Source organism: Leguminivora glycinivorella, chromosome 4 (genome assembly GCF_023078275.1).
Source record: "Leguminivora glycinivorella isolate SPB_JAAS2020 chromosome 4, LegGlyc_1.1, whole genome shotgun sequence".
In the NCBI taxonomy this organism is placed as follows: Eukaryota; Metazoa; Arthropoda; class Insecta; order Lepidoptera; family Tortricidae; genus Leguminivora; species Leguminivora glycinivorella.
In genome coordinates, this window is record NC_062974.1 from 23,503,632 (window position 1) to 23,647,810 (window position 144,179).

General features: G+C 37.7%; 9 protein-coding genes and 1 long non-coding RNA gene across 10 annotated transcripts; 6 read left to right on the top strand and 4 right to left on the bottom strand.

Moving 5' to 3' along the window:
• Positions 1-68,328: 68,328 nt before the first annotated feature.
• Positions 68,329-70,979, bottom strand: LOC125225826 (lipase 1-like). The gene is made up of 6 exons (XM_048129684.1): positions 70,786-70,979; positions 70,212-70,422; positions 69,574-69,944; positions 69,355-69,492; positions 68,911-69,278; positions 68,329-68,452 (listed from the first exon to the last, which is right to left on the bottom strand). The coding sequence occupies exons 1-6, from the start codon at positions 70,948-70,950 to the stop codon at positions 68,338-68,340; spliced, it is 1,368 nt and encodes a 455-aa protein (XP_047985641.1). The 5' UTR covers positions 70,951-70,979; the 3' UTR covers positions 68,329-68,337.
• A 239-nt stretch (positions 70,980-71,218) lies between these two features.
• Positions 71,219-74,551, top strand: LOC125225745. The gene is made up of 6 exons (XM_048129585.1): positions 71,219-71,344; positions 71,429-71,642; positions 71,780-72,150; positions 72,251-72,391; positions 72,530-73,686; positions 74,054-74,551. Exons 1-6 carry the CDS (start codon positions 71,231-71,233, stop codon positions 74,283-74,285), a joined length of 2,229 nt encoding a protein of 742 aa, XP_047985542.1. The 5' UTR covers positions 71,219-71,230; the 3' UTR covers positions 74,286-74,551.
• A 1,646-nt stretch (positions 74,552-76,197) lies between these two features.
• LOC125225863 (gastric triacylglycerol lipase-like) lies at positions 76,198-87,120 on the top strand. Its single transcript, XM_048129738.1, has 6 exons — positions 76,198-76,421; positions 76,635-76,833; positions 84,045-84,412; positions 84,705-84,845; positions 85,757-86,127; positions 86,915-87,120. Exons 1-6 carry the CDS (start codon positions 76,200-76,202, stop codon positions 87,033-87,035), a joined length of 1,422 nt encoding a protein of 473 aa, XP_047985695.1. The 5' UTR covers positions 76,198-76,199; the 3' UTR covers positions 87,036-87,120.
• Positions 87,121-89,408: 2,288 nt separating this feature from the next.
• Positions 89,409-90,810, top strand: LOC125225081. Its single transcript, XR_007176954.1, has 2 exons — positions 89,409-89,851; positions 90,779-90,810. It is a non-coding gene; the product is annotated as an uncharacterized LOC125225081 (long non-coding RNA).
• A 667-nt stretch (positions 90,811-91,477) lies between these two features.
• On the top strand, positions 91,478-93,579 carry LOC125225801 (lipase lipl-3-like). Its single transcript, XM_048129653.1, has 4 exons — positions 91,478-91,840; positions 92,001-92,141; positions 92,354-92,721; positions 92,910-93,579. Exons 1-4 carry the CDS (start codon positions 91,763-91,765, stop codon positions 93,130-93,132), a joined length of 810 nt encoding a protein of 269 aa, XP_047985610.1. The 5' UTR covers positions 91,478-91,762; the 3' UTR covers positions 93,133-93,579.
• A 2,616-nt stretch (positions 93,580-96,195) lies between these two features.
• Positions 96,196-99,871, top strand: LOC125225484 (lipase 1-like). The gene is made up of 6 exons (XM_048129227.1): positions 96,196-96,218; positions 96,590-96,806; positions 97,583-97,959; positions 98,041-98,175; positions 98,418-98,788; positions 98,959-99,871. The coding sequence occupies exons 2-6, from the start codon at positions 96,692-96,694 to the stop codon at positions 99,161-99,163; spliced, it is 1,203 nt and encodes a 400-aa protein (XP_047985184.1). The 5' UTR covers positions 96,196-96,218; positions 96,590-96,691; the 3' UTR covers positions 99,164-99,871.
• Positions 99,872-100,074: 203 nt separating this feature from the next.
• On the bottom strand, positions 100,075-105,265 carry LOC125225483 (lipase 3-like). The gene is made up of 5 exons (XM_048129226.1): positions 105,024-105,265; positions 103,233-103,431; positions 101,420-101,793; positions 100,939-101,106; positions 100,075-100,601 (listed from the first exon to the last, which is right to left on the bottom strand). Exons 1-5 carry the CDS (start codon positions 105,108-105,110, stop codon positions 100,206-100,208), a joined length of 1,224 nt encoding a protein of 407 aa, XP_047985183.1. The 5' UTR covers positions 105,111-105,265; the 3' UTR covers positions 100,075-100,205.
• Positions 105,266-115,128: 9,863 nt separating this feature from the next.
• LOC125225689 (lipase 1-like) lies at positions 115,129-120,324 on the bottom strand. Its single transcript, XM_048129513.1, has 6 exons — positions 120,040-120,324; positions 119,224-119,434; positions 117,760-117,966; positions 116,905-117,065; positions 116,566-116,670; positions 115,129-115,877 (listed from the first exon to the last, which is right to left on the bottom strand). The coding sequence occupies exons 1-6, from the start codon at positions 120,097-120,099 to the stop codon at positions 115,542-115,544; spliced, it is 1,080 nt and encodes a 359-aa protein (XP_047985470.1). The 5' UTR covers positions 120,100-120,324; the 3' UTR covers positions 115,129-115,541.
• A 3,587-nt stretch (positions 120,325-123,911) lies between these two features.
• On the bottom strand, positions 123,912-127,495 carry LOC125225470 (lipase 3-like). Its single transcript, XM_048129210.1, has 5 exons — positions 127,376-127,495; positions 126,771-126,966; positions 126,077-126,453; positions 124,960-125,124; positions 123,912-124,586 (listed from the first exon to the last, which is right to left on the bottom strand). Exons 1-5 carry the CDS (start codon positions 127,463-127,465, stop codon positions 124,209-124,211), a joined length of 1,206 nt encoding a protein of 401 aa, XP_047985167.1. The 5' UTR covers positions 127,466-127,495; the 3' UTR covers positions 123,912-124,208.
• Positions 127,496-132,937: 5,442 nt separating this feature from the next.
• On the top strand, positions 132,938-134,080 carry LOC125225255. Its single transcript, XM_048128864.1, has 2 exons — positions 132,938-133,082; positions 133,746-134,080. The coding sequence occupies exons 1-2, from the start codon at positions 132,938-132,940 to the stop codon at positions 134,078-134,080; spliced, it is 480 nt and encodes a 159-aa protein (XP_047984821.1).
• Positions 134,081-144,179: the final 10,099 nt, after the last annotated feature.

Below are 144,179 nucleotides of genomic sequence, written 5' to 3' on the forward strand. Positions count from 1 at the left end.
AAACTTATAACACCCCTTCGTTTTTGCGTCGGAGGGTAAAAACCAATGATCAATGTTACCCCATAAATCAAAGTAACCCCAGGTTATGATACGTACTAATATTTACCTATTGCTATGTAGGGCCGATAGTAAGATTATGATTAACCTAGGAAGGTAAATATTAGTTGAAAGATAGTTCATATTATCAATATAAATATCGATATCTAATCGATTACAAACATGGACTTCGTCTAGGCCAATGACGGCGATGACTAAAGCATAATATTTTGAAATACATATGTAATAAAATAATAACCACAAAATTAAAATTTTGAAAAAACCCCCGACCGCGACATAGTAGACCGATTTTCATGAAACATGGCTAAGAACATTCCCGACTTATTCAGCTTTCAAACAAAAAAAACTAAATCGGAATCGGTTCATTCGTTCGGGATGCTACGACAGACACACACACAACAGACAAACAGACAGACAGACAGACACACACAGACAGACACGTCAAACTTATAACACCCCGTCGTTTTTGCGTCGGGGTTAAAAACAAAGGTTTTAAATTCGAATCGGTCTCCAAATCATAACATGTGCGTTGTCAGAAAAAACAAAGTTAACAACCAGATTTTCTCAGAAAAATATATCATCTCACCCTCTTATATAAACAGTATTGCGAAAACATCGCAAATAAGGAAAGTCTAAAACACAAATTGGCACGTTTGTTACTTTTTTATCTCTTGACCTGCGACCTAATTCGGAGATTAAGGCCCATTTACACGAGAACTCGTATACAAGTGACAGTACAGTCACCTGACGAGATATTACTCTTCGATGACTACAAAAAATGCCCGTTGACATTTTCGCTAAAAGAAATTAAAAAAAAAACTTTTTTTCTAAAATAGGTATTTTTTTCTACTCAGAATCACGAGCCCTTACGATCCTTATTGGTGAAAAAAAGCGTTCCAAATTTAATTTTTCCACTTCGTTACCACTTTTCAAACACATTATACAGCGGTTTACATTATGTGGAAGGTATGCAAAATAATAGAAAATTTTGGGACCATTTTTTGACCCTTGTTTTTTTTTTTTGTCTGAGCTAGAATCGAAAATTGTAAAAAAATATTGAAAAAATATTTTTTCACTACGTTTTTTTGATTCTGAAGTATCATTATAAGGTCGAAAGAAAATTGTACTGAAAAACGTCGTTCGAAAAAAATGTAACTCGTGTCGAAAAAATTCGGTCGTGTTTTAATTTGTCTATTCGTTTCGGACGCGAATGGTACTATTATTATCTAAATATGGCGAAGCGATCTTTCTGAAGAACTGGCCGCAGGAAACGGAGAATCGGGTGTCATGGAGGGTCAGGGGTTAGGCCTTTGCCCAGCAGTAGGACACTCAAATATAGCCTAACAAACAAAAAAATCTCGCGAATAAGCCGAGATGGGTCGCTAGTTATTCTTATAAATAGTAGGTTGTTTTTGATTAAGCTGTATCCACTACCGTAGGTTAATCGTATGTTACTGGTGACATATGTTTTGACGTGCTGATATCTTATTGACCTTTGATAGCGGCGGGTGACAAACATGTCTCAAGAATATTCTAAGAATTCGGTCATTTAGATATGTAACAAATCGTTTTGCAAATTACTTTTCCTTACGACCTTTATAATTTAATCAGGGTTCGAGGATATATATCAATGGATAATTGGATATATATCAAGATATATATCCGATATATATCGGATATATATCCAGCGGGGTTCGACGATATATGTATATCAATGGATATGAATATCCGATATTTATCATTTGTTTATAAAATATTGCAATACAAAAATGGTTTTAAAAAATGTAACATTGTTAAAAATATAGTTTTTTGTGTTTGTTACTGTTTTTCTAATAATATGCCTTCCATACAAAATGGATATTATAATATATATATCAAAGTTGATATATATCCGATATATATCATAAATATCCGATATTTTGATATTTATTATAAATATCGGATATTTTCGAACCCTGAATTTGATGTGAGTGGCCCTTTCCTTACTAAGTACTACTTGTTTTGCGTAAATCACAGGACTCCTTTGACCATCCCCGACGGCGCCCATAATTGTGTATCTTTAGGCTCTATCAGCACAGAATATAATAGTATAATAATAAATTATACTGATGGTAAAATGTAATGCGAGCATATTAATATTCAGAAAAATAATCATTTTTATAGGAGAATGGATTTACCCGAGTTTGATGTTAAGCGACACATATTTTTATGCAAGATGTGTCACTAAAAACAATCTCAAATCTTGACATACAGACTATTACAGACAATACTAGTAGCAGTTGAGTTGCAGGCGTCCATAGGTTACGGTGACCGCTTTCCATCAGGCGGACCGTATGCTTGTTTCAACCGACGTTGTATAAAAAAAGTTCTTTATTTATCAATTTTATGTCTGAAGTCAGTTTAAAACATAGTTTCTAAACCCGTATCGTACTCACCAGCGCCCCCTGCAAATGATTTTAAATTTTCAATTAATGTGACATGTGAATCAAGATCAACTTATCAAGCTTCTACGCACATTACAAGTCAGTTGAAAACGTCAATTGCAGAAAAGGGCTCATACGTGTCATAAGCGAGTTCCTTCCAAATGAGTACATTCCCCACACATTCCTGACAACGCGCAGAACTCCCTAAAAAGTTGCCGCCTGAATAGCTTCCTCCTCGTAATGATTGCGACGCCAAAGATTAACGCCCGTAGACTCCGTATTTGAATGTTAGTAATCTTATTGATTCGGTACACAGTAGGCTCATTTCACCACAGTGACATTGACACTGACAATTCTGTGCTTATGGCCTGCGATACATAGACCTGTAGCTTGCACTACCGGCGTGGCATACCAGCCACGTACAAAAAATACTTGCATGCCAGTTCAATTGCTAGTAGTTCTGACGACCGGTTTGTCCTAGTCGGTAATGACCCTGCCTGCTACGCCGCGGCCCCGGGTTTGAATCCCGGTAAGGACATTTACTTGTGTGATGAGCACAGATATTTTTATTCCTGAGTCATGGATGTTTTCTATGTATATAAGTATTTGTATATTATATATATCGTTGTCTGAGTACCCATAACAGAAGCCTTCTTGAGCTTACCGTGGGACTCAGTCAATCTGTGTAAGAATGTCCTATAATATTTATTTAATTATGTACGCGGCTGGCATGCCAGTTATGCAAGCTACAGGCATGTGTATCTCAGGCCTATTTCTGGGTTAATAAGTAACGTTGTTACTTAGCGTATTATAGTGTCACTGTCGGGTGACAATTCGGCACTACTTTGAAATAAACTTGTATCTTCTTCTGTAAATGAAGAGAAAAATGTATTAAGTATGTAATAGTATGTATATATGGAATGCATGTAGACTTACTACGTTTTGTCTTTAAGGAGCAGTGTGAGATACGAGATTTTTTGGCCACTCCCGCTCCCCGCTGAAAGTGCCGCTCACCCCCTCTCGGTTACCTCACAGTTACCGTCTATCAAAAACACGAACAGTCAACCTGTCATATTTCACTCATACAAGCATAGTACGCGTTAACCTATATGAGCTTAGACTGTGTGCTAGGAACGCGCCTCTTTCATATTATTTGATCGCCAGTGTCCAAGGTGTGGCTGAGTGCTATGAAATAGGCCATATTGGAACAATGCTTAAAGGTTTATCACAGCGATACGGTGTCAGTCTGTTAGTGTCATAAGTCAGGACTGAAAAATGTCGCTTGTGACACTGACCTGTTAAACAGTTTTTATTGGTGTGGAAGATGTTATATGTGCTTAATGCTCATCGGGATGTTAAAAAGGACCATATTTCAGTATATCTGGCGTAGGCGAGAGGCTGGCAACCTGTCACTGCAATGTCACAGTTTCATTTTCTTTCAAACTCTTACTTGCCATGAGTGGCACTGAAGCTTTAGTAGTTTCATGTGCTATGCCTACCCCTGTATGGGATACAGGCGTGATTGTATGTATGTATGTATGTATGTATTTCAGTATTCTGTCACCTGATATTGCTTTCCGTTTTAGTGTTTGATCGACATTGAAATAGATATTTTATAATGTTATTTATTTAACCTTTATTGAACAAAGAAACACAATGTAGCCACAATAGGCGAGCCACTACCAGTCACTCTTTAGGCAAAGCAGAGAGGTTGTAGGCGGCGCAATATATAAAACTCTGTCATCGCTATTCATAGATATTATGAACGTAAGTATGTCCCATCTATACGTAAGTTATCTGTGTGCGCATTCCAAATTCAATAAGAGACGCTCGGCCCATTTTCAATTCCAAATTCGAATTCCTTTATTCAAACCGTTGGAGTAAATTGGTCAAGCAGGATCCAAGTACAAAGTGCCAGTTACATTGACACTCGGAAATGTTGCCTATGTCAAGTAGCTTTACATTTAAAGCGATATTGGGTTCGGCTTAAATCTTATACTTTTGATTTTGATATTGGAAACGAAAGAAAATAATTATTAGAAAATAATTGGTGCATATGTGTTACATTTATTGAAAGCGGATGAATAAATATAACAAGAAGGATCTAAGTATAGTGTCTGTTATTGACATTCGGAAATGTTGCCTATGTCAAGTAGCTTTATATTTGAAGCCATATTGGGTGTCTTTAAATCATATACATACTTTGATATTGTCAACTAAATAAAGTAAAAATTAAGATTCATTTAATAAATTGTGAGTGTGTACTCGTATCTTTACATTCTTTAAAGTACTTAAGAGAAAATTCAGAGGTGGAGTTGAAAAGAGTAAAATTTGACATTCAGATCATTTTACTCGAAAAGTGTATTTTGCGAGTTTATCAGCACTTGAAATAGAAGCTTGAATTTTATATAACTGCGATTTTGCGAGTTAAAAAATTAGCTCTTTTACTTCATAAAAAATTTAAAGCGGCAAAAAGGAGAGGGGCCCACGCGTTCAGAATCGTTTTTGGTGCAAAAGTTATCCATAACCATCCAAAGGGGTAACGCCATAAGTATTATGGGTACCTACTTTTGCACCAGAAGCGATAAAGAGCGGGGTTTAATAGGTAGTTTATTTGTAAATATTTATTTTAAGTTACTTTTAATGAAAGTGTATTTGCCTAATTTTAATATATCCCAAAAAAAATATGGTAAGAAAAATTCCACAAAAAAGGCAAGTATTTCCTCTAAAAATATTCCCCTAAAAATACCGAGCATTTCCTCTAAAGCAACGTTGGAATGAAAATGATTATAGCAGATCGTATTTCGGCAACGGAGCCCCTTGATCCCTTATTAGGGCGCATTAACATTATAAAATGTGACAGTCCCTGTGAAGGCGTTTTTAGGGTTCCGTCCGTACTTTAATATTGTCGCCCGTACCTTGAGATACATAATTACTCAGCGTTATATGTTTTTTATAGGTGTAATAAGTTTTTGCAAAAAATTCTTAAGCAAGTATATAAGAATGTACATGTTTAATATGTTTATATAGATAGATAGATAAAAATTCTTTATTTAAGATACAGAAAAAAGATACAGCGGAGACAAAACAAAGTATATAGAGGCAGAATGTACATGTTTAATATGTTTATATACCTATTTAGTTATGTCCAGGTAATTAAAGAAATTTTAAAATAGAAAGCCGTGGGCCCGTCCGACTCGCGCTTGACCGTTTTTTTAAAACCGGGCCTACAGAGCGAATTTGTGTTTTGGGAAATTGAATCAGTATTAAGGCCCTTTTTAATAATTTGGTGTCGACAAAGTGTTATTTTTTACGAAGTGTCGTATTTTTATGTAATATTCTACGTGATATCAGGGGCGGCTCACTCCGCGATTATATCGCCGCGCTACAAGTACATGCTGGCGGCCGCGAGTTCGCGGCCTAATCAGGGGTGGCGCGCGTTCTCACGGAACGCACGTTTGCACTTTCTATTGTTACTTTACGTTGCGAGTTTTTTTTAAGTTTTATATGCGATGTCCGCGTGTAAATGGCTAATGCTTAGTTAAATAGACATCATGAATAAAATAGGACAATCTTACACAGATCTACTATTGATTAAGTCCCACGGAAAAGTTTAATAAGGCTTACGATGTTGGGACTTACATAAAAAATATAAATACTGTTTATATAGCTAGAAAGTACCCAAGACTGGAATATAATAGTATAACATTTTATCTGAGTATCAATTCGTTTTAATCCATAGGCAACCCTATCGTCCGACGCTTCGCACGTGCGGCTCGTTTCTTTGTTAGAATTTTGTAGACACTTAAAAAGCGGGCCTTCTGTACTTGTACTATTATATATTCTGTGGTGATATGAAATACATAGGTGCAGAGTTGTACCTAAATCTTGAATTTAATATTTTGTGTAACGATTTATTACTATAAGATCCTTTTTACAGTATCCGATCCGATATCGGATGTAGAACCGATATCCTATAGTATAATAAATTTGCCATCTTTCAAATCTGCCTCTGACATCCTTCCTACATCCGATATCGGATCGAATAATGTGAAAAGAGGTCCGACAGTGTGCAGATCGGGCGATTGTGGCTCGTATTGCTATAAGTACATAATTATTTATTAACGTGATTTTTGACAGCCCTAAAAAGTCGAAAGGGATAGTGCCACGCATTAGAAAGGGACAACACGATTTGACCCTGAACTGCTGTCAAACTTCGGTTATGCAGAAAGTGTTCTGTCACATCTCGGACACTGGGCGATCCAATATATGAAAGGCGCGTTCCTAGCACACATTCTAAGCTCGTGTAGGTGAACGCGTACCATGCTTGTATGAGCGAGATATGATATGTCGACTGTTCGTGTTTTTGACAGGCGGTAACTGTGAGGTAACCGAGAGGGGGTGGGCGCCACTTTCAGCGGGGAGCGGGAGTGGCCATAATGTACGATAGTTCTCTTTATTATACTGTGCTTTCTGTGCTGTAAGTTCTGTCTAGATATTTACATATGTACTTAATAAAAACATACAATCATTCATGTAAACATAATTATATTTAATGCTCTGGAACAACCCCTGTTTTGTCTAATAATTGCCCCGCTTGTTATGATAAGGGGGCACGTTCTGATTGTTACAATTGGTTATGAATGTAATCTAGATTTGTTTATAGTTAATTAATCTTTGTCAGAGATACAAGGAATTTATTTAATTATCAAAAATGTCTCTGTCATCAAATCGCTGGTAGCCTAATGGTAAGTACGTGTAACTTTCGTTCCGGTTCCGGAGGTCGCGGGTTCGAACCCGCGGATTAATTGTTATTTAGCTAATTCTCCTATCCTTAATCCTGTTTAGCTAAACTCATAAAATGTTGTTTAGATTCAATCTGCTCCGTCCGGCGCACCGCCATCATTGCGCTCCGCTAAGGCAGCGTCCCCACTTAAGCGTCGCGTGTCTCGCGGCGCGGAACGGACGTCTCCGCCACGCCGCCTAAATGTAATTAAAAAAACGTCTCATGTAGGGGGTACCCTAATAAAACATTTTTTTCCATTTTATATTTTTGCACTTTGTTGGCGTGATTGATATACATATTGGTACCAAATTTCAGCTTTCTAGTCACTGAAATTATCCGCGGACGGACGGACGGACGGACGGACGGACGGACAGACAGACATGGCGAAACTATAAGGGTTCCTAGTTGACTACGGAACCCTAAAAACGTCTCCTCAGTACATTTTGTATAAGAAGGACGTAAGACGCGACCCTAGGCGGCGCGGCGCGCGCCACGCCGTAAGACGCGCCCCCAGGCGGCGCGGCGCGCGCCACGAGGAAACGTTTTTGAATTACATTCAGGCGGCGTGGCGGAGACGTCCGTTGCGCGCCGCAAGACATGCGTCTTATGAGTGTGGATGGTCCCTAACGCTGCGCTCTCAAAATGCGCATGTGTGGCTGAGCTTTTAGGTATATAATAAACAGGAGTTCAACCGTTTTTTCAATATTACATATGTCTCACGAAAGTTTATCTTCTATAGCCACTGGCATCTGTCAATATTACTACAACGAATCCATATCAAATTGATAACCAGATCGTAAGGTTTGATTATCAGAATTATACCTTTAGAGTCACGTGAATCAACAGTAGCTCATTCAATGTTATATGACTTAATTAGTCTTGCATTAATTTCTCGTTTATTATGATATCCTGAAATGTGTGAATACTGATTATTTACGAATTGAGTTAATTATTACTTTTACATTACTTTATTAAATATCAAACGATAGCAACAAATCTTTATTATAGAAGGAAATCGGTTTGCGTGGCGCGTTCAATACTCGACAATGTCACGAAAAATGGCGTTATTGTACGGAGAAAGGTGACAGCACCCTGTATATATAATAGAGGTAATTAGTCACTGGAAAAAATACATTCCGTGATGTAACGCTATAACGCAACGTCTATTTAAACATCAAAAAGTTACGGTACTGGGTTGGTAACCAAATGTAGAAACGCTTACGGGTTTTTTTTTTACAAAATTTTAATTTTGTGGTTAGGTTATTGCGTCAGGGGTTAGTAACTAAAGAAGACGGGTGGAAAAACCGCTCACAAACAAAAAAAAATAAAAAAAATGATAAAACCCCCGACCGCGACATAGTAGACAGATTTTCATGAAACATGGCTAAGAACACTCCCGACTAATTCAGCTTTCAAGCATAAATAACTAAATCTAAATCGGTTCATCCGTTCGGGAGGTACGATGCCACAGACAGATGAGACATACACACACACAGGCAGACAGACAGACAGACACATCAAACTTATAACTTCCCGTCGTTTTTGCGTCAGGGCTCACAAACAAAAAATAAAAAAAAACAAACGAGAGTTTAAAACAAAGAGCCGTCAACAATTGCTGCTGCGTATAATCCAGGAGTCGACGCAAAACAATTAAGAAAGTTTCCGACAAAGGGTGATCCGGGACGTGACAGGTGTACCAAGTGGGGGAGGGGGGTAAGTAAATGGGGGTTTAAATGTTGACCGAATGGTGGTCGCTTTCGGTTGTATGAACCGCCTGGCATCCGTTGGCTTGTTGGGTGGACGACATTCAGGGCACCTCTGGATGAGATTAGCCCAGGACCGGGATAAGTGACGTATACGAAGGGAGGCCTATGCTCAGCAGCGGGCGATTAACGGCTGAAATTATGATGATGATGATGAAATATATGTGGATTTTATGCAGTTTTTTTGTAGGAGGTAGGGCATAGCGAATGATATTCCGTTTCGTGTGGTAGGGCACAGCACAGCGGATATCATCTCGCTCGAATCTAGAGCAGAGCCTAACTAGGGAAGTACCTCCGCCTTACGGAAGACCGCAGCCAAATAGCACTAGACCCTACTCATAGTGTTGTGTTCCTGCCGGTGAGTAAGGCTGCAAGAGCTCAACGAGGGTGCGGTGTGCTGGTGACTGAAGGACTCCTTTTTGCTCTGTACTTAATACAGCAAAAGGGAGTGTACAAGTTCCTAATGGGTTGGAAACGCGCACGTGACACTGTTTGAGTTGCAGGCGTCCATAGGTTACGGTGACCGCTTTCCGTCTTGTTTGCTACCGCCGTATTATTAAAAAAAAAGTTTTATTGAACTTTCCTCATATTGAGGAAGAGATGAACCATGCTTTATAGTCTAAGTTCATGTTTTCTCTCTCACTAATGTCCAAGCAAATGGGTGAATCAACTTTTTCTTGCTTTTTGCAAGAATTGCCCATACTTATTATTAGCTCTACTTTTGTGAGTTTTAACCTGGCCATCGTGAATAAATATCCCTATTTTTATTTTACATTAAGGGAATAATTAAAAAAAAAAATTACAATTAAATATATATGTGACCCAGTGGAAGAGACACTTTTTTCATACAAAAGTGAGGGACAGCTATGTCCACTGTGTCACTGCTCGAAATAAAGTAATAAAACAGCAAATCCTACAAAAACATCATGATGTATTGCATAGCTTGTATATCTGTTTTTAATATAATAAGAATAAACTAATTACACTAAATACAAATTAAATTTTCTGACCACATGTAGTCGAAGTATGCCTAATTTTGCTGGCAAAGAAAAGTTGATTCACCCAAATACAGACGATGTTATATTAGTCAGTACAGTACTCATGGTGTTACGTACGTTATCAAACTTACAACTTACTTTATTATTACTCACGCCACTCGTCTTTTTTGACCTCCTTTAAACGCCGGTTGCATAAAATATAATTAAATAGATACAATTCAGGTTGAAAATATACCACCTAGTGTAGCCTGTATCCTTTTTCTGAAGCACCACGTAAAAATAAATCTTAATCTTTAGAGCTTCCACTGGCTTAAGAAATAGCTTCAAGAAAACTACTTTAAAATTTAAAAACGTGCGGGTAAACCTAAAACATTTCTGCTGAAAAGAAACAGATAAGCCACGGAGAATCCAGGGCAAATGCTACGTAAATAGGAAAACTACATTATGATAACTCATACCTACATTTATTAATATTGTGGAAGGCAGAATGAGTATGATTTTAACCCCCGATGCAAAAACGACCGGGTGTTATAAGTTTTACGTGTCTGTCTGTCTGTCTGTGTTTATGTCTGTCTGTGGCATCGTAGCTCCCGAACGGATGAACCGATTTAGATTTACTTTTTTTTATCTGAAAACTGAGTTAGTCGGGAGTGTTCTTAGCCATGTTTCATGAAAATCGGTCTACTAAGTATGTCGCGGTCGGGGGTTTTTTCAAAATTTTAATTTTGTGGTTAGGTTATTCATACGAGTATTTGGCCAAACAGGATGAATTCACTTGAGCTAAATGCGTCTTGTAAATATCTTTTTTTTTTAATATTTAACTTGAATCGTAAACAATGTTTAAACACGTAGAACATTTTAAAACTATTGCAACACTTCACGTTCGGAAAATGGGCACCAAACTTTTAATGTTGACGATCGGTCTGGCTCAGTCGGTAGTGACCCTGCCTGCCGAGCCGCGGTCCTGCGTTCGAATCCCGGTAAGGGCATTTATTTGTGTGATGAGCACAGATATTTGTTCCTGAGTCATGGATGTTTTCTATGTATATAAGTATGTATTTATCTATTTAAGTATGTATACTGTCGCTTAGCACCCATAATACAAGCTTTGCTTAGTTTGGGGCTAAGTTGATCTGTGTAAGGTGTCCCCAATATTTATTTATTTTTATTAATGTAGGTATTTGGCCATAACTGGCAAACTAGGTTCACACGACATATTTTTCGTGTACACTGTACAGTATACGAGATTTTATCGATTACCGTAGTGGCAGCTTTGTATGACAACATTGACAACTGCAAATCGTTCACGCGGCGTAATGCCGGAAAATCTCGTAGGTCCATAATATGAATTTTGAAAGATGTCATACGAAATTCGATGAAATCTTATAATAATGTAAGTGTTTACGCGATTAAGTCCCGTTTCGTTCTAAAATTATGAAATCTCGTATAAGGGACTATCCACACACAGGCGTTGCAAGTCCTAAGACGCGGAACGGACGCCAGCGCCGCGCCGCACGAGTGTAATTTGAAAAACGTCTCCTCAGTACATTTTGCATAGGAAGGACGTAAGACGCGCCTCAAGCGACGCGACCCCAAACAGGTTGCCGCTAAGGTTAGAAATAATTCTAATAACAAACACTGTTACATATTTACAATATTTATTGTTACTCGTCAATATTAACTAAACGTAAAAACGCTAACAATGTTCCATGTTTTTCCAATAAAGGCCACCATAAGCATAAATTCAACAACCCTGACAAAACGTGTCACCATACAAAAACTGTCCTTGCATAACTAGTCGCTTACGCCGTTATTGACACTTTCCCAATATAAAATATACCGCGTAGCGTCGTAAGCGACAAATGCTGCACGACTTTTATAAGGTTCGGCGCAAACTAGCGGTTAATTAAAGGAATTAGTGCGCGGGGGCTTATCGCAGCCGACACTATCAATAATAGCATTATTGTAAGCTCGGCTCCGCTTTATTGAGCTTATTTTACGAAATAAAAAGCTTTTGCAAATTTTGCGCTTCCCTTTGAAAGGTAGTAATGAAATCAAGGGTTCCAAAGGTTAGGATGTGTAATTAGCTACGTTCTAAGCAATATTCGTCTCCATTGCTATACCTATTTCATTATTATGTACATATTAGCTTTTGCCCGCAGCTTCGCTCGCGTTAGAAAGAGACAAAAAGTAGCCTATGTCACTTTCCATCTCTTAAACTATCTCCACTTGAAAAAACACGTCAATTCGTCGCTCTGTTTTGCCGTGAAACGCGGACAAACAGACACACACACTTCCATTTATAATATTAAGTACGGATATCATGTCGCATTGTAAACACATTTGTTATTAATAAGTAATTATTGTTGATCATTAATATTATCATCCATGTTTATGAATAAGAGTTGATAAAATAATCTTATTAATGCGAGACATTTGTTGTGAATGAAAATGTTGCTGAGCTCAATGTCGCTTATCGTGTTTATTTGCGTTTTATACTGATTATACACGTTTAAATGAAGAATATTGGTAATAAAAAAACTGACTTAAGTTTAATGTTATCATTGGTACGAGTATGATCTTGAGACTAGTGAAATCTAAAAAATACAAAATAATGGCCAACGATTTGTTTAAAGAAACGTCACATTTGACGCTGACATATCCTACAGTCTGACCAGTCTGATCGTAGGTGTCGTCCCGTTTTCTCACACATATTGATTTGAAAGGGATGCAATATTGCCACTACAATATTGCCACTTTTTAACTTCTATTCTTCTTGGTCAGACTGTATGCATAGTCAAAACACTCATAACTTGACGAAACCTATTTTGACGTAGGTATATTAAAGTTCGGACCTAAGAGAGGAGACCGTCAGCTGTCTATTTTTTGTCACCATGTATGTGTAACAAGATTGTAAGTGCGAAAGTGACACATGATATGACGAGTGACGAAAATACCACCATAATACGGCCATTGGGCTTTGATGCCTGCAATTTTATCACTTATCTACGTGGGTTAAGACACATGCCACTCTCACACTGAAAATAGGCTATTTGACCCATTTTAAAGTCTGTTTTATTTATTTATTTATTTATTTATTTAAACTTTATTGCACAGTAAAAAAAAATGTACAAAAGGCGAACTTAATACCAAAAGGCATTCTCTACCAGCTAACCTTTGGGCCAAACAGAGATCAATAAGAGCTAATAGGTGCAAGAAATATAACAAGTCGAGAAATTGAATTGTTTTATATGATTAAGTACTGTCCAATTCAGCAAAACATATTTTTAAAGTATATTTTTACACGAAAACAACTCAGTCATGTTACCTGTGCCTCAAATTCATTATGTCAGTGATTGTTTTGACGTGAAGTAAGTTCGAATTCGATGACGTCACTACATCGCTGACAGCGTTTTCGGTGGCCAAAATAAAATAAAAATTACACACAGTTTTTATCGAAAATACGCCCAAACTTTCACTTCGCACTTTTCATACCCAAAATCTATAAATATTGTTTTTTAATGTCAAATACTACGGAAGCTAATCATTTATTGTTCCAAATTCGATATTCATGAGTCTAGTAGCCAATACTTGCCAGGATATCCATTATCCTGATTATCCATACAGATGAAGACGAGTGATAAAATTGCAAGCATCATAGGCATGCAGACCGTATTTTTTATATCTGCATATTTTATTGAAATAAGGCAACTACCTATTTTTGGCATTCTTCCAATTATAAACTACACAGTCTTGTTTCTAATTTGCAGTTGAGGAGACTAGAAATTGGTGCCAATATTTGATACTGAGGACGCCAATAACTGGGTACTTGACCTTGTTTGGCTAATGTGAATTGGTTGGTACATTGCAATTTCAAAAAGTAAGTCTGATTTCATAGGTATGTTTGTATTTTTGTTTACCAGTTCATGCACTGCCAAAAATAAAATACAGAATAAATCTTAAGGTGCAATGAGCTGCAAAATTGCATGGAGATATTATGAACGAAGTAAGTGGGAAATTCGCCATGCACTTTTGCAGCTTACTGCACAAGCTCTCTGGTTAAACATTTTGGTTGAATGACAATGCTTATTAAAGCATTAAGGTGCATTAGGGTAATTCCAAAAGTCGTCTAATTACGAAAGTCACATAAAAATCACCATTATTTCCATCATATCAAGATTCCCCTTTCGGAATTACCTACCCTATTGCACCTTATTTTTTACATAAAGATTATCATATCATAATTATAGCATATCATTTATTGCATACATGTGTTATGTGTATATTATTTCTAATACTTAGCATTCAAGGGTACTGATGTGTCGACGGAAAGTTTCCAAAATTCTCAAATTTTCACATAGGAAATCTTCGGACACTTTCCATGCTATGTATTTGTATGGACAATTGTATGGATGGAATCTTTCCATTTCATAAATTCATCATTCATTTGTAAAAAAAGGGTCTTTTCATCAAAAGGGTCATATTCAAGGCTTGGAACCGGTTTATTTTTTACCGGTTAAAACCGGTTTATTTCGATTTTACTCCGAACTTTTAAAGAACGCGAACGTTATGAGAACTTTATTTTAACCGAAATAAACCGGTTTATTCGACGAGCGGCGAGACGCACCTAAATACCTAAGTTCACGCAGCGAGTTTTTTGTTTGGTTAGAACAGTATTACCTATCATGCTGCGGAATAAACCGGTTTATTTTTCTAAACCGGTTAATCGAACGAAACCTTTATGAAAGAGTTCTTCTAAAAACCGGTTTAAAAACAGCGGTTTTTCAAGCGAAAACGAAATTTAAAGGTTTGTCCGTACATGATAACGGTTTGAAAATTTAACCGGTATCCAATTATGCCCATATTAATTGCTACTAAGTGTATCCCAGCCACGACATTGGTCTAAGCGCGGCAGCGGTGAGCGGCATCCACGTGGATGAAAAGTCCCATCCGTCACGCTCCAATGTATGCCGCCGTTAGAGTGTCGCGTCTTAGACCAATGTGGATAAGGATAAAAGCCGTAAGTGTATCTGTATACCAGGCTTCACTGCCCTTGTCAGATTGTTATGGCTTCCAGTTACGACACTGATAACATCTTCTCCAATGTATATCCAACCTTATCACCCTTGAAACAAAGTTCACTTTAGCGAGGAACAGTGGAGGTGGCAAAGACAATCGATAGTTTATAGACTGTGGCGGCCATTTTGATTGTCGGTCGAATTTCTTGTGACCTGGTGACCTCTAATATTGATCGGTATTATTGACAGATGTTTACAACGTAGCTGACCTTTGGCGTCATAAAAAATGCAGTGTGACTTACCTTACTCGTGTACAACTGTAGCGTAGTTTAGAGATTTACTCGTTTCTTCAACCTAGCGTTTTCACGGCCTAGCGCCAGGGTCCGCTTTCCTGCTCAGTCTTCTCCACTTCGCCCGGTCTTCGGCATCTTCAGGTGTGCGATTGTTCTCTTGCATGTCCGCTGTCACGACGTCCATCCAGTAGTTCTTAGGCCTAACGGGGCCGCGTGAACTTTAGGGCTTTGGACAGTGAGATTGAGGCATTTGTTTCCGACGTAGTCTACCGGTCTGCGGCGTATATGGCCATACCATCGGAGGCGAATTTCCTGCAGCTTAAGTATCCGCTACGTCACAGATTCTGAGGCTGTAAGAAATTGTAACTAAAGAAGATATAGAAATAAAAACTGACTCTAGTTTCTCCGATTTCTCAGTTCCATCCAATATCTATGTATAATAGTTAAATCTAATATCTAATATCTATAATACACTGTCTAATCGTATGGGAGTAAGTGAGAGCGCGATGTCACTAAAAGAGGGCGGATAGGTACGAAAAGTGCGGAAAAATATTAAAATAAAATAGAAAGATGCATTATTTGTGCAAAATATTTCGTTAGTGTTTTAGATATGTATATATTTGTTATTATAATATTAACTAAAGACAATTAAGTGAATAATTGAACGACACACAACCGTTTAATGACGAACTCGAGACCAATCTTTGCAATTTTTTTCTATCGAGTCGATTTCATTAAATCGTGAATCGAGTACGGCTATGCTGAAATATAATAATAATATAATTTAATTTGACATACTAAGACTAATAGTTTGTCTTAAAAAACTGCGCAAGTAACATCAATTTGACGCAATTGGGTGTTGTCAGCCCCTTAATATTGGACGTGAACGAGCGAAAGATTCTAATATTAATCCCAAGCGTAGCAAATACTTTGAAAAGTAGACTCTTGAGCGATGCGACAGTTTGAAGACAAGAAAAGTAAAAATAATCATCGTTACCTCCTGACGGGGAGTGATTAAAGGTTCAAATATGTAATTAGCCATTCAGAACTAAACTTTTCTTCTGGAAATTATTTTCTTAAAATGCCCTCTAAACTCTAAACCCTATTTTGAGAAATAGCTGCGCTTATAAATAAGCATTAATGCAAACTTGTTTCATTTAACTTTATAATTTGACTTAAAAGTACAGGTAAAATTTAAATTACACTTAACTTTAGGAGAGGCCATCATTAATGCATATTTATGAGTAGGGCGAAAAATCTCAACACACAGTCATTAGTAAGGCATTACTTACTTTGTGGCGTAAGTTATAAGCGAAAACACTACGCTATTCTGCTATCCTACGCTACGAAAAAAGCGCTAAACTAGTTCGTAATATGGCAGAGAAGATGAAAAAGAGGTACTAAAGTTAGAACAACGTCGATGTTGCGGTATATAAGATCGGTTTGAAGCAATGGGTCATACCTATTAAGGGACCGGTGGATGGTGAGACACGGCTACACATCGGTTTATAGCTCGTTAACATGACGAAGATATATCAAAATTGACTTTGTTTCAACTGATGTTATCTTGCCTACCTATTAAAAATTAAAATTGACAAACTCTACTTGGCTGGTGCGACCGGTAAACTTGGCCTCCAACACTAAAGCACGCCCGTTGATTGGTGTGGCCTCGGGGGCGATATCGCGCCAGATTTCGCTGACGAGTTCACGGAAGTCTACCTTGACTGTATCTATTTCGTCGACCTAAGTTGACTTTTGACCCTTTTGACTGCCCCTATCTTCACTCATCCTTGAAAGTAGACAAAACAGTTTTTTTGCCTGTGATTTTCTTCTGCAGATAATAATCCCCTTATTCATAAATATACTCTAAAGTTTCAGACAAAGTTCCTTTGTCTCCTTCTGACGTATTGGTGTGATAGAAAGGGATAATAGTACATTGTGCAACAAGGGGAGGAAGTTGAATATTACTAACGAGAGTAAGTTAAATCGCGACGGCTTGCCGGAGCGATTTAAAGACTCGAGTTAGTAATATTCATACTCCCCGAGTTACACACAATGTTTTTCATCACATTTGAGAGAAAAATACAGAGGGAACAGTCATAAGGCAAAACCTTCAACCGGCGGCGTTGCGACCAGTAGTGTATCTTGATCTACATCAGATTATTCATATTAAATCCATTGTTTTTGATAACAAACACTTTTTGAACGAAAACAAATACGAAAATACTGCATATAAATTAAATGCAACGTTCAAAAAAGCATATTTATAAATCATAATAATTGAACTAAAATTGTACTTATTTTTATGTTGTACTCTCCGTTGCTAGGCAACGGTGGGTGCCTCGCTTACGCCCGCGGTCAAGCGCGATTAGAGAGTAATTGTCAGATTGTAAATTATAACAATTTATCTGAGTTAAATTTTACGAAATAAATGCAAAACAGACTGAAATAATTGTAAAACATAAATAAAATGCATTTTTCATGCCGTATAATATATTTTATAGCTTAATAGTAAAATTTTTGTTGTGCAATAAAAATCCTTGGCAGATTGAAACATCCTTTGCCTGAAGTATTGTACGGATCGTATTAATTTTTAAAACTAAATCCATTATTCCCTTGGGAATAAAATAGTACATTATGCTTCAGTACACGTAGACGTAATGATACCTTTAAACAGCAAATGTGATGAAAACGAACTTTATCGGCTTGATAACTTTAATGTTCGATTATGAATAAGGTCAGAGTCTCAGAGACTACTTTATTAATTTTATTATATTCTTCTCGAGTTTCGCTTATGGCCGATCCCACAGGGCAGCCCTAATGGGCGCGTGCGGCTGACGGGGGCACGCCCCTTATTACTTTGTTGCGAGTGTATTAGGCATTGTGCTCTAGATACCGCCTGTGTACGTGCACTGATTGGCTGGATTTTCCTATTTTTACTGTCCAGTTTTCTTGTAAAAACCTTCTAAGCTCACTTATTGAAGGATCGTGTTAATACGTTTTATGTAACCCCCGACGCAAAAACAACGGGGTGTTATAAGTTTGACGTGTCTGTCTGTCTGTCTGTGAGTGTGTCTGTCTGTGGCATCGTAGCTCCCGAACGGATGAACCGATTTAGATTTAGTTTTTTTTTGTTTTGAAAGCTGATTTAGTCGGGAGTGTTCTTAGCCATGTTTCATGAAAATCGGTCCAATATGTCCCGGTCTTTATAGATAGGTATCGAAGTAGTACTTAATTAATAACTTGGATAAGTTTGGTGATTGGCCGACTGCATATTTTTTACTCGCAGTATGCAGAAAGTCATGTGGGTTCGCCCCGTGTTACGGCTCCCAAATATGCTCATGCTCCATGTTTTTTTTTATACCACGTCGGTGGCAAACAGGTATACGGCTGATGGAAAGCGGTCACCGTAACCTATGGTCAACAGAATTCTTTAAAAATCTACACGTTATGACTGCAGAAAAAGTGCAAAGTCTACTTCTTCTACTACTATCTACTTTAAATAATACATTAAAGACGTGATAATGCGACTCCAACTTTGGAACTATTTTTTCCATATTTCAAAGGAGTATAATTGTAATAAATGTGGAAAGTTGTGTTTTATGTGAAAACTTCATTGTTACGGCAGTTGAAAATATGCTGACGGTGTAAAAATACTGCCTTATCATTGGATAACACACGCATACGCAATTAGGTCGATTTGATGTAACAGAAGCATAATCTTTTTTTCTTATTTTTAGTTTTACTTACTTGTTTAACCAATTCGTTGCGTGTTCCATTTTCGAAAACTATACTTTGTAATGTCGAACAACTTGTCGATTTTAAAATGACACGTCTCGCGTGTCATACGCCACACGCAAAAAATCTTGATGACAAGCCTCTCGTGTCACACGCACAGGACATCTTCCCCGTTTTACTCGTTCTACAATAAAGAGTTTTAAAAAATGAACCTATCAAGTTCAAAACAATTTTCCTAGAAAGTCTTTATAAAGTTCTACTTTTGTGATTTTTTTCATATTTTTTAAACACATGGTTCAAAAGTTAGAGGGGGGGACGCACTTTTATTTACTTTAGGAGCGATTATTTCCGAAAATATTAATATTATCAAAAAACAATCTTAGTAAACCCTTATTCATTTTTAAATACCTATCCAACAATATATCACACGTTGGGGTAGGAATAAAAAAAAATATCAGCCCCCACTTTACATGTAGGGGGGGTACCCTAATAAAACATGTTTTTCCATTTTTTATTCTTGCATTTTGTCGGCGTGATTGATTTACATATTGGTACCAAATTTCAGCTTTCTAGTGCTAACGGTCACTGAGATTATCCGCGGACGGACCGACGGACGGACGGACGGACAGACAGACATGGCGAAACTATAAGGGTTCCTAGTTGACTACGGAACGTCCACGGGGAAGTAATCGTTTAATTGTTAGCCACGGACGTGACATAAAAAAGAGGCGCTAAAATAAATCTAATTTACTAATCTGTGCGTCAAAATAATAGTGGCAACAGGAAATTCAAATGTGCATCTGATATCAAAACAATATTGAAGTTTATGATTCATGATGAAGAATGATGAAGTGATATGTCACTCATCTATCATTCGAGCGTTATTTCGCTTGGACTTGTATTACGAATTGTGAATGACAGCTAACTAATATCAAATATCGTTTAGATGTCCGATGCACAATCGAATAGACCTATTCGTCTGCTGAACCAATTAAAACATGAATATATTGGACTAGTCCGCTAAATCGATTGAAATATATCGAGTTGACCGCAAACGATATTAATTGCTATTCTCCTTGTTTCAGGTAATTATTGAACGAGAACGAACTGAACGAATGGAACGAATGGAATGAATGAAATGGATTCTTTATCACTAAACGGGTTAACCGCTCTTGGTAAGTGATTCGGGTGACAACGATTTATGGATGAAGTGGACGTGTCCACGAGAGTAAGGAACTTTTAGAATGATTTAAAGTTATTTTGAGAATACAGTTTTAAGTGTTTAATATTGAGATTTTAACTGTATTACTATTAGTTTATTTATCTTAATATTTATGAATATAATATACATATGCCCGAAAATACAAAATGTTGCTGAGAATCGTTTTTTGAGAACTAAAAGCTTGTTCATTTGTTCTTTTTTCAACTCACACATTCCATTCATCGTCTTTAGATTTAGATTTCTTTATTTCATGATAAAAATCACACTATAAAATTGTTACATGTCAACGTCATGTTTATCTTCTCATCATGATCGTCAAAAATTACATTATAAATAGTATTAGTGTCTTCCAATAAGGATCGTCATTTACAAAGAAAAATACACAAAGCACAATAAAATTACCGAATGAAATAGGTAAAAGCCGAAGTCAGTATAATCAAATAGAACTATGATAAATATGTCAAAAAAGAAATAATAATACACATAACGGAAAACGCATAAAATGCGAAATGCAATGTTTACGTATGTTTCTTAATTATTAAAATAACCTGATCCGGTAGCTCCAAGAAGTTCCGGATCCGGCCGATAAAATTAATGGAATACAATTATTCCATTAAAGAAACAATATTCTTTATCACTAAATGCTGCGGTCAGGTTAACCGCATGCTCGTGTCATGTAGGTAAGTGAGTCGGGCGACAACGATTCGTGGACGTCTAAGGACATGTCTCTTGAAATAACATGGTGTATATCAATGGAAGGTTATAAACTAGGAGGGTGGGCTGGTTTTTACTTTAATAAAGGTATGTCAACTTTACCTCTACATAGATACGGTATACTTAGATCGGATATGTAACTGAGATGTATTATCAGCTGCAAAAGTGCGTGGAGAAATTATAAATGAATTAATTGATAAATTCGCCATGCAGCTGATAGTACATTGAATTGTTCAAATTTGGGTTTGGGATAGCTAACAGAAAGAGCAGAACCAAACAACAACTGGCTTCCAGCAAATATTTATGACAACTATCAAAACAATCAACTGCAAAGCCTGACGCCGCGTCGACGTTTTTTCCATACAGTTGGCCCGACGCTACGCTCGCGAGACGCTAGATGTAGGAGGGGGGGAGGGCCCTAAGAAACCAAAAACAAAAGTATGAAAAGTAAGTATAAAATATTTAAAAACATTATCGTCTAAGACAAATATAATTACATATTAGTGAATAGAGATGATGAAAGAATTTTACTGTGCCGTTCTAATTAGTTTAACCTCTGTCACTGATAGCACTTACGAAACTTCAATCAATATCCCAGGAATGTTCCCTTATAATCTTAATAGTTGGTGTCCGTAGTGTCATCGTGCTATTAATTACTCGTGACCGCATTAAGAGAGATTAATGGTTACGTAACTATTAAATCCAGGCTCAGTATAGTTCGTGTCATCCATGATGACGTGCAGATTTGTCAATTTTAGCCTTAAATAATATGACATTAGGAGTGAATGCCGGCGCCTACGTGAATGATACGGCCTGTATAGCGCCACTGAATTGCTTGATTTTATTGTTGCACAGATACATTAGGGTTCCTAAGAGAGATATTTTTGCATTTAAGATAAATAAAATTAATTTTCCTGTAATATTTATCTCTTGTTGGTGGTTAGTTTACTTTTACAACAGAGAAAAGCGAGGAAAAACAAATAGAATATTGTTTACTAAAATTAACTAAAGGAAGATAAATAAATGAATGAATTTTGGTTCTTAACAAATCTTTCGCTACGCAACCTGGTAAATCACTGGAGAAATCGCAGATTAGAAAAAAATGGAAGAAATACGTCGAGTTTCGGTGGAGCTTGTTGTCCACGTCCAGTGAAGTCTTCAGTTTGAGAAATAATCCCATAAAATCATACAATTTGGTATACCTAGTGTCATCGATCTATTTTCTGAGAGTATTTTAGTCAGACTTCAGACGTTTTTATTTCTCTTTGATGATTTGTAGTATCGCTCGCAAATATAAAAAAAAAATACTCTGATAAGTTTTGGGAACTGTCCCACTAAAAACAAGATTTGGTGTCCCTAGTGTCATCGAGCTATTAATTACTGCTGACCGCATTAAGTCAGATTAATGGTTACGTCGTGACCCGAACTATAAATACGGCTTACTGTATTGAACTTTCAACTTTACGTGATTTTTGTTGTGTTGGATTTTATTACCCGACTTGGGTAATATTGTAGGACTGACGGGAAAAGTTTTGTACACGGTTGTGTGAAGATATTTACAGAAAGTACTGAGATAGCTTTGAAAAAATATAGAAAACATTTATGTCCCTAACGCCGTGGCTTGCGTGGGCGACGGTCGCGCGATGGTCGCGCGACGGCGATGCGACGCATACGAAATCAAACCTTATCGATATGGAAGTAGACGATGCGATGAGACGCGACGGCGACGGTCGCGCGACCGTCGCCCACGCAAGACACGGCGTAAGAATACAAGAAAGCCTGTAATAATGTCAAAAAGATGCAGCTGTTGAAAAGAAGTGGCCCGCCGAGTTTCTTGCCGGTCCCATAGTGGATATACAACTGAGGGGGGACTGAAATCTTCTCAAGGCTGAGGCGTAGGGTAAGAGCCGGCGTGGCTTTATTTGACGTTCATATGCGCACTGTAATATGCCTACTTGGAAAATAAATATTTAATTTCATTTCAAAATATACTGGAGAAAAAATAATACCTGTAGGTATAATTTGGGAAAAAAGTCGTTTGTGGTGCGAAACCATCTCTATTACATTTCTAGAAGTCGTAGTAATTTTCAGAAGCAGTAGCAGCGCAGAATATATTTTTGGCCGGGAAAAGTAATTTTTTGCATTAGACGTACGTCGATATTTAAGAAAATAAATAATATTTGGCCTCTTCCATCGCAGAGGGCCGCAGCACTGAAAAAAAAATGAGTAGTTCTGCACCCAAAAGATTATACATTTGTAGGAATAATATATTTGTTTTGTCGAGCGCTGAATGTGTTTATTATAAAGACTCATCTCAACACTTACTAAAATTTATTATAATATGTATTCGCAAAACTTACACAGTCCGGATTACGTACAATAAACAAGGATCCAATACAAAATGGCGGCACCTGGCGCAGCCATGTGCTTATCCCGCTCGGTGGAGCGGAAAGCAGATAAAATGCGCGCGGGCGCTATCGAACGCCACAAAGCGCCATAACGCGCCACGAAGCGCCATGAGGTGCCACGCGTGGTACAACAGGACAGGAGTGGTGTTCGGATTTCAAAATCTACTTAAGGTACCGTTCCGATGCCTATGCGTTCTGATGCCTTGGTAGGTGGGATAGGTAAATGCTTGTTTAAAACAGAAAAAAAAACCGGCCAAGAGCGTGTCGGGCCACGCTCAGTGTAGGGTTCCGTAGTTTTCCGTATTTTTCTCAAAAACTACTGAACCTATCAAGTTCAAAACAATTTTCCTAGAAAGTTTTTATAAAGTTCTACTTTTGTGATTTTTTTCATATTTTTTAAACATAGGGTTCAAAAGTTAGAGGGGGGGGACGCACTTTTTTTTTATTTAGGAGCGATTATTTCCGAAAATATAAATATTATCAAAAAACGATCTTAGCAAACCCTTATTCATTTTTAAATACCTATCCAACAATATATCACACGTTAGGGTTGGAATGAAAAAAAATTTCAGCCCCCACTGTACATGTAGGGGGGGTAAAACATTTTCTTCCATTTTTTATTTTTGCACTTTGTCGGCGTGATTCATATACATATTGGTACCAAATTTCAGCTTTCTAGTGCTAACGGTTACTGAGATTATCCGCGGACGGACGGACGGACGGACGGACGGACGGACGGACGGACGGACGGACGGACGGACGGACGGACGGACGGACGGACAGACAGACATGGCGAAACTATAAGGGTTCCTAGTTGACTACGGAACCCTAAAAAGAAGTTCTTAATGCGTTTTCTAATTTTATCCCGACACAAACAAGTAAAACATAACGATTACCCTTCCAATCTGCATTAAAGATAATGTCCGCAAAGTCAGAAGTTTATTATTTGTTTTGTACATACATACATACAATCACGCCTGTAGGCAGAGCACATGAAACCACTAAAGCTTCAGGGCCACCCTTGGCAAATAAGGGGTTAAAAGAAAACGAAACTGTGGCATTGCAGTGAAAGGTTGCCAGCCTCTCGCCTACACCACAATTTAACCCATATCCCATAGTCGCCTTCTACGACACCCACGGGAAGAAAGGGGGTGGTGAAATTCTTAACCCGTCACCACACAGGCAACACAGGCTTGTTTTGTACTAATTTGTTAATAAAATATTAAGTAATTGTTAGTAAAATAATAGTATTTTATGCAACAGGCGTTTAAAGGAGGTCGAAAAAGATTTGAGGCGAAGCCGAAAATTGTTATTGAGACGCCACGAGTATTTTTTGACTCAGTTAAACACCGTTGCATACAATACTTTTTCTACGACCATGCACTTAGTTTTTAATACAGTTTTCTTGAATAACTTTCGTGAAATTCACACTGTTTCATGTATTTTGACTCAAAGGTTTGCACTGTCAGCTCGGCTGCCCAAAGCCTTCCCGCGCACGCCCGCAGTGTCGTTATAAGGCGTTGCCATGGTTACAGAGCCAAACAATGCGTTTTCAGTTTTTTCGATACTGCGCGCATGCGCGGAAAGCCGGCGGACGCTGGCTTTGGGAAATAGACCTTTATGTAGGGGTTTAAAGACCTGTGCACGACCCTGTAAATGACGAATAACAATTCGGGAGTAGAAAAAATATTCAAAAGTGATACCTTTAGTAAAATACCTAAGAATTTCATACGTGAGAGCGAGAAGATGATATTTTTTCTCTCTCACACATATGGATGACAATGACATGCCTAGGCATTTTCACAGGCGCTGCCTGGCGGGATAAAATGTCAGTGTGCCTCCTCATTGTGGGTCTCAATTTTTGAAAATGCCCTAGTACGGTTGGCTGAATATTTTATACAATAGACAATATGGCGACTGAGGCGGCCGTATTTTTAATATTTTAACTGGATGCCATTTAATTTTATAAAACGCCCGGAGCGATACAGCGGGTCATCAGTTTAAAAGTCGTACATGCATGCTTTTAATTGATAGCGAGTGTATTTTCAATTAAAATCTCTGTTCTTAGACTTTTTAATGTTTACTATACTCTGTCAAGCAAGTCTGTCAGTAAATAAGAACAAAGAAAACTATATGCATCCTTTTCTTTAGGGTGCGAGAGAAAAGGATACCTACAGTTTCCTGTGTTCTTATTTACTGACAAACTTGTTTGACAGAGTTTAACTTTTGGTACAGTCAGTACCGGGAGCCTTTAAAGCTGTAAGTACCGATTAAGATGATATACGACAAAGAACGACGTATGATGAAGAAAAGAGCGTACACCCATCTTAAAGGCCGGCAACGCACCTCTAACACCTCTGGTGTTTCGGGTGTCCATGGGCAGCAGTGATCGCTTACCATCAGGCGACCTGTCTGCTCGTTTGCCTACTATCCCATAAAAAAAAATCTCGATAATCGATGGTGATTGCTTATTTTGTTGGGAGACATACGGAGTGGCACTGAAGCTTTAGTAGTTTCATGTGTTCTGCCTAACTCTTTATGGGATACAGGCGTGATTGTATGTATGTATGTACATACGGATATTTACATATAAAGTTCATCTGTTCAAGATTTATTCAGTTACCTATAAAAATCTGTTATCATCTCCTATCTATTAGTGCGTTTTCACATTATCCGATCCGATATCGGATGTCCGAAGGATTTCAAAGGCAAGAATTAAAAATGGCGGCTTCAATGTATGGGATATCGGTCCTACGTTCGATATCGGATCGGATAATGTGAAACGGCCTTACGATGCCCAAATGCCAGCATTTTTAATGTCTGTATACATAATCATTTTCATGAATTTATAAATCGTTTCATTTAATATCGCAACTTTAATCATATTACGTTATGAACCACGATAATATTACGAGCACGCGGTTTAATAAACAAAACTCTATACATATTTGGACATGTATATTACGCTTCATATTCTAATTCAGCTTTTCGTACGCCTAAAAACGGCCCATATCACACGATACGCTTTATCTCCAGCGGGAAGCTACCCTATTCACGCCGCGTGTAATATCCTGAACGCGGCATTTCGTGGCACAGGTGTTATATGAACACAGGCTACAGTAGACCAGTCATGCGTATAGTTCCTCCAGTATAGACCCTCTACCTATAACCTAACCACAAAATTAACCTAACACGCTGAGATGAGGCCATTTCATGGCACTTCATTCCTTTCTGTCTTGTTGTTATTATGTGTATTTTGTCTTGCCTGTGTTCACGAATAAATGTTTATTCTATTATATTCTAATTTAAAATTAACATTTAGAAAAACCCCCGACATAGTGGACTGATTTTCATGAAACATGGCTAAGAACACTCCCGAGCTTAGTTATATTATAAACTTTCGAACAAAAAAAAAACTAAATCTAAATCGGTTCATCCGTTCGGAAGCTACGATGCCACAGACAGACACACACACAGACACAAACAGACAGACAGACAGACACGTCAAACTTATAAAACCCCGTCGTTTTTACGTCGGGGGTTAGAAAATGTAGCTAAAGACGCCGGTTGTTACGCCAGGACCAAATTCTCACATAAGTATTTCGCATACCCGTCTTTAGCTAGTACTTGTAGGTAGAAGGTCCATATACTGACGCGCGACGGAGCTATGAAACGCATATTGTCACCATGCTAGAACCAAATTCTTAGATATTTCGGACACTTCCAATGTCTCTCGCCGGATAACCTGGAGAGAATAATCAAGACGGATAAAGTTAAAGGTATGCCTCCTTTTCTACTAGATGGCGTGTTTCAATGATTGTACCTATGCAATGAAACCAATGTACCATGTGCTTAGTGACATAATGTACCATGTGCTTAGTGACAAACAGAAGGCTATAAAGGAACCTGATCTTCAACAGGACATGATTCCCTCTTTATGCGAGGGAACGCCCCAAAAAGAAAACGTGCTTGCAATATTGCTTACTACAGTTACTACAGATCGTACTTTTCTTTTCGCCTCTTCTCAAATTCTTCAACATAACCTACTGTATGCGTTGCCTCCATTCCGTCGTACCAAGAGTCACGTTATATGACAAACCGAACTGGTAAGTAATAGGCGAATTCGGGTGAAATACGAGCTGAGCCTATCGCTCGCTAGGGCTGGCAGGATTACTCCATATTTATAGGGGCGCCGGTGGTCTGACGTATGCTATATTTGCATAGTTTTCACTATTTATAGAGTAATCTACAGATTTATCTTTGTCAGCAGCTTGGTAATATGTACCTATGGCTACTGTAAGTGTTGTTTCTACTGCGTCATACCAAAAGTCACGTTATATGACAAACCGAACTGCGTGCGTAGCGGAATGCACAAACGCTCACGAAACGAAACGCTCGAAGATATATATCTCTATCGCTCTTGCGTGTTGGCATGACAGAGCCAGACTACCTATCGCGGCGTTTCGTTTTCGTTTCGCGTCGTAGAAATGCCATTCGGCTACGGGGCCTGGCCCCGTAGCCGAATGGCATTTCTCCGACGCCAAACGAAAGCGATACGCCGCTGGCTCTGTCGCGCCAATACGCAGGCGCGATAGAGATAGATATCTACTAGCGCTTCGTTTCGTGAGCGTTTCGTGAGCGATTGTGCCATTCGGCTAGCCACCCTGGTAGTTAGTAATAGGTGAATTCGGCTGAAATACGACCTACCAGTCTAGCTGAAGTGAAAATCGTTGACGCTAAGTACGTGGCGATTGAAACTTAGTCTGGCTCTGTCGCGCTACTATAGAGCGATAGGGAGAGCGCTACTATGAACCGTAAGCGATTTTGTTGGCTAGCAGTGGCGTGGTGTGAAAATTTTCGTTGATAAGGCCGAAGGGGTTTTCGGGATCTGTTTTGTATGAACTTCTACACATACTGGAGAATTTTAGGGAACCCGTAGGGAATCGAGTTGTATCGACGCCCCGCCACTGTTGGCTAGGCACCCTAAGCCTATCGCTCGCTAGGGTTAGCAAGATTATTTGATATTTATGGCGGCGCCGGTACTCTGACGTATTAGCATACGGTACGGTATTTGCATGTAAAGTCGAATGTCAAAACATCGCTTCGCTTGCTAGTTTGATTGCGTTCTTTTGCAAGCGAATTGGGTAGGTAAAGTTTTTTGAAGATAGGCAAATAATATATTTTTTTCTGATAGAATACGTTATTTAGATCACGGAAAAGTGACTCTTTTATTTTTGTATCGTATAATTTATTTATTATCTTTTTTTAAGTGACCGAAATGACGTTTGAAAAATTTAATAAATAGCAGATGACAATGCCTTTGCGCGTGCTGTATTGTAAGAGATTAAGAAAACACCAATGACAGATAAGTGACACTGACAGTTGACATCGCTTTTGTTCTAATTTCATACATTCAGCACGCGCAAAGGCAGACATACCATCCCCCCCCCCATCCCACCCCATCTGCTATTAAATTTCACAAACGTCATTTCGGTCACTTAAAAAAAGCTAGCTTTTAAGTTTAGTCTTAGTTTCTTATATAATTATGTAAATATGTTCATGTAAATAAAGATTGTCTGTTGTTGTTGTTGTTGATAAAGATTGCCTGTGTGGTGACGGGATAAGAATTTCACCACCCCCTTTCTTCCCGTGGGTGTCGTAGAAGGCGACTATGGGATGTGGGTTAAATTGTGGCGTAGGCGAGAGGCTGGCAACCTATTATTCATTCTCAAAAAATATAGTAAATAAATTATATGGAATATAAATAAAAGAACCATCTAATCGTGATCGCCATAACGTATTCTAACAGAAAAATATTATATTTGCCTATCTTCAAAAAAACTTTACCTACCCAGTACTCAAAATATAACTATGCGATTCCTGTTAATGCTGACTGCATTTGAGAATATTTGTTTTAGTTATTAAAATATATTTATTTATAAAACGTAAATATTTGCGATTAAATATGATATTCGTAAAAACAAAGTACAGAAAATTTTAATTCAATTTTATCGTTTCACAGCAGATATTCATTCACTAAATTACAACTGATGAAATCCATAAATCCCAATATTTTACCAATCATGCGTTATTTATTAATGATATTCATATTTCTGTCGACATGAATAATATTCATGAATGTTATTCACGTTATTCTGGGCAGTTTAAATGGGATAATACGGCTTTTTCTTTGTTCAAATAGCCGTTGCATAAATACAAAATAATCCGAGTTCAAATAAATGTGTTTTATGGAAACACGGGACGTATTCAGATTGTAATCATGGATCTGGTAGGCAAGCATAGCATGGTCGCGTGATAAACAATAGAACTTCAGACCGTCCTGTTCACACCATTTGTTAGTGCGACGAGCTACGCGCGTTGGATTTGTTAGTATAAATATAAGCCTTCGCCTCACATAAAGCGTTTTGATAGAGTAGCGTTAGCTGAGCGCAATGATAGCGGTGCGCCGGTGGCGTTCCGCTCGCAATCCGCGCGCATTCCGCTCGCAATCCGCGCTCGTTAGTTCCCGCCGGCGTCCGCTGGGCGCAACGCAGCGCTCGTCCGGCGCGCTATCGTTGCGCATAACGCTCCGTACCGCTCCGCCTACGATAAACGATATGACGTGGCCGAGTTGCGCCGGAGTGCACGCTGATATTGGGCGTGCAGTGTGGCGGCGCGTGCGGCGTGCATATCACACAATTGAAGCTCATTCAAGTGTCCTGAGTCGACGCTGCATAAGTAGGTTCGACGCACGCTTGCCGCTTGCCCCATCGAACGCTCCGCTCAGAGCGTCCACTAAGGCCTTACACTAAAGGCGTGCCAAGCGCTCATCCAAAACTAACCTCGGCCATGACTTTTAAAATACGTTACTCTATAGCGTATTTAAACGTCATGGAAAACGTATGTAATTTTTGGTCCTATAGTAAGTAACTTAAGCCTCCGCCACATATAAAGCGTTTGATAGCGTAGCGTTAGCGGAGCGTCAGTGGAGCGTCAGTGGAGCGCAATGATAGCGGTGCGCCGGCGGAACGCCAGGCGTTCCGCTCGCAATCCGCGCTCGTTAGTTCCCGCCGGCGTCCGCTGGGCGCAACTCTAGCGTTCGTCCGGCGCACCGCTATCGTTGCGCTCCGCTGACGCTCCGCTGCCGCTTCGCCTACGCTATCAAAACGCGCATGTGTGGCCGAGCTTTTACCACTCTTACCAGTAAGTACCTCTAGCCATTTGGGGACGCTGTGCACCTGCTCAATACAATGAATTTATTTTCCATAACGATTACGCTATCACGTAAGTAAAGTATTTTAAAACATCAAAAATTAATTGTAGATGCTCGGAAACTATAGTATTATAGTTTTTTTCTGAAACTAAAATGAACCCTTTTTTAGAGGGTCGGAATCGATTCAGCAAAATTCTTGTAAGGTAAGCGTTATTTTTTCTTCGCTACAAGTTCAAAGTGCAATTTGCAATATCGTGCGGGTACACAACTTTGCTGATGATTAAGAAAACGGGGACCATATTTCACAATTAAGGCGCCGTGAGTACTGATGTGTAGTTTTCTAAAAACAATTGAAAAGTTCTTGGAAATATCATGAAAGTTTCACAAGAAATATAGAAATAAATTCATGAAATGGAGTCTCAGTTTCCATACAAAATTGACGAAAGTTTCAGAATGATTCCTGTTATGAAATTTTGGAATTTTGGTATTTTTCCGTTGGCTCATCAGTAGCTATGAGTGAAGCGGCGCTTGCTGAGCGCTGGGCTTACAGCAGTGCGTTCCCATCGTCGATATGGATTGTTTATGTCAAATAATCCTTTGCATAGATTAATATAGGGGATGGCCAATTGGATAACTGTCAACGGTTTATGCACACTTACTCGGCACCATCATAGCTTAACTTATAACTTCATAAACTTCTGTTTCATTGTTGTATGAAATTTGGCAGAGCTACCCTTACAATAAAACTAACATAAGTAACAGTTATTTTACAAACTTTGCCACCGAGTGAAACATAAAATTTTTCACCATACCAACACGAACAAAATACTGACTCTAAAACATCAAATTAAATGAAATCCATCTATTTATTAGATTTTTATGATTCAAAATCATCATTATAGGTAAATTTTACAAGCTAGCTTAAGACATCAAGTTAAAATTTGTATGAAATTACTTTGCACTCTTGTGAATAAAATGCAATTTTGGTATCTGTTTTCGAATAGCAAAGTAAGCCTTTATTAGTTGGTGTGGTGAAAATTACATTATTCTAGGCAAAGCAAGCCTACATATTTATGAGTACCATGAAAATTTATAAAATAATGTTTTAATTTCTTTGGAACTCTCTGAAGGTGAGCGACGGTGATGACCTATCGATGATATCGATGATGATGATGACCGTCGTAAACGCAAGTCACGGCGTTATTCTGAGACTACTGCGCCTTAAGAAAACGGCAACCATATTTCATAGTTAAGTGACTACAAGTTGCTCGCGTTCAAAAACTTAGCTGTAAGTACATTTTAAACGAGAAATTATAAGTTTTAATTTTCTTAATCACAATAGACGTGAATTACTTTATTATTTCTGCTACACAAGAGGTGGAAACTTATTTTTGATTTATATTAGCCAGAACTATTTAATACTGTACTGACAAAGCCCATACATTAAAAAAGCGTACCCCTGAAATGTATGGACCTTTTACTTATGCTTAACATTAGATGGCGCTGTTCGCAGCCTGGAAGTGGGCAAAATTATATTTTCCCCAAATATTTTTGTATGTTTTTTTATAAGAGCAAATAAGATATGTCTTTATTTGAAAATCATGATTTCATATCACGTCACACATAAAAAAAAATTGTAGGCATCAACGACGGGATGTAATAAGTTTGTCTGTTTGTGTGTGTTTGTCCGTGGCATCGTAGATTTCGAACGGTGGCACCGATTTAGATTTAGTGTTTTTTGTTTGAAAGGGAGTGTTCTTAGCCATGTTTCATGAAAATCGGTGCAATATGTCGGTTTTTTTTAAATTTAAATTTTGTAGGCCATGGACTTGGAGCCCCATGAGTCGAATAGAGGATCCGGCAGACCTCGCCGGCGATGGCGGGACAACTTTGACTCCTTTTTGACAGACTGGCCAGTTGTAGTTCAAGATTTTTTATTATTATTATAAATGGGCTTATATACTCTTTTGGCCACAGACTAGCCAATGAAATGAAATATTTTATTTGCAAGAAATGTGGTACATTAGATTAGGTGGTAGGTAAACATGCATTATTCTGAAAGGCAAAAACGTGGCCTACGATCGAATAAGCTCGCCCAGAAGATGCCTGTTCACTCTTGATTTGAAGGTTGCCGGGTTATATGAGCTCGGAAATATAGCCGCCGACAAGGAATTCCACTCCTTGGCAGTGCGCATAAGAAAAGAAGAAGCAAAGCGCTTCGTGCGAATTCGCGGAATATCTACCGAAGGAATCGAGAAGAATGGAGGAAGAAGGTGGAGGCCTTTGCCCAACAGTAGGACACTATAGGCTCATAACAAAAATAAATAGGTATCGTGGTTATTTTCTGTGTAGGGTTTGTGTACCTATACTAGAGATGCGCCGAATATTCGGTTACTATTCGGTATCCGGCCTATTCGGCCCTTATTTTAATATTCGGCCGGATACCGGATATTAGTGACGTATTATACCGGATACCGGATGTGCTATTTTTGATTGAATTATTTTGGAGTAAACAAATTAAATGTAAAAAAAAACAGTTACGATAATACTTATAATCATAGCCCTTTAGTATTAAAAAAAAATAAACATTTAAACAAAAACGGACTCCGTGTTCACTACGAAACAAGTCAAAACCTGCACGACGCGCCCGCTCCCTGCTTAAATTGTAGGTATTGTAGGTAAATTCTGCTGTCCGAATATTCGGTGGCCGTATACCGAATATTCGGCCGATGGTTAGGCCGAATATTCAGTATCCGGTATCCGGCCAAACAACTATTCGTTGCATCTCTAGTATATGTATACTAAAGCCTCGATATCAAGAATGACGTTACATTCCTTGACGTCGGCACGTGCCTCGCGTACAGGTGAAATATGGCGGATGCACGATGGATAGCATATTGCTTCTAGCCGATATCGGAAGATCAGGTGGAATGCTAATATTTTAGGGGATGGGTCGTTTTCGTGTCTGTTTTGTGTCTGTCTGTCTATCTGTTTGTCTGTCTGTCCCTTGCTCTTGAAGTAAACCGAATGGCATCTTCGCCATGTTTCATGAAAAAATTCGCAGTCGTTTTTTCAAAATTTTAATTTTGTGGTTAGGTTATATGCTCTTGAGTAGGTAAACAGAATGGTTTCTTCGAAAAATTCTCGAAAAAAAATTAAAACCGTCGTTATGTTAGATGAAAGTCGCATTAAGATATTATTTTGAAAACACTAAATAAGAATATTTAACCTCTTTTTTAACCCCCGACGCAAAAACGACGGGGTGTTATAAGTTGGACGTGTCTGTCTATATATTTGTCTGTCTGTCTGTGTGTGTGTCTGTCTGTGGCATCGTAGCTCCCAAAGAGATGAACCACTTTAGTGTTCTTAGTCATGTTTCATGAAATTTTTGTGGTTAGGTTATATGAGCCTAACCACAGTTCCACACACACACACACACACACAGTTCCTTACATAATTATGTGCATGATTTTGACATTGTTTTGGAATGCACTCTCAATTCCGTATTGTATTCGTTGCCTTGTTATATTTTTACACCATAAGTTTTACTTGCACCGAAAATGGATAAGTACTATTTTATATGATTTGACAGATATATAACCTAGTTGGTTCAAGTCTGCCTTATTCATAAACGTTCACTAAAGTTATGAAGCCGATAAAGTTCGTTTGTCTCTTTCTATACACCAACACGTCGGAAAGGGACAAACGAACTTTATCGGCTTGATAACTTTAGTGAACGTTTATAAGGGAGTTACACTACAAGTAAAGCTTTGGCAGGGCTACAAAAATAGCGATTTTTGCTGTTACGACATAGCGTAGCGTAGTTATGTTAGGGCGTAGCAGTATATTGAAAACTCCAACGCTACAGGTGCTACGCGATCGCTACGCCTCGCAGTCGTGAAGCTGCTACGCGCTACGCTCTGTGAAATAAAGCCTCGGCCAAACATAGGGCGCGGGCGTTTTGATAGCGTAGCGTTAGCGGAGCGGGATGCGTGCTGATTGCGAGCTTACAGCTTATACACAGCGGGCGTTGTGTTGTGAGCGGACTTGGCTGAATATCGATTAAATGTTAACCATTTAGTTTATTATTTTATTCCGAATTGTTGTTTTGATTTCTTATGTGTCATTCAATACTTATTAGAAGTTTACATTTGCAAAATATAGGCTTATAGAAGTTGCCATGTGCAGAATGCACGCGCATTCTGATCGCAATCCGCGCGCATTCTGCTCCGTCCGGCGCACAGCCAACCACCATCATAGCGCTCCGCTAACGCTGCGCTCTCGAAACGCGCATGTGTGGCCGAGCTTTAAAGGTGTATACATCCTACAATTCAGATACAATAAGCATAAATACTATACATGTATATTCAAACAAGCATCGAGATCAGAACAATATCGTCATAAAGTTCTCATTGAGGCATTATACAATAGAATAGATCATTTTCATTCGTGACTACAGACAAGACAAAAATATAAATGTTTTCACCTCAGCATGTTATTGGTGACTTCCAGCGCTGATCTTCAAATGAGACCATCAAGTGAGAACGGAGGGAGCAGACAGAATAAAATATACACACCTACTATATCAGTGTCGACTCATGGTATGCATGTGGTGGCGAAGGGATTAAAGTCATGTGACGAGAAAGGTATTACGAATGAATGTTGAAGGAATATTTAAAGTCACATACAGGTCGAACGCGATTAATTAACATTATTTTACCTTTACCTTTATTGTGTACAAAGCGCGAGAACTTAAAGTGTTATAATGTTGATGGAAGTAACGGGAGAGGAAAACCGAGGAAAAGGTGAATAACAGTCCTTTTGATAGATGATATGAAACGGAAACAAGTGAATGGTGAGATGACGAGTGATAGAGAGGTATGGAAGAGAAGGACATGCTGCGACTTCAAATGACTGGGGTAAATGGCAACAACGATGAAAATGTAAAAAACCACAAAATTAAAATTTAAAAAAAAACCCCGACCGCGACATAGTGGAGCGATTTTCATGAAACATGGCTAAGAACACTCCCGACTAACTCAGCTTTCAGACAAAAAAAACTAAATCTAAATCGGTTCATCCGTTCGGGAGCTACGATGCCACAGACAGACACACACACAGACAGACAAACAGACAGACAGACAGACAGACAGACAGACAGACAGACAGACAGACAGACAGACAGACAGACAGACAGACAGACAGACAGACAGACAGACAGACAGACAGACAGACAGACAGACAGACAGACAGACAGACAGACAGACAGACAGACAGACAGACAGACAGACAGACAGACGGACAGACAGACACGTCAAACTTATAACACCCCTTTGTTTTTTTTGTTTGCCGTTAAATTCGATAGCTAGGTTCATTACCAGGAACCAACCTGTATATCAGTTTTAGTTAAATTCGCAAAAAAAAAATCATCATTTTCACATAATAAATGAATTTATTAGTGTGAGAGACCCTTAAGAATAACAATCAAGTTAGTGTCAAGTGATTGACGGCACATGTCAAAACAAATAACATTAGGAATTGGTAAAGGCTGTCACACATGTGTTCAGTAATTATCTTCATTTTTTTAATAACTCAATAACCGTAAGAGTTAAGACGCTAGTTTCTTAGAGAAGTTAATTGTATTTGATCTAAAGAATCTTCCCTTAAAGTTAACGGAATTCAATAATAACCTAACCACAAAATTAAAATTTTGAAAAAACCCCCGACCGCGACATAGTGGACCGATTTTCATGAAACATGGCTAAGAACACTCCCGACTCAGTTTTCAGCCAAAAAAAACAAATCTAAATCGGTTCATCCGTTCGGGAGCTACGATGCCACAGACAGACAGACAGACAGACAAACAGACAGACACGTCAAACTTATAACACCCTTTCGTTTTTGCGTCAGGGGTTAAAAACAGGTTGTATAAGCGTGTGCGATTGATGCGCACGTTGCAATGTCCAACTCGATTTGTAGAATCGTCAGTTTTCGAAGCGTGCCTAGAGGACAATTCGAATAATCGTTATAGTTCAATTAATCGGCACGAATCGATTGAGTGCTCTCGTCAGAATCAATTATTCGGACATTACTCGACAATGCTCGATCAAACGATCCGTTTGATTACGAACGTGTATTTATTCGATTTCCGCCGATGTGATGGGATGAATGGGGACGTATTCGAATTGTAGACACATGACTTGATCTGATTATACATTTGAATATCATTTTTTCTCCGAAGGGCGGACAGAGTCGCAGCATAGTTTTAATAACCTAACCACAAAATTAAAATTTGAAAAAACCCCGACCGTGAGTTAGTACACCGATTTTCATGAAACATGGCTAAGAACACTCCCGACTAACTCAGCTTTCAGACAAAAAAAAAAACTAAATCTGAATCGGTTCATCCGTTCTTGAGCTACGATGCTACGGACAGACAGACACGTCAAACTTATAACACCCCGTCGTTTTTGCGTCGGGGGTTAAAAACTAAAACTGTTTATTACAAACTAGTAATAAATGAATTCGACCCTTAGTAAATGTCAGTGTATTATCCACCAACGTAGGTGCTATCTGCTACAAGAAAAAATCGCAGAGTACGTTGTTGTCGTCAGTGAAAATAAGAACAAAGAAAACTATAGGTATCCTTTTCTCTAGCACCCTAAAGAAAAGGACGCATATAGTTTTCTTTGTTCTTATTTACTGACAGACTTGTTTGACAGAGTATAACTCAGATGATGAAACACCAGCCGGCGTAGACGAATGGCAATCGTCGACGCCAGACGCCGACAGAAATGCAGTCTGGCTCTGTCGCGCCAATACGCAAGAGCGGTAGCTTCAAAAAAGGAGTGTACAAGTTTCTAATGGGTCGGCAACGTGCATGTGACACCCCTTGAGTTGCAGGCATCCATAGGTTACGGTGACAGCTTTCCATCAGGCGGACCGTATACCTGTTTGCCACCGACGTGGTATAAAAAAACCGGCCAAGAGCGTGTCGGGCCACGCTCAGTGCAGGGTTCCGCAGTTTTTCGTATTTTTCTCAAAAACTACTGAACCTATCAAGTTCAAAACAATTTTCCTAGAAAGTATTTATAAAGTTCTACTTTTGTGATTTTTTTCATATTTTTTAAACATATGGTTCAAAAGTTAGAGGGGGGGGGATGCACTTTTTTTTTCCTTTAGGAGCGATTATTTCCGAAAATATTAATATTATCAAAAAATGATCTTAGTAAACCCTTATTCATTTTTAAATACCAATCCAACAATATATCACATGTTAGGGTTGGAATGAAAAAAAATATCAGCCCCCACTTTACATGTGGGGGGGGGGGTACCCTAATAAAACATTTTTTTCCATTTTTAGGGTTCCGTAGTCAACTAGGAACCCTTATAGTTTCGCCATGTCTGTCTGTCCGTCTGTCCGTCCGTCCGTCCGTCCGTCCGTCCGTCCGTCCGTCCGTCCGTCCGCGGATAATCTCAGTAACCGTAAGCACTAGAAAGCTGAAATTTGGTACCAATATGTATATCAATCACGCCAACAAAGTGCAAAAATAAAAAATGAAAAAAAATGTTTTATTAGGGTACCCCCCCTACATGTAAAGTGGGGGCTGATATTTTTTTCATTCCAACCCCAACGTGTGATATATTGTTGGATAGGTATTTAAAAATGAATAAGGGTTTACTAAGATCGTTTTTTTATTAATATTTTCGGAAATAATCGCTCCTAAAGGAAAAAAAACTGCGTCCCCCCCCCTCTAACTTTTGAACCATATGTTTAAAAAATATGAAAAAAATCATAATAGTAGAACTTTATAAAAACTTTCTAGGAAAATTGTTTTGAACTTGATAGGTTCAGTAGTTTTTGAGAAAAATACGGAAAACTACGGAACCCTACACTGAGCGTGGCCCGACACGCTCTTGGCCGGTTTTTATTTTTGCACTTTGTTGGCGTGATTGATATACATATTGGTACCAAATTTCAGCTTTCTAGTGCTTACGGTTACTGAGATTATCCGCGGACGGACGGACGGACGGACGGACGGACGGACAGACGGACGGACGGACGGACGGACGGACGGACGGACGGACGGACGGACGGACGGACGGACGGACAGACGGACGGACAGACAGACAGACAGACATGGCGAAACTATAAGGGTTCCTAGTTGACTACGGAACCCTAAAAACGGATATTATCGTGAGCCTTTGTGCACGGCTACGTACCGTTTTTTGGACTTCTTACTATCAGACGATTCTTCTAGACGTTTGCTTTTTCCATATCATTTTTTAACGCAAAAACGTCGGGGTGTTATAAGTTTGACGTGTCTGTCTGTCTGTGTTTGTGTGTCTGTCTGTGGCATCGTAGCTCCGAACGGATGAACCGATTTAGATTTAGTTTTTTTTTGTCTGGAGGCTGAGTTAGTCGGGAGTGTTCTTAGCCATGTTTCATGAAAATCGGTCCACTATGTCACGGTCGGGGGATTTTTCAAAATTTAAATTTTGTGGTTAGGTTATTTAATAACTAAATATACGTAAGTGATTTTCTGATATTATTTACATTTTATTCGCAAGTATCCTTTATACATACAATCACGCCTGTATCCCATAAAGGTGTAGGCAGAGCACATGAATCTCGACTTTCAATACCACTCTTGTCAAAAAATGAGTTGAAAGAAAATAACAGTCTTTCTTAGAGGCAACCCACACTCAGTCGACGCACGTTGTGAGACGCGGAACGGACGTCATCGCCGAGACGCCCGAGTGTAATTTATAAAACGTCAAAAGAGGTTTTTTAAATTACACTCGGGCGGCGCGGCGCTGACGTCCGTTCCGCGTCTTACGACGTGCGTCGCTTGAGTGTGGATAGTCCCTTACCTATCAGTATTTCCTGTTCATGGCCCAACTTATTACATACTCCACCTAACACATGAATAAAAACACCACACGAAAAATACCTACTAAACCGTACAAAATGTGCCTTTACCGTTTTTCAATTTGTGACCTTAAGTTTAGTGTAAAAAAGTTTATTTTAAAGGCGCAGGTACATTCAAAAACCATGAAAACAGTATGCCTTAGCTACTTTTCAATTTACAACCCTGTTGTAATACTGCTAAAGTTTATTTTAGTCTCAAGCGAAAAAACAAAACGCTACACAAAATTGTCTATAATTATTGCCTTTCAATTTGTGACCTTGTGTTTAAGGTGACAAAGTTTATTTTGAAAGTTCAAGTGTAAAATCGATTTATTTTGGCTCATCAGAGACCGTTCGTGCATGTATATTACGTACGGTCAACCAATTTGAATCCTAGGCCACTCTAGAACCCTGTCTTATTTAAACCATGTTCTATTTGCCATAATAAGTCACATTGACGTTTACTGTGCAAAGGTTCTACAGTGGCCTAGGATTCAAATTGGTTGACTGTACATTAAGGCCCACTTGCATCAACCACTTAACTCAGGGATAGTGGGCTGTCATCTGTCAAATTCCATATAAAATGGTGTAACCCACCGGTTAACCTTCGGGTTATGCCTTGCCTGCCAGTCTGAAATATGTGGCTCTAGGAATTAACTTAGTCGTATTAACACATTTTGTTTTGCTGTTTGAGCGCTCACACACCATTGTGACCGACCTTAAAAAAACCTACCTAATCTATCTTCAAGTCGGTTCACAAATCCTGTTGCCTCCAAAACTGCCCATACTTATATCAGGCCCATTCACAAAAAAACCGAAATGTGCGTGGGGTTTACGCACATTTCGGTTTTTTTGTGAATGGGTACAGATAAGCCCAATGCATTCCTCTCACGTCCTCAACTCCCAATTTAAAAACACACTTACCACCTTCCATATTCAAAGAACCTTACTACCTTCTTCATTTAGGCGGATTACCCTGGCCTGTGAATGTACAATTAAAAAGAGATCTTAATACAGTGAGATTAAGGTGTGTTTTAGTGTGTGTTGGTGACGTGTACTCTGGGGGTTTTAGGGGACTTTGTCGATATATCAAAGCGTGAGGAGTTTGCGTAGTGCCTATTTTGTTGGTGAGGTGCATTTCTGACTAATAGGTAGCATATAAATTTGATTGCTGTTGTTGGATAGAAGAGGAGTATATTAAATAAATAATTATTTTCTACTCGTCGACTTTAATCTGTCAATTAGGACACCACAGACTAAACTATATGTGCCAACTTTTCAGTGTTGGGATAGTCTTTGACACTTAGTCAACTATAATAATATTTCATTACACTTCACTTTAGTTAACTGAAAAAAAATCAAAAATAGAACTTCATACAAGTTCTATACTAATTTGCGATACCTGGCAATTTTTTCTGCATCTGAAACACATTTTTTTTTATCTCTCGCGTTATCGAGACGGTTATTACAAACAATTGGTTGCTAGGTAATTCGATGTTGATACAACGGTGAATGACGCTATTAACATTAGTTTTAACTTGAATGATGATATTTTTCGTCCATTGATGATGAAAATGTTGACTCATAGAAAAAGTATTGTATACAGTAGTGATATAATTAAGCTTTAATTAGTATTTTTAAAATACTAATTAGTCTTTCATGTGCACTATGGGCCAGCTGTACCTACGCAAATGGCGCTGGGTGACCTCCGCGTCCAGTATAATAATGCGTTCAGGGCGCTGTTGCGGCTGCCGCGCTGGCGCAGTGCGTCGGGAATGTTCGCGCATGCGCGCGTAGATGGTTTCCAGGCCATACTGCGCGCGCGGTGCGCGGCATCTTTGTGCCGCCTGCGTGGCAGCCGGAGCCGGAACAGCCTTCTGGCCGTTTTAGCTGATCGCTGGGATAGTCAGCTCCTCATACACTGGACTAGAATGCACTCGGTGGTGGCCACCTACACATATAACTGAGTGTGTAACTGGCTGTTACCAAGGCACTCAGCTTTTTGTCCGGTACATATGTTAACTTAATTAGAATAAGTTTTTAAAAATGTAATGCTCACTGTATGGACTTTGGTCTGAAATAAAGATATTTTATTTTATTTTATTAATCACGGGCGAGGTATTAAAGCCCTCCGCCTTCGCTGTCGGGCTTCTAACAGCCTCTCGTTCGTAATCCGTCAGCCGGCCGTGATATACACAATGATTTTAATCACACTCGCGAAGTAATAACTAAATTTTAAACTAAATGTATTGAAATACCTACGCTGACATTTCGAACATTCGTCCGCCATCTTGTAATTTTTGACAGGTCGTGGAAGGCCCCACCCAGTATTCAATTTACCGCCCTAGGGCGGTAAAATAGCACATTACGTATCAGTATGCAGGTATGTAATAACACCGTTTACGTTTATTTATTTTTCAACACATTCCCACAGTAAATGTGAAATTGCACGCAGACGAAGGGGGAGCTGGGGGAGTTATAAAAAAATCGTTCTTCTGGGAAGTTATGTAATTTCACGTACCGTATTTAACTTCTTTTTTATCTTTAAATATTTGTTTATTTAGTATCATGGAAGAGAAATAAAGTTACTTGAAAAGTTTACACATTTTTACTTAAATTGTGATCACTAAGTCTATCCGTTTTTCGAGTCTCGTTATCGGTACAAAATTGAATCTTTTTTATTCTCCCAGCAATCACGGGTTTTCTCATAAGTCATTCCCCAAGGAAAGAAGGGAGGGAGAGCAAGAAAGTTCTCGAACTCGTTATTTGACGATGGGAAATCCCGTGATGTTGTCAAACAACAACTTCTAAATTAGAAATAAAAAAACGTTTATCCAATTTGGTCAGGCATCAAAATATCGTGACGCCAAAATATTTGAAAAGATATTTTTTTCACCGAAATTCTCAACAATTTTATTGATGTCTACCTTATGAAAGGTTGACTAGAACATGTTATTTATATATTAAAAAAAATAAAATCATAAAAGTGCAAAAATACATACCACGTTAGTAACACTGATACTCACTAGGTGTCGCTACGTGACACCTTTATATCGATCGATTAGTTAAAAAAATTTATCTGTTCTGTGAGTCCTCTTTTGTAATTAAATAATCTCAGAAAACAGAATACAGGCAAAATATTCGCTAGCCTGAATAACTAGCAACAGCTGCCGATTAATTTAGAACTTTATAGCGATATCCGATATCAACCGACGCCAACCAGCTTAATCGTATCGCGAGAAACCTCACGACCGCTCGGACTGTCAAAATATTCGAGTTCAATCGACTTCATCCAGTCCGAACCGAATACATTTTAAGAGGATATTAAAGTTGATAAATCCTTTAATTGAAAAAAAATGATAGTTTAAACTCATGGACGCTTTAAACGACGGGGTGTTATAAGTTTGACGTATCTGTCTGTGTATGTGTCTGTTTGTGGCATGGTAGCTTTTGAACGGATGAACCGATTTGGATTTCGTATTTTTTGTTTGAAAGCTTAATTAGTCGGGAGTGTTCTTAGCCATATTTGATGGAAAACGGTTTTTTTTTTCAAATTTTAATTTATTCTAAGATGTACCTACACACAACTCGCAGTGTACCCATACGGGCACAAATAAGGCTGGCTAAACCCTGTGTCAAAGCCTGCAGTGTTAGCTTAGACGGACTTTAGTCGCACATTTTACAAATCCAGCTTGAAAACAACACGTCACAGCATTTCGAGCTGTTTTGATACAGTGAAGTTTAAAATTGGACCCGCCGGGGCGGAAGCCGGGACGTTCGCAGGTGCAACGTCCGTTTTGCGATACGGTGGGAAGGAACAGGGATTTTTACTTAGTATTTAGATATATGGTACAAAATACTTTCAGTTTCAAGTACAAATTTCAACAGGTGTGAAAAATCATAGAATTAATGAATGAAAGTTCCATAATCCATTTATATGCAAACTGATTTAATTTACACACACACAGTCACACACAGTTTGTCACAGTTTCGTTTTCTTTCAACCCATTATTTGCCAAGAGTGGCACTGAAACCTGAGTAGTTTCATGTGCTCTGCCTACCCCTTCATGGAACACAGGCTTCATGAAATATTGTGGGTAATTATTCTGATATTAACATTTTTTTTATGTAAGTTAACCTTATTCAGTAGTAAAATCTTGTGACGCAGCAGCCAAGTAGTTCATAGGTATTTTTTCTGTGCCAGGGGGTATTTGGTAGGGGGTACGTGCCAGGGCGTGCTAGGGCAGTATTTTATGAATGAACACGTGTATTCATTGACGGTCAGACAGCATTTCAGCGTGAAGTGATACTAATTCGTTTACTCCCAGTATTTATACTTGAAGTATTTAACAGGTATTTTTCTCCAAACTTACACATACTGCAGTTGTGAATGTTTTATGAATGAACGCGTTTCATTGACGAGGACGGTATTACGGCGTGAAGTGAGACGAATTCGTTTAAAAGGCAGCGATGTGGACGCAGCCTAATTGTGAAAGGAACATGTAATTGACAGATATATTGTATAGACAGATGTGTGTAGTTGTTGTGTGTACGTAGAACAATACTGTTCTATTTAAAAGTGCTTGTTGAAAGCCAATTGAATAAATAATATATATTGACTCTTCTTGACTATTATGGTAAATTGTCAATAACTGGCCACCTTGTACTAAATAGTACATTACATCAGAGGCCGGGAAAATGAGGATTTCCGGCCAAGAGGGATACGAGGCCGGGAATCCGTTTTCACGCCGAGGCATGTATAGTGCTTTTCTCAAACATACAATGAAATAAAAAAAAATGCTCTAAAGGACAATATTTTATAAAAAAAAGTTACTTTGCAGGCCTAGGCCTAAAAAATAATATGAAATCCCTTTACAGTCCTCTCGAGTTGTTGCGCCCAAAAAGCGATACTTCCCAGCCCATTTTAAGAGGATACGATACCGAAGCACGAATTCAAATTTGAGATTTTTAGGTCTTTATCGCCGTCGCGCTGACGGGGTGGAACCCACAGAGGCCCTGTGTGCGTGCGCGCGGCGCACGCACACACCCGCGTCCGCGGCCGGCGCAAGTACTTACTCGCGCTCAAGCGCTCTCTATATTTGTCTAGTTTCGGACTTATGATGCATAATGTTTTGGACTCCGTGAAGATATTAAGTGTACTGATTTGACTAAAATGCAAATTTGTAATGTTTTAAGGAATGGTAGAAACAATTCCTTATCTTATACATAATGTGATTATCTTAAAAGATGATTTCTTTTAAGATAGTCACATTGTTAGCGAAATAAAGTTATTCGGTATGTAAAAAGCTAAAACCTTTTCGATTTCAAAGAGAAGCCATATTTTATAGGAGTAGGTACGTACAATCAACCAATTAATCTGAATCCTAGGTCATAGGCCAATCTAGACCCTTTCACAGTAAAAGTAAAACTGACTTCTGTAGCAAATAAAGGACGGTGTTCTAGAGTGGCCTAGGATTCTACATAATTGGTTGACAGTATCTACCTACCAAAAATGTATGTGAATCTTATTTATTTTTTTTGCACATGTTTGACAGAAGTGACAGCGTAGGAAAATTTAACTAGGTAACAATTTGGTATCTATTATACTTACCAGACACCGGATTATGTTCCAAGGTAATTAGAACTTTTTAGCAGAATTCTAACAAAAAATCTGCCAAAGCATAAGGATCTTTTTCAGATGGAAAGCTACATATGCATCTTATATTTCTAATTTTCTAGGGTTGTGTATACATATTACCTACCTAGCATTAGAAATACAAGGCTTAGCACAGAACAAGACCAACCATAAAAATGCTTAACTAATTTGCCAGCTAAATTTAAACCTAGGTATCGGTACTTAAACGTATTGATTGATATTTTTATTATTTAAAACTTATTTATACTTACATATCAGCATTTCTGTTACCATAGAATTAAAACGTATATAACACTCATTTCATCTACCAACTAAGGGCATCTGTAATCTACATACAAATAAGGCCCGGTTAAAAGTCTCGAAATGTTATGTACATTTTATAATTAGATAAGTGTAAATGGGTCAAAAAATTGGGTCCATGTGCAATTGTGCATTAAGTAGGTGCAGTTTTCCCAAATTGCTGCATGTATGAAATAAGGCCCATCAGTAACTTAACAAAAAATAAGGTATTTACATACCGAATTAAGCATAATTGTGTCGCTTAACTTCAAACCTGGATAAATCCATTCTGCTACAAGGTTAATATATATTTTTTATATATTCAATCTTAAAGCAGAATGGATTTAAGTACCCAAGTTTGAAACTAAGCGACACAATTGATAGTATGTATCTAGGAGATATTTTCTTTACAAAATCGTATTATTCAAGAGCGCTATGATAAACGCACGTCGAAATAAAGTAAAATTTACAATATTTACCGATGAGATTGTGCTCTGTGTGTAATGGTAAACATTAATAATATGAAAAGTAATTGTTTCAGTCAGAGCATCGTCACTCGTCAATTTCGTCTTACTCTTTAGTTGTGAAACATGGGTGACAAAGGACGGTCGCCGGAAGGAAAAGAATAAAAATATACGGATACCTATATATATTATAATATCTATCCCGTAGGACAGCAGGTTACTTCAAAGTACTTTAATTAACTACCTAATTTTAATGTTGTCTTCGGTTCCCGTCGTCGTTCGTCGTTCGTCGAATCCCGGTAAGGGTATTTATTTGTGTGATGAGCACAGATATTTGTTCCTGAGTATGTATTTATTTATTTAAGTATGGTTTTGTATTTATCTATGGGATATGGGTTAAATTGTGGCGTAGGCGAGAGACTGGCAACCTGTCACTGCAATGTCACAGTTTCGTTTTCTTTCAACCCCTTATTTGCCAAGAGTGGCACTGAAGCTTTAGTAGTTTCATGTGTTCTGCCTACCCCTTTATGGAATACAGGCGTGATTGTATGTATGTATGTTATCTATTTAAGTATGTATTATTTATTTATTTATTAGTAAAAACATGTTTACATGACATTACAGTAAAACCAATGCGTCACGAAACTTAGATAACAAAAAAGAAAAAAAAACAGTAAGTAAGATCATGAAAAAAAAAACAAACAATAAAGTTTAAAACTAAACAATTTATTTGGGCGATGACGTAACAGCGTGGCTCCGTTGCGTCGTGTGCCCCGGTGTAGGATTCGGCAAGTTGCCCCGGAATCGCCGAAAAACCACACCTTTCGGCCAGAAGTCTGCGCTCGCGATGGTGTCCTGCGCTATATCGTCGCCTAGCACCCATAGTACAAGCTTTGCTTAGTTTGGGGCTAAGTTGATCTGTGTAAGGTGTCCCCAATATTTATTTAATTACTTACCATAATCATAATGTAATAAAATGTGCATTTTTTCGTGGTTACCAACATGCATACCAACCATAAAAATGCTTAACTAATTTGCCAGCTAAATTTAAACCTAGGCTATTTAAACGTATAGATAGATACTTTATATACTTTTATTATTTAGATCTTATTTATACTTTTCGGCAAAGCATTTTTGTTACCGCAGAATTAAAACGTTGGTAATACTCATTTCATCTACCTACTAAGGGCATATGTAATGTTGCTTGTGCAAACAAGGCCCGGCTATTAAGTTTCGAAATGTTATGTACATTTTATAAACTTGATAAGTGTAAATGGTTCAAAAATTTCGTGCAGTAAGTAAAAAAGTAAAAAGTAAGTATTATTAAACAGAAAAACTATGGGTCTTATTTGACGCAGGTATGAAAAAAGGCCCATGCCGCCCATGTGTCCACATGTTCACAACCTTCGATACCCAAGAAGTAGCGTTGCGGAAATAGAGATGGATCGGATATAATCTAAATAATTATCACAAAAATTGATATTGAAAGCATATAAATACTTATCACAAAAATTGATGATGGAATTCATGAACACAAAGTTATAAAACTTAAGAAGCGAGCGATGGGCCTTATTTAGAGAAGTAACTATTTAGGGCATTTTGTGATTCTATGTCTGCGAAGAAAATATACAAAACGGCATGATTGATAAAACTTAGAAGAAATATAAGCACTGGGCCTTATTAAGGGCAGGTACTGGTACCAACCTGAACAAACTATGTATTACTAAATAAGGCCCATCTTTTTTTTAAATATTTTAAAACATGACTTAAATTATTAATATTATGTCTGTTTTTATTGTGTGTAAATAAGTACATATGACTAATATAACTACTTACCCCAATTGGTGTTCGGCAGAATAGTAATAAATAAACAATGATGATCGAATACCAAATTTTCGGCAAAATGGCTGAAAAGACCGAATACCAAATAGTTGCCTAATATTCGTGGAATCTATCGTAAAATACAGCATAACTTTATAATTGTTACTAGTAAACCAATGACGAGAAAAGTTATGCATGTATAAAATAAACCTATACCTGTATGCAATTGTTACGTACCTATACTTATAAAAATATGGACTTAGTATTTCCACAGAATATACAGGGTGTAAACCTAATACGGGCGAACCTCTTAACGGTGGTGAGTATAGGACGTATAAAATGTAATTAGATAACTTTTACTTAAAATTGAAATATTTTTTTTATCCATACAAATTAATTCGGCCCGCAACGTAATGCAAACATACTCCCGTTAAACGCTCGTTGACAGTTGTCATTGATTGTCATCGCAACCACGTTTACAGTACATTGCTCCTCATTATGGGGTGAAAATTAAGAGTAAATCAAAAACACCTCTTAATTAATGATAACAATATTGAATTATACGCCTGGTTTCATTTATCGCCCTTATTACGTTTACGCACTGTATAATACAGATTCAAACTTTCACGATTTTTACACATATTTAAAATTGCAAACGGGACTTAATCGCGTATTTACTATGTTTTAAACACTAACCTCCGACGTTTCAAGGACGGCATTGTCCCCGTGGTCTCGGAGCAGACTGGTCTTTTTTGGACCACCAATTTTAAATATGAACATATAATAGTGCGTATTTCTAACTAAAAAGTTCGTCAAACACGGTATGTCGATATTTCGACGTAGTATATCGATAACTTTTCACATCACTAGATTATCGACATTAGATGTCGAGTATTTCCCATCACTTTATTTCAGTGTACGTATATAAAAACTTAGCCCCGCCCCTAAATTTGGTGCGATAGGGACAACTGCAGCTCAGGCGCGAAATCCCGCGTAAAAACTGCAAAAATCGAGGTTCCGCTCTCGACTGTTTCCTCCTCCAAAACTTAACCAATCGTTACGAAATTTGGAAATCAGAATGACAAGGAAATTATCTGTGTCGGACCGTTTCGTTTTTTTGGATAATTGATCTCAGTTTTGAATACCACGCCTTTCTTTCTGGCAAATTCAATTAAGCCGTTTTGGCCAACTTTGAGAGGCTCTAATTCCTTTTAAAACAAAAATATCAAAAAAAGCAAAACGGTCCGACACAGATATTGATAATAAAAGTCTGTGTTGAAAAAACCATTGATCTAGCTTCAAAAACCAGAGAGGAAACAGGCGAGAGCGTTTGTATGGAGAAATGAGGGGTATCGTAGCGTCTTAAGGAAAGTAAAGACAGTATTTCATTGCATGTTTGAGAAAAATATATTAATGTTAAAAATATATATTAATGTTTAAATTCTGTGCTTTTATTGTAATGTATTCTTTTACTATGGGGTCATTTACCTGAAATAAAATTTTTGAATTGAATTGAATTGAAAATTAAACCATTTTGGTTAACATACCTACTTAATTCATTTTAACATAACGTGGCTAATTATTGAGCTGTGACCAGGCCCCGTAGCCGAATGGCATTTCTGCGCCGCGAAACGCCACCGAAACGCCGCAGAAATGTAGTCTGGCTCTGTCGCGTATTGACGCAAGAGCGATAGAGATAGATAGAGTTTGTCTGTTTGTCTGTCTGTCTGTGTGTGTCTGTCTGTCATGTGTAGCTCCCGAACGGATGAACCAATTTAGATTCAGTTTTTTTTGTCTGAAAGCTGAGTTAGTCGGGAGTGTTCTTAGCCATGTTTCATGAAAATCGGTCTACTATATCGCAGTCGGGGTTTTTTCAAAATTTTAATTACATATTTAAACGTTATAGTGAGCTGTTAGTTTATATATTTATTTATTCCATAGGGACAAACAGAATTAGAGCCTGAACAGCTTTTATATTTCAGTTTTGTTTGAAGTTTCTTTATCTGAGCGTTAGCACTAGGTACTTATTACTTACACTATGCTAGAGGCTCTGTTGCCTCTTAAACTTCATAGAGCTCTTGCAAGGTGGTTTGCTAAACTCGTCCAATTTTTCAAGACCTATCCATGCCTTAGTGGTTTAACGGAGTCAAAGTGTGCATAGGTCTTTTACACTGGTTCAGTTAAGCGGCTATCGTGGACATTAAGGGATAAATACCGGTTAGTGTAGTAATGAAGGAAGCGCTAATGTGAGAGGGTTTTTTTACTGTGGGTTGAGGGAAATGTTCAGTTTAAAGTACTTGGGTGTTAAGCGTGTTATCTTTGGGCTTTTATGTCTTTTTCATGTAAGGTACAGCGGGTGTGTAATGATTGGTATAACTTTTTTTGATATAGTAACATTTGATATAATAACATTTGGTATATATGTAATGGATATAATCACTCATTTGACATAACCATTGTTTGGTATAACCACAAAATATTTACTTTTATTTTGTATAATAATTATTTCGTATAACATTTATTTATAATAACCGTTTTATGGTATAACTATCTATTGGTATACGACTAGTATAATATAAATAACAAACAGTATAAATCATTTCATGAATTAATTTTATTATTTTTGAAGGGTTCACAGTTCTAACCTAACCTAACCTACTTTTCTGATAGCAGTACATATGTTTAAGGGTCACAATTCTAACCTAACCTAACCTATTTTTCTGGTAGCAGCGCGTTGTGTGCAGGGGTCACAGTTCTAACCTAATCTACTTTCCCGGCAAATGATGGATCTAATTTATTGTAAAAAAAAATATTCTAACTGTGCTTTAGACAGAATTTGTGTTATACAATTTATTTATTATCGGAAATAAGTATTATACTTCCTATCCAAATCCGAGACAACAAATAATGTTTACTTGCAGCAGCACACGGAATCGTGCCGTCCTTGTCACACATTTCAGAGATATAAAATTTAAAAACAAGTTCTCGCCATTCGTACCTACCTCCAACATCGCCCAGCGCCCTGCGGCGTTTACCCATTACATGTTTTTGTGTCGTCCGAGTCACACGTAATTTCTTCAAAATAAGTGTTCCTCTAAAAGTGTAAATGTTTTTGAATTTATGAAGTTCGGTAAGTGATTTGACACCTATGTACCTATAGTGCGCTAAATGGTAACTATAGAATTCAAACTATATTTGAACAACTGCCGACCGCCGTATAGTACCTACCGGCGAGTGTAGTTTCGTTTTTCATACGATCGTCGATCGTAACTACGAGCTAGTAACCTCATATTAAAAGTGTACTATCATTTAAGTAGCTGGCCTGTCGATAATTAAAACTATTTAAAAAGTTAACGAAATACTAAACTTATTTGCGTTCATATTTGCTCATACGAAAGGATTTTTTACGACTACCTTCTTTTTCAAACAAAAGGCTTACGGTATGAATAATTAAGTTACAGTAGGAAAGTAATACGATGGAAAGAGTTACCTACATAATTATATGTGTATGAGTAAAACAAGTATACGTAAATCATAGATTACTTACAGAAATATGTAACTATTAAACTACCTACTGACAATCGATGTGATCTCTGACTTCAATGTTTACGAATATGAATTTACTCATTTATTGGGTACAAAATTATAAATAAAAACAATAATACTAATCATAATATAAACCTTAATTTAAAAATAAATACCTAAACTAAAAATATTAAAAATATTAAAAACTAGGTGAACTCCTTAGGCATGGTGCCGTAGACACTGGCAGCATTTCCTCGCTGTATCGCTATATGATTTGATATATCGTAGGCGTATAGAACAATATATACGTTAACCACAACATGTCTGGTCTATAAAAATATTTTTTCTGGTTGGTGATAAAGCGCCTTTTACAAAAAGTTAAAAAGAAAAACGCATCTTTATGTAAATTGCAACAACATTCAACAACATTACAAATAAACAAATTATACGTCAAACAAGATATAGTTGTAGCAATATTTACAATTCCTAGAACCAGTAATTGAACTATATTTTTTTTTTGTTGATTCATTCAATAATATATTAATAAATATAACGACCGACTGCACATTGCCAGTAACTGATAGGTACATTTAAACAGGACGCGCTTGCACGGTCCTACCCTATGGCGCCTTAACTAATACCTACTACCGAATACATGGCACAAACAGCAACACCAATAACTGACTATCGTTAGACTTTATGCCGTCGTAATAGGAATTAATCTTTGTTCCACAAATTGTATCGAGGGCTCCGCTTAAGGCGTCGTAGCTGTTTGTGTCACACTGTAACAGTGATAGGCTATCTATTCTGCACGAATGAAGTCAAAATTTCCGCTCTCTGACTATTAAAACTTTGCGGGCTTCACTTTATTATGAAATAAATAAAATAAATTTCAACAGTCAGTAAATTTGCTTCAAAATTGTTTCGGGAGCTATTCTTTCGTTCAAACTACATTGAGAATTCCCGTCTCACAGCGCATCGTTCACTGTGTTTTTTCAATCGCTTCGCACTTCGGTGGATCTGGATTCATTCTTCTGTCGCTACGTTCATCGGTCAGTTCGCTCTTCGCTCGCAACTCGCAACCTTCTTCGATTGCTTCGCTCCTCGCTGTATTAAATCTGTTTATTCTTAAGCCGCTCCGCTCCTTGGTCTCTCACAAATTACGTTAAAGATAAAAGATACTTACTCCGCTTTAATAGTGTTAATGTCAATGAAATTTATATTATCCAGAGACTTTTTAATTAAATACTTATATGATTTAATAGCGTTATAATATAACTTAAGTAGGTATGTACCTACCTACTTTATGTACAATATACAGAAGGAGTATAAGAACATTTTCGTCTAAAGATTGAACCAATGAATAGTATAAACAAAAATGTAAATTTTATTTTCCTTGAAGTTGCTAATACTATTGCTCTGACAAGACATGCAGTATGGTTCTATAACGTGTGAGCATCATGCACACACTAAAATAATAAAATAGTCATAGCTATATGATCTATACATACACTATATGATATATACCTACATAAATCACATTATACTGGTTATGTGTCATAATGAATTACTCGCTATTATAGTTAGATTAAAAATGATGAAAAATAAATAATCAAGACGCAGTAAATCCCTTTCAGGAAAGCAACGACTACATATAGATAGACGTTGCCACATACGCATTAACTACCTCCATACTACACTTTAATTAACATACCTCGCTTGAAAAAGAAATATAGTACAATGTTTAGCTCTAAACTAGAGGGGAGCTGTGGTGCAGGAAACAGGGTCTGACACGTTGTTGGTGCACATTATCTAAGTAGGCCTACACGGGATGTAAAATCGCCGATGGAGACTAATACACACAATAAATTTGTGCAAATTATACAGAGTTATGCTGTTATGAACAGCTAGATAAAAAGTAATTAAAGTTTCCAATTAAATTAATATTTAAAATGAAACACAACTACCTATTTCAGTTTAAATTTCAATTTCAATGATTTATTTGCAGAAAAGGTTAAGTTTCTTTCTTGTTAATTAGTTTTGTACCGCAGTACATGCACATTGCACACAGTACAGCTTTACTGTAACGTTATTTTATTTTATATGGTTACTCCCTCAATTAATTAATAAGGAAACTGTGGAATAACCAGAACTGTTTCCTGAAGGATTTCTAGACAAACACGACAAATTAAAATTCGAATTAAAATAAATAATTAAAATTTAAAAAAAAAAAAAAAAAAAAACAGTAATGATTCGGGTGTTCGGTGTTCATGAGTGACAGCGACCTGTCTGCTCATTTGCCTTCTTTATAATTTAACAGTCAGATGTTAAAATTAAATGATGTTGTACAATTTGTCCTCAAAACATCAGCAATAATGACATAATAATTAATCTACTTCTTACTTTTTATCGAAAACTTTTTTGTTCTGGCACTTATATAAATTCCCTTTATTCAACAAAATTAATAGTATACTGGGTACAAAAATCAAATTACAATTATAATAAATTAAGTATGTTATATGGACAAAGTGCTATGATGCCTATGATGTTTCTAAACAATAACTACAAAGTGTTATACTTTTAAATTGCATAGTAATTTAATTTGACTTTTAACTAACCTTGCAATATATGTAGATAGAATATTTTAACTGCTTATGCTTGTCTTGCCTATGCACAAGAGATAATTTATTGCTATGTTTAAAAACATAAGATAGAAACATAAGAGAAGAAGATTTCTTGTATATGGTAATGGTAAAAACCTTACATCGAAACTGATGAAGCTATTATGACCTTGACTTTGAAACGTAATAATAATGTAAGGAAATTTGATTAAAGGACAATGGCATAAAAAACTAATTCAATACACAAAATAATGGTATAAAAATCAATGCAGTTCTAAATAGAACTTAGAAATTATTTAATGTCATCATGACCAGAAAATATCAAAAACAGTCATAAATGTATTCTTTATTTACATGAACATATTTACATAATTATACAAGAAACTAAGACTAGACTTAAAAGCTAGCTAATGTCTAAAAAAGGCTATTAAGTTGAAGCTTAATATAAATAAAATATGATAGTCTCAATAGGTTATATAAAATAATAGGAATAACAACAGATATTTTACCTTTTAATCTAATTGATGACGTCATCATGACGCTAAATCGTCAGGTACTTAATATCATTAAGTAGGTACTGTAGTACCTTAATAGTCTGTCGTATATTGATGTCGATATTTTATTTTATTTTCGCATTCAGTATTTGTATTGACATACAAGGCTCTGAACATCTGCAAGTAAACATTATTTGTTGTCTCGGATTTGGATAGGAAGTATAATTAATAATCAAACGAACTTACCTGTGAAGTTTGATTACAATTATACGAGTATCCAAATCCGAGACAACAAAGTCCCGCCCCCCATCCCCGAAAATAACAATAAAATCGTTTCACGACACAAAAAATTTACTCTAAAATAATAATGGGTAAACGCCGCAGGGCGCTGGGCGATGTTGGAGGTAGGTACGAATGGCGAGAACTTGTTTTTAAATTTTATATCTCTGAAATGTGTGACAAGGACGGCACGATTCCGTGTGCTGCTGCAAGTAAACATTATTTGTTGTCTCGGATTTGGATACTCGTATAATTGTAATCAAACTTCACAGGTAAGTTCGTTTGATTATTAATTATACTCAAAGTATGTTATAATAAATGTTATTCGAAAAAATTAGCATTATATTAAATAAGAATTATACAAATTGTTAGTATATTATTAGTTGTTATATGATTCAATAATTATATCAAATGATCGTTATTACGACTAAAATTATATCAAGAAAAGTTATATCGATCGATACGCACCCAGGTACAGCGGGGCAAATCTCGACTGGGGGGCAAATTTAACTAGTCCATTTTTTCCATGTTTTACAAAGTTTGCATTATTAAATAGAGTGTCCACCGGTTATATACGGTAGGCGTGTTCAGTGGATACATGTAGAACTCAACATCATAGTGTAATAATGGAAAAATGTATTAGTTACAATTGTCCCCCAATCGAGATTTGACTCGCTGTACCTTAGATGTTCCTAATATACAAGGACAGAAGTAAATTATGAAGGAATAAGCATTTTTAGGACTTAAAACTGTATTGGATACTTAACGTATTCTTATCAGTACTAAAACCTGTTTTATGACCACCAACACGATCTCTCGTTTAGCCCATGGTTGACTGGTAGTGAATGCCTGCTAGCATTAATTCCGCCATTTGTACTTTTTTTAATTGTGCAATAAACTTTAAATAAATAAATAAAACCAGCCGTTGTGAACATTTCTCCTTTTTATTACCAGACTGGATCAGACTTTTCATCAGGCGGACCGTATGCTTATTTGCCACCTACGCAGTATTAAAAAAAAAAAAAAAACATTCAGTCGAATTGAGAACCTCCTCCTTTTTTGAAGTCGGTTAAAAAAGACTACGATGTTTCATCCCCGGAAAGAGATTCAGAAGTAAACCGAAAACAAGATGGAGGGACGTAGTACACAAATGACACGGCAAGCTTACCCCACCACCATATGGGATTTAACACTTTCGCTACCAAGAACCCGACTGTCGGGCACACCGCTCGTAGAAGCGTAGCCGATTACATGGGGAAACCCGTATGTAGCGAAAATGTCGTAGCGCCGCGTAGAGCCCGGTTTCGAAAGTGTTAAAATAACTAAAGCCTCCGCCACACATAAAGCGTTTTGATAGCGGAGCGCAATGATAGCGGTGCGCCGGACGAACGCTGCATGGCGTCCCGCTCGCAATCCGCGCTCGTTAGTACCCGCCGGCGTCCGCTGGGCGCAACGCCAGCGTTCGTCCGGCGCACCGCTATCATTGTGCTCCGCTAACGCTCCGCCTACGCTCTCAAAACGCGCATGTGTGGCCGAGCTTTAAGTATTTAAAAAAATCAAACACTCGCAATGTTCAACATATTTACAGCCAGCAATACTATTAGTTTAAAGGTACTTTATTTTTTAAGCAACTTTATAATTTAAATTACATTTGAATATTTCTCCATTCTAATAAAACCCTTTTTTGTTCCAGGTATGTTTATGTTATTCTCTAGCTGAATCTCCAAGTATTCGTACGTACAATTTATAATCACAACACAGAATTAAGTCAAAGCACAAGAAAAAGCGCAATTTCATTTCATTCGTGCAACGTAATAGAATTTACGATAAAAGTCCGCTAATAAAATCGCTTAGGTCTAGCCAAACAACAACAAAGCGCTGGAGGCCTAGCGGTAAGAGCGTGCGGCTTTCGATCCGGAGGTCGCGAGTTCAAACCCCGGCTCGTACCAATCAGTTTTTCGGAACTTATGTGTGAATTGTCATTTGATATTTGCCAGTCGCTTTTCGGTGAAGGAAAACATCGTGAGAAAACCGGACTAATTCCAATAAGGCCTAGTTACCCTTCGGGTTGGAAGGTCAGAATCGGTCAGATGGCAGTCGCTTTCATAAAACTAGTGCTTACGCTAAATCTTGGAATTAGTTCTCAGTGCGGACCCCAGGCTCCCATGAGCCGTGGCAAATGCCGGGATGACGCAAGGAGGATGATGATGAGGTATAGCCAAAGTGACAATCGTTTTACGTGGCGAGCGAAAAGCAGTGTTATCAGCAAATACAAATTTGATTGATTGATTGATTGATTGAGTTGGCTCTGTCGCGTTTCTGTAGTGACGCGACAGAACAGGGTACATAGTCGAATGGCACATACGCTCACGAAACGAAACGCTCGTAGATATCTATTATCTGTCTCTATCGCTCTTGCGTATTGGCGTGACAGAGCCAGACTACCTTTCGCGGCGTTTCGTTTTCGTTTCACGTCGGAGAAATGCCATTCGGCTACGGGGCCAGAACAGAAGAGCGATAGGAAGAGCTAGTTATGAAACGCTTTCGAAATGACAATCGTAACGATTGAAGCGCAGTTTGTCGCGTCACTACAGAATAACGATATAGAGCTTGCTACGAAACGCTTATAAAGTGACAATCGTACACTGAGAGAAAATACAACCAGTTTTCATGTTCGTTCAACAAGTTTTTTGGTTAAAATATCGCCTACGTGCTCTTTGGTCCAAACAACAAGCTACTTGTCATTTGAATCGGCAATATATTTGAATCAACAAGTCGATTTTATAAAAACAACCTGACACATATTGTTTTAAACATACGTTTGGCTGATTCGAACGGATACACCGCAGCAAGTCGAACTTGTTAAATTCACAATGCAAATTTCTCTGTGTAGACGCAATCTCTGTTGTGTCACTACAGAGGAGCGATAGAGAGCTAGCTATAGGCTTACGAAGCGTATTGTGACGTTGGCTAGTTACCCCGCTCTATTAAAAAAGCAATTATTCCGATCCGAATGTTCGAAATAAACCTCGTTAGCGTATCGCTGGTTGACTGGCAGAGATTACTAGGTGTTAAGGCCTATTATGCTTTATCTGTGACGTAAGCCAAGAGTTATGGGTGCAGCTTTATTTTCCCGCCATCATACCGTATTTTATCGTAGAAAACCAAGCTTTAGGTGTTTATGATTATATTATTGGGTGTCTTTTAGTATAATATTATTTTCGGCATTTTTAACCCCCGACGCAAAAACGACGGGGTGTTATAAGTTTGACGCGTCTGTCTGTCTGTTTGTATGTTTGTCTGTATGTCTGTCTTGTCTGTGTCTATCTGTGGTATCGTAGCTCCCGAATGGATGAACCGATTTAGATTTAGTTTTTTTTTGTTTGAAAGCTGAGTTAGTTAGTCGGGAGTGTTCTTAGTCATGTTTCATGAAAATCGGTCCACTGTATCGCGGTCGGCTTTTTTTTTAAATTCTAATTGAGAATGACTATTAAGTTTAAAAACCTTCGCTTTTTCATCTCTGTAACGTGGACATGAAAAAAGTTTCTGTGACAAGATAAAAGGGCTGGATGTTAAACTAAAAATCATAATTATATTTTATGCAGAAATATTTAGAAACAAATCTTAAGGGACCGTCCACACTCAAGAGACGCATGTCCGCCGACGCGGAACGGACGTCAGCGCCACGCCGCCTGAATGTAATTTAAAAACGGACGAGTCGGGTCGCGCCACGCCGCCTAGCAGAATGTAATTTAAAAAACGTCTCCTCAGTACATTTTGTATAGGAAGGACGAGCAAGGGACGCGCAAGGGACGTCGCTTGGCGCGCCCCAGGCGACGTGTCGCTTGGCGTGCGCCGCGCCGCATGGGGGCGCATCTTACTTCCTTCCTATACAAAATGAACTGAGGAGACGTTTTTTAAATTACATTCCGCAGCGTGGCGCTGACGTCCGTTCCGCGTCGGCGGAAATGCGTCTCTTGAGTGTGGACGGTCCCTAATATACACTGAAGCGGGGAAGCAACATTTTTTGAACACTCATTGCCACTAGACGGACTAGCTAGGTACTCTTTGATTGCGTTAAAATAAGTTTTTTTTTCAAAAAATTCAGTTTAAGTACAAGCTTTTATCGCCGACTGTACCTTTCTTTCAACAGTCATCTACTGCTCTCTGAGACGTTTATAAAAACCCCTTACTCGATGGGGATACGACGTTTCATGACAGAGTTCCTATGACCACCTTTCTGCTCCATCAACAGATCAGCTCCATGATACCATAATATTGCATTGTCACGTGATTTACATATGTGTGCAAAATTTCAACTCAATCGGAAACCGGAAAGTGGATCAAATTTAGCTTCTACGTTTTGTTTGGCGCACACTACTAACAAGGCAAGTTGAATAAAAGCTTGTAAAAATATAGGCACATATTCGTAAACTGTACAGAAATATCTACACAGAAACCTTAATTGAAACGGCAATGTGTAATTGTGTAAGCAACATTATTTGAACCCCTCAGCCAGAACGCTGAGAGCGTGGTACACCGCAGAGCTTCGCTTTGATTGCTCTGGCGAATAGGTTACAAATCCTACAATGAATAAATATAGCACAAACTTGCACTTTGAATACATAATCATAGAAATCTGAAGTGAAAAATCAAATGGATTTAAAACACTTGTTTAAAACAATTGTAGAACATTCCTACATACACCCTGTTTTTATTGAATTCCGTTAAATTTAAGGGAAGATTAATTACATTATATACAATTAATTTCTCTAAGAAACTAGCGTCTTAATTCTTGAGGTTATTAAGTTATTTAAAAAATAAAGATAATTGCTGAACACGTGTGTCACAGCCTTTACCAATTCCTAATGTTATTTGTTTTGACTTGTGCCGTCAATCACTTGACACTAACTTGAATGTTATTCTTAAGGGTCTCTCACACTAATAAATTCATTTATCATGTATGAAAATGATGGATTTTTTTGCGAATTGAAGTGAAAGACCACTTTCACTGTATAGTAATAAGGGTGGTTCCTGATAATGAACCTAACGACGTGTCGAATTTAACGGAAAACAAAAAAAACACGGTGTATATTGACCGACCGAGTTCCACGTTAAGCACATAATAGTTCAAATCTAAACAATCGCTCTTAGTATGAAGACGCTTACGCGGCGTCGTCGCTGAACGCAGAACGCACGCATACGGCATGTTACGCAAATAACCTAACCACAAAATTAAAATTTTGAAAAAACCCCCGACCGCGACATAGCGAACCGATTTTCATGAAACATGGCTAAGAACACTCCCGGATAACTCAGGTTTAAAACAAAGAAAACTAAATCGAAATCGGTTCATCCGTTCGGGAGCTACGATGCCACAGACAGACACACACACAGACAGACATACAAACAGACAGACACATCAAACGTATAACACCCCGTCGTTTTTGCGTCGGGGGTTAAAAACGAAAAATTCAAAAATTGTTGGCGCGATTGTTACCTGTAGGTACATTCCATTCGGTTTATGACATGTTCTCCTAAATCTATCGTTGGATCTCTTACTGAAAGCTCGGCCACACATGCGCGTTTTGAGAGCGTAGGCGGAGCGTTAGCGGAGCGCAATGATAGCGGTGGGCCGGACGAACGTTGGCGTTGCGCCCAGCGGACGCCGGCGGGAACTAACGAGCGCGGCGCACCGCTATCATTGCGCTCCGCTAACGCTACGCTATCAAAACGCTTTATGTGTGGCGGAGGCTTTATTCTATCCTTTTTAAAACACTGAACTGCTGAAATTGCAATGCAGAATCTATCCAATAGGAAACGAATCGAACGAATCGTCGCAGCGCAAGTGCCCTTCACGCCAACGATTGGTTCACCGCAGTTACGCTGTGTGTACGTTCACTCTAATGCTTATACGAGTTTACTGGGCATTAATGCGGTACGCACTGCATTAATAGTAGTTTGTAATAATGTTACTTTTATTAAATGCTCTATCTTATTATAAAGTGTGTGTTTATCTGTGGCATCATAGCTCCCGAACGGATGAATTTAGACGGGATTTAGATTTAGTTTTGTTTGTCTGAAAGCTGAGTTAGTCGGGAGTGTTCTTAGCCATGTTTCATGAAAATCGGTCTACTATGTCGCGGTCGGGGTTTTTCAAAATTTTAATTTTGTGATTAGGTTATTATACCTATATTCTTGATTTACTCTCGTATCCTACTCGATAGAACGTTAGTCTGCGGTCCACCGCAGTCAAGTGACTCTTCAATGGACTGGTTAAACCTCGTTGCCTGAATGGCGTGAACTTTTCGATCGTAAATTGCAACACAAGTGTGGAAAATACTGGGATTCCATTTAAGTTAAAGAACATAGAAGTTTAAAGTAGACTGGATGGGAAAGGATTTGACAAGATTTCCAAAATATACGATCAATTATATGACAACTTATGTTTTTATTTTATAGAAATTCGTAATAATAGATTTTTGACCAGACAACAATGATTAATGAAATGATTTTGATTTGTCAATGGTAAAAAAATTCTTCAAACGAAAATATAATTTTAGACATACTATAATCTAATAAATATCTGAAAACCCCTAGATTAAAGAGACAATAGGCAAGGTACAATTTATACTCCATTTTATAAACTTCGCACTAAGCTACAAAAACTTGAACACTCCTATGAGTCTTCTCACGGCAAATGCTCGTAATGCATGTTCGAACAAACAACTCCGACTTCGGTCCCAGGGGAGTAATCCTCTTGTAGAAAGAAGTTTCGCTTGTTTATACAAGAAAGTTGCGAACTGAAATATTATAATAAGTAATATTGTTTTCACACGTGCATGCTAGCCCGGATCTTAAACGACGACCATAGAGTAGGGTATTTTGAATATCATCTCCTATATCTTGTGTATTTAACATTGGTCTTTCAAATAAAGACGGCATTCAATTCGGAAACAAGTATTTTTTTTAGGTGGCGGATCTTTTTTTTTTAATACCACGTCGGTGGCAAACAAGCATACGGTCCGCCCGATGGAAAGCGGTCATCGTAGCCTATGGACGCCTGCAACTCGAGGAATGTCACATGCGCGTTGCCAACCCATTCTGAACACAGCATAAACTTTTTAACAAAAAATAAAACCGCCTTCAAAAATAAGCGCGTTACAAAACATGGAGAAACTAAAAAGCCAAAAATAATAAACCTTTCAATTCAGATTTCTTATCGTATTGCAATAAGCTAAACATCCAAATTATAAACAAATCAATTATTTTTGTAGTCGGTACCAGACCTATTCGTCGCCTTGCTATTGCCTGTTTGCCCCACCCAACCATACACAGGCTGGTACCGACTCCAAAAATAATTGATTTGTTTATAATTTGGATGTTTAGCTTATTGCAATACGATAAGAAATCTGAATTGAAAGGTTTATTATTTTTGGCTTTTTAGTTTCTCCGTGTTTTGTAACGCGCTTATTTTTGAAGGCGGTTTTATTTTTTGTTAAAAAGTTTATTTATTTGTTGATTTTTAGTGGTTCCTAGTGATATTATATGTATCAGTCCGAATACATGTACAGTAGTGAAAGAATTATCCTTTAACTCCTAACCATTGAGGAGTTGACCTTCCATCATCAGCTCAGCCACATAAAATTATTACCATCAGACGTAAATACTGGTGTACCTTTGAAAAATAGACTAAAACCATTACATGTGCCTATAACATTTGAAGAGTTCCCTCGATTTCTCCAGGATCCCATCATCAGACCCTGACTTGGTGCCAATGGGACCATCTCGGGGTTATACCGGTTCGATCAAAAAAAAAATTTTGAAAATCGGTCCACGATTCTCGGAGATATCGAGTAACATACATACAAAAAAAAAAAAAAAACATTCAGTCGAATTGAGAACCTCCTCCTTTTTTGAAGTCGGTTAAAAAGGGAGTGTACACGTTCCAACGAGTGTTCGGGTTCCGACTTCCGACGACTCAAAGATCCTTCGGTCACCGGCACACCGCTCCCTCATTGACCTCTGGCAGCCTTACTCACCGGCAGGAACACAACGGCAGGATCTGCGTCGATTTCAACTATTTCAAGTCAGTGACTGGCAAGAGGCAAAACAGTTACCTCCTTAGTGTAGTTTTAGTTAGGTTTTTTTTAAGTAGTCACACTACTGAAAATTGAAACTAAGGTACCGGCCACATCAGAGCGTCGCGTGTCTCGGGGCGCATCCCGAGACACGCGACGCTCTGGTGTGGCCGGTCACTAAAATAGATACCATACACGAAATAATAGCTAACACCTCTCAGCTTACACGGCTTCGATTCCCGGCTTGGTCAACGGTGGACTTGGTCGCTTTTTCTTTTGTATAAGGTTTGAAACCTTCAAGAAAAGAGCGTACATCCATCTTAAAGGCCGGCAACGCACCTCCAACACTTGGTGATTCGGGCGTCCATGGGCGGCAGTGATCGCTTATCATCAGGCGTTCTGTCTGCTCATTTGCCTCCTATCTCATAGAAAAAGGTAACGTATCCGTTTATAATCTATTTCAGTTTAAACGTCATTTTTGACATTGACATGTTTAATCCTTATCGTTTCCTCGTATCTAAAGCCTTCACCACACATGAAGCGTTTTGATAGCGTAGCGTTAGTGGAGCGCAATGATAGCGGTGCGCCGGACGAACGCTGGCGTTCCGCTCGTAATCCGCGCGCATTCCGTTCCCGCCGACGTCTGCTAGGCGCACCGCCAGCGTTCGTCCGGCGCACCGCTATCATTGCGCTCCGCTAAGGCTCCACCTACGCTCTCAAAACGCGCATGTGTGGCCGAGCTTAGTTAATATTTGACGTTTTATAAAGTTCAAATTGCGCTGACATTTTTCTTTATCCCTGAAATGCAAAAAATGTACTTTGAAGTTTATTACTGTAAAAATCCCCAGCATTTTTTTTTATGGGATAGGAGGCAAACGAGCAGACAGGTCGCCTGATGGTAAGCGATCATCATTTATTGAGTAGAGACATTAAAGGTGAAGTATTTCTTTACAATCTCACAAATGCAAAAAAAAAATGGAAAACAGATTTACTTTACACTTCTTTGTAACACGAGACAGAGACACTTCGCTTCAGCTTAGTCCATTCCTGTGAAATCTTTGTTGTAAATTGCTGCCAAAGAAATGTGATAGAACAAGGTTTATAACAATCAATAATCGGTTTTATTACTTGCACAGGCGGAGCGGGAGTTATAGAAAAAATCATTAAAATTACTCATTTTATCGTCATCATCATCATATCAGCCCTTTATCGCCCACTGCTGAGCAAGGCCTCTCTTCTAGTACGCCACTTCTCCCGTTCCTGAGGCTAGTCTCATCCAGTTGTGACCCGCAATTTTCCGGATGTCGTCGACCCAACGAGCTACCGACGCCAGGCACTTCTTACATTTGATAACGGCTACCATTCCGTTAACATTTTAGTTAAAATCACTCATTTATACAGCGCGAAGTCACATACGATTTCAGTTACATTGCGGACTACTGGAGATACATACCTACATATAATTTAGTCGGCCGATCAAATACCGCAATGTAATGAAACTCGGAAAAAAGTAGTTGTACGTAGCTTAAATCAGCTTTTAAACGGTGGCTTCAGCGGACATCTATCTTTACATACTTTACCCTATTATTCTATAGGATGAAGCAAGGATGATTTATATAGGATTTAGAATATCCATACTATGAATCGTACCTATTTTTTTTAGCGCCATCTAGTAAATACTATCATAACTACACTGATGATGCGTACAATCTTTTTTTTCAAAATGTGTATTAACGTGATACCATGATATTAAAAGAAAGAAAATATGTCATTTATTCTTATAAAAAAATAAAAACACGCAAAAAAATTTGGGGACAATATGATTTTGGCCAATTCCAGGCTGCGAAAAAGCGCCATTTTTTTTTATGAAATAGGCAGCAAACGAGCAGACGAGCCGCCTGATGGAAAGCAGTCATCGCCGCCCATGGACATAAGCAACATCAGGGGAGTCACCTATGCGTTGCCGACCTTTAAGAACCCTAAATACCTGCTTCTTAAAGAACCCCATGTCATATTTCAGGGGTACGCTTTTTTGTATGGGCTTTGTTAGTCCCGTATTAAATTGTCGTTGGTATGAAGTATGGAAACCAGAGCTAGGCCGTATATTTCTGGAACGTTCAAAATATCGTCAGCAGTATATAAATCAGTGGCCACACTCTAATGGCCGCCGTCAACGAAATTAATGGCCGCCACTCCTGACAGATCACGACCTTCGGGCGTCGTTTTCAAATTTCATTTGCTTACCCCGATCAAATGTCAAACGGTATCTTGGAGGTCGATGTTCGGGGCTTATCAAGTTAATTTTATAGTAAAGTTGATAAAAGCAGATCATTATTTATTAGTAGGAAACTATTTTTTTTTATTGTTAGTGCTTTTCTAGAGTTCCGTACCTGCTAATGGAAAAACGGAACCCCTTAGTGGCGCTGATTGTTAAAAATACATGTAATTTTATGGGTATGCCCATCATTAGTCCTGGCGGCCGTTGGAACTAATTTGACATAAGATTTAGCATAGAAAAGCCCACAAAATGAACCACAGGCAGTCGTGCACATAAATTTGGTTGCATATGCTTTCTCTTATGACGACGTTCGAATAAAGTTTTAAAAGAAATGAAAAAAATAATCGTAAAAGCAAAAGATACTCGAAGCCTCCAAGGAAACAATTAATCTTTATCATAATACTAGCATTTGCTCGCGGCTTCGCTCGCGTCAGAAAGAGGCAAAAAGTAGCCTATGTCACTCTCCATCCCTTCAACTATCTCTACTTAATAAATCACGTCAATTCGTTTCTCCGTTTTGCCGTGAAAGACAGACAAACAGACACACGCACTGTCCCATTTATAATATTAGTATGGATATTTTATACGAAACACTTCTCACTACGCAGCTTCATTTCCAACAAGTCAAAGACCAAACCAACCAAAAACAAACAAATTGAATCGAAACATGTCGAACGCTATATCGACTTAATACGTCAGTAACCCGCTTAAAATATTTTTAAATATGTATGAGTCTCACGGGAGTTTTATAGTTAAAAGTCAAAGACTCTTCATAGTTGAGAAATCTTTAAACTAAAACTGTCAGAAACATTTCGTCTGTGTATTATAATATCCCATTTCGCTTTCGCTACACTTGGCAAATTAAATTTTCTGTCTGGGTGTGAGACATTTGCATTATAAAGACATTTGATAGGGGTAAGGAACTTTTGCTCTCGTGGATAAAGCTGGGAACTTTGTAGCTGTTCCAAAATGGTTGAAATGTACGTTCTGTAATCATTTCACGGTTCAACTCACGAATTTTCGTCAGTATCTGTCTACTAGTAGTCGTAAGTCTGGTCTCGATTTTCAAGTAATGAGAGTGCAAGCTGAAATCTTATTTCAGTCTAGCATTGGAAACATTAAAATAACCTAACCACAAAATTAAATTATTGAAAAAACCTCCGACCGCGACATAGTGGACCGATTTTCATGAAACATGGCTAAGAACACTCCCGACTAACTCTGCTTTCAATGAAAAAAAAAAACTAAATCTTAATCGGTTAATCCGTTAGAGACCTACGATGCCACAGACAGACACACACAGAGACAGACAGACAGACAGACAAACAGACAGACACGTCAAACTTATAACACCCCGTCGTTTTTGCGTCGGGGGTTAATTATACAAATATGTTTACATTAATCGTCGAAGATGAAGATGGATGGTACGTACTTGTACGCTGTATTCCATTAAGTTTGATGCTTTTCGTGCGTTATTTCTGTTGGTCGAAGAAGGGAATTTCTACCCTAAAATTTTCCGAAGTTTCTACAATACATTAAGACACGAAATCCACCGGGAATCGGGCTGAAAGCCTCGACGGATAGAAAATTTTACCTTCTTTCTTTGAAGTGGAAAGGATCCACTCAGTATGCAAAATCTGGCGTTTCCTCTACACAGTCCACATTATTCCTGCCACTTTCAAAAGGACAATATTGTGTCATTTTTCGCCTCTACAATCCCATCTTTCGCGTAACCAAAGCACCTTGGCGTACAAATACTTTATGCTGCTTCTATTGCTCTTCTCTTTAAGTTTCCTATGTATATAAGTATTTGTATATTATATATATCTTTGTTGTGTACCCATAACACGAGCCTTCCTGAGCTTACCTTGGGACTCAGTCAATCTGTTTAAGAATGTCCTATAATATTTAACGTATTTATTTATTTACTTGTTGAAAGTTATTTTGCTTTGCTTGAACGCGAAATGTGGTGGTGAACAGGTTAAACTTAAGAAGTCTTTTGTGACAGGATTTGAGGTTCAGAAACGAGTTTATTTAACCAAATACTTAACTTACAGTCCTGCAACAACACATTTAAATGTGTTAGTCGACACCGTGAGAACAGTTTATACGGTCCAAATGACTTGATATATCACCACAGAATATAAAATAGTACAAGTACAGAAGACCAAGTGCTTTGATGTTCATGAAGTGCCGCCTTTTAAATGCCTACAAAATTCTAACAAAGAAACGAGCCGCACGTGCGCAGCGTCGGACGATAGGGTTGCCCATAGATTAAAACGAATTAATACTCAGATAAAACGTTATACTATCGTAGGTATTATATTCAAGTCTTGGGCACTTTCTAGGTATATACTAGGTATTTATATATTTTTGTTGAAGTCCCAACATCACAAGCCTTATTGAACTTTTCCGTGGGACTTAATCAACAGTAGATCTGTGTAATATTGTCCTATTTTATTCATGATGTTTATTTAACTAAGCATTATTAGCTATTCACGCGCGGGTATCGCATATGAACCTTAAAAAAAACTCGAGACGTAAAGTAACAATAGAAAGTGCGAACGTGCGTTCCGTGAAAACGCGCGCCACCCCTGATTAGGCCGCGAACTCGCGGCCACCAGCATGTACTTGTAGCGCGGCGATAGAATCGCGGAGTGAGCCGCCCCTGATATCACTGACATTTTTTCCACTCTTATCAGTGAATACTTGCTCATCCACATAAATACGAATATACTTCGCCCATAATTCAATAAAAAAGACACAAGCAAATTTTTTAAGCTTCAAAACTTCAACCAAAATGGAAAAATCGTATAATACATTTTGGCTATTGTGCTTGCTACTGATTAAATGATTAGTAGGTACTGATAACGGATTGTAATCATGGTAATGAAATGGTAAGGGTAATTAGTGAAATACAATCGCAGTTAACTCACACAGTATTAAATATAATTACTGCAGCTCTGGTGGACCTTATTGAGTGTAATCTTAGTAATGAAAAAATTGCTCGCAATATGTTATGTGATTCAATTTTTTATGCAATTTTATCTAAAAACTTTTATTTTATATCGACACTTATTCGTTCTTTATGGCTTGTCTCCTTTAAGTTTTGCTGCTTCTTTCTCCCCTCTCATGCCCACCTTAAATTGAACATCAAACTTCTTAAGACAACAAAAGAATATCAAAATACACAAAATCAAAACAATTGGTATTATCAGCTTGGGCAGCCAAATCAGCATCTTCATCCACGCCGAAGGTGGTAAAAATAGTTTCATATTGTTTTTTGGTTCTTTCACTATTGCCCCATTATTATTTGGATTGATTGTCGTTGGATCGTCTTCGTAATCATCATCGTCATCAGGATGCTCTTTTTTTCTTGTTCAGCCTCCGAATGTATACGGTCTATGTGCCTGTAAATAATCATTACATTATTTATATAATTTTCTAAATATATGTGAGATATTAAGTAAAGGGTAATCAATACGAAGAAATAAATTTTCAGTACAGATGGTGTTTTTTTTTACGCACTAGTGCGACAAGTGGTTCATTATATGCCAGGTCGAAACTTCGGAGGGCCATCTGTACTGAAAAACGTCGTACGATACACGTGCGAAAAGGAAATTCGTTACTCGTGTCGATTTAAAACACTCCCTTCGGTCGTGTTTTAATTTATCGCCACTCGTTTCGAACTTCCTTTTTTACGCACTTGTATCGTAATGTACTATTATTTTGTCTTCAATAAAAAGAGAATATTGTTTTTTTTTCCTTCTGCATCAAACTTGCAAAAAAAACAGCTCATTATTTTTTTTCTCATCCAAGAGAAACTGCCTTGAGTAAGTCATACTCATATCACAGTCGTAAAACTCACTTTAGATCTTCTTCTAAGTCCTTATAAACGATTTCCAAAACGTCCGGCGCAAGAAGAAAGTCTTGATGTTTAAAATCTTTCCTCGTCACTTCTCTTATTGAAGCCTTAGCAATACTCTTAGCCATATCCTCGATATCTTTAGGGCTCACAAACTCATCGTTCGAAGCATATATTATTTTAGTTGGAGCAGTTATTTGACTTATATTGTAAACAGGGGGTTCTTTGACTTTGTAGTGCTTCATATTTCCCTCTTCACCGTAATCCCATCGGTTGAACGTTTTGTATTTGATAGTTTGAGCTAAATGAGCTAGTAGCTTGATAGAACCGCCCCTCGTCTTGTCCTTTGAATTATTTTCTTTTTCTAGGCCCTGTAAACATATTATAAAATGTCATGGATAGTAATAGAATAATAAGCAAATATTCGTAGTATCGAGCTTCCATTACCATCAATTTATCAATTTGCAATTCTTCACATATATTTTTATATTTTTCTTCGCCTAGACAATCGCCTACTGAGTAGGACTTGTTTTCATCCTTCACTGGAGGGAATATTTCTGCTTTTCCATTTTTTATAAGATCTTCCTGTAACAATTAAAATCACGAATAGTTTTCATGAAATTACACTCTTAAGTACATGATAAACGATATATTTTATGAACTTACAAATATTTCCGTGAAGTTATCGACTTCTTTCATAAAATTCTTGTTAGGAAAGTAGTTCTGATACCCAATAGGAGCCAATAGGTGTGCTGATTGAAATTTATTATTAAACTCCGGCTTAATTGCATTCAAAATCAAAAATGCGGTGCCACCTAACGAATGTCCAATGTAATGCACTTTTTCTTTACGAGTGTCATTCAAAATGTAATCTACGATTACTGCAACGTCGTAAAAACCAATTTCGTCGTAGGTGTAGTCAAAAAACTGAGTCCTTTCATCAGTTTCTGATTCAAGGTACAAATGGCGTCTGCCGTATTTATTGCCCCGTACATTGGCAAGCCATACATCGTATCCTAGATCTTGGAGCATAAAAGCTGAAAGCAAAGATTGTTTAATGATTGTGATTACATTTTTAGTAAATGTTACGTACTATGCGGCTTTCAAGTAATTCCCTCATTGTTAAAGTTGTCTTGAAGAGCGTACACGTTATTAAATGAAAGGTTTCCTGTGAAGGTGCAGCCGTCTTTGGGTGCTTACAGTTACGGTGATTACTTGCCATCAGTTAGATCGTGTGCTTGTTTGCCACCGAGTCCACAGACGTGGTTTAAAACATTTCGTATTTATAGTTTTACAATACTTACCCAGAGAATTTTTAGTGTTTTGTCTGACAAATATGTCGGAAGTTTGGTACAAGCCAGGAACTAGTATAACTGGAAATTCTTTACGTGTCGGCTCTTCATTTTGGTAAGTAGTCCTGAATATGTTCAGAATGTAACCATCGCAAGTGACGATGTCGTAAGACTTTAAGAACCTTCCTTTGTCGTCGAGTGCTATTAGATTTGCTGTTGGATTCTGCGAATTTCAAACAAATATGACAAGGAAATGAACTGTCGGTTTATTTAAGAATAGAAATATGAGCGCACATGCACAAATAGGTGTTTGTGCTTGAGCATAGGTTATGATGAAGAATATTTGTATTTTCTTTTTCAATAGCCATCTACCAGATAATACAACCCTCCATCACGAGGCCTTAGTGTTTGTCTAAAGGCGTTTAGCCTATCAGAGATAAATAGATTAGGGACGTGTGCCTCCGTGGCCAGGTGATCTATCGGTTAGGAGTCAGGAGGTTAGCAGCTTGAGCTGCAGACGCAGGTTCATTCTCGCCTTGCCACCTTACAATAAGTGGTTGTTGAATAAAAATGTATTGCGACTTACTTGCATTAATTTTAGTGATCTTAACTTTGTTTTCTTCAAACGTCTGGCGTGTTGAGTTAAATTCTTTTCGGTTTTGTTTATTGCTGTTTCTTCGCCTGCGTTAAAAGATGAAACAATTTGGAGACATAAATACAAAACCAAGACGGTATGTCTTTGTAATAACATGGCGAAGACTCGACAGTCGTGTGTCTGATTTTCACTATACTTCACTATACTGCTACTTAGCACTTAAATGAACAATATCGGTTTGAGTTGCCCTTTGGAGATAATGAAATACCATTCTAAAGTTGGAAAGGTGATCAAGATTTTTTGATTGTATGTTTCAATTTCCTAATTAAGGATGCCAATCGTATGTTCATTATAGGTGCCAATTAGTAAAGAAATTCAGTGAGAACTTCTGTAAATATCATTCCATTAGAGCGATTTCGGAATCGCTAACATCACAATGCTGCCAAAATGTGGTGTCATTTGGATTATTTTTCTTAAAACTATTTCATCTGATATCCTACTACCCGGGGTCAGATCAACAAATATCAAGAAAGTTTTAGATAGTATGAACGTAAGTCTTTTTATTTCACTTGATAATACAACTCACGATGATATAAAGAATTTACTTTTTAAATAGTTTTATAATGATTTTCAGAATCCTCTGACGAACAGAGTTCAACTAATAAACAAGACGGGAAGGTATCTTAATGAGTATAACGTTGTAACTAATGATCAATACATACTAAAGGTATTTAGATTGACTTACGAAAATAACGAAACAACTTCTTATAAATACCCGGTGTTACTGGTTCATGGCTTGTTTCAATGTTCAGACATATTTCTGCAGCAGCGAGAGAATCAGTCTTTAGGTAAGTAAAATAAAATTTATATTTTGATGTTATCAAGTATCCTATGCACGTAGGACTGATTAAACGACCTCATTAAATAATACGACTTCCCAAATCTGCTAAAGCTACCTCACATTAAGATACTTTTTATCTTTCAGCATTTAAACTTCAAGACTTTGGATATGATGTTTGGCTAGCAAATTTTCGAGGTAATAAATATGGCCGAAGGCATACATCTTTTGGACCAGAAACAAAAGATAAAGCAAAATTCTTTAATTACACTTACGAGGAAATCGCTTTGCAAGATATCGCTGCCACTGTAAATTTCATTCTCGAGAATACTAAACACGAAAAGATACATTACATCGGTTATTCGTTGGGAGGGACTGTTTTTTTGGTACTTAATTCTATGAAGCCTGAATACAATAACAAATTTGACACAGCACATCTCTTTGCTCCTATTGGTTACCAAAACTACTTTCCTAATAAAGATCTCAGGGTTGAGGCTAATCGCTATGATGAAATATATGTAAGTTAAAGTGATTTTAATTATCTTCTAAGTTCTAAGAATAAATAGTACCAACTTGTTAATTACTGACCTGTGTCATAATTTGGTTTAATACTTACAGGAAAACCTTTTAAAAGCTGGCGCTCAGGAAATATTCCCATACGATTCTTCCAATAAAGACATTCTTTTTTCGGCTGAACAATGCCTTGGCAGTGATAACTATCGAAATATTTGCAGTTTATTGAAAATTAATGAAATAATGGTAAGAACACCAACTTTCATAATACTATATGACTATATGTAACGTTACCTAACCGAACTATAATTCATATTTTAGTAGAAAGCCTTGTGCTGTGCATGAATAATGATATTTCTACTATTGTCAATGATGCGTTTACAGGGCATACAAAATCAAGACAACAATATAAACGAAACTAGAGGTGGATCTATAAAACAGTTAGTTCATTTAGCACAAAATATTAAGTCTAAAAGCTTCAGTCGATGGGATTACGGGGAAAAGATAAATGAAGATTATTATGGAACCAAAGAACCACCTAAATACAATTTAAGTCTCATTACTGTTAAAACTAACATAATTTTTGATCCAACCGATGAGTACGTGAGCCCAAAAGATATTGCCGACATGGCGGTAAATATGAGTTATACTACGACAATAGCATTAAAAAGGGAAGGTGGTGTGTCTAGATATTCAGATGATGGTATTAAAGAAATAGGTAGGAAAGGATCTGGCGACACGTCTACGAATATAAGTAGTACGACTCCAAGAGTGAGTGGTATTGTTGCTACGATTTCAAGTAACAGCAATGTTACATTAAAAGAAATAAAACCAGAAGATAGTACAGATAAAGGTCACATTACAACAAAAACAGTAGATGAGAATGCTAATAATAGCATAACTACGTATACGAACAGTACTGTAACAAGAGAAGTAAACGTCCAAAACGTCACTGATATGACAACAGACATTAGTGACACTATAACTACAGAAGCATATTGGAAAAGTATAAAAAACATGACTACAAATATAGCTAATACTACATTAAAAGAAATAAAACCAGAAGAAGGTGACACTACAGATAAAGGTGACATTTCAAGAAAAGCAGTAGAGAAGAATGGTAATTCTAACATAACTACATATACGGACAGTACTGTGACAAGAGAAGTAGACGTCCAAAATGTTAATGATACGAGAACAGATATTAGTGACACCAAAACCACACAATTATATTGGAAAGGTATTACAAACATGCCTACAAATGTAGCTAATACTTCATTACAAAACGAAGAAATCGGAGAGGTTACTAGTATGACCAATGTAGGTGATTTTGCAAAGAAAAAAATAGGCAGAGAAGGTAATGCAGATGTCCCTACGCATACAAGTAATTTTATATTAAGGGAAGGGAAGAAAAACGTTACCAATGTGACAAGAGATGTTGAAAAGAATGAAGGAAAGACAGATTTTAAACACAAGGACTTTATTGATGCCCCAGACGTGATGGAACTTGTGTATGATAAAATTATTAATGACTTGGAAACGTGAGTGTAAAATAATATCGTAATTTATTTAACGAAATTGGCACAAGAGTGGCACCTAAACTTGAGTAGTCTCATAATTTCTGCCTCTCCCTTTATGGGATACAGGTCTGATTGTACAAGTATGTATGTATGTATGTATGTATTTAACGAAATTAAATCCAGATTGATGATAAACACACCACATCTCAATTGAACATTCATATGTTATCAAACAAAGACTCTCTTCTTATCCCTTATTTAGTAATACGACTAATATATTCCGAAGTCAAATCATGTCAAGTCTTTCCAATAGTTTTACATACTCAATAAGTAAACAAACTTAAAAACAATCGCTTTGGATATGTTCAATAATTGATTATGATTACAGGAGATCAAACCACACAGTTTCAATTGGAAGACAAAATGAAATTGATAATAGTGAACATACCACAGATATTAGTACAACAGTAGGCAGCGAATCAGAAGACAAGGTCAAGGAGAAATTACTGAAAACAAACTGGCACATAATAGCTCTCATTCCAGGCTTAATGCTCTTCGGACTGTTGATATTCATATGTTTTGTAAAATATATTCATTTCAATTGTCATATGGAAATATAAGTTCTGAAATATATACTGCAAATGCTTTAGAACTTTTGCTGATGTAACATGGTTTCAGTAGTTTTTTTTAATGATTGGCTAACTGAATAAAGCTATAACTTCATTGATACGCCTGGTTTACTTTGTTTTTAACTTTAAAGCTTCGACCAAACATAGAGCGTTTTGATATTGTAGCGTTAGCGGAGCGAAATTCGCTCTAAATACGCTCGCGCGGTCACACATAACACACGCATTGTGAGCGGACTTCTGAATATGTATTAAATGTTAATGTCCATTTAGCTAATTGTTTTATCTACAAATTGTGGTTTTTATTTCTTTTGTGTCATTCAATACTTAAATTAGAAGTTTACGTTTGCACAATATAGGCTTAGAACTCTTAGACGTCGCCATCAGAATCTTCTGCTCGCAATCCGCTTGCATTCTGCTCCGTCCGGCGCACCGCCATCATTGCGCTTTTACGCTCCGCTAACGCTGCGCTCTCAAAACGCGCACCTGTGGCCGAGCTTATAAATCAAATCTCCGTTAGAGATTCGTAGTAATATCAACCATCTTTAATGAAAGGAACACAAGCTGCCAATAATTACTTGTGGTTTGCAAATACCTAAACTATTCCTTTTCTAACATCAAGTACGATAGGTATTGGAAGAATGTGGCTGAACTTACTCTTAGGTAAACAATTTGACAGTGCGTTTATGTATTTGCAATGTAATATGTGAGTGTGCACGGGAAAACGTTCCACTTTCTCGATTGCTATATGGTAAGCGGCTTTGTCAGTTTATTCATATAAATATACAAGTAAATTTCGCCTTAATGGTAACCGACAAAGTGGGATTTTACTAAATACACTCACATATATCTACAGTAAAAAAACAAATTAACAGTGTTCAATATCGTCTTATTTAATGCCAAGTTAAAACAGTGCATGTACACTTTTCCATCTTATTTCAACGGAACAGAGTAAAGAAATGGATACATATTTAAGTCTGCCTTTGCAAAATGTTTCGATTCACATTTTGCAAAGACAGACGTTCCCGAATGAATATCCCCGTCACGTGCATCTGTTATGCAGTTCAATGCACTATTATTGCACTATAAGTTCGATGGCCGCGAGAATGGCAATTAGACTGAACAAGAATAGTTATAGACAAATCCAATTAGTTTTCGATGAATATTTTGTTTGAATAAAGAAAAGCATATACTTAGGTAGCCTTGTGAGGGCAATAAACTCAGACACGTCGTTTATTAAAGGAAAATATGTTTGAAATCTCTAGACGTCGAAAATTATGTTGACACTTATAATTATTTTATTTTGTGATTTAAGAAGAATAAGTAGATGGAAACAGACCTGTGTTTAGATTGTGGTGAAAGCCTCTTGCATTAGATGAGTTTTGTATGGTTTTAAGCACAATAATATGACGCGATTCGAAATTTTATCGTACAATAAGACGCGTCAAAAAAAAAGCATAATTTTTGACGAATCTCAGCCTTATCTTAATTTCGAATTGCCCTCCCCACAGAACCCCGAAGGTTAGGGGTCCCTGCGTAGAAAATAGTTCAAAATTACGTGTTACCTACCAAAAATGAATCGTTAACATTATCGGACCTATGTTATGGCTAAAAAAAGGTGAAATTTTAATACTATTACCTGCATTTTTTTCTAAAAGTGGACATACTTCAACAACGCATACAAACATACAATCCAAGAAAACATCGTTGATTAGTATTTTGTCAGTTTCATGCCTACCTGAAATATTGATAATGAGTATAAGATTCTTGTAATCAACAGCAGTGCCAAGTGTAAAAGGAGTCACCTTTAAATTACTAAAAGGAATGAACTGATTACGTTTTAATTAACAGTTAACGTCTATATCTACATTGATATCACAGAAACTATGCGAACTTGGGAGCAAAATGATGTTGCTGAACGGCGGTGTCATAATTTTAATTTTGACACTTAGAAGTATTTTCATTTGTGACGCAGAACAAGTACAAGAAGAACAAGTAGAGGAAAGTACTACTGACACTACTGTCAAAAGTATAGATAAAATTACAATTCAAGTAGAGGAAAGTACTACTGTCAAAAGTACAGATAAAATTACAATTGATTCGTCAGATGAACCTGAACGCCATGGAGATGTAAGTCCTTTTATAATGCTATTTCTTATTTGTATATTTATTTATGAAAACGATCAATATATAAATCAAAGCACTCTGCAAGATTGCAAGATGCCCGAGGCGATTCCTGTACAGAAAGAACACAAAAATATTACGCTCATGATACATTCGTATGTTTTGTTTAGCTACGAGCTCAGATAATGCTCGAATAACGTCGTTTCGCTAAATTTACAGAATTTACCACGGAAAATCTCATCAAGAAGGCCCCCCACTTCATATGACGTACAGACAAGCGATCTTTACTTACTGAAATTGTTTCGACTGTCTTCTGAATTTAGTAAAGCGGACATAGAATTTTGTCCAGTTCTGCTAGTTCACGGGATGTACCAGTCTTCGGATAGATTTCTTGCACAAAAAGAGGACCAGAATCTAGGTGGGCTCGAAATGTTTCATCATTCATATTAGTATTAAGTTGGAGAATAATGAAGGAATGAATGAATGGCATTTATTTTCGAAGTTATACTGAGCAACTTTTAACCCGACATCGCGAAATATTGTCTAGTTCAATTTGGCCATTCTGTAATTTTCTATGGTGGAGTAAAAAATTTTTTTCGTTTTCATGGTTAGTCCTAAAGTTTGTTGCGGAGTATTAAGAGGCCTTATTCCTAAAGACGAGCGTTTTTTGCAAAATAGAACCTTTTTCATTCAAAATTATAAAGAAACTATAAATGATTATTAAAAAAATGATAATGTTCCTAAAAGTACATATCTTAAGCTAGAAAGTCAATTGGTACTACTTTAAAATATGTCTTTTTATACTTCCGAAAAATCAGTTTTTTCGGAAGACGTTTTCAATTTTCATAGTGGGATAGCTCGTTTAGAATCGTGATTGTGCTGTTAAAAATGTTATTTGGGGTAATAAATGATCACAATCCTATTTGTTATATCCTGTACGAGTTAGCTAATACTTTGACATTTTGAGATTTACTTGAAATGGTGGATAAATAACCTTCCGTATCCTCCCCATTTTTTCGATAAAAAGAGGTTTACATTATGTATTTTTCCTGCGATTCCTGCATTTTTTGTAACTCTTAAATAATATTATCCTAAACTAGAACTTCTTATTGACCTATAAGAAAAAAATCATACATATAAGACATACCTTTCTGTCGATAGATATGTTTTTAAAACACCTAAAATTCGAATAAAAGACACTGTGCTAACGCGAGCCCGCTCAGTCTGCGCCGAGCGCTCGAAGACAACGGACCTGCGTTTGATCGTCCGGCGCACCTAGCTTTCATAAGCAGCTCGATAGTTCCGAGAAGTGCCGTAAACTGCGACTAAACAAATCTTGATCCTTTTTACACCTTATGCAATTTTAGCATTCGACATGCTTTTCATATGATTTTGGATTTTAAGTTATACGTGAAGTTTGTTGAGAGTTTGAATTATTATTATATTTTGGGACCAGGATGAGGTTCTGGTTCTCATGATGATGGAGTCAGGCAGGAGATGTTCAACAGAACTGCTATTCTACTTATCATAACTCCACCATGTTTGGGCTCATTAGATTTGGGCTGATGAGCACCATCGATCTAGATGAGGTCCAAGGTCTCATGATGGAGTCAGGAGGTGGTCAACAGAACTGCTATTCTCCTCATCATAACCCCATCATGTTTGGGCTCATTAGATTTGGGCTGACGAGCACCATCGAACTAGATGAGGTCCAAGGTCTCATGACGGGGTCAGGAGGTGGCCAACAGAACTGCTATTCTCCTCATCATAACCCCATCATGTTCGGGCTCATTAGATTTGGGCTGACGAGCACCATCGAACTAGATGAGGTCCAAGGTCTCATGATGGAGTCAGGAGGTGGTCAACAGAACTGCTATTCTCCTCATCATAACCCCTTCATGTTTGGGCTCATTAGATTTGGGCTGACGAGCACCATCGAACTAGATGAGGTCCAGGGTCTCATGATGGAGTCAGGAGGTGGTCAACAGAACTGCTATTCTCCTCATCATAACCCCATCATGTTTGGGCTCATTAGATTTGGGCTGACGAGCACCACCGAACTAGATGAGGTCCAAGGTCTCATGATGGAGTCAGGAGGTGGCCAACAGAACTGCTATTCTCCTCATCATAACCCCATCATGTTCGGGCTCATTAGATTTGGGCTGACGAGCACCATCGAACTAGATGAGGTCCAAGGTCTCATGATGGAGTCAGGAGGTGGTCAACAGAACTGCTATTCTCCTCATCATAACCCCATCATGTTTGGGCTCATTAGATTTGGGCTGACGAGCACCATCGAACTAGATTAGGTCCAGGGTCTCATGATGGAGTCAGGAGGTGGCCAACAGAACTGCTATTCTCCTCATCATAATCCCATCATGTTCGGGCTCATTAGATTTGGGCTGACGAGCACGATCGAACTAGACGAGGTCCAAGTTCTCATGATGGAGTCAGGAGGTGGTCAACAGAACTGCTATTCTCCTCATCATAACCCCATCATGTTTGGGCTCATTAGATTTGGGCTGACGAGCACCATCGAACTAGATGAGGTCCAAGGTCTCATGACGGGGTCAGGAGGTGGCCAACAGAACTGCTATTCTCCTCATCATAACCCCATCATGTTCGGGCTCATTAGATTTGGGCTGACGAGCACCATCGAACTAGATGAGGTCCAAGGTCTCATGATGGAGTCAGGAGGTGGTCAACAGAACTGCTATTCTCCTCATCATAACCCCTTCATGTTTGGACTCATTAGATTTGGGCTGACGAGCACCATCGAACTAGATGAGGTCCAGGGTCTCATGATGGAGTCAGGAGGTGGTCAACAGAACTGCTATTCTCCTCATCATAACCCCATCATGTTTGGGCTCATTAGATTTGGGCTGACGAGCACCACCGAACTAGATGAGGTCCAAGGTCTCATGATGGAGTCAGGAGGTGGCCAACAGAACTGCTATTCTCCTCATCATAACCCCATCATGTTCGGGCTCATTAGATTTGGGCTGACGAGCACCATCGAACTAGATGAGGTCCAAGGTCTCATGATGGAGTCAGGAGGTGGTCAACAGAACTGCTATTCTCCTCATCATAACCCCATCATGTTTGGGCTCATTAGATTTGGGCTGACGAGCACCATCGAACTAGATTAGGTCCAGGGTCTCATGATGGAGTCAGGAGGTGGCCAACAGAACTGCTATTCTCCTCATCATAATCCCATCATGTTCGGGCTCATTAGATTTGGGCTGACGAGCACGATCGAACTAGACGAGGTCCAAGTTCTCATGATGGAGTCAGGAGGTGGTCAACAGAACTGCTATTCTCCTCATCATAACCCCATCATGTTTGGGCTATTATAAATATGTGGAAGGTCGTTAATAATAATAAATGTTTTATTAGGGTACCCCTACCTACATGTAAAGAGGGGGCAGATATTTTTTTTCATTTCAACCCCAACGTGTGATATATTGTTAGATAGGTATTTAAAAATGAATTAGGTTTTACTAAGATCGATTTTTGATAATTTTCATATTTTCGGAAATAATCGCTATAACTTTTGAACCATATGTTTAAAAATATGAAAAAAATCACAAAAGTAGAACTTTACAAAGAATTTCTTTGAAAATTTGTTTTGAACTTTATAGGTTAGTTTTTGAGAAAAATACGGAAAACTACGGAACCCTACACTGAGCGTGGCCCGACACGCTTTTGGCCGGTTTTTATTTTATTTTAATACTTTTCTGTGCTATTCATACATAGCCACCCTAGGGGATTCAGTATTGACAGCTTCTTTTTTTCTTTCTGCATATATTTGTTTCCGCTTTTAAGTTTATTGTAAATAAGACTGCTTGCACTTACATTGAGATTATAATTACATAATGCTATTAAATTAAATCTAATGAAGCGTTGATTTATTTCCTAAATCTCAAAACCCTTTAAATCGAATATGTATAGTAATGAGCAAAAATTTTACCGCAGGCTTTCCAAACCGACGATGCTTGATCAGCTACTTTTAGAACGAACATGTACACCGTGTCCAATAAGTCCGAATACTCACATTTTACCTCAGTTCTAAAGATATAGGGATCACAGACCATCAAATTCTTATTTAAACTGAAGAGTATATTCCTTTTAATAAAATACAAGCACAAAGTTCATGAAATTTCCGAAGTGTCTAAGAAAAACAAAGAGGTAAAGTGCCAACAAAATACTTGCTCGGCACGCAGGTGACGAGTTATTTTTTATAAGCAGAATCTGTATGTGATAAAACAGACGCCACGTGTCCAAAATAAACTATTATGGGTACCGAGGATAGATAACGTTCCGGGCAACTAGAAAAGTGTGCCTAGGTTCCAGAGCTCACCATCGGTCACCACCATGGATGCAGTATGTAAGCGAGGTAAACTACCTTCAGTACTTACAGATAAAAGCGTTAAAATCAACGTTTTTTTCTTTAAAACCAAGGTTTTGGAGAAAAAAATGCCTTAAAGTTAAAAAGGATGCTTGGGAATGAGTATCATGTGTCCCAACAAGACGCACCTCCAGCACATTCGGCAAATGGTATTCTAGCGTAGTTTCAGACTAATTTGGCAGTTTTTTATCCGAAACATGAGTGGCCACCCAGGCCTCCAGGTTTAGGCGTATTAGACTACTTTGTATGGTCATACATGCTTTGAAGACTAAGGGCCAGTTGCATCAACCACATTTGACAGACACATCATCGTCACTCAACAGATGTCTATGGAACTTCCCATGCAATAAAATTTAACGAACGCTTTAACGGTGACAGACGGTTTGATGCAACCGGCCCTAAATTTTTATAAAATCATAAACCTAGATCATTTCAAAAAGATTATTGAGAGTATTTGGGATGAAATGTGAAGAAAACGGTGCGTGCCGCGTGTGATCCGTTTGAGAAGCGTTTGAGGCTGGTAAACAAGTTAATGCTGGAGTTATTCCAAAACATTTGTTGTGAATGTAGTAAATAAGAGTGCAATTCATAAAATATAATAATAATGTAGTAACTATTTGTTCATTTTGTTTTATTGGCTATTTGTGCTGTATTCAAACTTATTGGACACGGTGTACATATTTTGATTTTCACCCTTTAAAATGTTTCTAAGACGCAACGTTTTGCAAATTTGGTCACGTCATGCACAGTTAAACTGAGGAATGAATTGTCGCCAGCGGTATTTCCGGACCAATGCGACCATCAAACCTTCAAGAAAAGAGCGTACATCCATCTTAAAGGCCGGCAACGCACCTCCAACACTTCTGGTGTCCATGGGCGGCAGTGATCGCTTACCATCAGGCAGCCTATCTGCTCGTTTGCCTCCTATCCCATAAAAAAACGTTTAATATTTTTTAAGAAAAAAAAAACCGCCGCCTTTCGGGTTGTGGTGAAAGCTACTTGCGAATGTTGGATTATGTAGAAATGTGTAGGTATTTTTTAAAACTGCTTTTAATGCTTTAATTATTTGATGGCAACACAAATCAATATACGTATAACGCTAAGGTTTGAGAGTTTCTCAATTCCTCATGAATCCGATTATAAGAAATCGAAGCTTGACAAACTTTGACTTGAAAACTCAATAATTATGCTTAACAAACATAACTAAATAAATGTCACTGTTCTGAACTTAAATGCATGCTTTTCTTACAAAAATACCAAAGTCACTATGAGTGTGCCGTTCAGATTTGAGGAGTTCGGTTCTGACCATCATCAGCAGTTCCACTGCACCAAATGTCACTGTTCCGGACGTAAGTGCATGCTGTTCTTATAAAAATACCAAAGTCACTATAAGCGTGCCGTTCAGATTTGAAGAGTTTGGTTCTGAGTGTTCTGACCATCATCAGCAGTTCCACTGCACCAAATATCACTGTTCTGGACTGGACGTAAGTGCATGATGTTCTTATAAGAATACCAAAGTCACTATAAGTGTTCCGTTCAGATTTGAGAAGATCGGTTCTGATCTGACCATCATCAGCAGTTCCACTGCACCAAATGTCACTATTCTGGACGAAAGTGCATGCTGTTCTTATAAAAATACCAAAGTCACTATAAGCGTGCCGTTCAGATTTGAGAAGTTCCGTTCTGGCCATCATCAGCAGTTCCACTGCACCAAATGTCACTGTTCCGTACCTAAATGCATGCTGTTCCCTTAAAAACACAAAAATCACCATACGTATGCCTTTCAGATTCGAGGAGTTCCCTCGATTACTCCAGGATCCCATCATCAGAACTGGGTTCTGAGAAAAATGGGACCAATCTGTATTCATATACATTCAATATTTTTTTTGAATCGGTCCAGTAACAACGGAGATATCGAGGAACAAACATAAAAAAATGAAAAAAATAAATAAACATACAGACGAATTGAGAACCTCGCCTCAAATCTCTCAGATTTGAGGCGACGGTTAAAAAGTGACACATCATGAGCAGTTCCAATGCACCAAATGTCACTGTTCTGGACGTAAGTGCATGCTGTTCTTATAAAAATATGAAAGTCAGTATAACTGTGATAATTTCCGAAAATATTAATATTATCAAAAAACGATCTTAGTAAACCCTTATTCATTTTTAAATACCTATCCAAAAATATATCACACGTTGGGGTTGGAATGAAAAAAAAAATCAGCCCCCACTTTATTTTTTCCATTTTTCATTTTTGCACTTTGTTGACGTGATTAATATACATATTGTTACTAAATTTCAGCTTTCTAGTGCTTACGGTTACTGAGATTATCCGCGGACGGACGGACGGACGGACGGACGGACGGACGGATGGACAGACAGACATGGCGATACCTATAAGAGTTCCTAGTTGACTACGGAACCCTAAAAAACAGACATCACTATTAAACTATTCTCTAATTTCAAGTTCCTAACTAAAATTTTCCTAATAAAAAAAAACAAATTGATCCCGCTACAAACTTTCACCCCCTTTTTCCCTCTACTAGGGGTGTAAATTTTCATAATCGATTCTTATCTCTTCGAAATTTTGTTAATGCAATCTATACAAATTTCGACTTTCTAGCTTTCGTAGTTTCGGCTCAGCGGTGTTGGTTGTTGAATCAATCAATTAGGAAACCTGAATTTATATATGTACATGTAGACTAATACTATACTTTTACTACATTCATATATCTTATTTACTACTACTATACCATGAATATGAAATTAAATAAAGAGCCCCCATATAAAATTGAAAATTATGTTATTAGCAATTTAATTCAAAACTATCAAGATTATTCGTGTCTGCGTTGAAACGCGCGTTGAGTTGCCGGTGCTCGCGTACCGAGCGCCAACGCCATCTATCGATGGCCGTTTCGTGAAATTGATGAGCGCTCTAAGGAGTAAGGGGTCTTAAGTATAAGTAAGCTACTTAATGTTCTTTATGTTGTGTTTTTACAGCTATCTTATCAAATTATATTTATAAATTAATAATGAATTTGTTATCAGTGACATCCATTTATTAAACCATTTTTTTAAAAGAAACAGTAGCAGATTGTATGTTATTTCTAAAAAATCTGACAAATGTTCATATAAAGGAAATTAAATAATTAAATATGACACGAATTCCGTCATAATTTTCGTGTTCCTTTAAAAATGTCCTGTTAAGTTTCTTTCAGCTCACAAACTGCAGGATCTTGGGTACGATGTATGGCTCTTTAACGCCCGTGGCAACAGATATAGCCGAAGACACATAACATTAGACCCAGACAAGGAATCCCAAAAATTCTCAAATTATTCATTCGAGGAAATCGGCTATTTCGACCTCGCTGCCTCAGTAGACTTTATACTAAGCAGAACAGGGTTCAAAAAACTGCACTACATCAGTTATGGGTTGGGCGGAACATTCTTTTTAGTCCTAAATTCGTTGTTGCCGATGTACAATGAAAGATTTGATAGGGCGTTTCTGATGGCCCCAATCGCTTTAAGCGGTGAAATGCGGAACACCGCTCTTAGAAAGGAGTTAATAAATCACAAAATACTTTATGTAAGTATAGAAGTATTATTACGCGATAACTTATTCTGTAACTTAGGTTATACTATATTTACATTTAAGCGTGTTCTTGATTAGTAGCTTCAATTTTTTTTCGTCCCATGCAAACTTTTTTAATCCTGGAAAATAAGTTTGTCAAAAATAACCTATTTTTTGCACCCAGCACGGATCTGATAGCAGCCCTGACCCTGACTGACTCATGTCATAATAATTATACTCATAAAAAATTAGGTACCTATTTAACCACAATTGAAACTCATACTATCACTGTATTATTATGTTACAGAGAGACCTTAAAGAAGCTAAAGTTTATGAAATATTTCCATATGACTACGAAAAAGAAAAAGTGCAATTCGTTTCAACAATGTGCTTGGGTTCAGAAAAATATGAAGCCATTTGCAAGGAAATTAACGTTCAGGGAATGTTGGTAAGAACATTAAACGACAAGTAATTAATGATTAGCAGTATATAAAATATGCCTTAATCTTGTATCTTTAGCATAATGGTTAAATTAAGGATACATATTTTACTATGGCTAATGTCACAGAATTATATGCATAGTACATCATCATCATCATCCTCCTTGCGTTATCCCGGCATTTGCCACGGCTCATGGGAGCCTGGGGTCCACTTTGACAACTAATCCCAAGATTTGGCGTAGGCACTAGTTTTACGAAAGCAACTGCCATCTGACCTTTCAACCCGAAGGCCTTATTGGAATTAGTCCGGTTTCATCACGATGTTTTCCTTCACCGAAAAGCGACTGGCACATATCAAATGACATTTCGCACATAAGTTCCGAAAAACTCATTGGTACGAGCCGGGGTTCGAACCCGCGACCTCCGGATTACCGCTAGGCCACCAGCGCTATATCATATTCACAGTACATCATTACAATGATTCGAAAGAAGCACCTAGAGGTAAATCTATCGAGACTTTACTTACTTCGCTGGCTCAGCGACCCGAAGTGGATCTTGGCCTCCGACACTAGACTTTTATTTATTTATTTATTTATTTAAACTTTATTGCACAGTAAAATGTACAAAAGGCGAACTTAATGCCAGAAGGCATTCTCTACCAGCTAACCAAACAGAGATCTATAAGAGCTTAATAGGTGCAGGAAAGGAGACTGCCATTCGCTCCTTCCCTGTGCGATCTGATGCCATTCAGTCACTTGAAAGGGCACACAGGTCTTTCTGGACCTCGTCGATCCATCGGAACCTGATTCCAACCGGCCGCACGATCATTCATGTCATCGGCCATGTGGAGAGAATGGGAGATGACCGTGCAGAAAAAAGAGCTTATCAAGACTTTCATTATATATAATTATATTCACAGGGTATACATCATTACAATAATTCGAAAGTAGCAACAAGAGGTGGATCTACCAAGACTTTAATTCACTGGGCACAAAACATAGACAAGAAAGACTTTCGTCGCTTTGATTACGTATCAGCAAACCGAGACGTCTATGGAAAAAGAGGAGATGCTCCTTCATACGATTTTACAGCTGTTACTGTTCGCACTACATTAATATATACGCCAACTGACGAAATGATCGCAGAACATGACATTAAGGAATTGGCAAAGAGAATGATTAATGCTAATATCAGAAAAGTGGAGAGACCGAATTTTAAACATGATGACTTTATGGACGGTCCAGATGTAATGCATGACGTTTATAATACTATTATAGAATATTTACCGGAGTAAGTGTATCGATATATCTGTGTTTTAATAGTCTAATTAGCGTTCGATAGGAAATGAATCCGAGGGCTGGATTGTGGACGAGTCATGGCTTTAGCCGCGACAGGAATTACAGGAGAAACGTATTTCCGACAATGCAATTAGGTAGAATTTATTTTCAAAACAAATTATGCAAGGAAATATGTAATATTTTCTTTTATAATTCGAGTTACAAAGAGACAAGAAGTAGCCTATGTCATTCTCCATCCCTTCAACTATATCCACTTAAAAAATCACGTCAATTCGTCGCTCCATTCGACAAACAAAGAGACACACACAATTTCTCATTTATAATATTGATATGAACTGAAATAAATGTCATATACAAAGAAAAAATGACCAAGGCCTCCAAGTGTCCAAAGCTGGATTCGAACCAGCGTCCTCCGTTATCGCGACGGATGCCTCAAACCACTCGGCATAAGATAATATTTATGAGGATAATTTAATTTGTTCTAAGAATATTGATATGGATTTAACATTAATTTACATAATTATATAAAAAATTAAGACAAAGTAAACATAAAGAATAGTTTATATCTAAAATAGATATCATACACGAAATAAAAAAACGACGAGGCCCAGTCCAACCCGGGTCTTTAGCTTACGCGGCTAACGTCCTTACCACAAGACCGGGCGGGCGGGTGGTCTAGTGGTAAGGACGTTAGCCACGTAAGCAGCTGAAGGGCCTTATCGTTTTTTCTTTCGTATATGATATCTATTTCAGTTTATAAACCTATGTCATATTTACAGAAATAAAAAGTACGTCACAGAAAAAGAAGAGAAGAAAGCTGACAAGTTCCCTTGGTGGATTGGACTTATAATATTTGGTGTTGCGCTTGCCATTGTCGTATACTTTTTTGCATATAGATAGAGATTTTTAGTCGAACCACACATTAAATATATTACGAAGATCATACCATCCCATACATTAAAATGCGACTGCCTAAGAACGCGCATACTCTACACCACACACAGATGGCGCCACAAAAAAAATGTCTTGTAGCTTTCGATTATACTTGTAGATGGCGTTAAGTGTCACTTTCGAGCTATAAATCTATGTCAAAAGTGACACTTAACGCCATCTACAAGTATAATCGAAAGCTACAAGACATTTTTTTGTGGCGCCATCTGTGTGTGGTGTAGTGTATGTGCGTTCTTAGGCGGTCGCATTTTAATGTATGGGATGGTATGATCTTCTTATATTTAATCTTTGGTAGAACATAAGCCGATAAAGTGAACCAATCCATTAAAAATACATAGCAAGATTTTATGTGTAAATCATCAATGTAGTTATTAAAGTAATATGAACAACAGTATAACGTTTATTTGCCCTGTATCTTTAATCCTCAACCGAATATTGGAACATCATATTTACTTCGTAATAGGTGGAGCTGCAGAGAAAATTGACCCTGACCCTCTACATAGAAAGACAGCATTTGTATACAAAGAGAAAAGCACATGATAGGACGTACAATTTATTCTTTATTATTGTTTCTTCTTTATTATTAGTCTTTTGTTGTTTGGGTTTTTGGACTGACTCCGCCTACTTTAATAAAATAAATATTAGCATTTAGATTAACCCCAAACACGGAGAAGTGACAAACATTATACTCGTACCTACATGTAAAAAATCATAATTATTCCGATTTGTCGAAACAAAAATAATAGTTCAATTTTACATAAATAAAGAAATAAAACTCTAGAAACTTTAGATGTTGCATAGTTAAGAATATATTGACATTAAAGGTGATGCTGAGATGGCTGAGGTATTTATAGTTTCATGTCAAATATCAAAAGAGTATTAAGCGGGATTCAGTGCAACAACATAATAGTTGAGAGAAAGAAAGAAAGAAAGAAAGAAAAAGACATTTATTAAGTACAGCACACATACACAGGACAAAATAAGTAACAGATACTTAATAAAAACAATTACACAAAAACATCCTAAGAAGTTGCGTTCAAACATTTGTCTGACGTGTCGTAATCCACACTGTTAGATTAGATTTACCCCCTTATTCATAAACGTACTCTAAAGTTTCAAGCCGATAAAGTTCGTTTGTCCCTTTCCGACGTATTGGTGTGATCGAAAAGGACAAACCACAGAACTTAATTTAGATAGAAGAAACAAATTCATATATTTGTATAGGAAGGACGAGACGTGTCAAATTTTGCTGAAGTTGATTCGCGCGTAATTTTAAATATGTCTCAGGCTCTTGATTGTTCATAATTTTTGTGTTGTTGCAATTGAATATCACGTAACGAGGCATTTTTTATGTTTTGGTTGACTTCAACTTACAAAAATTGACGCCCGAAAGCTGCAAGCTGCGAGTAAAGACGGACAACTCAGTGGATTTCACTGAGTTCATTTGACACGCTAAGTAGATACGTTTTCCTCTTGATCTATTGGTATATATGACAAAGGACAAACGAACTTTATCGGCTTGATAACTTTAGGGGTAGGTACGTTTATGGATAAGGGGTAAATCTTTGAACGCAACCATTATCTTCAGACAAATGGGAATCTGGATTTAGTAACAAGAAAATGATAGATATCAGAAATAAGTTAAACCAAGGACAAGGTTTAATAAATAGGCGGCGCGGAGAGAACTGAAGATAATAATGATTAGAAAAGCGACAATATAACTTAAGAAGAATACCAAGTACCGTAATAAATGGTACAGTGAGCTGCAGAGAAAGATAGACCCCCTTGCATACAAATTTATATGCAAGGGGTCTACTTTTCTCTGCTGATGACTACAAGCCCTGCCTTCCTATTTACTTACTTAGCGTACTTAGCTCTGACTAAATTGTGTTTCGACTGTTTGTGTAAACTTTGTCTTTCTATTTCTACCTGTAAGGTCTTGGTACATTTTTCAGTAAATATATTAATACTTAATTTTTGTTCCAGGTATGTTTGGCTGCGAGCCTGATTTAGGGCTGGGTTTTGGCGCATTAGTATGTATGTTGATAGTAGTTTATACTATTTATGTATTTTTTAAACCTTCCTAATACTAATTTGCCAGATATCCCACATCTGGTGTGAGAATTTACACATCCACTTGAATCTTAAATTTCAAAACTTAGAAAAGGCTTTTTATCCACCAAGGGACGTATTTTTCAAGTCTTCGTACTTATCGGGTTCTTAAATTAATCAACACTGATAACAGTCTATTAGTAACAAGATATTAAAAGGTTGCAATAATCACTAGATGAAAATTTAATTCGAAAACTCCCATTAGTATTATGCCATTAATGGAACCAATAATTAAACGATTTCAAGTCAACACAATTCACACTTTTGTAACATCTTGAGCAATCATGTTGCTAAACGGCTGTATAATCTCCATATTCGTTTTAACATTTAGAGATTTATTATTATGTGACGCTGAAGAAACTCAAGAAGTCTCTACTGTCTTGAGTACAACTGTAGACAATATCGTCACAGACACTGCCATCACAAATATGAATACAGACAATACTGTCGCAAAAATAACTGCAGACACTACTGTCCTAAGTATAACTGCAGACACTACTGTCACAAGTATAACTTCAGACACTACTGTCACAAGTATAACTGCTGACACTGACATCACAAGTATACCTGCAGACACTACAATCACAGACACTTCCGTAACGACTATAACTCCAGCCAATTCAAAGAAATTTGCATTGAAATTGCCTTTGAAAGTAAGTACTTATAACTGTTTTGTGTCATTACTATTTTAATTTTTTAATGCTTATTGTAAAGATCTATTGGGACCCTTGGGCCTCCTTGGAGGGGTGATATCCAGGGATCGGGTGTTCCGCGAGATTTTACTTAAATAATATAATACCGGCAAAAGCTTCCGGGTTTCAATGGTAATTTTTTTTTTTTTTTTTTTAATACCTACAGAATTATGTTTAGTTAATGGCTTATTTATGACTATATTTTTGTAGGCCCTTACGTTGTTCGGAAAATTAAATTGAGCCCGTCTTCGTCTCGGTCAACATACACGCCGCTGCTAAACTTAATGTTTTGAGCAATTTCCGATGCCTGGTGATATCACAAAAAAATTTGCTCTATTTTTTCGCAAAGGTTTTGCCAAAAACTGGTAAAAGGACATACTCCCTGTTTCAACTGCCACAAAATGCGACCGTAAATGCCGGTTCTACATGGGCTTAAATATATAGTTTCGAGATATATAATCCCTCGTATACATATACTGGTTAAAAACATTGTCAAGATGTAGATGATAAAATCTACACTGAGAGAAATTTGCATTGTGAGTTTAACAAGTTCGACTTGTTGCGGTTTATCCGTTTGAATCAGCCAAACGTATGTTTAAAACAATATGTGTCAGATTGTTTTTATAAAATCGACTTGTTGATTCAAATATATTGCCGATTCAAATGACAAGTAGCTTGTTGTTTGAACCAAAGAGCACGTAGGCGCTATTTTAACCAAAAAACTTGTTGAACGAACGTGAAAACTGGTTGTATTTTCTCTCAGTGTAAAGCGGCAACAATAATAAAATTAAATCCACCGGAAGGTAACAGTTTCACTGACAGGGGCTGTTGCCATCCGGAAAATGATCGTCAAGTCAGTGCAACCTTAAAGAAAGTTGTAATTCATAGGATTTTCGCAAAGAAAGAAAAAATAAAGTAAACAAAATAAAACTTAAAGATGGAAAACCTGCGACTGAACATATCGTACCCACCATGGACGGGTATATGCTAACGATAATTCAACTGGGCTCGGGTATTCACACTGAGAAGTACCCAGTATTACTGGTGCACGGTATGTTTCAATCTTCCGACAGATTTCTCGACCAGGAAAAGAGCCGGTCTCTGGGTGAGTTGACACTCTTTTTTTAATAAACACTTGCCTGAAAGTACATTTTTAATATTTGCTCATAATGCTCAGTTTCGTTGGTGGGGCGCAAAAATGTAGATTCGGATAATTACTACCGGGTTGGCTCAGTCGGTAGTGACCATGCCTGTTGAGCCGCGGTCCTGGGTTCGAATCCCGGTAAGGGCATTTATTTCTGTGATAAGCATATATATTTGTACATTTTGTACCTGAGTCATGGACGTTTTCTATGTATATAAGTATTTGTATATTATGTATATCGTTTTCTGAGTACCCACAATACAAGCCTTCTTGAGGTTACCGTGGGGCTCAGTCAATCTGTGAAAGAATGTCCTATAATATTTATTTATTTATAATTACTACTCTTAAACGTAATTAATAAATTTTCTTAATACAGCTAAACCCCTAAAAATTATCCAGAAGGTGCAGATTAAAATAACAATGACAATTTATTTTCAGCCTATGCACTTGATAATCTGGGATATGATGTGTGGTTATTCAACGCACGTGGCAATAAACATAGCCCAACTCACTCAGATCTTGCACCACACGTAGATAAAGCTAAATATAACGATTATACTTATGAAGAAATCGGCTCTTACGACCTTGCTGAGACAGTGGATTACATTATTGCCAAGACTAAATCTAAGAAGATACATTATATCGGTCATTCGTTAGGAGGAACTTTCTTTTTGATTCTGAATTCCTTGAAGACGGAATACAATGAAAAATTTGACAGAGCATTTTTAATGGCTCCACTTGGGTATCACACAACTTTTCCCAACACAAATCTGCAGAAAATGTTGCATGACCCTACGTCTTTACATGTACGTTGAAAAAACGGTAACATTAAATTATTTTGTAGTGATGATTTATCTTCATAAAGCCAATTGATGCTCCAAGATGTTTGAGCTTGAGTTTAATAGGATTTGTTCATGTAGGTACTTACTTAAATATAATTTAAGAACCTTAGCACATTTCTTACAGGAAACACTAAAAAAAGCAGACACGTTCGAAATATTCCCGTATGAAGCTTACGGTCCTCAGCAGGATATAGTTGCTGAAAACTGTCTCGGATCAATTAAATTGGAAAGCATTTGCAAAGAACTGCATGTGCAAAAAATCATGGTAAGAACTCTTCTGCTTGTCATGATAATATGGTAACTGAGTGGGACGGTGGACTAAGACTACTACCCTAGAACAAAAGCTATTTGTTTTCTTTAAGGCCTAACCTTATTGAAGGTATAAATATTTCAAAAAGTGTTAGGTAGTTTATTATCTACTCTATCTTTTACTCTGTCAATTCACTCTAATTGCCCATAACACATTTATATCCACAGGGTTTAAAAGAAAAAGATAATTCAATAGCCGATTCGAGAGGTGGATCTACCAAGACATTAATTCATTGGGCACAAAATATCAAGAATAAAAAATTTCATCGCTGGGATTTAGGGGAATCAGAAAATAAAGAAATGTATGATACTAAAGATCCTCCAGAATATCCATTAAAAGCTATCAAAGTTCGAACTAAAATCATCTATTCGTCGGATGACGACATGGTAAAGGACACGGATATTCGGGCGTTGGCTAAACAAATGAAGAATGCCACAGCTAGGAAAGTGAAAAGAGCTGGTTTTAAACATGATGATTTCATTGATGGACAATTTGTCATGGAAGACGTTTATAACGGCATTATACAAGATTTAGAGTAAGTTTTTTCGAAGGTTTCTTTTAAATCTGTAAATAAAAATAAAAGGTGTTTTAAACTAATGTTAAGTAAACAGTGAATTTGAAGTTTTAAGAGTCGATATCTTAACACCTGCATTGATTGTTTGATGTTAAACAGCAAAGGTTGAAGGTATTGAAATTTAAATATACTACTACCCTCGTTTACAGACACCCAAAGCCTCTCGTTATACGGACGAAGGAAAAGAAAAGCAACTCCATAAGTTTCTCGGATATTCCGTGGACTGCGCTGCTCGCATTAGCCGGAATAGTACTCTGCATAGCTATAAGCTTAATCAATTGTTGTTGTAAGAAGAAGAAAAAACCTTGTACTTCGGAAAGTCAACAACCGAACCCCAGAGTCTTCGTTCGTCCTAAACGTCCTCGTGTCTAACTTTTGAGATTATTTTAGATTAGATTATTACTTCAAAAAGATAGTTTAGGTTAAGATACTTCTTCTTCTTCCTCGGTTGTTGGCTGAGGGTCGCGACCACATGAGGTCGTTATTTTGTGCATCAGAGCACGATTTCCTGCAGTCCTAATACTAGGTATAGCCACCAACCCGCAATTACGACATCCGAAATATCTATCCTACATGCACTGCTGCGGTCGCTTGAGGGCCTGTGCAAAAAGTATAGGCTTTTCAAAACATTAGTTTTACTAGAACACAATCCTTTTGCCGTACAGAGTATAATGATGAGGATGGTTGTAATAATGTGATACTTCCGAAATGTAGACAAGCTTTTGAAGATGTTACTAATTCTTAGCATATAGGTAACTTTTGGAACCGCCACTCATGAAACAGCTGTGTACTTTATTTATCATTAATAAAACCGTTTATTCTAATAAACCATTGTTTTAATAATGTGTGAGTAAAATACCTCTAGATATTTTTTAAAGAGAAAGAGTCCATCATCATCCTCCTTGCGTTATCCCGGCATTTGACACAGCCCATGGGAGCCTGGGATCAGCTTTGACAACTAATCCCAAGATTTGGCGTACGCACTAGTTTTTACGAAAGCGACTGCCATCTGACCTTCCAACCCGAAGAGAAACTAGACCTTATTGGAATTAGTCCGGTTTCCTCACGATGTTTTCCTTCACCGAAAAGAGTAAGAGACCGTTTATGACGGGCAACAATCTGTCCTCATCACAAATAGCAATGTCTTTAGGAAGGGTCATTTCGAGAATGCTAAATAAGTTGTTCCATGAAATGGTTAAACCTTACACATCAGTCAGAGTTTTTCTTTACGCGATATACTATTTATAACCACAAGCAAGTAAAAGCTTTGAATGATTCACGGTTTTTTCATTAGACTTATATTGACCGGCACAATATACACCGAGATATAGATTTCGACTGAAATCGAAAAGGTAACCACATATATACAGGGTGTATTTTGATAGCGGGTCACTAAGGGCAGCTATGAGTTTCCGTTTTTCCCGAAAAGTTTTTTGCAATGTGTGACTTTTCTAGCCGGTTTTTTTTTAGTCCCATACAAGCTTTTGATCCTGAATAGGAATAGGATCGATTGGCGTCAAAAAAAAAAGTTTGTCAATAATGACCTTTTTCTCGCAACCTGTATGTTTTTTTCCAAAATCTGTAAAAGCCATTTCTCATCAATTTGAAATCGAGGTAAGGTCTCCTCAGATCATTTTCGCGTAGGACCTTATTATACCCACTGTTTGTAAGGTCGATTTTAACTATTATCAATTTGTCAATAAATTGGCATGATAGGACAGAAATTCCTGTTAGACACCATAACATAATATAAATAAATATAAATATTGGGGACACCTTACACAGATCAACTTAGCCCCAAACTAAGCAAAGCTTGTACTATGGGTGCTAAGCGACGATATACAATACATACTTAAATAGATAAATACATACTTATATACATAGAAAACATCCATGACTCAGGAACAAATATCTGTGCTCATCACACAAATAAATACCCTTACCGGGATTCGAACCCAGGACCGCGGCTTATCAGACAGGGTCACTACCGACTGAGCCAGACCGGTCGTCTAAATAACTTACTAAAGAAGGAGTAATATGGTTTTTAAGTCTAGGGTGAAATGAGGTAAAAAAACACAGAAGAACCACACAGGATAGCGAGCACATAGTTAATTTAAGTCAAATAAAAGTTAAAGTTTTTGTCGTGTCGTACGAGGGTGTTAAAGGCAACAAAAAAATAAGCGTCGGTATTGCTCCACCGTTAAGAGCCACATCTCTTAAATATGATGATGATGATGGTGATAATTCAGTGGGTACTAAAAGAGCCACTAATCAATAAGGCGTAATGACTAATTGAGTTCTTGATAAAGACGTAATGAGAAAATACTCGACTGTAGGAGTCCTTGTTAATGAATAACTGATTAAAACATAAATCCAACTATGAATTAGTAAACTGACGACGGTTAAATCACAAACATCATGATGCTGTTGAGGTTCAGTGTAGTCGTTTTGATATTATTTCCTAGAATTATTTTATTATGTGACGCTGAGGATGATGATAAAGCTAGATGGAAAGAAAACGATACGTGTAATGAAAATAGTGCAAACCCTTTTAATGCAGACACGAGGAGACAAAATTTCATTAGATTACTTAAACCCACAAGTGTAAGATGATATAAAATTTCGGTTTTCAATCGTGTTTTTTCAAATAGTTTTTAATTACATTCTAAAAACCGGCCAAGAGCGTGTCGGGCCACGCTCAGTGTAGGGTTCCGTAGTTTTCCGTATTTTTCTCAAAAACTACTGAACCTATCAAGTTCAAAACAATTTTCCTAGAAAGTCTTTATAAAGTTCTACTTTTGTGATTTTTTTCATATTTTTTAAACATATGGTTCAAAAGTTAGAGGGGGGGACGCACTTTTTTTCCTTTAGGAGCGATTATTTCCGAAAATATTAATATTATCAAAAAACGATCTTAGTAAACCCTTATTCATTTTTAAATACCTATCCAACAATATATCACACGTTGGGGTTGGAATGAAAAAAAATATCAGCCCCCACTTTACATGTAGGGGAGGTACCCTAATAAAACATTTTTTTCCATTTTTTATTTTTGCACTTTGTTGGCGTGATTGATATACATATTAGTACCAAATTTCAGCTTTCTAGTGCTAACGGTTACTGAGATTATCCGCGGACGGACGGACGGACGGACGGACGGACGGACGGACGGACATGGCGAAACTATAAGGGTTCCTAGTTGACTACGGAACCCTAAAAATGAAGACCAACTAAGTGCAGTTTTCTCTTAGTTGACGTGAAGTTAATCATTATTACAATTACGATCTTATATAATTAAAATAAAGCTGATTACTAAAAACAACAAGGGAATGTATGATTGAACTAATAACTTAGGTGTTTTGTTATTCCTAACCATTGTACGCCTCGCATCAATTATTAACTCGTTAGGCATAACTATGTAACATAGGTTGATTCAATCCTTAGTTGAACTTACTAAGGTAATTTAGTTCGCATAATTATTTTTCATGGATTTATTGAACAAGATCTTAATTTGCTCAGTTACGTTACAAAGTAAGAGCAATGAAAATTACCTTATTTGATTTGTCTAAGATCTTATCAGGCTCGTATGGAATCAAGATGCTTGACTACAACTAGCAAAATATTGATAGGAGCAACCAATTTTTTTTAGAGTGTATTGGATTCAAGAGCAAGATATATTTTCTGCTTTTTTACTACGAAATTTGTCATTTTAATTATAATTTTGTTAAAAACATGATAATTGCAATTGTATGTTAGGCGCTGATCATTTCTTTTAACCTACATTCAAGACACTGCTCATATTTCTATGATTTTATTTGTATACTTACAGAATTCATCCGCAAATAAAGTAGAACTGACAGGTTATCGAGGAAGGTTTTTGAATGAATATGATGTAATAACTTGCGATGGATTTCTGCTATCCACGTTTAGAATGACCTATGAGAACCCGGAAGTAGAGCGTACAGAAAAATGTCCCGTTTTACTGGTCCACGGTCTGTTTCAGTCTTCTGACACGTTTTTTGAACAAGATGCAGATCAGTCTTTAGGTGAGTAAATAACGTCTATAATGGCGACACTGTCGTTATTAGCACTGATTTATTCGTTCTTCTTATTTTTAAAATCTTACATCCGCAAGATATTAGCATTTTTGGAACCGTGTAATATAAATGAACATGCGAAGAACGATCTAGTGTTATCACTCTTTTATTTTATTTTATTGAAAATATATTTTTATTGGACATAAAACTTAAATAACAAATAAATAATATCTAACTCTAAATAAATAATAATAAAACAACTTAATATTAAATTAAAAACTAAACTAAACTAAAATACGTCTAAATAGGGCCCCCGCGGCATGGTGCCAAAGCTGCTGGCAGCATTCCCTCGCTGAATAGCAATGCTAATGCGTTGCGAGAGAAAGCTGCCAGCTCTCTGGTCACCGGTAGTTTCTATGAGGTTTGCGCTCAGCTCTTTGAAAACCTCATGGGCGCTTGGACCCCATGGCCCTAGGGTCTCGACGCCAACTGCCCTAAAATTGTATTGGTGTCCGAGACCCCGATATATTGTCATCTTTTTTATTTCAGCTGCCTCCGCGGCTGCCCCAGCCCTGTTTGTTCTTGGAAGATGGGAAGGTGCCAGTGTATGGACGCATGTGGCGTCCCAGACTAGCACCCGTCCCATCTTTCAAGTAACTAGGGTCATGTCACTCTTCACCTAAATATTTTCATAATAACTTTAACTACTTCATATGTTACAGTACCAAAATATTGGATTGAAACAAACATTTTCTTGAAAGTATTATCCGTTTTATTTATTTCAGCACTAAAACTTCAAAATATGGGATACGATGTTTGGCTAGCTAATACGCGTACCAGCAAATACAATCGAGTGCACCTGTTTTACGATCCAGAATTAAATAAACACGATATAAACCGTTATTATAGCTATACTTACGAAGAAATAGGCACTCGTGACATCGCTTCTACTGTAGATTTTGTTCTGAGTGTGACTAAACATAAGAAATTGATATATATAGGTCATTCGCTAGGTGGTACATCCTTTTTAGCTTTGAATTCTTTAAAACCAGACTATAATCGTAAATTTGCAACGGCTTATTTATTTGCGCCATTTGGATACCAGAGTCATATCCCTAATGATATACTTAAAAAAGAGGCGCAACACACAGATGAAATATTTGTAAGTATGAACTTTTGGTGTTTTGGAGTAGTAAGCAAGGAATTTTAACATCTATTTGATGTTGTTATTTAATTTTAACAGAATGCAATTGCTAAAGAAGGAATACGAGAAATATTTCCATATAAGGACGATAAGGCACTGTTCTCGCCGGAAGATTGCCTGGGCAACAAGAAATACAGCAATATTTGCAATCAATTGAATTTACAAAAAGTTATGGTAAGAACCTAAAAAACAGTACTCATACAAAAGTACGGCAAGCAGACAAACGCCAGACGGTTGGTAGACATTTTTTAAATGAAGAAATCAAAATCAAATCAAATTCAGTTTAACTCTAAATTGCTCATCCATTACTTGGCAAAAATACTCTTGTTGCCACAGATAGTAGCGTTAGCGAGACGACGTGTAGGCATTATAAACAGTATAATAAATTGTAATGGTATCTATACCTATTTTTACAGGGACTAAAATCTGTCGACAACAATGTAGATAAAACAAGGGGTGGTTCTCTAGGACCATTTTTTCATTTGGCACAAAACGTCAAATCAGGATCCTTTCAACGGTGGGACGGCGGAGAGTTACAAAATTTAAAACGATACAGAAACAAAACACCTCCCATTTACGATTTAAGTCTTGTCACTGTTCCAACCAAAATAATATACGCACCTAACGATGAATTTGTGAGTCCTATAGACATCGCTCATATGGTTAAAGACATGACGGCTGCTGAGGCTGTTCAAGTTAAACGAACTAGTTTTAAACATGAAGATTTCATTATGGGTTCTGATGCCATGGAGAATGTGTATCTTAGCATTGTTGAAGAAATAGAAAGGTCAGTGTTATAATTTTGAGCTGTTATTTGATTGCACATTTGCGCATTGATTTATTTCAAGCCAATTCAGTACTAGTAGAAGTTTACTTAGAATATCTACAGCAGAAGTTTCGCCTGAAATTGTTTCTATAACGTTCTGATTTTATTCCTAATTACTTCATTTTTTACAGGAGTCCAGACCTTTGTAAGGACGATGACATTGGTAACGCCATCTCAAATTTGTTCAAACTTTTGTTAGAAAACAAGTGGTTCTGGATTCTTCTTTTTATAATCCTTTTAGTCATTTTAATAGTCTGCTTTTGTCTCTGTAATAAAAAAGACCGCAAAAGAGCCGACGGTAGAGAGTGTAGAATTCATCTAAGGCGCGCATTATGAAGGAACAGTAACCATTTATAAGGAAAAATGAAGATTAATAAAAGTTTAGGCACTTGGTTCTGTATGGTGGCGAAACCATGAAAATCCACAACGTCTAGTAGGGACATGGACATCCCGAGTTACTTTGTCAGATGATCTGACTCTTCAACGATTTTTAATGACAGTAAAAAATATAATGAAACCAAAATTATCGTGTTTGATTGCTTCAACTCTAAGACGACGCTACATACGCTAGGTGTTCTCACAAATCACATTTATCTTTTATTAAGTTTCTAGTTTTGAAGTCAATTGCTGCTTCATAAAACAATAAGTAGGTTGCAAAAACCATACTAAAAATCCGATCTCTTATTTTAAAATACTACATAACCTTAATGATACGAAATGGCTATAGATATTTTCAATTTATATAATACTCGAATTACATTGTAATTTAGCACCTGTTCTGGCTTTACTGTCACCTATCTCTACGCTGAAACCAAGTTACGAATTTGTTACGGACATCTGTTTTGGCAGTAAAATGTTTACTTCGTTGCAAGCCGGACTGTAGTAAAGTTTGCCAGTAAAATTTATTGGACCTTAACATCGTTGTTACTCCATAGTTGTTGCAATCCTTGAATGCGTGATAGGGTTTTTACTGCTTAAGTTTACTCTACAACGCTTAAAAGCAGTAAAACCTATTGGATTTAATGTTCTCTTCTTAAGTTACGTGTATCTCATGACTGTTTTCAAGTAACCAAGTTTCGTCTTATTTCCAAAAGTCCTAAATCCTTATTGGGAATGTTTTGAATGTAATGTTGGTCTTCATTTCTATATCAAGGATCTCCTTATTTCTAGAAGAATAACTCCCAGATTTGAGGCAACATATTTACTGTATAAAACTGATGATAACAGATGTGTAAGTAAAAGTAAACTTATAATTCTTAAGTCTATATTTTTTACTTATTATTTATCTTATATATATATTTATTTACACTTCCATAGTCAACTGTCACCGGGACATCATATTTACACATATTTTTTTAGTAAATCAGTATTTCCAAAATCATTCAATTCCCGCCAGCGTACGTTCGACTCGGTTCAGTCTATAGATCATATAGTTTGTTACAAGCTCCCTGACGTCAGCAGCTTGGATAAAATCGACATGCGAGAAAGTTTTTCTGGCGATCTTCCTGGCTTCTGCCTTGGGCAAGTCACGGGCCATGGCGAGGACATCCTGCTCATTGAGGAGCTCATCACTGACGGTGTAGTGCATGGTGATAGGGACGTTGATGCGGCTAAGGTCGTACGCGGGAGGGTTGCGTGAGCCGTAGACGCGGTTGTTGGAGAGGATTCCGAAGTCCCAGCGCCTGAAGACCTTGTCCCTGATGTTTTGGCCGTAGTGGGCGAACTGCTTGAGAGAGGCCCCTCCGACTCCTAGCCCGTCCATGTCGGTGTCACCCTGAAAATATAATAAAATATTTAGATAGGTTTCAAATCTCTTATAACTAAAATTTTGCATGTATTTATTTAAAGATTAATTAAGTAGGAAATGTGAATCAGGAATCTTGTATTCTGCTTATCTGTATGATTACTATAATCTTACACGGTGCACGAAATACATAATATAGACTAAATATAATACAGACGAGATTTACCGGTTATATTTTGAATTCAGTTTTTCAATGAATATTAAATTTCTTCCTTATTTTGACTGGCTGAATATTTGAAATGAAATGGCTGGGTCATGGACGAACAATTTTCAAATATGCGAATAAAAGAGCTGTTTCTTTACTCACCATAATTCTATTAAGGCCAAGCATGTTGCAGTATTCCTTGTAAGCGATATCACCCATGCAGTAGTCGATGCGAGAGTATCCAGCTCCCGATCGGCCGAGTATGCCTCCAGCGATGCTGATGTCATCCAGGGTCCTTATTTCTACCAGACCGATACCTCTTGCCAAACTCTGAAAGTTCATCATTATTTTTGTTAAACATTGTGAGTGAATGATGCTTTTTAAAAATGTGTATTGAAATTGGTAATCCAAAATAGTTTTGTACGAATTACAACCGCCAGCAACAACATAGCTTGAATAAGTATCTACTAGGTAGGTAAACGGGAAATTCACTGTTTTAAATAATTTCACAAACCAATATGTCTACCAAGTTTTCTTGAAGAATTATTTTCCTTAACTTTCTCTAAGATAGATTTACTATAGATTTCTGGGGTAAGAATTTAAAACCATTATACGAAGGAGTACTGGTACCTAATCAACTTACATAAAGAACAGTGGTCATCAGCGCGGCTGCCCTCAATTCACTGTTAGGGAAGTTGTTCATGTACCCCACACCAGCCAACAGATGAGCCGACACAAACTTCTCATTATACTCAGGCTTCATAGAGTTCAACACAAGGAAGGAAGTGCCTCCCTGAGAGTGTCCAACGTAGTGTAAAGTTTGTTGTCCAGAGACAGAGAGAGCGTAGTCGACCATGGTGGGAACGTCGATGGTAGCGATCTCCTCCCAGCTGAAGTCGAAGAAATCGTATTTTTGCTGGCTGTGGTCAGGGTCGAGAGTAATGTGCTGGCGGGAGAAGACGTTGCCACGGGCGTTGCCCATCCACACGTCGTAACCGGCATCGGCCAGGTTATAAGCTGGAATTTAAAAAAAACGTTCTAAGGAAGATTGCAGATTTAAGATGCTGCAACACCCAATGACCTTGACGCTAGCGTACACTGTCTATTTGCATGGGAGTAAGTGAGAGCGCGATGTCACTAAAACATGGCGGCTAGGTACGAAAAGTACGGAAAATGTTAAAATAAAATAAAAAGACGCCTTATGCAATATGTTTCGTTAGTGTTTTAGATATGTATTTTTTGTTATTGTACCTCTAATTTTAATTAATTAAAGACAACTAAGTAAATAATTGAACGACATAAAACGTTTAATGACGAACTCGAGACCAATCTTTGCAATTTTTTTCTATCGAGCCGATTTCGTTAAATCGTGTATCGAGTACGGCTATGTTCATTGAAATATAACGGATAATAACATATAATTTACATGCCTGACTAAAACTTAAAGTTTGTCTTAAAAAACTGCGTAAGTAACATCAATTTTGCGCAGTTGGGTGTTGTCAGCCCCTTAAATATAAGGTTGTGTAAGACGATTTTCATGGTATAAGTTATACCATTGGTCAGAGTTCACGATGTTTTTAAATTAATTACAGTACTACCGTAATTTGTCATTTGTATGATTGAAACGCCTATTGTGTGTGTGTACTCAGACCTTGTCGCTAAAATAGCTTAAGGTATCTTTAGCCTAAGAAGGCACTTTTGGTTTTACTTCAGATATTGTGAAAATCTCTCTTGAAACTAAAAGAGCATGGACTTTTCTATACTCTAATATTAGTTTGCAATCTCTTCCTGACGGACTTCACCCGTATCTTTGATTAATCGTATTTACTGTAATAATGATTTAATATGACACTAAGATGTCTACACGAAAAACGAATGAGGCACTAAACCATAAATCATGAATGTCAAGGCAAGAGGCCATTGCCCAGTAGTGGGACAACGATAGACTACTAAAAAGTATAATCAAAGTAAATGCGAACAAAAACGTTGTTTTATAAACTGATCCTACTTAACGCAAATACCATGATTTACGACAGTCAGAATGTACGATAAAAAACGGCCGAGCCCTTGTCAGATAAGTAGATAGAGGTGATCCAGTTAATGTCACGGTCATACTTGTTTGTTCTCATGCGGGTATTTGTGGATTGTAACTATAATGCGGATGTTATAATTTCGCGAAAAAAAAGGGACCTAGATTACTTCCTTGTGCGACCCCTTTAATATTCCTACTGTTGAAGTATATAAATGTATCCAAAAAGAAAGGACAATTGAATAGTTTTGTACTCAGTCAGTCAGCAGCAAACAGTCACACGACCTGCCAGCTAGTAAGCAGTCATAACCTAGGGACGCTTTCCTCAGAAGGTGTCACAAGTTTAGACTGTGACCGTGGCCACGATAGAGTTCAAACCGTTGCGTCTAAAATATAGAGAAGCGTTACAATTTTCTTTAGAACTTACCTATACCATTCTCCTTTCCCAAGAAAATGAAGTTACTAGAAGCTCCCATGAGCCCATGCATCACAAAGACGACGGGCCTCCGTCCCTCGGAAGGCCCGTCCTTCCCATAGGGTATGCGGTGCACGCCCAGGATATAGCCATCAGCCGTGGTCACTTGATGCAACTCCGCAGGGTAGCCCTCGGAGATTATTTGGTTGATCTGTAAAAGACGAATGCCTTTTATACAACTCAAAAAGGTTTTTGGTTGTATTGAAAAAAAAAAAAACAGATGCTCTTTTTCCAAGTCGAAAGTTTGAAAAACCAAAACTTTTTAAGACGTATCGGTCAAACTAGGTAGTTTTTTCCTAAATTATCCCAATTCTTTTACAAGAAACATTTTAGAATATGATTAAAAATATACCAAGATGCCAGTCTTAAAATTTTTGGCAACGAGATAAGAAGAGGCAATCACAAAGTGGCAAAACCATGTGTTTTCCTTAATCTTGTAAATCATGATTCAAGATACAATGTTCCAGAAAATTCCTTTCTTTGCTTTCTACATAATCATTAATCAGTTGCACCATTCTTGTGTTTCTGCCGAAAAACTGCTTTTTGAACAAAAGCGAAACGCGTTCTTTTGTGTGGGCTTGAGCTTATTGTTTTTTCTTATTTTATAAAAGTACGGAACACTCTATTGTCTTTGGTCCGGCACGCGCTTCGCCTGTTTTATTTTTCATAGACAAACATGCATGCGCGGAAATTTAATTTGCCTTTTGAATAACGATTCTTGAAATAAATGTAATTTTTCTTATACTCCTTGAACTTTTTTTTAATACTACGTCGGTGGCAAACAAGCATACGGTCCGTCTGATGGAAAGCGGTCACCGTAACCTATGGACGCCTGCAACACAAAGAGTTTCACGTGCGCGTTGCCACCCCATTAGAAACTTGAAACTAAATTGTGAAACATTAGCTCCTATATTCTTCATTGCCTATTTAATTTTCCTACAGATAAGCTTAGGGACCATGGAATCATTTGGAGAAACAGTTTCAGAATTCTCATTTGGGACGATAAAATCCAGACGCCCATTACTTTGTATTGCTATTCAAATTTAATATTAAGCTACATTTACATTTTAAACAGTTTGCCAAGTTGGCGGGAAATAGTTAGGTCTTATTTGAGAGCCAGTTATGCTCCATTATAAGGGCTCCTTAAAGATTTTCATTGTTCCTTAGCCGCTGGGAATAACTTTATGAAAGGATAAAAGTATCTGTTTATCTTTTACAAAATGTTCGAAATGCCTTATTTGAGTAAAATTATTAGTCTGTGTTGGTATTGAAATATTGATCTTAATTTAGACACAGTGAACTTTTAACTAGGCGCGTGCTGAGTCAAGTTAATCCGTGAAACTCGCAGCACCGGCAACCAGAATGATAGTAAGTGCGATGATGGCCTTTGAGGTGGGAATATCTAAATATAACTATTCGGTTGAGTTACTTTTGGACCGCATTCATGAGTTTTCACGCTGTACTCGGCTAACATAAGTCTTTACAGTAGTTGCAGATAGCGCAAGGTCAGATTTCGGAAAGAATCTACCTCTACAACAAAACTCGGAATTGGAATTGGTAGATTCTTCACTGAAACGTAAATGTTTTTGTATTCCTTAAGTTTTTCAGGTGTAAGTTGAAAAAATCTGCCATTATTGTTTACTTTGTCAGTTGAGTTACTTTTGGACCGGAGCTTTAGAACTATTGTTTAGTAGTTTAAAACGAATCTTTACAGTCCTTCCTAAATATAAACAAGGCACTTACGACATCAGAGGACGTTATAGAACCGCTTCGCGGGAACGCGCACACTGACGCCGCCAACACAGCAACGACCAGAGTTCGGCACAACATTTTGATAGGAAATGGTGCCCGTTGCTTCCGCGACGCTGTATTTATACTGCGCGTTATCTTAAGCGTTGTAAATCCTTTGAGTTTTTAATAGGGCTTTGATAGTCTTCTTCCCATAGATCTGTTTATATATTTTCGTATAGTTTAAAGCACTGTGTCCATACATTTCTGTAGTTGAAGTTACTTTTATATGGCAAATATTAACTCGGTCAACGCTATTTATATTGAATGCTATCTTAATCTAAGGTTGTAAAACCTTTGACTAGTTTTATTATTACTGTTTTAATCGTTTACAACTAGAACTTTCTTTTTTTCATAATCCGCGAATAGATAACAGATCTATTAAATTAAAGTCAATCAGTGCTAATCTACTAATATCTACGAGGCAACCTCAAGGAGCTGATGTTGACGGTCTGAGCTAGTTTTGGCAACTAGACTCAAAGTCTTAAAATGTCCCTCAGTCGGGGGTCAGTCGGTCAGTTGCGGGACTTGAAATGACCGTCAACATCAGATTGATTCCTGAAAATGTCTCATAAAATGCAAAAAAACGTGTCGAGATTTTGTTATTTTTGGTGGTAGGTTGTTATATTTATTTGCGTATTTATTTTTATTTTTGCGGTGGGAGGGTTGAAAATTAATTGCATGAAAAAATACGCAAGTAATTATAACAGGTTAGCACTGATTTATTTATCTATTATTTGCACGTTATCTATTCGCGGATTAGCAAAGGAAAGTTCTAGTTTACGATTAACATGGATTTCCGCAAAGTAACGCCTGATTCCATCGATTATTTTATTAGTTTGTTGACTGTTTGGATAACATTACTTCCTGTTTACAATTTTTCAATTTCTTTATTTTCATAAGTTTCGGTAGTTGAATTTGCTTCAGATCTATTTAATTAAATGTCATTATCAGTAGGTAATACTAATATTTGACTTCATATCCAAACCTTTCAATTCATCTCCTCCTCTGACCTCTGAGCTATTTTGGCAATTATTGCACCGGTGTCCCAAATGGTCGCACATTCGAGTCCTGCTGGGGTTGTGAATCTTCACATAGTGCTATTAGACAGACTTAAGACGATACAAGAGGGGTCAATTCTCCATACAAACGCTCTCAACTATTTCCTTCCTGGTTTTTGAAGATGCCCGGCAATGATTTTTTCAACACAGATTATTGTTATTTGTATCTGTGTCGGACCGTTTTGATTTTTTTGATATTCTTATTTTTAAAGACGCTAAAGCCCATCAAAAATTTCCGAAAACGCCGTTAATGATTATTGTGTAAAAAAGGTGTGGTATTCAAAATTGGTGATAATTATCTAATCAAAAGCGGAACCTCGATTTTAAAGATTTTTTCGCAATATCTTCTGAGTTGTTCTTAATGGCCATTTTTTTTCGATAAATCTAGTTAATAACACTAGAATATTAAACTAAAATTCTCAAATTGACAGGGAGGCTCCTTTCTATTTTACCATTTTCGCTCCTGTAGCGCATGCGCGGATCCAGGGGGGGGGTCATGGGGGTCATGACCCCCCCCTGGAGCTCAGGCTGGCCATACAAATAGACCACGTGACCCCCCCTGAGGCCTGGGCCTTTACCACGTGACCCCCCCCTGGGCACGAAGCTGGATCCGCGCTTGCTGTAGCGTCTTAACATATTGGCGAGACCCGCGAGCGTACGCACGCGGCGCCGGCGGTCGTCCACGCCAGCTAGCGGAGGCCCTAACGCTTTACTTTTGACCGCTTTACTTTATTATCTCTAGGCAACAAAATATCCATTCAAAATAAAGTCATAAATTACCTAGTTTTATACCATTATCTAGATTAATTATAGGATTAGCTTTGTATATAAAATTCGCAATATCTATTGACAGGGGTTCAATGTCATAAAAAGATTGATACTCAATCTTTATGGCAGGTATTACAAAACAAGTGTGAAGAAAGAATGTACTAGATTGTGTGCAATGTGCAGTTGTGCACTTTGAGCAATATCTATTGACAGGGGTTTTTAAAAAGATTGATGTCGAGAATGTACTAGATTGTGTGCAATGTGCAGTTGTGCACTTTGAGTTTTTTTTATGATGTTGAGGTAAATGCGTAGACAATTGCATGATGATAAACATTTATTGTCACTGAATCAAGGATCATAAAGTTTACATTCGAAAATATTTTGTAGGATACAATAACATGTTTGATTTAATTTATTTCGATAAGCATACAAAACAAAGCAGATACCTACATAAAAAAAAACAATATTTCATCTGTTCGTTTATTAACATAATGGAGTTTGATTCAGATCATTATATTCGCTAACCCCTACTAGTAATACTTACATACGAACTGAACAAAATTTTTTTAATTTCCATTTTTTTTTCCGATTTTTTTCAACAATATATACCGTGTGATTACTGATAATAGGTGTAGGTATACATAAATACATACATATAATCACATTAATCTCGTCTGTATCTCATAAAGGGGTAGGCAGAGCACATGAACTACTAGGTTTCAGTGCCACTTTGGCAAAAAGGGGTTAAACAAAATCCAAATTGTGACATTGCAGTGACAGGTTGCCAGCCTCTCGCCTACGCCACAATTTAACCCATATCCCACAGTCGACTTCTACGACACCCAACGGGAAGAAAGGGGATGGTGAAGCCGGGGGTATATCTCACATATACCTATAAAATTATAGCATATGCTGTTAGCATGCATAGCACGTCCAAGACTAAGCCAAGGTGATAAATATCGTCGCATAATTTCATAGTATAAATGCATCCAACCCCCAAAAGGGTTGTGGCACTTGTGGCGAAGCCAAGGTAGATATTCCCATAGCATTTGGAGCTCATCGTCTCCTATCGAGGACTGGTTACAAAATACATATATTCCAGTTTCTAATGGATCGGCAACGCGCATGTGACACCCTTGAGTTGCATGCGTCCATAGGTTATGGTGACCGCTTTCCATCAGGCGGACCGTATACCAGTTTGCCACCGACGTGGTATTAAAAACAAATCATCTTTTCAAAATCCAAATCTAACGATTCATTTCGAATTGGTTGAATTGAATCGATTAGGCCCTATGTACAAGGAGGCGCTTAAACAAATATACGATTTCTATCAACTTACTGAAATGTCATTTGAACCGAAATGACAGACTCTGCCACAGCACTAGTTTAAAAATAAAAATGAATGATAAATGACATAATAAGTAAATCCTGCGTGATAAATGAATATCGTAAAATACTCACTAACGAAGATCCGCAAAAATGTAACATGTGTTGGGTTGGATTATGTTTATAGTAAGCGAAATATTGTTTTTAAGTACTTGATTTTTTTTTAATTATTACGGGTTTTTATTTAAAATTTCATTAGGTTGAGCGAGTTTACGTTTTGTGGACGCTGTCATGTGTCAAAAAGAGGTTCTTACAGCTCTGGGACAATAGGTTGCGCGAGTTTACGTTTTGTGGACGCTGCCATGTGTCAAAAAGAGATTCTTACAGCTCTGGGACAAATTTTATATGAGAGGCGATGGTAACAGCAGCAAGCTGGGTGAATGCCAACGTGACGGCTTCCCTGTGTGCCGCGGCGGCCGTTAGATACCTTTATTGCAAATTGTGTTCTAGCCCTTAAAACTAATGCAGGATGAGTGTATGCAGGGTGTAAGTTTTATAACCAAAAATAGCGATTCTTGTATCTAATATTGTCTTCGGTTACCGCGATAGTTATGCATGAAATAAAACTACGGAAACACTTTACAGCATTCGTGGTCAACTCAAATGTTAACGAACCATGACCATAAATAATATAGATTTTTAAGGCAGGTTCACACACTACTAATAAAGCTAGTTAAATATACAGTATTCAAAAAACTTTACCATTACTATTTTAAAAAACAATTAAATAATCAATTAATTCTATACAAATTCATTATACGCGATTTAAATCGTTTCCATTAACTTAAATCATTACTTAAGTAACATTTCTTTTATCACTTTATCAGTCGTGAAAGTCGCGATAAAAATCTCGCACCTCTAGCCTGTAATAGTCATATTTTGATTGTTTTATCAATAAACGAAATGGCGTGACGTCAAATAACCTATTCGATAACCGTGCGTAATTAATTTAGCTTAGCTAACAAGGTGAATGTGCCAAACTAGAACTTCTTGGGAAGTCTACAGATGTTACTAATTATCAATAAGAATTTTTTAAAGAACGACACAGTTACAGGGCTAAGGGTACGACTAATTCAGCTTTCAAATAAAAAAAAATACGAAATCTAAATCGGTTCCTCCGTTCGAATGCTACGATGCCATAGACAGACACACAGACAGACACGTCAAACTTATAGCACCCCGTCTTTTTTGCGTCGGGGGTTAAAAAGTCCTACTCCCACCGCATCGCATTTCTTACGACGTATTTTTGTGTTATAACACTTTAAGTTCTCGCGCTTTGTACACATATTCGACCTGTATGTGACTTTAAATATTTTTGTGTTTTTTCGGGTCACATTTCACTTCGGATACCTATTCATATTTATTTTTATCCCTTACAAGTCATTAGTTCATGTTTGCTTTACGATTTTCATACGTTTTCTGGGTCGTTATAACACAAAGACACAAAGAAACCCAAAACCACTTATTTGTGCGCATTTGGCAGATTATATTTGTAAGTACGTTCTTGAATTTTAATTAGGTATTTGTGCTAAATAAATATATGAATGTTCCTGTTTGTGTATTTAATAAAATCAATGTATAATAGAACTCCATTTTAATGATGAAATAATAGTATTTTATACAATCGTGATATAATACAAAGCTTTTCAGTCGAGTACCATGTTTAGGCCACGAAGCTTGCTGAGTGGCCTAATAGTACGGTACGAGAGTGAAAAGCTTAATTATATCACTATTGTATACAATACTTTTTCTACGAGTCATCATCTTCATCATCAATGGACGAAAATATCATCATTCATGCAAGTTAAAATTAATGTTAATAGAGTCGTTCACCGTTGTATCGACATCGAATTACCTAGCAACCAATTGTTTGTAATAACCGTCTCTGATTGGCCGATAACGCGACAGATAAAAAAAAATGTGTTTCAGATGCAGGAAAATTTGCCAGGTATCGCAAATTAGTATAGAAATTGTATGAAGTTCTATTTTTGAAATTATTACAGTTAACTAAAGTCAACTATAATGAGCTTATTATAATTGAGTCGGAACTGCCATAGAGTATCCAAAACTGAAAAGTTAGCACTTATAGTTTAGTCTGTGGTGTCCTAATTGACAGATTACAGTCGACAAGTAGAAAAAATTACTTAATAGAATAGAATAGAATAGAATAGAATATACTTTATTTAACATCAAATTGGACAAATACAAGGTAGAGGTACATACAACTTAAATTAGATGCTAAATGGGATCCCACTCAGCATGTTGCCACGGCAAGCCGAGGCGCTGATTTTCAGTGGGACCCTGACTTAATAAACTAAGCTAAGAACTAAACTAAAACTAGAACGAGTGACAGCACAAACATCAGGGAACAGTTAGGTACGATACTATACAAGTAAATTGACAGAGTGTCCACGATATGAAACAATGACTGACAATACAATTAATGATGGAAAAGACAGTAACACGAAACAAACACGCGACAAATGGATACATAGTACATACATACATAGCACAGAAGGTAAGACTTTTTAATTATTATTAATCCCCCAGTGAGGCGCAGCAGGTTTTTAAATTTTTTACCGCATCTTAAAAGATTTGGCCGTTTAGAAAATATGCTCGACATTTAAATTTAAAACTATGAATTGACTTCAAAGCACGGATCGGCGGCGGAATCAGGTTCCAGCATTTCGTGGCCGCATACCGGAAACTACCACGAAACGCTGCTGTTTGGTGCGGAGGACAAACAAGCTGAAGGAATCTTGATGATCTAACCTCGTTGGACCTGGAGTTACGAGACCATGAGAGCTTATCGTAGAGGTATGATGGGATCTGCCTATTGATAACACCGAATACCAAGATAGCCAGATGGAGTTTTTGACGGGTAGACATTTTCAGAATACGGTTTCGATTGAGATATGGCGTCACGTGAGAGCGAGGTGGAATGTGGTAACAAAAACGCGCGCAGGCATTTTGAACTCGCTGAATCAGCCGCTGCGTGCGCGACAGTAAACGAGGCCCATACACGATGTCACCATAATTGAGTGTTGAGAGCACCAGCGCCTCACAGAGTTTAACTCTTAACTCGACGTGTAGAAACTCGCGAATTTTGTACAGAACTTTCAGCCGGTAAAAGCAGTTGCGTATTGTGTTCTGCACATGTGTTTCATAACGAAGTTCGCCATCCATTACGATTCCCAGGTTCCGAGCTTCCAGGACACGTTCCAAGGGTTCATTATTTATGTGTACTAAGATGTTACATTGAGATATATTATCAATTTGATTTTTAGACCCTAAAATAATATATTTTGATTTAGCAGGGTTTAAATGAAGTGCGTTTGAGTGTGACCAATTAAATATGCGTTCCAAATCCTCATTGAGCTTATTGACTTGTTGGATACAGTTCCTACTGTTGCAATCAATATAAATTTGAAGATCATCTGCATAAATATGAAATTTAGAATGCTCAATTACCCTAACCAAGTCGCTACAATATAGAATAAATAACAAAGGACCCAAAATGGAGCCTTGAGGTACTCCCCTTGAGACTCCCCTAATTTTAGACACTATGCTCCTACCATCAGCTCCACGGATTTCAACCAATTGTCTTCTATTGGTAAGATAACTTGCGAACCACTTCACAGTGCCGTTTTCGAAACCGTAATACGTGAGCTTCGAAAGGAGTAACGAAATATTAATAGTTTCGAAGGCTCTTGAGAAGTCTAATAGCGTTAATATCGTACCTTTTCCGTTATCTTGAGACGCTAAGATATTGTCAGTCACATCTAGCAAGGCAGTGGTGGTACTACGGTGTTTGCGGAAGCCGGACTGTGCAGCGGGTAAGATGTTATTCACTTCCAAGTATTCTGACATCTGTTCGCATACCACGCTTTCAATAATCTTGGAAAGACATGGCAGAATACTTATTGGTCGCAGATCTTTCATAGACGTAGGGTTCGTGACTTTAGGCAGAGGACGTACGAGGGCGGTTTTCCAGGCGTCAGGAAATGTATGTGTAGTAATCGACCTGTTTACTATCGCCGTAATAGTGCCTAATGTTCGCGGCAAGGTAAGCGTAATCATATCCAGAGTGATGCCATCGACGCCCTGTGCGTTGGACGTTATTTTTTTTATGACTTTCATGACCTGGTTTTCACTGACCTGTTTTAGGTGAAATGAAGACTGACAGAAACGATTGAACTCGTAAAAAGTCAGATTACTAATGCTGGTGTCCTGGCTTCCAGGAAGATCGAGGAAATGACTATTCAAGAGATCAGGGTCATTAAAGTGGCTCGGAAGTTCTTTTTCAGAACGTCTATCTGAAAGCACGTCTCTCTTGAGATTTTTCCATAGCTCTCTAGAATTACTAATATTACAATTAATGCGGTAATTGAAATACGCTCGTTTCTCGTTCACCAAGGCTTGAGCGACAGCGTGCTTAAGCTCTTTGTAATATTCTTTGTGGGAGTCTATTTTACTAGCTTTATACCTATCGTGAGCCTTATTCCGCAACGCCATCATTTCTTTTATTGTATAGGTAATCCAAGGGCAAGTGTGTTGTCTAATACATACCGTCTTATGCGGGGCGAATGTGTCAAATAAATAAATAAGATATGCATTAAAAACATCGACCATGTTGCTCGGATCTGTAGAACTGATAATATTGTCCCAGGGAATGCTGAGCAGCATTTTTTCAAAGTTTTGCGTATCAATATCTTTAATGGGTCTAAATGTTGCAAATTTAGGCGCTGGTTTTTCGATTTTTATATTAAGTTTACATGAAATAAAAGCATGTGAACTAAGTTCCGGTATGTAATTAACGCTAACATTACACACCGGCGCATCGGTACATACCAAGTCAATCAAGGTACCGCTGTGATCTGTGAAATGAGTAGGTACATCGACGTGTTGTGTTAGATTAAAACAATTTAAGAAATTGTGCAGCTTAATGGTATTAGCATTATTTGTTGCCAACAAATTAACATTAAAATCGCCAAGTAAAACTATAAAATCAAATTTTGCGAATGAGCTAACTGAACTTGTTATCGCGTCAATAAACAAATCTAAACTAAGCCAGGGCGGTCTATATGCCGTGCCAATTACAACCTTCATACCTCTAACGTTAAGGCTTAGCCACATTTGTTCCACCGGCAGAGTAACCGGGTGCGCGCATATCCGTGCGTTGATGCCTTGCTTTACATAAAAACCAATGCCCCCTCCCCGCGAGCGCACCTCCGGCGGCCTGGGAGTGTGTCTCAGTTTGTAGCCGGGCACTGCGGGTGCGCGGCTGTCAACGGAATCGCGCAGCCACGTCTCATTTATCGCCATAATGTCGACCCTATGCGCCTGCATTGCGACAATGAACTCTTCGTGCCTAGTACCTAGCGAGCCGGGATTAAGTAAACCTACTAATAATTTATTTAAATACTCATACTTACTTACTGCACTGGCTCAGTGACCAGAAATGGATCTCGGCATTCTCGGCCTCCGACGCTATTTAGACTTCGCCATTCGCTCCTTTCCTGTGCGATATCATGCCGTTCAGTCACATAATATCCCTTCGATTGTACTACCAAAAATCCCTGTATTGTGCAGACGATAATTCAACAACACATCAAATACTAACCTCAGCAGTAAGATTACCTTCACTTACAGAAAAGCGTAAATCTTTATCGTCCACTTCAAACTTAAGTCATTTTCAGAACTTAGAGCGCGGTGAGTGGCTCGTTACGGCTGTCTCGGACACGCCACCGCCCACTCGGCAAGTTGTTGAAAAAATATATCTGTTTCACTAGCAGATGTGAAAATGGAAAAGTATAAACAGACACCTTTGACGATGAAGCCCATTTCTTAAAACTGAAAGTTACAAGTTACAAGCGGAAATCTCTTTCCCACTTGTCATATTAGTCATTGACAATCACCTCTAAATTGTAACTTGTAGCTTCGAGAAATGGGCCCCTGACCTGAGGAAATGGTATGGAAGTGATGATTATCAATTCTTAAGAGTATTTTCCAACAAATTTAGAAAAATCTCTACGTTATCCCATTTGTAAAATAAGTAAGGTCTGGCGGTTCTGTGTGCGTAGCTGAATGCACGAACGCTCACGAAACTTTCACGATAATATCTTTTTCGTAGCTATCTATCTCTACCGCTCTTGCGTATTGGCGCGACAGAGCGAGAATACATTTCTGTGGGCGTTTGGCGTCGCATAAATGCCATTCAGCTATAGCAGGCCAGGGCTCTTAAGAACAGGATTAGGACATGTATTGTAATGTTGTGATCCCCAACTTTCCAAGATGCCAAGCGCTGCATACGGTAACACAACTGCCAGCCATTCACATACCATTGCCGCGTTTATTCAATACGCACCAATTGACTATAGAGGAAACGAGGCAATGGTATGTGGATTGCTGGCAATTGTATTGCCCGTGTAACAGCACCTTTACATCCGTAAGCTGTTACCACTCTGTTAATTGTGGGTCACAACTTTACTGGATGGGACTAGCTCAGGACCGGGACAAGTGGCGTACTAGAAAAGGCCTATGCTCAGCAGTGGGCGATAAAGGGCTGATAAAAGATGATGATTGTAATGTTACTCATTTCTAGTGCGTGGTGTGATTATCACTGCTGCACCTATAAGGAAACCAAACCTTAATTGGTTTAGATAAGATTGTCTAATGTCTAAATATTTGTAAACAAATGAATTAAATGATAACTGTGACATACGCGAGTAACTTTATCAACCTTAATACATGGAATAACACCTAAAGGGGTAGGCAGAGCACATGAAACTACTCAAGTCTCAGTACTACTCTTGGAAAATAAGGGGTTGAATAAAACGAAATTGTGGCATTAATACTTATTTTACGCGGCTCAGCAAGGCAGGGTCACCAAAAAACGAGGGGAGGCCTTTATCTAGTATTGGGATACTAAAAGAGACTAATAACCACCATAAAAAATGTGGCGTCAAAATGTTTTCTGAATTAATGCAGCTGGTACTGCAATAGTTTCTATTTACTTATTTTATCACATATTTATCAAATGTACAAAATTGATCAACATGGGAAATTTTTGACTAATAATGCATCAAATGAGGGTCGGTTGCACCAAAGCGTCTTTTGCCAAATTTTGCGTTCGCAATTTTTTTTTTGTTATGAGAATTTCCAACTTTTGCTTGACGTTGATGTGTCTCTTAACTGTGGTTGATGCAACTGGCCCTATGAAGGTGGTTCTTGTTATACATATATATTTAAAATCAAGCTATTCTATGGTTGTCCTTGCGATATCTACAAAATCTATTTCACTATAAGTTCCATTAATTTCAATAGCTATCGCGTTCTTGATATTCAAAGCCATCTCTTTGACATCGTTTTCATGTACAAAAATATTATTTTTCCTGTAATACAATACGGTATACACCGTGACCTGGCTGAGGTCGTATCGAGCAGGAGACTTAGCGCCATAGATTTGCTTGTTAATTTTTTCGCCATAGTTCCAACTGCGAAAGGATTGGTCCCTTATGTTCTGGGCAAGGTGGACAAGTTGCTTGAGAGATGTCCCCATGGATCTGTAGCCGCCTAAGCTTGCGATGTATGACTGCAAAATAATTTTTAACACATTATAAAGGGAAAGAATTTGTCCAATCTCATTGGTCAAGTCCCGTCATGCGGCCCCGGTAGACCTAAGAAGCGCTGTGAAAGAGAACAATTTCGCAGCAGGGGGCCGATTTTTGAGTCTCACGGCGTTCGAATTCAGAAAATTGTCACTGGAAATAATAGGCAATTCACCGTTTTCAACCGGTATTTTAGTGACAGTGAGACTCAAAAATCGGCCCCCTGATGATGCCGATGACCGGGCGAAGTGGAAAAGACAGAGCAGGAAAGTGGACTCTGGCGCTAGGCCGAGAAAACGCTTGATTGAAGAAGAAGATAAAGGGAAAGAATTTGCTGGATAATCTTCGGAAGCATATCGGCCTGACTTTTAATTTTAACAGAATTAGCTTCTGAAACTTAACAAAATATTGCATTTTTGGGGTCCATACCTCAAAAATGGAAAAACGGAGCCCTTACAGGATCAGTCTGTCTGTGCGTCCGTCACAGTCACAGCCTATTGTCTCCGAAACTATGTACATAGTAACAGTTATAGTTACCTAATAATATAGGAAACGGATCCCCGTTTAGAAACCATCCGGTTTAGAAACATACCTTTTAATTATTTTCATCGAATTATTTATTGAAGAATTGAACTAATAAATAAATGAAAATATTAGAACATTTGTACTTACCACTATACTCTGTAACGCTACTTGGCCCGTCACCCTTATTTCGGTTACATTTTCTTGAATATTCAGTGAAGATATTTCTGCAATACCTAACTCTTGTGCATATGTCTGTAAAAAAAAGTTTATATCTTTACCAACGTTGATAGGTACTTTTAACTATCGAAAAGAAATTGATTCCAAGGTTCTATAGAGATTTTAATTAATAACTCCTTCGTCACAATCCAAGCGACGCTATTGATCCGTCCGCGTGAATCCAAGATGGCGCATGAATGGCGAAGTCTAGTGTCGGAGGCCAAGATCCACTTCGGGTCGCTGAGCCAGAGAAGTAAGTATAATACTTACATAAAGGGGCTCAATCATATCTGCTACTAGTTTCAACTCTTCCGAAGGGAAGTATTTCGTATACCCAACTGGGTCTAGGAGCTGTGCCATTTGGAATTTCTTATTGTATTCGGGCTTCAGAATGTTTAGTATTAAGAACCAAGTTCCACCTTCGGCGTCTCCTAAAAACAAAATGATTTTGAATTAAAAAAAAAGAAAAATAATTTTTAGAATGTTGAACCTCTGAAGAACAGGCAACGAAAGAAATCTTAATTTCCAGGTTTGACATTTGAACTAACCCTTTTTGGCCCGAATATTAGGTCTCGGATTTGTAAAAAAATATAATATTATTATTCTTGAAGGGATTTCAGTTAATTTGAAATTTCATCGTATATACTTGTCCATGCAAAATGGGGTATTATATGGCACCCCTAGGCTATAATAGTAATGGGCTTAGTACACGTAGGGCCCTTGCACCCCACCAGCTATGGTGGGTACCATTTTATATGGTGACCGCTTTCCATCAGGCGGGCCGTACACCTGTTTGCCACCGACGTGGTATTAAAAAAAATGACAGATGACAACCCACTAACCCTGAGTTAAGTGGTTGGTGCAAGTGGGCCTTAGGCTAAGTAAGCATGAAATTTTTTGCTCTAAATCCGACGTATCAGGCTTCCAATTTCACTTATTTATCTGATATGGATAAAGTATCCGTCAAGCTTTGGCAAGCATGTCAGTGCGAAAGTGACAGATGTCTTATCCACGTGGATGTGATAAAATTGGAAGCATAATACGCCGGGATCGAATATTTGTATCGAAATTATCGCTTTAGTGATAGCGATACACACACAACGACCAATCCTTTGTAAACTTTACCTATGTAGCGTATTTGAGGACTGCTAGTAGCACCAAGGATGTAGTCGACCATAGCGCGGACATCATATATGGCGACCTCCTCCCAGCTGAAGTTAAAGAAGTCCGCACTGCTGTTGTCAGGGTCGAGGATTGAATGGGCTCGGGAATAGGGGTTGCCCCGAGCATTGCCCAGCCAAACGTCGAAGCCAGCATCGGCTACAACGAACGCTGTAAAAACGGTATATTAGAATTTTAAGATTTGCAAATCTTTCAAGGACATGTTTTTGAATTTCGTTTTTGATCCTCGTCGCAAAAACGACGGTTTATTGTTTCAAAGCTGAATTCCGAATTTTATTAGTCGGGAGTGTTTTTAGCCATGTTTGATCGAAATCGCCCCTCTATACCGGGAGTTTTTTTCAAAATTTTTGTGTTTAAATTATTGGTAGTAAGTACTTAGTGGAGTTCGTCTGTTAATAGTGTGTATTATTTTTCTATCATCATCCTATGGCTAGAATAACATATTTTTAATAATATGCCATACCTAATGTGTCATAAGTTTTTGTTAATAACTCTTCTAGAAGAGTGTTTTTTTACTTTATTTCGATCTTTTACCACATTCAAGCTACCTGAAAAATTGCCATGTCTACGCTTTTAACGATCTACTCGTAGGAAACTCCTCGTAAATCAGGCGCACCTTATAATAAACTTTTATGTCCGTATCCGTAACATAGCTATTAGGGTTGTTGAGACGTGGAAGTAGTCAAGCAAAGGATACCCACCTGTATCGTAAGTATGTGAATGTTAAGGAGTGAAGTATAGGAGCCAATCACGTACTGCTTGCCCTTAGAATTAATCAAAGAAGCGTAGTCTTACTAAGATGGCAAATAGTCGAGAAAGGGTTAGTTTTGCCGTGGCGGGATGGCTCAGGGATTGAAGGCGTTAACCCGGCTCGGAGACCCCGGATCGAAACCTGCCTACTAGTGAAGAGGTTCCACTTTAAACATAAATCTAAATCGGCAACCTTCAAATCAAGGGTGAACAGGCATCTTCTAGGCGAGCTCACCCCATCGTAGGCCACGTCTTTGCCTTTGGCTAGTCTGTGGTCAAGAGTAAGCCCATTTATAATAATAATAAAAAATACTTTGCTAACCCGCAAAGACTGTGAGGATACGCAATTATTTATTAGCGGATTATAAAAGTAATCATTTAGATTTTGACTATCATGAATTTCAGTAAAGTAACGCCTGATTCCATGCGGTTGCAGTTTTTTCGCACCCGTTTTACAAATTATAAACTCGTCAATAAGAGTTATCAGTGATCGTGATGCATGCATTAAGTATATCCCGGTCAATATATATATTTTTTTAAATTATAAATCGGCTTACTTTTGACCACAGACTAGCCAAAGGCAAAGACGTGGCTTACGATGGAGTAAGCTCGCTCAGAAGATGCCTGTTCACCCTTGATTTGATTTTTGAGTCTCACCAAATTTGCTCTTCGGGCCTTGATTGACGAAGTCTGCAGAAGAGCCCATGATGCCATGCATAAGAAGGACAGGCGGCTTCTGCCTAACTACCGGCCCCGTCTTGGTCTCGTCCTTGCCGTACGGAATGCGGTGCATAATCAGGATGTAGCCATCTTCCGAGTGCAGCTGATGAACCTGCATGCTGTACCCTGAAGCTTCTGTGTCTTGTACCTATTTGAAAATACGGCTATGTATTTATCAATTTTGGGTAAAGATGCAATCAAATCTATACTATTGGGTTTTTAGGCATCATTAAAGAGAATCACAGAAAAAGATGCTTAGAATCAGGAGGCACACTCAAAGGTTATGACAGATGGCGCCACCCTATTAGTCCATCCAAACCATGGACCACATCATCCAACGCTGCCCTCTGCACTCATACACCGGGGCTAATGAAGACCTACTGCAACTCACTCCAGAGTCCAGACGCAGCAGAGTGGCTCAATTGTCTAAATGTTGACCTATAGCTTTTATATTTGTATATATTCTTTTTGACTGGTTTTATTGTATAAAACTTGTTATTTGCCTATTTTCATGCCATACGATTAAAAAAATAAATAAATTAGTTCATTGCATAGCATACGTGAGAGCGAGAAGATGATGTGTTTTTTATCTCTCCCAAATACGAATGACAGTGACATGCCTAGAAACTTGCACAGGCGCCGCCTGGCGGGATAAAATGTCACTGTGCCTCCTCATTTCTGAATTCAAATTTTTCCGATTAAAACACTGACACAGCAACCTTTAAGATAATAGGATCAATTTGAGTTACTCACCAAATCTAGTCCTTCGCCGTTACGAATGAAGAGTAGGCAAAGCAATATTGCAACTCGCATACTGACTAATTTTTATGGTCCTAAGGTTTATGTATGTTTCTTCAAGTACTTTGTACGGTTTTCTTTAGATTAACTTGTTTTCTTGCACCATATATGCTATAGAAAAGTTGTTCACATAAGTTGGCAAGTTGCACAGGTTTCCAGTTAGCTAATTACTTGACAACTTCAATTTCTGGCATATATGTATTAAAAGAGTGGATGGACACTACGGGGCGAGTGCGAGTACTGTAATATGTTTGACTTTCCTCATTAACTGCAGATTCTAAAACAAAATTTCTTTCGTTTCGTACAATCGTGCATTAGGTAATTACCATTTCCACTTGAAAAGCTAATTATTACGTACCTTCTTCATTAACCTATAATTCGTAATAAAAAAGTTATCGAATGTTCGATATTAACATTGTATTACCTATTAATTTTTTAATCAGCATTTCGGAGAATCACAGTCCAAAGCGCCAACTTTATCAAAAGCCGTGTTAAAATCCACTTAAAGTTGATCAAGTTTTAAAACATTTTCAGCTCCAATTCAATTGTGACTCAATAATATTTTTTTAATGAAAAAAAAATTGGAAAATTCATTTCCCGGCAGGACAACCTGCAACCCTCGTGAGCGTGACCTGAGGTCTCTGTGGCCCAGTTGGTCAAAACTAGGGTTGCAAATAGAAAAAAACCAAATGTTCACATAAAAAAAAAACCGAGTACCATTGTTTTTTTATCTAATTATGTTTTTTTTTTCAGATGAACAAATAGTTCGACAATAACGGTTTTGTTAATAATAAGGAGCCCCGATGCAGCGTGGAGTTGCCAGTAAATAGTGATAACTACCAACTACAGATTTCGTAAATGTTACTTTTATAAGACCAGAAATTAAAGTTATTTGATAAAATATGTTTAATAGTTGTTAAGTCTAAAAAACCGTTTAAAGTATTAATTGCTTTGCATATTTTGAGATTTCGTACTTTAGAAAAAAAAAAAATACTCCAGAAAAAAAAAATTTTTTTCACGGTTTTTTTGCAACCCTAGTCAAAACCATTGGCGCGTGGAAGGGTATTCCAAATTTATGCTTGACTAAAAATAATGTAACTTAAGCAGTTCATGTGAACTGTGAATTCGGCTTCCTCAGGTCTCGAGAGTGACGTCACGGTTTATTTGATGTTTAGTAAAATATATAGATCTGATAATCAGTAAAACACAATAATCAACTTTATCGGATTTTTAGTCTTCTGTTCTCCCGTCACAAATTCCTTTTCTTTTAACTCCTTATTTGCCAAGAGTGGCACTGAAACTTGAGTAGTTTCATGTGCTCTACCTACCCCTTAATGGAATATAGGCGTTATTGTGTGTATGTTCACCCGTAGTTTACTTCTACAATCCCGCTCCACTTGAAAACATCGCTTCAGAAGCAGGAAATTCTCACCTTATCCCGGTAGCAGTTCTTAACTTATCCCAGTAGCAGTTTTTAACTTATCCTTTTAAAAGTTGAGTTAAGAATGATAGTCGGAGCTCCGAGTTCGTTTGACAGGGTGTCGATAGAACATGCTTGTAGTTGGTGAGAAAAATGCTCGCGCGGCTTGAGACGTCGGTGTGATCAATTGAGAAGCGTGTTTTTGAATGGTCGTATGTGTGATACTTTAAAAGGAACCTTAAACGATTGACTAGGTGTGTAAAGGTAGAATGCTAATAGTTGCAAAGGCAGCAACTCGGTCTCAAGATTTTTAAAAACATGTTCTGTAACTGAGTTGTACTATAAGGAGTATAGAAAATCAAACTTTGCCCTAAGTGTATATGTCTATCAGTGGCGGCTGGTGAAAATTTCTGCTAGGCTACACTGAGCAAAAATAAACCTACCTTAACATTAGGTATTTTACTAGTAATAAATTTTAGGCAAGCCGGTGGGAATCGGCTTGTATGGACCAGCCGCTGCTAGTGTCTATACACATTTGAAACTACTAGTATTTACTGTACGTAGTTGTGACACCTGAAGTATACCTATCCCTTATTGTAAAGGTTTTGGAGAATTTGTACTATCGCCATTTTTAACATGTATTTTTTTTGTTACAGGTAACAAAACACTTTACCACCGGAGGCCAAGACGGGAATCAAACCCTTGACAAGATAATGTTGTCTTCGATTAGCGCAATACTGACTCATGAAATAAAACTATGGAAACGAATTATACACTCCCGTTGACCACGAAAGCTATTTTTTTTACATTATAAATGGGCTTACTCTTGGTCATACATAGACTACGTGGCCTAAGATGGAGTGAGCTCGCCCAGAAGATGCCTGTTCACCCTTGATGAAGGTTGTAATGGGTCCGAAACATAGGACACATAAATTCACCATTACGCGATATACATAATACGTTTCCATAGTTTTTTTATATCCCAAGACCTATGACGATTCGGGAATACCCACGTTTCTTATTTTATTATAAATTTCCTTCTCTGAAACAGTATCTCGACAATAATTCATGTCAGTACGCGTCATCGTGGCTATATCCTCACAGATATGCTGGCGTAGTAAGCCAGCGAAATTGATGAAGCAGATACACTTCCTGCTATCCCAAAAGATCTTAACTCTATAGGAAAAGCATGGCGCTTACGTCGTTCTTGCTAAGTGGGGATGCAAGTTGATAAATGCGCGTAGCAGACGGATGCATGCATGCCACTTAGTCATGATGAGTTGGTAATGGTCCGAGAAGCATTAAGCGATATACATTGTATGGTATTTAAAGCATGTAAAATCGGATATTAACATGTTGAATGATATTTACTTAACTACTATTATTATTGTGTCCAGTGTGTCACTTTTTCAAACCGCTGAACCAATTTTGTTGGGTACAGAGATAATTTGAGGAGCGGTGAATAGCTTAGGTTAGTTTTTATCCCGGAAAGCATATCTTAAATAAAATAGTAAAGTATCTCACGTCCCCTCTTAATTGATGGAAATATTTTTCTCAAATTGAATTATTGTCTTTAAGTTTTCATAGGCGCAATACCACTTTTCAGCACAACCGATGTTTCGACCCACAATTTTGTACTTACAACCAGTAAGTAGTTCAAGGTTTATAATATTATGTAAGCAGGGAAAAGTTTAAGGTTGCTGACCTGGGGGCCGATTTTGAGTCTCACTGTCACTAAAATACTGGTTGAAAACGGTGTATTGCCTATTATTTTCAGTGACACTTTTCTGAATTCGAACGCCGTGAGACTCAGAAATCGGCCCCCTGACTGTAATTGTGTAAACGTGTTTTTGTAAATAATATAATACACGTAATTTCAAATTTTATATTGAAACAAAACAAGAAATAAATAATTAACATACATATCAGTCATATATATTTTTTCTACTCCCGTACTGTTATTCGTGAGTTACAAGGTCGTGCATAGAACTTAAAAACCCTACATAAAAGATGTCAGGACAAGTCTATCTAGTCTATACCCTGAAAACATTTAGTAGAAGTAGCACGATATAGCTGTTACAGTTCAGTAAATACATTGCTACCAACTTAACAAACCAATTCGCAGAGTCGAGACTCCTTCGTTTTCTGCTGCGTTCATTGGCGACGCGTCGAATCGTATTCAAATGTATGAGAACTCGATTCAACTCGGCTCGATTCGTCTTAGTGGCCAGGCTTCAAAGAACCATACCATAGATAGTTTTATTTTCATGTTTGCACTCAAACTGCATATTCAAAATGGTAGGCGGTCCACTAGATAACTAAGATGTCTGAAAGTAGGTATTTGTTGATTTATAATTTTCTTTCAAAATAAGTGCTTGGTCGTAGAAAAAGTATTGTATGCAACGGTGTTTAACTGAGTCAAAAAATGCTCGTGGCGTCTTTATTAACAATTTTCGGCTTCGCCTCAAATTGTTACCCACGCCACTCACCTTTTTTGACCTCTTTTAACCATCAGTTGCATAAAATACTATACTTGTCAAGTTTAAGTGTTTTGAAATGTAGTCCGTAGGTCCCATTTTGACGTTTACCGTTAGGACGAACTTTGTTCTCCTGTTTTTAGACGAACAAGCGTCCACCAAGCGACAAAGTAACACTTTTGCTTGGTAACGCCACAAACAGTAACAAATTGCAGTCATGATTAGGCTCAAAACTGGTTTAATGCTTCAATTATATGATCATTCACCAATTCCTTAGAATCTTTTGAGAAAATATAATCTTCATGCTTAAACGTATCTCTTTCGATTTTCCTGGCTTTGCTATTGGGCATTACAGCGGCCATAGCCAATACATCTAGCTCGTTCAAGACGATATCGCTAAGAGAATAATGCATGGTGACATCAATGGTGATTTTCCTAAGGTCAAATGATGGGGGAATGAAAGATCTGTAGACTCGAAGATTGGTGACTGGTCCGTAGTCCCAACGTCTGAATTTCCCATCTTTGATGTTTTGGGCGAAGTGGGCCAGTTGCTTCAGCGATGCACCGCCCATTTCAGGAACGACGGGAAGGCTTAGACGGTCACCCTGAAAATAAAGGTGCACGTTTTAGTCTTTGGTGCTTCGATATTCAATTGGCAAGTTTCGAGAGCGCAATCAGGAAGAAATACTGCAGAGCGTACTGCCACTACATTGTAGTTTATCTCAAGATTGTTTTATTGATAGTTTATACAATCTGGTATGTGTAGTGTTGAGGACATGTAGATTTACTGATAATGTGATAATTTCAATTTAAATGCTGCTGATAAAAATTACAAATGTTAACGGGTAGAAAGCTTAAATATTTAAGTATGAGTAAATGCAAAACACTACCTCAGTACCTATATGATTAGCTCAAAGATAGATTTCAAGATGGGTATCATACAGAATCGATTCAGTAAACTTACAAAAATGAACTTACCAATAAATAGGGAACTCCGATCATTTCGCAGTATGCCTTATACACCCCATCGCCAGCGCAGAAATCCACGACTCCATCTTGTTCCATTGCCTCAACTGCCTGCCGCTCAGACCGTCGTAACGCGTCAAACGATATTTCCACTATTCCCAAGCGGCTACCCAAAGTCTGGAAAACATCAAAATGTTAATTAATTTTACCCTAGAGACCATACCGTTCTAGTAGTTGTTTATTAGTTGTTCTGTAGTTAATTATTTACTCATATGGGAGATAATTTTGACTTAAGCACCTGTGACCTAACTGAATGCACAAATGCTCACGATAATATCGTTATCTCTATCGCTCTTCCTTATTGGCGCGACAGAGCCAGACTGCTTTTAGATCGATATCTAACGTCAACGGTTGTCATTTCGGCTAGACCGGCTAGGTTGCCGTGAGAGTATTCTCGCGGCAGGCATCTGCCGCGATTGCAGAGTACGCTGGTTCGACTCCAGCGTCGAGGTCTTGCTCACTTTTTCTTTCATATATGTGATTTATTTAAGTTTTAAAATTTTATCAGTAGTTTACAAACAGCGCTAAAATTTGCCTGTAGCAAAAAAAAACATTCAGTCGAATTGAGAACCTCCTCCTTTTTTTGGAGTCGATTAAAAAGTAAATACGAGTGACGCCTCGCAAATCTCTTTTGTTTGTATTTAAGTACCTTATCGGACAAATTACTTATCATTATCATTGATGAGGTGATCATAGAATTTAATCACTTCATTAAAATGTCAAGTAAAATTGATTACTTTGTGATAGATGATTGAGTGTGACTTTTTCATGATGTTGCTATTTAATTTTTGGCGATTATTTGTTAATTAAACGATAAGATCTGACCACATTAAGGATTATTAGTTTTTTGACAGGTTTGCTGATTTTCTGATAGTGTACCCTTATTGTGACCTATGAGTCCTGCAATGTCATACTTTCGTTTTCTTTCAACCCCTTAATTAACACATTAAGTATGACACTGAAACTTGAGCAGTTTCATTATCGGCTTTGCCTAACTCTTTTGGGAGTTCAGGCGTGAGTTTATGTGTGATTTGCCGCTTGCTTGAAAAAGGGTTACCAAAATACTCACGTAGATAATGCCTCCAAAATCTGAGACCTTCTTCAACGGGGCAGACGGGAAATTATCCGAATATCCAACACCAGCCAGCAGATGAGCGCTCGCGATCTTCTTGTTACTATACTCAGGGTCCAACGAAGCTAGGGCTAAGAAGACTGTTCCTCCCTGGGAGTGTCCGATGTAGTGCAGCTTCTCCTGCCTCGAGGCTGCCAGTGCGTAGTCGATCATCGCTGGCAAGTCGATGAGTCCGACGTCTTCATAGCTGTAGTCGAAGAACTCCAACTTTTCTACGGAGTCGTTAGGGTTGAGGGAGACGTGTTCGCGGGAGTATCTGTTGCCGCGGTGGTTGCCCATCCACACGTCGTAACCAGCGTCAGCCAGGTTGTATGCTGGAATAAACACGTACGGTTAATAATTCAAAAGGTGATGTAAATGATAGTCTTTTAATAATGAAATGAACGGTAGGAAATGTGAACTCCAAAGACATGTCGTATGCCTCTGTATATTTAGAGTTTCCTTTTATCAAATTGTAAGTTGCTCGTCTTATCAAACAGACTAATCAAAGTCCGAAACGCTTGAAATATTTATTCCATTCTTTATTCTTCCATTATTATTCTAGAGAGACAAGAACACCTCGAACTTATCTGGTAATATCGTATATTTCTGTGGACCTTTCAAAGTATTTTTGGAGTCCCTAATTGCTTACCAAGGGCATATTCGGAGCCTAAATGCACGAAGTGACTGGAGGCGCTCATGAGACCGTGCATCACGAAGACGACAGGCCTCGGTCCCGGAGACCCGTTTTTCCCATGGGGTATGCGATGCAGGCCCAGAACATAGCCGTCTTTTGTGACCACTCGGTGGAGTTCGGCGGAATAACCTTGTGACTTAATTCTGTCGATCTGAAAATAGTTTATCTTGGGGTTATTGTTGTTATCATGAATCATGATCAAAAGCTAAATTAATAGTCACATAGTTAATAGTGACTATTAATTTATAAGTGCATGAGTTTTGGGTTTGATGGCTAGATTGAGGAAATGACACGGGAATTTAGAAGAAAGCAGCCATGTAAACCAGGTAGACAACCCAATAAGCCCATCTGGTTGGTCCTTAATTATGAGGAAATATGGGAGTCTAAGAAGACTAGGACCAAAGAACCAAGGAGCTTAGCCACCTTCCGATAAAAATCAACGATTTGGATCTTGAAGCGTGTTGTTTCAGACTCAGTCCACCAATTTGACACCTAATAAGTATGCTACGCTCCATGACTTGTTAACAAACCCCAAGTTTGAATTTAAGCACTAAACTTACAAGTCTATTGTTCCTCCTCTCCAGGACATCAGTCCTGGCAGACACCGTTAACACCCCTAGCAACACCACGACTAGAACTCGCACCTCCATTTTGGACACTTTCGTTTTGCAAAATGGCGACGTTTGTTTTCAACTCAAAGTATTTATTAATGCTTTATCTGATGAAATTATCAGCAAGATCTTTAATTAATGTTATTGAAGATCTTTATCTTATTGGTAATTTTTTCCATGTTTTACAATGTTTGCGTTTAAATAAATAGAGTGTCCACCGGTTATATATGGTAGTCGTGTTCAGTAGGTTCATGTAGAACTCAACATCATAGTGTAATTAATGGAAAAAATGGATTAGTTATAATGGCCCCCAGTCGAAATTTGCCCCGCTGTACCTTATGTTTTTTTTTAAATTGCTCAACGGGTTCATTTCCTCTTTCCATACATGGGTTGTATCATAATTTGGCCTAACATGCTTTCTACCATTACAGTCCCTACCTATAAAATAAACTTTACGACTACTTAATATGTAGGTACATCATACAGCGGTATCGATTTTACATAAATCCGGATATTCGATTGTCATAAAATCCGATCTATTATGCGATATATTATGCGATCTGCGTGCTCTTGGGAGTATTCTGCTATAGACGCTATAGTCGCTTAGGTTACGATGCCATTCATTCGATTATCGTTTAGACTGTTTAGCAGCGAACTTGGTTTTGATGCTATCAGATCAAAATATTGGTATCAGATCAAAATTTTGTTTTTAAAGGCTCGTTTAGGCAGCGTCCCCACTCAGGCGACGCATTTCTCGCGGCGCGGAACGGACGTCGCCGCCACGCTGCCTGAATGTAATTCAAAAAACGTCTCCTCAGTACATTTTGTATAGGAAGGACGTAAAACGCGCCCCAGGCGGCGTGGCGGCGGCGTGGCGCGTGCCGCGAGACATGCGTCACCTGAGTGGGGACGCTGCCTTAGGTGGTGCGCGAACTCGCATGCGATTTTAGTTACATTACACTGAGAGAAAAAACAACCAGTTTTCATGTACGTTCAACAATTTTTTTTGTTAAAATAGCGCCTACGTGCTCTTTGATTCAAACAAGTTAGATTTTGTTAAGTGTAACTAGTACATTCTACATTTTCTACAAGTTACTCGTCATTTGAATCAAAAGTATATTTGAATCAACAAGTCGATTTTATAAAAGCAACATGACACATATTATTGTTTTAAACATATGTTTTGCTGATTCAATCAAATGTCTTTTAACAAGTTTGACCTTGTTGTTCAAACAAATTCGACTTGTATCATCAATATTGTGATTTAGGTATTTCGTTTACTAAAATAGTTTTGTTTCAAACGGATAAACCCGCAACAAGTCGAACTTGTTAAATTCACAATGCAAATTTCTCTCAGTGTACGGTTTGCTGGAGTTACATCCAATTGAACTGGCTGATCAAAAGCCACATTGTTGGTGTTGGTACTGAAACTCGTGTGCGAGAACTCGTACCGTCTAAACCGGCCCTATTGGGATCTTGAGACTCCTTTGAGATAGGCATTCCTCCCATGGAGATACAAGTAAATATACGAGTAGGTCATACAGATTTTATAGTAAGTATGGTTAATTGGTTATATCTCCTGCGACATGGCATTTTTTGCTGCTTTCTTACAGGAGGGAACATTTTTTTAATACTTGAGACCCAAATAAGAAAAGCAGGATACAAAATTACAAATGTACAGTCGAGTTCATAAATATATGTACATTTCTCTCATTAATTTCATTCTCTCGTTCATTTTTTTCTATTTAAACTAAAAAAAAAAATCTCTACCTTAACTCTATGCAATAAGGTGAAAAAATGTAAGTACAAATATTTATGAACTCGACTGTACCAGAGTCGTGAACTTTTGTAATAATGGACCACAGAAGTGACGTTTTTAACCCCCGACGCAAAAACGACTGGGTCTTATAAGTCTGTCTGTCTGTCTGTTTGTCTGTTTGTCTGTTTGTCTGTTTGTCTGTTTGTCTGTCTGTCTGTTTGTCTGTGTGTGTGTCTGTCTGTGGCCGATGCCACAGCTCCCTAACAGATGAACCGATTTAGATTTAGTTTGTTTTTGTCTGAAATCTGAGTTAGTTGGGAGTGTTCTTAGCCATGTTTCATGAAACTCTACTATGTCGCGGTCGGAGGTTTTTTCAAAATTTTAATTACCAAATCAATTTGACATTATTTGAATGTAAATAGTGTATTACAGATTAGAGACAAATTACACAGACTCGGAATTCAGCGCCATTCCTCACAGTCCTATGTAACCGCTGCCAGCTGCGGTCTCCCGACAGTTGATCGAATAGTTCGGTGGAATTTCGGTTTTCACTTGATTCTATAGATACTTGTACTAGCTATGCCACATAATTCATTATTATATTAGGTACAGATGTAGTGCGAAAAGGGTTTCCTTCGTCAATGTCTACATTTTGTACTGAGACTGACTGAAATAGCATAACACGTTCGTACGTTTCCGTAACAGTACGAAGGCACAGTGTTGTCACATCTACCTATTTATAGGTAGATCTACCTATTTTGCCTCCCGTCTACCTGTCTACCTATTTCGGTCCTAAATCTACCTATTTTCTAAAATATTACTATTGTAGAAAATTCTCCATGCGTGTTACGAAATTAAGTTTTACCTGTCTTATAATTACAGCATTTTACTTAAATCGGAACGTGTTTAGTGAATAATCTGTGGCTGTCAGCTTGAAAATCTTGATGTTTGACAGTTTTGACACTGACAGCCTGGTAGTGACAGTGACAGTGTCATTTGACAATGACATGACACTGACACTTCTGACAGCCTGACAGTGGCAGCTCTCGGAGACGCTAGCTTGTGTTTAAAATATTTTAACAAAAACATGTATAAACACCATAAAGAACTCACCAAGTAAACCAATAAATATATTTTTAATAGTTTAGAAGCATTTTTAATCATTAAAACTGGACTTACCTTAGATGGTATTAAAACAGGTAGATCTACCTATTTTTCGTTTCTAATTCTACCAGTTTCTACCTATTTTTTCACCCTGGTCTACCATTTTGTTCAAATTGTATGTGACAACACTGCGAAGGCAAATCTTTTCGCACTATCTGTTAGGACACATAAATGCGCTCGGATAAGCATAAACTACAGAAGCTGATCATTTTGGGGCCAATCCACTGAGCCCGCCACTACCGCCTTCCCAAAATTGATTTTGCGCTTGATAGTACCATCATCAGCTTCATTTAAGAGTTGGACTCTTGTCGGTGGAGCAACTTCCATGGTAACATATGATATAGGTCATATTAGGTCTTACATAATTGTGTGTCCCAACTTTTTAGCTGTCTTTTGGCAGCATGCAAATTAGACATTAAGCTGAAACTATATTTAATCAAATGTTGCATCGTATATTTTGCATAGTCGTATAGTTATATTCTGTTGGTTGCTTGATGTAATGATAACACTACTATTGCCGAAACACTTTATTGTCACTAAAATACCTTAAGTATAAAAGCGCGAAATAATGAATGAAAATGCTAATGAGAACACGCGTGATGGGCGGTAATTATGCACGTGAACTGACTCGTATTCTAATGCTTTACGCAATTGTAAGTAATTTCGCTGAGATGGCAATGTGCGGTATGTGGACCGTACACTCTAGTTGAATAATAATAACTCTTTTTTTTAAATAACTTGCCCCAAAAATCTTATTTCTCCTTCATACTTTTCAGTATATTTACAACTCCAAAATTCCCCGACATAAAATTGTTAATTAAAATCCCTCTCGATATTCAGAAGAATGAATGAATATACTAATTTGTTTAAAAATGAATATGCAACGACCGGCCCAATTCCATGATAATGAGCCTCATTATGGCTTCATTAGTCAAAAAGTTTCAGGGCAGAGACAACGGCGTCATTAAAAAACTTGAAATATAGGATCTACTCCGGATCCGGATTGTAGAAACCAATAGATGACGTGTATGTGACGTCATCATGGCACCACTTTCCATTATGGCGATATATGAGTGATAGCCAGTTGCTCACCAAAAATTATATAAATTTCCTGAAGTTGGGTTTGGTTTGGTTGGACTTTTAAAGCAGAGACAACGAGACTTAAAATATTGACCTTTGTGATTACCTAGTGATTACCTTGTTGATTTTTATTGAGGTCCCGATATTTCGACGCAGTTGCTTGCATCATGATCTCGTCACGGGAAACTGAAAACAGAATATTTTAAGTCTTATGTAACTAACCGTGAATCATTTAAAACTCCTAAAGCTCGGCCACACATGCGCGTTTTGAGAGTGTAAGCGGAGCGTTAGCGGAGCGTTAGCGGAGCGTCAGCGAAGCGCATTGATAGCGTTGCGCCGGATGAACGCTGGCGTTGTGCCCAGCGGACGCCGGCGGGAACTAACGAGCGCGGATTGCGAGCTGAATGCGCGCGGATTGCGAGCGGAACGCCAGCGTTCGTCCGGCGCAACGCTATCATTGCGTTCCGCTAACCCTACGCTATCAAAACGCTTTATGTGTGGCGGAGGCTTTAGAGACAACGAGGTCATTAAAAACTTGAAATATACGATCTACCTCATAGATTGTAGAAACCCCCTGATGGTGCGTGACGTCATTATGACACCGAACATAATGGAAATTACGAAAATATATGCGTGATAGCCAGTTGGTCACTAAACCATATAATTTTCACGAACGATGGAGAGAAAAGCGATACCGCGGTACTGATTGAAGATCCAGTAGAGAAGAAAATAGAAATCATTTTTATTCAATACATACAATACAACAGTGAAAAAACTACACTTAGAAAATAACAAAAACAGAGAATTATTTACACAAAATCACCACAAAAAGCATATCTAGTAGTAGTAGTAGCTACATCTGTCTCATATACTGATATGGTATGCTTCATGAAAGTATACAAAACAAGTACAGAATAATAAAATAAAACTATAGAAACGGATTAAATCGCGTATAATGACGTAACCGAAGACAATATTAAGTACAGAATAAATAAATATTGGGGACACCTTACACAGATCAACTTAGCCCCAAACTAAGCAAAGTTTGTAACTATGGGTGCTAAGCGACGATATACATACTTAAATAGATAAATACATACATATACATAGAAAACATCCATGACTCAGCAACAAATATCTGTGCTCATCACACAAATAAATGCCCTTACCGGGATTCGAACCCAGGACCGCGGCTTAGCAGGCAGGGTCACTACCGCTTGAGCCAGATCGGTCGTCAGAATGACAGGTTATTTAGATCCTGCTTAAATCCTGGCCGCCATCATGCTTTGTACTGCTGCTCCAGCTATCCTCCAGTGCAACGTGAAGGCCTAATCACTTACATGCACACATCGGTGTTTTTTATATCTATGTAATACACTTGTCATTGCCAAAGGCCCACGAGGCTGCCATATTGAATAAATGAAATAAATCCTATGCATATACGTTAAAACCATAGTCCAAAAAGTCAATATAATTGTCATCTGTCAATTTTATACAAATATTTTGCTATGGCGATTTTTATTGAAGATTCTTCAGAGATACCATGTGATTATTGTGTGGCTTTGAAAAGATCTTTCTACTGGGTCTCGTTTTCTGCTGTTATTCCTTTGGTCACGTTTACAGCTTTACTTTTACTCATGTCTACGGAGATAGGTTAGTGGTTATTATTATATTATTATTATTTGTTAGCCTGTTGTGTCCCACTGTTGGGCACAGACCTCCCTCTCTTTCTTCCACGCGTCTCGGTTTAAGGCAATGCTTGGCCAATCTTTTCGAAAGACGTTAAGCTGATCTTAAGATCGTGCCGCCATCTCCTTCGCGGTCTGCCGTCACGCCGCACTATGTTTGGTGTCCATTCGGTACTTTTCTTGGCCCACAGGTCGTTTGGTATGCGGCTGATCGTTAGTGGTTGTTATATTTATATGGTATCGTAGTGGTCCAGGTTTTTACGCTGTCTTAGCCTGAGTGGACGCTTGGAGCGCAGCGTTTGGCGGGGCGTGCAGTGGGGCGACGTCAACTAAGGACACTCTCTGCTTTCATCATCATCATCATTATCATATCAGCCGAAAGATGTCCACTGCTGGACATAGGCCTCCCCCAAAGATTGCCACAATGACCTGTCCTGCGCCACCCGCATCCAGCGGACTCCTGCGACCTTCACCAGGTCATCAGTCCACCTTGTTGGGGGCCTACCCACGCTTCGCCTTCCGGTACGCGGTCGCCACTCGAGAACCTTTCCGCCCCAACGGCCATCGGTCTCTCTGCTTTGTATTTTGTAAATTAAAGCGCTTTATTTACAAACTAATCTTGTTTTAGATTACGCAACTTACGAACAAACAGAAATCATAACAAGATACATAATACAAGCTATCCTGGCAATCCTGTACCTTCAACTGATCGTGGCCGCCTCAATTCTGGTCATCTCCTTCGCCAAGAGACATACTCCTATCTTCAACGTCTACAGTTGGTATCTTACATTCCATATCATCATAATGGTTCTATATGTAGCTCTTAGTACTTTGATGACAGGCGTGAATAATTGTATTTTGCTCTCTTTTGTGACATTTTTTGCCGGTTTAGGATATTTTGCAACAGTTTATAGGAAAATGAAAAAGAATAATTTTTGGTCTGATTTAAGAAGGTTGTACTAAGGTTTTTAGATTATATACAAGTTTATTTAAATTGTTTATTATTTTTAGACCAGTTCAAGTCATAGGGTCACAAGAAAACATGTCCTGTTTTGCCTGTTGCATGCGTTGTACGGAAAACTATTCTATTTTGGATGGCAAAGGCACTTGTGTCACCAAAAGCGATTAAGACACTACAGGAGCGAAAATGCTAAAATGGAAAGGAGCCCCCTTTCAATTTTGGAAATTTAGTTAAATATACTAGTTAGATATTTGTTCCTGAGTCATGGATGTTTTCTATGTATATAAGTATTGATATATTATATATATATATCGTTGTTTGAGTACCCACAACACAAGCCTTTTTGAGCTTACCGTGGGCCTCAGTCAATCTGTGTAAGAATGTCCTATAATATTTATTTATTTTATTTATTTATTTATTATTTATACTAGTGTTAATAACCAGATTTATCGCAAAAAAATTTCCATTCAGAACGACTGGGTTAAAAGATATTGCGAAAAACATCTTTAAAATCGAGGTTCCGCTCTCGACTGTTTCCTCCTTCAAAACTTAATCAATCGTAATGAAATTTGAGAATCTGACTAACAATGAAGTAATCTGTCCGACACAGATTTTTTGTTTGTCTCACGTTTAGTTTTTTTGGCTAATTGTTACCAATTTTGAATACCACACCTTTATTGCGCCATAATCAATAAGGCCGTTTTTGGAAATTTTTGATGGTCTCTAGCGTCTTTAAAAATAAGGATATCAAAAAATCAAAACGATCCGACACAGATAAAAAAAATCTCTGTTCAAAAAATCATTGGTCTATCTTCAAAAAGCAGGGAGGAAACAGTCGAGAGCGTTTGTATGGAGAATTAACCCCTCCTGTGTCGTCTTAAGCGATGAGTCATCGTCGATAAAAACGAGCGAAAGATAGTCCCTTCTGTGTAAATAAAAGAGACGTGATGTAGTTGGCGATGGACTATAAATCGCTCTTGAAGGAGTGCCTTTTGCATTCAAAACATTATTTTTAAATAAGCTCTTTTTCCTGTGTGTTGTATTATTTTCTGGTACAATAAAGTGTTTTACTACTACTACTACTATTTTTAACCCCCGACGCAAAAACGACGGGGTGCTATAAGTTTGACGTGTCTGTCTGTGTGTCTGTCTGTCTGTCTGTTTGTCCGTCTGTCTGTGTGTGTGTCTGTCTGTGGCATCGTAGCTCCCCAACTGATGAACCGATTTAGATTTAGTTTTTTTGGTCTGAAAACTGAGTTAGTCGGGAGACTCGGGAGTGTTCTTAGCTATGTTTCATGAAAATCGGTCTACTATGTCGCAGTCGGGGGTTTTTTCAAAATTTTAATTTTGTGGTTAGGTTAGGTTATTATGTATCTACTAGCTTTTGCCCGCGGCTTCGCTCGCGTTAAATTCGAAAATTCGGAATGTTCCATAAAACTTTACCCTCCGTTTTAGGTAAGTGGGGAGTTAGAAAGAGACGAAAAGTACCCTATGTCGCTCTCCATCCCTTCAACTATCTCCACTTCAAAATCACGTCAATTCGTCGTTCCGTTTTGCCGTGAAAGACGGACAAACAAACAGACACACACAGTTTCCCATTTATAATATTAGTATGGATGTGAACAATATTTCTTAGGTATTTGATTCATCTTGACAAAGATAAACGTATTGTAAACCGTAACAAACCGTAAACATTCCTACAAACATCGCTTTGTTTACCTTGTTCAAAGAAATCTAAGAGTATTGATGTTTACTCATCTTCTTATCTCCAACGTACGGTGCTCTCAAGAACACGGGCTTACGGAAGATTAATGTTTGAAAAGGATGTACGTCTTATATTACAATATTTTGTGTATAATGGAGCGTAGAATTGTGTGTCCTAATTTATTTCAGGCATACAAGTAATTTCAAACGAAACTGGCACCATATGTCGATACCTAAAAGATGTACCTGCCCCTCTAGCACAACTCGCCTTGTCGCGCGCGAGTCCATACTTGAAGTCGCGCTTGATGTATGGACTCGCGCGCGACAAGGCAAGTTGTGCTAAAGGGTCTGAGCTAGAGTTATCTCGCGCTAACGAAAGTATCGGCAATCACGAGCGAAATGCACGATATTTTTGAAATTATCCTTTAGATACTAGAGTATGTTAAGAGTTAGACTGACAGAATGTGCAGTTGTGCACTGCACAAACTCGGTTTCCGGTTAATTTGAACCTAAACTCTAAAATTACCCTTTTGCACAGTACAACATAAAGTCAAAAATACATATTGTCATATACACATAAATTCAAAATAGCCCAACACCGGAATACCCAAGTCCCAAAACACCCTAAAAGTCTAAATTCAAAACGAACTTCTCTATTATCACGATCGCCTACTGTCATAAAAGCAGAAGGCCCAAACAAGTTATTCCCGTAAGACACGATTCATGTTCTACACGATTTTCAAAATACAATAGTTTCAAAACAATCTAGTCCCAAAATACCCTAAAATATCCTAATGATGAAAACAATCTAGACGCGACTTTATTGTAAATATAATAAGGGTGTGTCAACTTCAGATACTGACTGAACTAAGTGTTCTAGTTCTAGAATTAGGAGTGAGCTTTGAAAATTTAGGGTGTTTTGATACTAGCGTGTTTTAAGACTGTTTTATTTTAGAGAATGGTGTATTTTAGGATTAATCTATCATGGGATTAGTTTGATCCGAGTTTCAACTCTTAGTACATTTAGGTGACGCGGGAGTAGTACATAATCAAGATGAGTTCGTTTTGTTTTTAGGGTGTTTTGGAACTATAGTATTTTGGTGTAAGTTTATTTTGAATTTAGGTGTTTACGAGTATATGTGTTTTTGACCTTGTGTTGTACTGTGCAATAGGGTAATTTGAGTTTAGGTTCAAGTGAACCGGAAACCAAACTCGCAATCTAATTCGTCCAACAGGGTTAGCACATGATTGTCGCGTGGGTATGTCGCCGCGAGATAGACTACCCGTCCTTATACTGATATCTATCTCGCGGCGACACACTCTTGCGGCAATCATGTTAAAGTTCTTAGTTATTCATACATATATTCACGTATATTTTAGTTTATAGTAGTGCCATCCTTCCATCCGTATTAGCAAGCTGAAGTGGTAGTGGGCTGGCCATATTAGCCGTAGAACCGACAACCGTTGGGGTAAACGAGTTCTTGAGTGGAAACCGCGTCTCGGCAAGCGGAGTGTAGGACGCCCTCAGGCAAGGTGGAGCGTCGATTTGCGCAGGATGGCTGGTAGCAGCTGGATGCGAGCAGCCGAAGATCGGAAACGGTGGACTGCGATAGGCTGATGATGAAGATGATGAGTGCCATCCTTTAGTCATTTCTTGCAGCCGAAGATCGATCAGATACGATCGGAGCGCCCAAGGTACTCAAAAATATCTGAACACGCCTCTAACGCCATGGCAATACAGGCGTGTTCAGATCATTTCTTGCACCTCGGGCGGGTATATCTGATGGCGACTGTACTAAGACGTTTCATCTGAGCTGCCGCTAAGAGGATACGTACATCTAGGAGCAAGAATGTCACTCAGCCTTAAGTAAACGTTAGCGCACACCATATAAACTGTCTCCAACTCTGCTTCTTAAATATTCAAAACAACTTTATGACTTTTAAATTAGTTTGTGCAAAGTTTACATACTCGATGGAGTCATGCTAGTAAGAATATAGACAGTAGATTGACTTAGTTCGGCCAAAAAAATGCAGCTAGATTTTTAGTTATTTGTTTTACAAGGGGGCAAAGTAGTTGTTTAACCGCACGTGCCAATATTGATACCTGAGCAAGCGAAAGATTCCAAAAAGAACCGCGAGCGTAGCGAGTGGTTCAAAAAGTGGAATATTGAGCGTTGCGAGGGTATCAAGGCACGAAGGTTAAACAAACTTTGCCATCGAGTGAAACACAAAATTGTTCACCACACCAACACGAACAAAATACTGACTATAAAACATCAAAATAAATGAAATCCTGATCTATTCAATATTTATGATTCAAAATCATCAAAAAAAAACATAGGAAGGAGAAAATGACACGAAAAGGTCTCATCACAGCATGGTGCTGATGACTTCCAGGGTGACCATCCAATGATATTATCAAATGAAAAAGTTTGATGTTCTTACTTGTATTTTGGTTCTTCCATAAAATGGGATTGGATCTATAATGTTTAAAACAAAAATGCTACTGACGGTCTATACCAACTTATTTCTTATTTTGCTCTAAATGTTTTCTATTCAGACCGGTACAGAATCAGGTATTATGTTCAACCGATATGCTGATAGAATTTAATTTGTCATAACAAACTACTAGCTTGCTAGCGCGAGCTACGAGCGTAGCGACTGACACAGCGCCTACGAATACAGGCCCATCCAGAGCAGAGGCCCGCTAACTAACTGACTATTTTGGCTCAGTGATCCAAAATTAATCTTGGCCTCCGAAACGAGAGATCGCCACCTGGGGGCCGATTTTTGAGTCTCACGCGTTCGAATTCAGAAAATTGTCACTGAAAATAATAAGCAAGTCACCGTTTTCAACCGGTATTTTAGTGACAAAATCCCGTATGCGAGATTCAAAAATCGCCCCCCTGTCCCGATCCTGCCCAGCCTCTTGCCAGTCACTGACTTGAAGCCGACGCTGATCCGTCGCCACACTGTCCTCCTGCCCCTTTTGCCCCTTTTAACTTGCCTTGCGACTTCTAGTATGGCTTTCAATTTTATTATAGGTATACCTATTACCTACCTACAGTCGAAGTACTGTGTACTAAAATTATACTGTGATAAAACCACTCACAAGTTGTGCTCATCCGTATTCTACGGGCTCGGAAAGATTACCGTTTCAGTTAGATGGGGTCTGAATAAACCAGGACCTATACAACCTAGATATAAAGCTTATGAATTGATCCCTGATCTCTTTCTTACTTAGGTATATTAAGGAAGGTATTTGAATTTTGCGTATCCAAGCGGGTTTGGATATTGGTAATTTGTTAAAGTACGTTTCTTACCTATTTACATAGACTTATTACTTTTAAATTAAATAAAATTATTAATTTGGAGAAAAAGACAATATAATTCTTCAGAGTTGTCTACTTAATATATCACTTTTCATGACCATCATAGGGAACAAAAATATGTATTTTTAATTTTATGATTAATGGAAAATGTGTGTATTTTTCCAATGTATTTTTGAAATAAAGTAAAAAAAAAATATCTAAAGCCAAAACATGCTAGTTATCATTTTATGATTAATGGAAAATGTGTGTATTTTTCTAATGTATTTTTGAAATAAAGTAAAAAATATATCTAAAGCCAAAACATACTACTTATCTCAGAACATGTCAAAGTTCTCTTACTTAGGGCCATCAAATCAGATATTCAAGGTGTCCCCAATATTTATTTATTTATTCACGAAAACCTCTGCGTTAACCTAATGCTAGTTGTCTTAGAGCTCCTTAAAGGTTATTTAGATTACGTCAAATTAGACCCATGCTAATCATAATATACTAAAGGACCATATTTCACATTATCATCCAATCATCCAAAAACATGGCTAGTATGGCTACGGCAGCGGCAAAGCAAAACACAATCTTCAGCGTCAACCTAATGATAGTTATCGCAGAGCTTCTCAAAGTTTATGTAAATGCGGGAACTTCGGCCCAGCAAATCGGATTACGACTCCATCTTAGGAATAGGGCTGCCAGATGATCGGGATTAGACGAAATTTCCCGATTTTTTCGTGTCCTTCCGACTCCCGAAAAAAAAAAAAAAAAAAAAACAACAAGTGGAACGTTGTTGATTCCACGCACGGATAAGAACAAAACAACAAACAAACAGTAGCCCTCAAGTGATCTAGCCTGTGTTGATTTTTTTTTAAAACAAATGAAAAGTGAATAGGTATTACATTTTGTTGATCATTGTAAAATTATTTGATAATACATATAGGCAATGAAAAGCCCAATTTTAAATCTCGAAAACGTGAAGGTATCGCGTTGACACATTTTTCATTTGATTTTATTTTACATTTCTCGACAGAAGCATCAAAGAAGGCTCACTAATTTCTGTAGGTGCGTGTATTATTATTATAATTATACTATGTGCTTTTAAGGTTTAGAACTTTATTCTCAATAAGAATTTACATAAATTCGCTTACTTGAGAATACAATTATGTTTCAGTCACGAGTCTTTTGTCACGATATTGGGGTAAATCTACCTGGCAACCCTAGGAATTGGGGCAAGGAATTATGCTCGGGAGCACTGATCATTTAACCGACTACGCTGGCGAGGTTATGACTTTACTAAGTGGTTTATTGAACTCGGTTCGTCAATTATGCGTGGACGGGTAGTTTTGCTTGTTCAAATTTGACGTTGGGAAATCATTTAAAGACTAAACTATCTATCTCTATCTGTACTATAACTATCTGTTGTCTGTCTTTTTAACCAATTGTTTTGTCTATGCTGTGTTTTGCTATGGCGTGCCAATAAAGAGTATTAATATCTATCTATCTATGCTGCTATGTTCGCTGTTTCGCTATTTGAGGGATGGCTGGTAGAGATCGCTGTTTAGCGATAAGTCCGCCTGTTGTCACCTTAGTCGTTAATTTCATTGTATTTTACTGTATCTTATGTTTTGTGTGTATTTAGGCTATTTTATAATATTGTTATATCATGAGTTTATTTTATGTATTTTGTGTAGATAGATTAGGCTATTTTTATAATATTGGTAAAAAAGAGACAGAACAGTAAAATAAATTACAGTAAAAAAAAAAAAAAAAAACAATGAGAAAATTTGTTTTATAGTACGCTTCATTTTGTATGTATGATTGTTTATTTAATTAACATTAAAATAGCAATATTTTGGATTACGTTATTTAATTTTGACTTTTGACCTTTATTGTACTCCTGTAAGTTTGTCTATCTTACCTACTGGAACGATTCTCTCATCTACTCCAAGGTTAGCTGGAAGAGATCCCTTATAGGGATAAGCTCGCCTTTGTATCTCTGTACCTACAAATTGTATATAAACTAAAAGTAAAATACAAAACCACTTACAAAACAATACAAAATATATAAACACATTATAAAAAACCTAACCTAGGGTGCCGCCAGCAGCGGGGCAGGGCCCAAGCTGCCGGTGGTTAGGGCTGCAGAGAGAGGAACCGTCGGACTATAACAATAAAGTGTTATCTATTCGACCGTGTATTGCATATATTGCGGTGTAGTTATATATAGTCTATGTTATATTGCCTACAGGCCATTGGCCGTTTTAATATTTATTTACTTGCCTTTTTCAATATATTTTTATCTGTGTGTGAACCGTGTGGTGACGGGTTAAGAATTTCATCACCCTTTTCTTCCCGTGGGTGTCGTAGAAGGCGACTATGGGATATGGGTTAAATTGTGGCGCAGGCGAGAGGCTGGCAACCTGTCACTGCAATGTGACAGTTTCGTTTTCTGCCAACCCCTTATTTGCCAGAAGTGGCACTGAAACTTGAGTAGTTTCATGTGCTCTGCCTACCCCTTCATGGGATACAGGCGTGATTGTATGTATGTATGTATGTTTTATCTTTCATTTGTTAGTGTGTGTGCTGACTGTGCTGCCGCTCTCGCATTGGGCTCACTAGCCACTTGCGGAAGTGCCGCAATCTAATGGACGCTGCTTAACCCATCATATTATTGATGTTAGAGGCCATTGATGATGTTCCTAGTTACTGTCTTACAAACTCAATATTTTCATTTTTAAGTCATATTTTTTTGACAGACAGTTGTTTGTTTTATTAATAAATTATTATAATATTTAAGAACACGCTTTAATCGGTTTTGCGAAAATGTTGCTTAAGCATTAAATATTTACTGCTAAATGTATTTTATTCTAAACCGACCCTTATAATTCTTTCCCGCCACAATTCAAGTAGAAAATTGGGTAAAGCAATATTAAATTTTCAAGAGAACCGTATAAAAACCCGCCTGAAACGAGCCTAGACGCCTTACGCATCCCAATCGCTTCTCAGGGATAAAATTCAAGTTTATTAGCTTAACTGTGTAATAAAGCTTAAAGAAGCTCGTAACTTTGAGAAGCGCTTGCAAAAAATACTTGAATACATTTTGCCGATCATTTTCTTTACTATAAAACGCTACGTGAATTTTATACTAGCTCTTTACCTTTTTATTTCGTTTAAGTATCTGTAATAAGTTGGTATCAAAGAATTTTAGATACAGTACGTTTTTCTTTCTAATTGGAATTAGAAAGTAAATACTGACCTAAAACAAGAAAAGGACAAGGAAAAAATTATTACTATAAGTAGATTACTTATAGATTACTTTTTACAAATGATGTGGGAATTATAAACATTAAATAAATGTCATATACAAAGAAAAAGTGACCAAGGCCTCCAGTGTTCCGAGCTGGAATCGAACCAGCGTACTCCGCTTTCCGGGCGAATGCCTGAAACCACTCGGCCATCGGTGCACGAAGGCAAGGGTCGAAACTTTTTCTTTGTATATCACATTTATTTAATGTTTATAACATAATAGTAGTGTTACTACTTAAAAAAATACAACTTAAAATATTTTCTATGAAAATAATTTAATTTGTTCTTAGATGTGGCAATTTTCGGGTAGTTACAATATTTATCAGTTAACCAACCAAATACAAATGGGTGAATCAACTTTTTCTTGCCTGTTATTGCCATGGTTACGGTCCCCTGAGTCACGCTGGTTTTATGCAAAATTATGCTACTGAAATTATGCAAACATGCATTTTTCTGGTATTAACAAGCCCTTTTCTTAATTTGCCTTCAATCAAACGTTTTTAGGGTTCCGTAGTCAACTAGGAACCCTTATAGTTTCGCCATGTCTGTCCGTCCGTCCGTCCGTCCGTCCGTCCGTCCGTCCGTCCGCGGATAATCTCAGTAACCGTTAGCACTAGAAAGCTGAAATTTTGTACCAATATGTATATCAATCACGCCAACAAAGTGCAAAAATAAAAAATGGAAAAAATTTTTTTTTTTCATTCCAACTCCAACGTGTGATATATTGTTGGATAGGTATTAAAAAATGAATAAGGGTTTACTAAGATCGTTTTTTGATAATATTAATATTTTCGGAAATAATCGCTTATAAAGGAAAAAAAAGTGCGTCCCCCCCCCTCTAACTTTTGAACCATATGTTTAAAAAATATGAAAAAAATCACAAAAGTAGAACTTTATAAAGACTTTCTAGGAAAATTGTTTTGATCTTGATAGGTTCAGTAGTTTTTGAGTAAATTACGGAAAACTACGGAACCCTACACTGAGCGTGGCCCGACACGCTCTTGGCCGGTTTTTTAAATTACATTCAGGCGGCGTGGCGTGGCGCTGACGTCCGTTCTGCGTCGGCGGACATGCGTCTCTTGAGTGTGGACGGTCCCTCGAGGCTTCTTTTCCATTTATGGTTCTTACTTATATATGCCAAAATAGAGAAATTCTAGCTCTAGACACAGATAGGATTTCTAGCTAGATTTTCAAATAGTATTACTCTAAAATTATACTCAAACAGAATACATATTGTGGTAAACCATTTCGGAGTAGCTATTTCTCTGTTCGTTTAATATTCCGACGACGACCGGTATGGCCTAGCGGGTAGTGACCCTGCCTGCTAAGCCGCGGCCGCGGTAACGACCTTAAAGTAGCTACAGTTCAGAATAATGAATGAAAAGAATCCCGGTCAGAAGGGCATTTAAACATTAATAGGCTTAGAAATAAACTGCTCAGCTTGGAAGCTTTTATTGATATGGATCTACCTGTAAAACCAAACATATTAATGATAAGTGAAACTTGGCTTGAACCTAGTGAATATAAAAACATCAGCTTACCCGGATATTTCCTAGCTACCCAGTCATCACGACAAAATACGAAAGGGGGAGGTACTGCTATATTTGTAAGTGATAAGTATATGGATAAGTGTAAGACAACAGGTATTGTAAAACATTACTCTGAAAAGGTCTTCGAAATCAGTTCCTTGAATATGGAACTGAATCATTCCACAACAATACACGTATGTAGTAGTTTTGTACAGATGCCCGAGTTCAAACTTTAACACGTT

Excerpts from the sequence above, each read along its gene's own strand:
- LOC125225826 (XM_048129684.1), bottom strand. The coding sequence starts at position 70,950 with ATGTTATTACAAAGACATACCGTCTTGGTTTTGTATTTATGTCTCCAA. Across the intron at positions 69,945-70,211 it reads AAACACTAAAAATTCTCTGG|CTTTTATGCTCCAAGATCTA; the intron begins GTAAGTATTGTA and ends CTTTGCTTTCAG. Across the intron at positions 68,453-68,910 it reads GACTTAGAAGAAGATCTAAA|GCACATAGACCGTATACATT; the intron begins GTGAGTTTTACG and ends GATTATTTACAG.
- LOC125225689 (XM_048129513.1), bottom strand. The coding sequence starts at position 120,099 with ATGCGAGTTGCAATATTGCTTTGCCTACTCTTCATTCGTAACGGCGAA. Across the intron at positions 117,967-119,223 it reads AGGCCCGAAGAGCAAATTTG|CGTTCGTTGTAGCCGATGCT; the intron begins GTGAGACTCAAA and ends CCGTTTTTACAG. Across the intron at positions 117,066-117,759 it reads TCCTCAAATACGCTACATAG|GAGACGCCGAAGGTGGAACT; the intron begins GTAAAGTTTACA and ends TTTTGTTTTTAG.
- LOC125225801 (XM_048129653.1), top strand. The coding sequence starts at position 91,763 with ATGGCTCCACTTGGGTATCACACAACTTTTCCCAACACAAATCTGCAG. Across the intron at positions 91,841-92,000 it reads ATGACCCTACGTCTTTACAT|GAAACACTAAAAAAAGCAGA; the intron begins GTACGTTGAAAA and ends CATTTCTTACAG. Across the intron at positions 92,142-92,353 it reads TGCATGTGCAAAAAATCATG|GGTTTAAAAGAAAAAGATAA; the intron begins GTAAGAACTCTT and ends TTATATCCACAG.
- LOC125225484 (XM_048129227.1), top strand. The coding sequence starts at position 96,692 with ATGACCTATGAGAACCCGGAAGTAGAGCGTACAGAAAAATGTCCCGTT. Across the intron at positions 97,960-98,040 it reads AACACACAGATGAAATATTT|AATGCAATTGCTAAAGAAGG; the intron begins GTAAGTATGAAC and ends TAATTTTAACAG. Across the intron at positions 98,176-98,417 it reads TGAATTTACAAAAAGTTATG|GGACTAAAATCTGTCGACAA; the intron begins GTAAGAACCTAA and ends CTATTTTTACAG.
- LOC125225863 (XM_048129738.1), top strand. The coding sequence starts at position 76,200 with ATGTTGCTGAACGGCGGTGTCATAATTTTAATTTTGACACTTAGAAGT. Across the intron at positions 76,422-76,634 it reads AACCTGAACGCCATGGAGAT|AATTTACCACGGAAAATCTC; the intron begins GTAAGTCCTTTT and ends CTAAATTTACAG. Across the intron at positions 86,128-86,914 it reads ATTATAGAATATTTACCGGA|AAATAAAAAGTACGTCACAG; the intron begins GTAAGTGTATCG and ends TCATATTTACAG.
- LOC125225745 (XM_048129585.1), top strand. The coding sequence starts at position 71,231 with ATGCTGCCAAAATGTGGTGTCATTTGGATTATTTTTCTTAAAACTATT. Across the intron at positions 71,643-71,779 it reads GCGAGAGAATCAGTCTTTAG|CATTTAAACTTCAAGACTTT; the intron begins GTAAGTAAAATA and ends TTTATCTTTCAG. Across the intron at positions 73,687-74,053 it reads ATTATTAATGACTTGGAAAC|GAGATCAAACCACACAGTTT; the intron begins GTGAGTGTAAAA and ends TTATGATTACAG.
- LOC125225470 (XM_048129210.1), bottom strand. The coding sequence starts at position 127,465 with ATGGAGGTGCGAGTTCTAGTCGTGGTGTTGCTAGGGGTGTTAACGGTG. Across the intron at positions 126,967-127,375 it reads AGAGGAGGAACAATAGACTT|ATCGACAGAATTAAGTCACA; the intron begins GTAAGTTTAGTG and ends AACTATTTTCAG. Across the intron at positions 126,454-126,770 it reads AGGCTCCGAATATGCCCTTG|CATACAACCTGGCTGACGCT; the intron begins GTAAGCAATTAG and ends TGTTTATTCCAG.
- LOC125225255 (XM_048128864.1), top strand. The coding sequence starts at position 132,938 with ATGGCGATTTTTATTGAAGATTCTTCAGAGATACCATGTGATTATTGT. Across the intron at positions 133,083-133,745 it reads ACTCATGTCTACGGAGATAG|ATTACGCAACTTACGAACAA; the intron begins GTTAGTGGTTAT and ends ATCTTGTTTTAG.
- LOC125225483 (XM_048129226.1), bottom strand. The coding sequence starts at position 105,110 with ATGTTGTGCCGAACTCTGGTCGTTGCTGTGTTGGCGGCGTCAGTGTGC. Across the intron at positions 101,794-103,232 it reads GGGAAAGGAGAATGGTATAG|CTTATAACCTGGCCGATGCC; the intron begins GTAAGTTCTAAA and ends TTTAAATTCCAG. Across the intron at positions 101,107-101,419 it reads TGATGACCACTGTTCTTTAT|AGTTTGGCAAGAGGTATCGG; the intron begins GTAAGTTGATTA and ends ATGAACTTTCAG.